This window comes from Arvicola amphibius, chromosome 8 (genome assembly GCF_903992535.2).
Source record: "Arvicola amphibius chromosome 8, mArvAmp1.2, whole genome shotgun sequence".
Lineage (NCBI taxonomy): Eukaryota > Metazoa > Chordata > Mammalia > Rodentia > Cricetidae > Arvicola > Arvicola amphibius.
In genome coordinates, this window is record NC_052054.1 from 12,870,240 (window position 1) to 13,014,418 (window position 144,179).

Consider the following 144,179-nt stretch of genomic DNA (forward strand, 5'->3'; position numbering starts at 1 on the left):
AGGTCACAGGAGCAAGCAGAAAGAAAACTGGCAAATGTGTAAAGGATTGGTTTTTTTTTTTTTTTTTTGTATACACATCAATTTCCGGAGCTGTTTATCTCAAATCCCACCTCTTTGATATGCCAAACTTTCTCCGTGAAGTTTGCAGGTCGGAGGGGCAGTCAGCACACCCTAAAACTTTCGCTTGCTAACAGCTGTAATTAAGGTAGAAGCCTTATTTAAATAGTAATTAGCCTGCAGGACTGGAAGGGTAAACGGATCGCTAATTCATTTAGATAGTTAATTGGCCTTCCAGGTTGGAGATTTTAACACGCCTTTCTTGGCATATTTTATGTGTGTGCTGAATATGGAGCGTGCTGACCGTGGGACAAAACTCTATGAACTGGGCTCTGGAATTTCAGCTTCTAATGCTCCAGCGAAGGCAAAGGAACTAGAGAACATTGTCAAAACCTCAAGTAAAATTCTACAGCAAAATGACTAGCACTCGATTCTCTGTGTGGTTCTGTTTCTACGCCCTGATTCATATTATCTCAACCTAGTTTTCGCTGCCACGGTTTCCTCAGGCAGCACTGTTGCTTGGTCATCCTGGTCATATGGTGATCGTCGAAACTGTCTTAACAGTTCCCTCTGAGCAAAGGTCAAGATGGTTCTCTCTTGAGGCCATAAAGATGGTTAAGGAAAGAGACAGGTCAAAAATCATTTCTAAAAAGAGGGCAACTATGCTACCAGGAATTTTCTCATGGCCTTTGCCAAGTCTCTGGGTTGGCTAATTACTTTTGGTTTTAAAAAGATAGCTATTTTTTGATAGCTGGACCTCTCTACTGTATAGATGAATTATACAGGAGGGCTAAGGTAGTTTACACACTATACAACACACACACACACACACACAGAGAGAGAGAGAGAGAGAGAGAGAGAGAGAGAGGAGGAGAGAGAGAGAGAGAGAGAGAGAGAGAGCCAGCGAGCTAAGTAGCGCTGAGCCTTGGGTATTAGCCGTGATTGTCCCAGGTACTAAACAGCACCTATCCCAACATGATAAATATTGAATGAAGGCAGTGGTTGGGACAGAGGATGCATCTGCGGGTGTTTACTGAATGAATAAACTCGAGCCACTTCCTTAGGCCCGAAGCTAGGTAGTAGGAAGTGGGAGAACAGATCCAGATCAGTCCACCCAACACCAAACAGCTTCTGCCCTGGATTGGGTTAACAGTCGCCATGGGGAAGATGGAAATCAATAACTATAATTGAAAGAAGACTCACTAGGGGCCAAAAGAGTGTCTATGCCTGTGTGTGGGAGGTAGAGCAGGGAGGGCCAGAGGGAGGTAAACACCGGGTATAGGGTTTTCCCCAGAGCCAGGCTCTACTTCCAAATTGAGGCTTCTAGTGTGGAAAGGGCTCTCCTCCCCTTGTCGGAGGCGGAAATTGGGCATTTTTCTTCTTCTTCTCCTTCTCTTGCTCCTCCTCCTCCTCTTCTTCTTCTTTTTTTGGCTTGCTGCCAAATTTCGCCCCAGGGTTAATGACTAATCCAAATCAAGCGTTAGGTCATTTTGAAAATATGAATATTACATTATGGCAAAACACAGCTCGAAGAACTGCCATTCTGCTGTTATTAAACTGAGAAGTCGATACACTGCAGCAATCCGGAGAGCAGTGGTACATCGCCACCCTTTTGTCCAAAGCACCCAATTATGACTTAGTGTAGGAAATGTAAAATGAACTGGGAAAGATCTTCATTCAAAGCTTTTAAAACAAGAACAAATACGTCTTACTTAAACAAACAAAGAACTGTTCACAAGGATTCGGACTGTTCGGCTCCCACTAGGCTGGGACCTCTTCGGAGCTAACCGGCTCGCCAGGGACTCCGGCAGTGGCGACAGCCCGCCTTCTGAAAAGGAAAAGTAGAGCCCTGGAGAGCTGAGCTGAGCTGAGCTTGCAGGAGAGAAAGTAACCAGAGACCGCGTCATCGCAACCCCGCCCCCTCCCACGTGTGGCTCCCACTCGGCCCCGCCTCCTCCCACGTGTTGCACCCGCTCAGCCCCGCCTCTTCTTTTATTCCCCGGAGCTCGGCGCAGAGCTGAAACTTTGCAACTCGAGCGCGCACGCTCTGCGTTCTTCCCCGCCCGGGCGGCCTGCGACGGTGGCTCTGGAGGTGGGATCGGCTGGGGGAAGGCTCGGGGCGCCGGCGCACGCGGAGTGGGGACCTCGGCGGGGACGGACGCCGCTCGCAGGAACCGCGGAGTGCCAGCCGACCTCGAAGTTCCTGACCAGGAGAGTTCCATGCCTGGACAGCCCCAGCCTGGAGTCTGAGGTCGCAGCGGTGCTCCCGCTGCTGCGGAGGTCGCCGAGGAGCAACTGTATCACTGAACGGCGTGTGGGAACCGCAGCTGGACGAGCAGCAGACACCGGACACAGCTGTCCCGTGCGCCGGGGCCCAGGACCGCGCTCCCCTGACTGAGCCGCAGCGGGATGGCCCGCTAACCGCGGCCATGCAGGCTTGAGCGGACGCCCAGGGCGCGCAGGGGACAACCGCAGGCGCGGGCTGCAGCACTCCGCCGCTGACTTCCTAGCCCAGCGGGCAGTGAAGTCGCTTACCATGGAGCCCGTGACCAAGTGGAGCCCCAAACAAGTGGTGGACTGGACTAGAGGTGAGCGGGTCGTGGAGGACCCCCCGCGTTCTCAGCCCGGGAGATGGGGCGGGCTAGGAGTCGGGCACTGGGGTGCTTGGCCCCTCCTGCGGGCGACAAAGCAAACTTCTGCCGAGCGGCCTGTGCGCCTCTATCTGGTGCGCCTGCTCCGAGCGGTTGATTTCGGTGGGGGTGCGCATTGTGTGCAGCGGACGGGACACCCATATTTAAGCCAGGGAACAGTGGGATGGCCTTTTCGTGAAAGATGGGCTGGGCATGCGGGACCAGGGGATTTGGCGCCAGGGCACTCTCTCTGCTCTGCTCGGGTACCGTGCCCGCGACTTGCTGCCTGTCGCCAAGCGCAGAGACACAAGGCGTCTTTGTGTGGGTGATTGCCGCTGGATCTAGTAAAGGCTGCGGGCCCGGAGTAGACCGCGGGCGTGACCTGGCGGGCGGTAGGGCAGGTAGACGGAGACTCCTGCGGCCAGTCTAGCCTGTCTGTTTGGGTTGGAGAGGGCGAACTGGCTTTCGTGCCTTAGAGAATCCCAGCGCCAGGACTCCCGCAGAGGCAGGGACTCAGCTCTGGAGGCGCCAAGACCCCTGGGGGCGCAGCATTTTGAGGCCAGTTAAACCCTAAGAGAGAGCATAGTGTCTGGAACTGCAGTCCACTTCTGTACAGTGCTCGGAAAGAGGAAATCCAGTGGGTGCTGGGCCTGGCAGCAGGAGTGGAAGGGTCTCTGTTACTTTATCGTTTCTCTCATGACAGTTGCCAGAGGGGTTCGACTCTCTTTGGCCTCTTCCGGCAGAACAGAGTTCACTGAAATCAACTAGTGTGTTCTCAGGGGTGCCACCTCCTCACTTCAACATTCGTTTCAAGTTTCTTTCCTTGCCTCCTTCTAGTTGGTCTTCCAGATGAGTGGCACCTTTTCCAGTAGTCGTTACCAGAGCTGTAGAGTGCTGCACACGCGGCTGAGTGCTCTGCCTTTGCTTTTGTTCATCCCGGTAGACATGAGGAGTAGATGATGCTGATGTATTCAGGTCATCTTTCAAATTCCCCTGCCCATGGCTGTGGTACAGTGGAAACTCCTCCTGCCGTTTCTCAAGCCAGTGTCTCAGAGAGGCCCCTGGAAGGGGATGTCCCGGTAGGGAAGTGTCTGCAGTCCATGCGGTCACTCCTGTCTTCTCTGGGGAAGGGTACCGTATACTTTCTTAGGAAGTTGTTTTCCCGGTGGCCAGAATTTTCAGGACTCTCAAGTAAAGCTACAGTGAGGAGAATGGATACACGGGCCTTGACGACTCAGCCGGAGTGAACAGTAAGCCACAGCGTTAGCAGCAGTAGACTTAAAAGTTATTTTAAGCCCATTCCCTAAACACGAAGTGTAACTTGTGCTGAAGACAGTAACAGGCGCCTGAGCTGGCTTGCTGAGACGGAGCAGATGATGGCCTGCTCCACCATACCGGCTGATCTCAGTTGCTCTGTGCTACCTATGCAGCGCACCCGGGTTTGAAGACAGTGTGAAGAAGGAATAGAAATATTAACAACTTTCATGTTTATTACGTATCAACACGATATTTTGAATAAAATTTACTACTAAAATGGACTCCAGCCGTTTATTTTTTTTTCTTAATTACGGCCTCTGTGATTTTGCAGTGACATGGCTCATGATTGTGGCTCACAATTGTGTCTGTTGTATGGTACTGTTGTAGTCTCATGAAGGGCGACAGAGGATGACTCTGGCTTTTCTGTGCTGCTGACAGCCTACTTAATAATGTACAACCAGAAAAATGGTATCAGGAAGACAGGAGGGTGATGAAGTGAGATCTTCACACCCTCAATATAGACAGATGATAGATATATAGATGACAGGTAGATAGATGATAGGTAGATAAATGATAGATATATAGGTAGATGATAGATGCAGATAGATGATAGATAGATGATGGATGGACAGATAGATGATAGACCTCTTTTTGTCCCTTCATCCTTTCTTAGGATGGGGAGAAAAGGTTAATTTGCATATGATTATTATTATCATTATTGATTTAAAAGGAAGGAAGTTTAAAGCATATTTTGGGGACTTTGGCCTTTGGCCTTACAGCTTGGTTGGTTACTTCCGTTTAGAGAAAGTTTTGAGCTGCCCTGAATGAGCAGCTGTGCTTAGGACCCTTGGTGCTCGCCTCTCAGGTTACAGACCTGCCTGGCAGTTGGCAAGCATCCTACAAATTTTGTGCCCTTTTGACCTTATAGAAAGACCTAGATACTTTCTGTGTTAGAATCTTGAACAAAGATAAAAGGTGGAAATACTTTGCCTAACTCTTGCATGGCAAGAGGCCATTTCTTGCATGGTGTATTGAGGGGGGATTTCTTGCTATAATGTCTCACAGGTATGACTTTTCCCCCAACAACTGACATAAGCCATTTGTTTTCTTAAGGGCTGTTGTTAGCTGTCTTTGCTTGTCTCTCTGCCCAGCTCCCACTTTATAAATACATCCCCGTGACAAGCAGCTTGTCACGAAGATGTTGCCACTCTTGGTGGTGTGACTATGAGTGTGGGAGTTAACAAGGGCCGTGAAAAGCTCCATTTACACTCAGCCACATCTACCACTTGGGCTTATGTCAATATCACAGATCCATGTTAAGAAAGAATGCAGTGTGCTGGATAAACACGCCCATCTGGCTTTTATTATTAACTTTTGCCTACACTATTAGCAGTTTCACCATGATATGAATAGATGCCTGGTAAATATTAACAGTCTCAGGCATAGGTATAGATAAGTATTGTACAAGTATCAACTTATTTTAATATGCACAGCCGCCTTTGAGGCAGGAACTTTTATTCCATTTTGCTCTTGAGGAAACCAAGGCACAGAGAAGCTAAATACCTTGACTGGTGTCACCCGGCCTGTTAGTGCATAGTATTTGACCCAAGTGCCTAGATGCTGCCTGGTTCCCTTTTCTCAGGATTGTCTTCACAGGGCAATACAGAGAAAACACTGAGACTCTAAAGCACGCCTAGGAGTAGGCCCACCACATTCTCATGATATAATGTATTAATATTGTGTTTCAGTGGCAGAGAGTCATCCAGCATGTATGTATTTTATTCTACATGGTTTCTTTGTGTCAGGAAGTTGAGTATACATGAGATGGATTCTTAGTTCATGGCACCTGTCCAACCAAACAACTTGGTTAAAGGCTTTTGCAGATTTTTTCATGTTGAGGCAGCCACGCAACAGAAGGACTGATGCTCTAAGCAACTGTGAGTTCCAGTTTTCTCTTGTAGTAGAGTCTGAGGTTGGGCAGCCCAGGGGCTGCTGTCATCCTGGTCTCATGCAGGTGACTAGTCTGTTCCTGTGGCAGGGAAAAGGGAAACTTAGTATTAACATCCAATGACAGCCAAGATTCCCCTTTAAAAAGTTCCCCCTGAAACCCATTCAAGTCATATATGGGCACCATCTCAGTTGTCAGAGTGGCCACTTTAGACCGGAGAGAGAGCTGGTCACTGTAGATTTTTGTGTATGTCCGGTGGTGTTGCAGGAGCTCCTTCCGCTCCTTCAGCCAATAGCCGCTGAGATACCAGCCCATTGGGGCGTGGTCTCTCTTTTTAAAAATGCGGCTACTTCCCTCCACGTGTGCTCTGGCTTCCCGCAACACGGTGCTGGGAATTGAACTGAGGACCTCACACGTGATAGGCAAGCACTCTACCACTGTACCACACTTTCAGCACCGAGTTGGGCACATTGTGACCTTAAAACAGTTGGAATGAGTTAGGAAGGAAGAAAGCTTAGGTATTGATAGGTAGCCTGAGTGTCTACCACATGGCATTGAACATAGAATGTAGGCCTATGGTCATACATGTACTTCAAGAGGGACCCAAACCCAGTTTCTTACATACAGACCACAGGCTTGTTCTGCTGTAGAAATACTGTCATTTTCATTTCTCTTGAGTAACCTCAGGTCAAAACCTTAAAATAGACGGGGTTTTTATCCTTCAGCTTGCTTTAAATACTAGTTCTGGAATATGTCTCTGCCCCCAGTTGCGTTTCTGCTTTCACACTGTTAAGCCCTGTTTTCAAGAAGGAAGACGCCGCTTTGTCCAGTGTCCCTGTCCTTCTTTTGGCCATGATCGGTTAGAACTGGCAGCTCTCAGTCACTGTGATACTGAGCGAGCACATCTGGATAGCTCAGCTTTCCTGCCAGAAGCCTCTTGCCGTCCAGCGGACCATCAGTCAGACAGTGGCAGGGACTTTTTCCTTCCAAGGCTGAGCAGGTGGCATTGGAAGCATCTGCCTGTCCTTCGTTTTTTTCCCTGGAATGCCCGAGCATACAGTATATCAGCATCCTTTAAAAAGGCCTCACTGTGTGCTCGTGGAGGGGCTGGTGGGTTTCACAGCGTAGGTCAGCTGCTGTCTTTCCTCCCTACAGTATCTGGGGGGGTCAAGTTTATGCATTAATGGTTCCAGTTCAGGATATACCTTTCCTTTTGGCCTCTGTGGTCCCTGGAAACGGGAGGTCTCAGGAGCCATAGCTGTTTTTATTGTAGGTCCAGAAACTCCTTCCCGCCGACTCCTTCTCTGGCTCTGTTCTGTTCCTGGGCTTCAGCAACAAAGTTTTCTTAATCACTATATTGGAAAAAACATTAAATGAAGCATTTATTATATGGTAAATGCTGTTTCAAGAGCTTGCTTTAGACACAATCCTTTGAGTCCTCAGAAAAGTCCAAGCAGAGACGTAGGTACCATTGTTAGCCCATATTAAAGGGACGGAGGCAGGAAGGAGGGTTTGCTCAGGGTCATGGATTTACAAGCAGTGTGCGCTTTGAAGCTCTCCTGCATCTCTTCATCTCTGATGCCTCATGCCAGACAGGGGAGCTGAGTGGCCGGGAGCGTGGGCACCGCAGTCAGATCTGTTGGCATCCCGGGTTTCCTCTGACTGTGATCTTATATAAGTGCTCCATAAATTGCTATGCTGTGTTTTTTATTGCTTCCTTCCCTTTATCCTATAGCTTCAGGTCATAAACTGTTCTCCGAGCAGTGAGGTCTCCTAAGGTGGATTCTGACCATAGAGAGCACCGGTTGCCAACCAGCCAGAGAACTAGAGTGGCACATGTAGCACATCTGGAAGGTTCTAGGGTTGGCTGATGATACATACGTCTTGTTAATATGGGGCAAACAATCAATTCACATTTCTCGTTTCCTCTGTGTGTATGTGTGCGTGTTCATGTGTATGTGTGATCGGAAGTCAACCTCAGATGCCATTCCTCAGGGGCTGCCTATCTTGTCTTTTGAGACAAATCTCTTCCTAGTGCTCCGGTCTCACATTAGCTCAGCTGGCGGGCCAGCAAGCTCTAGAGACCCTCCCGTCTCAGCTTCCCTACTGTTGCTTTACAAGTGTGCGATAGGTGCCTGACTTTTTAACTTGGGTTCTGGGGCTCGAGCTTAGGTCATCACATTTGATTGGCAATCACTTTCACCCACTGAGCCATGCCCCCAAGCCCCTTGGCATCTGCTTTAAGAGGAATTCAACTTCCAGCTAACATGGCATTAAAATGACCCATCCCGCCACCACCCATACCCACCTGATCTGTGACCTCCTCTGGCATTTTCAGGCCTGTCACATCAGAATCTATTTTAACATGATCCCCTGGCCACCACACACCTTTTACGGTTGGAGAAGCCCTCTTGCAGCACACAGCCAAAACACGTTTTCAAAGTTAGCTGGTAGGTGCTGCTGCTCCCCTGTCACTGCGGCCGCTGATCTCTATACGAGCTCAGTGCTTGAGTTCTGGAGTACTTTCCCTTAGTTTGAGGGTGTTTGACTTGGCCACTCATTAAGACAGAAAAGGCAATCTTAAGGCTTCTGTTTATAGGCATCACCTAGCAACAACGCATGTAGTTCTTAGCAAAGTAAATGAGACATTGCCCCTGTGAGTTTTTATCTGTCCTCTGGGACATTTGGAAAGCTCATAACAACTTTGGGTTTATTTATTTATTTATTTATTTATTTGTTATTTTACTCTTGAAGGTGAGCGATGGAGAGGTGTTGCAGGTCAATGCTCACCGTGGCTGAAGCTTGTTTCACGTGGCTCAGCTATACTTAGGACCATACGACCGGCCATTGGCCTGTAATGTCCTCTGGGCTGGGGCCACGTGGAGCTCTCCATTCCTAGCTGATTTTCAGATTCCTATGTGTATATTTCGCTTTTGGCGAACAGAGACAGTAAATGCCACCTCAGGAACAGATAGCCACAGCACTTTTCAAAATTCAGAAGTTTGTGTCGTGCCAAACTTGGCCGTCCTGGGTCCCGTATCCTTGGAGATGGGAGGGCACCTCTTCCTGTCCACCTCGGCCATCAGACTCAGTGTGCCGCTGCCTCTTCCTGTGGCCGTCGCAGCTAGCCATGCTTGGGGACATATGCGGTCTCATCTCACTTTCCTTTTTCTGTTTGGCTCCCATCTCTGCTTTCTCTGGAGTTTTATTCCCGACTTAGCCATTTTCTGGGCTTGACATGAGCAAGCGCAGTTTTATTTACATAAAATAAAACTTTATTTAAATATTCAGGTCCCCTTTCCTTAACTATTTTCACGGCCGTTCACGTCTCTGGGGGTGCCAGAGTTGAGGCTTTGCTAGTTAGATGAGTTGTCCCAGATCAGGAGACCAGGAGCTGAGACTGGCTTTGATTCACTGGCCTGGGTTCCTTCCTCTAGTCCAGGTGGGTGGTTTGGTTCCTTCTAACCTATGCTTGTGGGAAGGTGTGGTTTCAGGGGGCTGCCAATGTTGTTCTTGCTCTGGTTGCAGTTCCTGCAGAATTCTTGATATTAGGAACTTCTCTTTCTAGCAGTTGTGGTGTTAGCTCAGCAATGGAATAAAACATTTCTCCTCTGGCTTTCTTAACCGTGTGTGTGTGTACACCAATACTATTTTATTTTCTAGTGATGTGATCCAATCCTAAGCCTTGGGCATGCTGGACACTGAACCCCCAACTCAATTTTATTTTTACATTGAGTGCAATGTTTTTTGTCTAAGTGGTCCAGTTAGCACATCTGGCTTGTAGAATCACACACGTATGTACACATGTGTCTGACTTTCTTAAACAACACTTGTAGTTGTTACGGTCCTATTTGGTGCTCTTGCAGTCCATTGAAGTGTGCCATTTAGTTACTTTTGGCCCGAAGGCTGGGCAGGTTGAGGGACTGAAAACACCAGGACTGACTCAGGTCATGTGTCCGACACACAGAGGTTGCCACGTGACTTTGCCAAGCTCATCTTCACACGCATCTCATCATGGAAGAGGGACCCATGATAATGAACATACAGGATTTTAGTTAGAGGGAGAACACTTGGTACAGTATATGGTGTATAAATATCCACACACTTATTGTTATTAATTCCTAACACTTCCAAGTGAATGAATGGGATATAATTGGATGAACTTTATTTAAATATTCAGCACCCTTGTGACTGACTGGCTGTCACCTTTCTCATGTCACATAATCATTTGTGACAGCAGGATATCCTTTTTTTTTTTTGGCAGACAGGCAAGTAAAGTGGGTTTATCAGCTGTTTTCTGCCCTGTGGATTTCCTGGTCACTTCCTTTCCTTTCTTGAGAGGACCCTCCCCCCCATGTCCTCTAGGAAAATGGGGGTATCAAAAAGTTGGGTGACTTCTCTTTTGAAAACCACTTAGTGTTGCCATGTCACTTGCTATGGTGACACTCTGTGCTGTGGTAGGAAAGAGTGCTTCATGTTAGTTTAATAAGTGGGATCCCTCTCTGTCTGCAGAGGTTTGACTTAGGAGTCCTGGATATTAACATGCCTGGATGCTCATTCCCTTATGTAAAAAGGCACAGTGTTTGCCTGGAATCAATGTGTCCTCTCTTACACTTCCAGTCATTGTTGGGTTATTTCTAATAAATGTAAGGGATATATGAGCCACTGTGAAACTATATTGCTTAGGCAATGAGAATAAGAATAATAGGTGTATACATATTTGGCACAGACAAACTTTTCCTCCCTCATGTTTCATCTGTGGTCCTTTCAGTTTGCTGAGGGAAAGCCAGAGGGGAGCCCGTGGCTCTGGAGGCTGATGGTGATTCATGAGTAAGTGAGTGCCTATCCTTCAGGGTGATGCTCTAGGGACAGGCTTTCGGCTGCTCTAAACCTAGGAGAGATGTGGCGGGTAACAGTGAGCTGGGTGATGGGCCAGCCCCTCTACATGGGTGAATGAGAAGATATCCTGTGTTGTTAAGTGCACAGAAGAAAACAAAGCAGAGATGTGGAGGGGAGCAACCTGGGCAACTGGTGAAGGCTCCTTTGGATGGTGTGACCAGGGAAGCCTTTCTGAGAAGATGGCGTACGCATAGATGTGAACACAGGAAGGAATTGGCTGTGGAAAATTAGGGCGAGGACCATCATGTGAGAGAGTAGTTGGTGCCAAGGCCCTGCGGAGTGCGTGAGCTTGTGGGGGCGTTGAGGAAAGGAAGACGGTGGAGCAGAGAAGAGCAAGGCTGATGGGGTGGCAGCTGGAGCGGGAAAGGGGGGGGGGGTCGGGCATGAGGGTTGTGCGCCCATGGACGATCACCAGAAAACTTTGTACTCGGGATGAAAAGCAGGGCATAGCCTTGTCTGATCTGGCTTCTGTTTTCTTGTTTTGTTTATTGGTACAGGGTTTCTCTGTTAAACAGCCTTGACTGTTCTGGAACTTACTTTGTGGAACAGGCTGGCCTTGAACTCACAGCAATCCTGCTGCCTCTGCCTCCCAAGTGCTGGGATTAAAGGCGTGCGCCGCCACCACCCAGCTCTGATCTGGCTTTTGTGGTAGCCCTGAATGTAGGGAATAGAGCTGGGGATGTTGCCTTATTCTGGTGATGATGCTTTAGACTGTGACGTTGCTCATGTTGGACTCTGAAGTCAAGTTTGGGACAATTCATCCGTCTCTTTGAACCTCTGTACTTTGAGCACAGCAGTTGAAATTGGGATGTCTGTCTGTCTCTTCTTCCTACAGGGGTTAGGTAGGTTCTCTGGCCTCCCCGTGTCCTGGATCCTGCCTTGCCACGTGTACTGGGCATCCAGCCTTTCCCTTGTTGCCTCCATGCATTCTGCTTGCATCATTGTTATTTCCTGCGTGTTCTGCTGCAGCCACCGTGTCTGAAGTTGCTTATTCCTCCATGAATAGGGTTTCTGTGAATGCGGTCCTGGCCCAGTTTGTTTTCTCTGACATCAAATGGCCAATTGAACAGTTTTTAACCTGTGCCCAGGAGGTTCAGATGCAGATGTGTTTACTGGGACAGACAAAGCAGCTCTTGAAGTCACAGGCTTAAAATAGGTGGGAGACATTAGAATGCTTTGTGTTTGAAAACTTTGAAAGTGTTTGAGTACAGGAACTGGCAGATCTGACTGAAAATATTTTGCTCCGCTGATGGTCTGTCCTAATTTTTATTTTAGAAATCAGAGCCATCTTAGTTGAATAGATGGTATTTTGGGACATTCTCAGCAAGCAAGAGTTGAACACATTTTTTGAAAACACTCAGTGTCTCACTTCTCAATAGCGAAGGGCGAGGAGGGAGGGAATCGAAGTGGGGGAATAATCGGCAAGTTCTGTTTTACTTACAGGCCCAGTTTCTTGACGGCCTGGAGGCAAGGAGACTGTCTCTCTCCAGGAGGAGAACCCTGCGTTATCTGTCAGGAGGCAGCGCGGTCATCTGAGTCACGTTTCCCTAGGGAGAGACAGACGTGAAAGGGAGAGATCCAGGGAGGGGGAAGGGGGAAAAGTTATTGTTTGGGGAGGCGGGGACCATGTGCTACACACACACACACACACACACACACACACACACACACACACACACACAGAGAGAGAGAGAGAGAGAGAGAGAGAGAGAGAGAGAGATTCCAACTTAAATATGTACTAACTGAACAATTTTACATGTTCTCAGAGGTGTGTGGGGGTGTGGGTTTGTGTGTTCAAGTATGTTCATGCACATGCATGCTCCTGAGTGTGTGTGTGTGTGTGTGTGTGTGTGTGTGTATAAGCCAGAAGAAAGTGGCAGGTGCTACTCCTCAGGTGTTATCTACTTGTTGCTTGTTTCTTTGTTTGTTTGTTTGTTTATTTATTTATTTATTTATTTGGTTTTTCGAGACAGGGTTTCCCTGTAGTTTCTAGAGCCTGTCCTGGAACTAGCTCTTGTAGACCAGGCTGGCCTCGAACTCAGAGATCCGCCAGCCTCTGCCTCCCGATTGCTGGGATTAAAGGCGTGCGCCACCACCGCCCGGCTTTATTTATTTTAAGATAGAATGTCCATGCTGACTGGCCAGGGAATCTGTGGCTCTGCCTATCTCCCCACTGCTGGAATTACACCCGCATGCCACTATGCCTGACTGTTTTTGTTTTTACTGTAGGTTGCAGGTCCTTTGCTTGCAAGGCAAGCACCTTACTGACTGAGCCATCGCCCCAGCCCCTCGAGGTAACTCCAAATCACAGTGTCAGCAGGAAGGTCTAGTGAGATGTCGGTGGGAGCAAGATGTATGTGGCAGAGGAGCCCGCACATGCGAACATGGTGTGCTGGGAGGGCCTGGCTCCCTAACACCTGTTGTGGCTGTCAGCACCATCTTAACATGGATTCCGAAAGGAGCCGTCACTAACTGGGAACAGATGACATCTGTGAGCTGCATTTGTGGAAGTTTCTCTGTCTACCCTGCAGCTTAGAAAATGCTTAAGAAGGAGCATCAAAAAAATACCGACTCTCCACTAGCGAGGTGCCTAGCGACAGGGATAATGAGGCTCACCTGTGAGCACCCCAGCCAGCTTAACGCACCTTACACAAAGCCAGACCTCGACAGGAACGGACTGGGTCCTGGGAACAGGGAAACCTGCTGGGTGCCCAAAATAGGTGATCATTGTCTTTGACCCCTGGTGCTTCTGACCAGGTGTTTGAAGAGACCGTTTCCCAGATGGGTGCCAGTGCTGCCCCCTGCTAACGCAGCACCGCTGCCCTGGAACCGGCTTGTTCAGCCTCAGCATCACCCGGGGACATGGCTGTGTTGCATATCAGGCCTCTGACACTCGGCATCTTCAGGTGACACTGGTGCAGGCTTTAAGTCCAGAGGCATTAGTCTGTCCTCTTTCAGAGGGACCAAACAAATCAGTGACACCAGTCTGACCCTCCCTGCTGATGAGGTGGCTTTAGGTTGAAGCATGTTGAGTGGTTAGGAAGGGGAACTCTGATTGCAGGGATGGTTTTTGACATGATGAAGTATTTGGGTCACCGGACCTGGGTTCCTAAGTGCTCTTCCTACAGCGTGTACAAGGGCCAGTTAAGTTTGTTGTCTCAGTGGACTTCCAACTGGAAGCTCAATCCCTCGTGTGGTACATCCGTTGGTTGTGGTCTTCTGTGTTGCTACACCTGCAGAAACCTAGGACAAGTGGGTATTTCATGGGTCTGTTTCTTCCTTCACCAGACTTAAGTTATTTGCTTATTTAGATTTTTTTTTTTTAAATGGTGCTGGGGATGGAAGCGAGGACCTTGTGTATTCTAGGCAAGTACTCTGTTTTGTTTTGTTTTTGTTTTTCGAGACAGGGTTTCCCTGTCAAGTACTCTGATTCACACGCACCCTCACCCCTATTACCAAAGATTCAATTCTGGGGACGAGCCTACCTGGGGTGTATTTTGTACAATGCGCCATCCTGCAGGGTTCTACCCTTTAGGATGACAGAATGCCTCCTCTCTTTGCAGTGGACTGATTGTCTCATGCCTTAATGAATGCAAATCTCATGCTGCTTGGCACATGAGATGTGTTAAGACAGAGGAGTGTTAGCCGGAATTCAGGTCCTCGAAGTTGAGTGTGAAATGATGCGAATATACATGAACATGATGCCCCAGATGATCCCCATAGGTGCATCCTGAATTGTTAGCCACAGACTGGAAGAACGCAGAACATCCTGGCCGGCCCCAGGCTGGCATCTAAGCAGGCACAAATGCAGTGCTGACTGATGAGCAGTGCCTGTGTAAGAATGAGGAAGTCTTGCCCTTTGCTTGTGAGATAGCGACTCTGGCCCCCACAGCCGGCTGCAGAGGCTCTGTGGGTGGGAGAGCCGGCTCTCTGAGCTTCTAGGTTCTACCTGCTAAGGGTTGCCAGTGCAAGCCGTGCGTAGGAGAGCAGTGAGGATGGCCAAGGGTGAGGCTCTGCACGGTGTAGCATGCTGCAGGCACGACCTGGCTTGTCTTCTTAGTCACCACTAGCCTGTCCAGCTTTTCGAAACAGGTGCGATTTTTTTCAAGTAAAGTTAAAATCCCTTATCACTTATAGGTATCTACTTTAAAATGACTTTCTTTCTTTCTTTCTTTCTTTCTTTCTTTCTTTCTTTCTTTCTTTCTTTCTTTCCTTTTCTTTTCTTTTTTGCATGTGACTGGTTTAATATCTATTAGAGCTTTCTGGTTTCTCAGATCTGATTGGCTGGAAAATGAAGCTTTCACTTGAGTACGGGACCTGTCCAGGAGCTGCGTTTCTCTCTCCCACTCATGGTCTGTGGGCCGAGCATATTCCATTATTTCACATATCAAGTCTGGCAATGGGCAGCATCTGTTGTTAATGTTAGCGAGTCTTGCCTGCACGCCAGGCACCGTCCTAAGAGCTGAGGTTACAGCAGGGACTACAAAGTTACAGCTCCTTTCTTTCTGGAGCTGGTGGCCTGGTGGGGGCCGGTAGCTGATGGGTATAGTTAATTGCATACAGATGTGATACATGCTACATGGAAGGACCATAGATGGGGAATGAGGAGCGGGAGGGAATGCAGTCTAACCAGGGTAACTGGGGACAGATCTCAGTGAGCATTGTGACCAGCAGATGGGAGGGTATTCTTGGCAGAAGGATGAGCAATACCAATGCCCTTAAATGGGCTGTGGCTGGTGTGTTGAAGAGGCTGCAGCAGAGAGGGACGAGGATGAGAGAAGCTATGTTGGAAGAGGAGAGGGGAGGCCAGATGGTAGGTGCCTCTGAGATCATGAATTCTACTCAGCTTTACCTGAGTGCTTCAGGGAGCCCTTGAAGGGTTTTGAGCCAAGAGACAATATCAGATTTATGTTTTAAAGGTATAATGATGGCTATGAAAGGTGGAATTAGACTTAAGTTCAAACATTGTATCCATAATCACATGAAAGAGGATGCTTAATTTAGGTGGTAACAGTACCACCCTGAGAGGAGTTTGTGTGTTGCGTATGCTGGAAAGCCAGTAGGAGTTACTGAAGGGCTAGATGTGGGTGTGAGGAAACATCCCTAAAATGTTCTGACACGCACGCACGTACGCACGCACGTCCCCACCTCCAACATACACACACACACACACACACACACACACACACACGACATAATATCAAAGGAAGAAGTCCTAGAGATGAAGAACTGAGCAAACAGCACACGTGCTCCCAGCATGTAGGAGGCAAATGGGGTTCCCTGGAAAGAGGGAGTGAGCAGCTGCCCTAGCACTGCCGTTGGGATGAGACCTGATCATTGCTTTTGGCTCTGGGCACGAGGGACTCGATGGGTTGTTGGTGGGAGCTGCAGTTATCTCATACACTGAAGCACAGATGGAGCTGGATGGAACCAGATGTGGCACCGCATGGTTCTAAGTCTAGCTTTCAGAAGGCTGATCTAGGACGATGGCCGTGAATCACTCCCAGCCAGGGCTGTGTAGTGAGATCCTGTCTAAGAAACAAAAAGCAAAACCAACAAACGAACCAGAAGCACCTTTCTAAATAAACGCGACTCTGATGGATTCTCAACTTGTGTAATAGGTTTCTGGTTGAGAGAGAGCTGATGAAGTGGGAAGGATCTCAAACTCCCTGCCCTGTGGACACCACAGTCTGACAAAGCCGTTCATCCAGTGAGCGATTCTGTACAAACCTCCTTAATGTCAGATCCAAAACCTTGCACGGAGTCCTCATTGCTGTTGATTGCCCTTCATATCTTATATGATTTATCTGGGGCAGCCAGAATGCCATGAGATGATATGTAAATGTTTCTAGACCACGGGCTGGAAACTCTGTTAGAGGGAAACTGGTGCAGATAAAGAGAACCAATCACTTTTGAATACAATCTGTGCAGCATTTATTGAACACCTATCATTGGCAATGTCCTCGTTTGGGCACAAGGGACAGAAAGGGCCACTGTTTCTCTGATACTTTCAATCAAGCAGTGTGGAGCACAGATCGCTCCACAAGCAGTCAGGAGGGAAGTGGCATCTAACTCAGGTGTGAGCAGGTGCTTCAAGGGGATCGATCTCTCCTGTAGGAAGAGACATCCAGGTCAAAACCCCAGATGAGCAAGAGGCAGCCAGGCTTCCTGGACGGGAATGCATGTTCTTGGCAGAAAACCAGGAGCGAAAAGAGAGTGTAACATTGTGCAAGTTTCGTGGTGAGGTGCAGAGTGGAGAGGGGAGGCTAGAGAGGTGGGGAGGAGTGTGCTAGATCCCCAGGGTCCTTTCTGTGCAGCTGAGGTGCAGAGTGGAGAGGGGAGGCTAGAGAGGTGGGGAGGAGTGTGCTAGATCCCCAGGGTCCTTTCTGTGCAGCTGAGGGGCTGGAGCAGTGAAAATCTTTGTATCTGGTGGTGATCCTCCTTTGTGAAGGATGTGTGTGTGTGTGTGTGTGTTTGCATTGCACAAGTAATGCATATATAACAGTATGTATATCTATAACTGCGTATCTATCACTGCTTACACACACACAGAGAGTTATATTTTTCAGACCCTTGTAAGTTACTCTCTGATTCAGAGTTACATCAGGCAAGCCCTGGTTTATTGTTCATGCTTCGTATGATTATATTGACCTTTCAGACTTGCCACCTATAAGAACTTGTCACCCTGAATCTTGGGGAAATGTCACCTGAGGGCTCTGTGAGGAAGGAACGTGACTCTCTCTCTGTGTGTATTTCCTTTGATCTGCGAAATGTAAAAGCGATCCTAAGTGTAAAGGCATAAAATCTTTGTCTAAAAGAAGGACCCATGAGAGACTACTTGGAGCTGGAAAAAGAGAGAGGGGTGGAGCTGGACAAGGGCTGGGGAGAAAAGGGAAGCCAGCAGGATGCAGAGGGGAGTAAGGCCAGCTGGGGGTAGGAGAGGAACCTTGTTGTGGGGTGTGACCCGTGGACACACTGAAGTCTAGGATGCTTGGATTCTATCACTCGAGATCAGCTGTAGGTCTCAGATTCATGATCAGTAATAATTTGGAGCTCAGAGTGTAGCTTTGTATGTTCAGAGATGACTTCATGACATCAGCCAGAGCCTCACATTTATGTGCTGCAGAAGTGAACAGGAATATGGAGGACCCTTGTCCCTGACCCCAAGGGCAAGGTGCTTGACTCAGATGAGCAGTAAAGTGTGGCATTTCCAGCTCTCCCTCCCTCCCCACTTTGCCCTTGCTGTACTTTGTACCCCATACCTAAGCACAGCTGGGTGACTTTAACCCAAACCCTGAGGAGAGGGAATAGCTGCTGTGACCCTCTCACACCCTGACTCTGATGAGTCACCCAGTTGCCCCCAGCGTGGGTTCCTGGACTCCTTAGGGCACACAGTTTGCACCTTAGACTGTCGGATCCTGACTAAGGATGGATATAAAGACAACTCGGGTGCTACCTCCGAGGGGTGTGGCTGCCTGCCTCTCACCGTGTTGTTTCCCAGCACAGCTGACATTACTGCTTCTTTCCCAGGGCTAAGCATATACTCAGCTCTGGGAAAACATCCGTTCTCAACAGCCCAGAGTTATAATTCAGTGGAATGTGGTTTTGAAACAATTTCACAGAGTAGACTTTTAGTTTTCTAGCAATTATTGTATTTTTAAAAAGTCCCCAAATTTCTGTTTCTGCCCACTCCTCCCCAACATGATTTCTGGCCACCCTTGGAGGGCATGTGTAGCTGCTTTAAATGCCAGTTTAATGTTTTTTTTAATCTGTTTATTTTAACAACATTTGATTCTGTTTTGTAAGTTCCTTTTGTGTCAGTTTGCTCATGTTTACACTGAGAGTATTTTTTATTTCTCCCTTATGTTAAAAAAGTAAAATTCTTGTGAAAATATTTTGTTTATCAAGTGCAGGGACTTGGGTTCTGTTCCTAACACGCATACATACCTCATGCATGTGCATGCACGCACATGCGCGTGCTTACATGCATACACACATACCACATGCATACATGTATGGGAGGGGGCATGCCTATTGGTATTTTGAAATAGTTTAAAAGTTTTCTTATTTTGAAATTAGGTTGAGATGATAGATAACATTTGGTCCTGTTGCCAGAAAGTCTATTCTGTCTCTGAGAATTACGGTCTCGTGAATCAAAGAAGAGAGAAGCATTTTCTAAGCATCATAGCAAAGGAAGGAAACACGGAAACACGTCTAAGCAGCCTCAGGAAGTCACGGGGACGGTTCTGACCTGGCTGCTGTCGGAAAGCTGTAGTGGTAGATTTGTGGAAGTGGTAAGGGGTAGGATCAGACCTTCCTAATGGCCTAATTGCCTTCAGAAACTCTCCAGACGGTTTTGTGGCTCAGCGTAGATAATTATCATCCTTGGTGGTAACTGTGTAACTACAATGTTTTAGAAGCCCGTAAGCCTATCTCAATTTTCTTGTAACAACAGATTGCATTGTTTAGGGTTCCATCCTGTTCCCTCCTCAGACTGCTGAAGTTACAAAGTGGCGCAGTGTGGCAGGGGGCTCAGCTAGGCAGGTCCATATTCTACTTGATTAACAGTTTTGTTGTTGTTGCTGTTACTGTTGTCCAGTGGAGATCACCGACACCTTTAATGCAATAGTATTGCCTTTGGTTCTTGAGATGGTCAAGGACGGTCTCTGGTTATCAGATGAAGACCTGCCAGGTGAAGGTCTTTCACTTACATGTGATCCAGTCTAAGGTAAACTCGCAACGTTCCTGAAAAAGTAGGAGTCAGCTTCTAAAGGTCATGCTTGTCACCAGAATGTATCTGGGGTGCAGGAGCAGAGGCCTGTGGTTAGTTACCTGCTAGAGAGGCATAGAGAACTCTGTTCTGGAGAGAAAATACATTACCTCATTCATCTGTGTCTCTATGCCCATCTGTCTCCTTCTCTCTTCCCCCAGTCTCTCTCCTCTTTCTCTCTCCTCCCCTCCCCTCCCCCCTTCTCTGTGGCTGCTGCAGTATTACACAGTGGTTATGGACCAGTGGTAGGGGGACTTCAGACATCCATGTTCCTTACTGTCTCCACCCGCATGTGCCATACCATCACTGAACTTTCATGGCTCATGCTGGGAGTTGAGCGAGCTTTGATCCCAACATCCACAGCGCAGATGGCTTCTTAAAGGGAACCTGGGCGTGCTTTTTAAGGTCTGCACATCTGCCCCGGCAGAGACAACCCTGATGTCACAATTTCACACTGAACAAGGATGTAGTTACTTCTCAGAGAGCAATGGGGAGGAGAAAACCAGAGCATATTGACCTTGTGCACTGTGCTGAGGCACCGGGAGGCCAAGTCTGCCTCTTTGCTTCCTCGAAGTGGAGGGTAACTGTGAATGACTTCTTAACCGTGTCCCTTTAGTTCTTCCACTTTTGTCCCAAGACTTGACATCAGCAAGGGCCGAGGCAAAGGAAACATTCACAGCAGGTGCCCTGCAAGGCAGTATTTCTGGTTCTGTCAGTCTGTACGGGGAGACTCACTCAGTTCCTGCTTCGCCAAGACTCTTGATGACTAGAGGGTGTGATAGTGACATTCGGGGTGCGTTTGCCGTGTAGTATGCACACCACTGAGTAACCGCCCTGGCAGAGCAGCGCCACATGGAAGGTGCTCCGTCTCGCCAAGCTCAATTAAGGAAGCCAGCCAAGAAATCATTTCGTAAGATCAGCGCCGGTAAGCACTGTGGGAATAGCTGTCAGAAGGGAACGGCAATGACGGCTGCACCTTAGGTACCTGTCCCAGCCCTCGGTGTCTAAGCCACAGAGCGTTGCCAGCTTTGCAAAGGACTTAGGTGACTTGTGCAAAAGGGGAGTGCTTTAGTCTTATGAACTGTCATAGAGCCACCTGGGCTGGGAACCCTGGTCAAGCAGAAAGTTGCTAGGCTAGGCGAGTGTTAAGAGCGATTGGGCACAGAACTGAGAGAAAATAACCCCAGCTTGCAATAAGCAAAGCTCGGGCCTAATGTTTGCTTTGGGAGTCAGGAAGTTACACGAAAAGCTTATACATTGACCTAGTTTGCGGGCCTACAGCTGGAGTGGGTGTTTTGGGAGGCATCTTTGATTGAAGTGTGGTTGCCTCCAGAACAGGACTTCAGCCATGATTCCTGTAGAATTGAAATAATCTCAACAGGCAAAGAAAAGGCTTTCTAGTCAGAGAGAGAGAGAGAGAGAGAGAGAGAGAGAGAGAGAGAGAGAGAGAGAGAGAGAGAGAGAGAGAGAGAGAGAGAAAGAGAGAGAGAGTCAGTCTCTTCTAGGTCCATTTTTAACTTGATAGATGAATCTGCTGTTATTTTTATGTGGGGTAGTCAGCCCCCCCTTCCTCTATCCCTCTAAGAGTAAATTGATTTAGAATTCTGGGGAGATGTGAGCCATTCTGTAGGTTCTTAGCTTATCTGAGATGCTCTGAAGTCTCAAACTCTGCTGATTGGTTTCATCATTTAAAACACATACACACCCAGGTGGTGGTGGCGCACGCCTTTAATCCCAGCACTCGGGAGGCAGAAGCAGGAGGATCTCTGTGAGTTTGAGGCCAGCCTGGGCTACAGAGCAAGTACCAGAACAGACTCCAGAGCTACACAGGAAACCCTGTCTTGAAAAACCAAAAACCAAAACAAACAAAAAACCACCCCAAACCTCCCCCAAACCAAAAGACCCTCATACACACAAAATATCAGACAGAGTTAAGATCCAAGCTAGCCTTTGGTATTAAGGGCAAATGTCAGGGGTGGTGTACCTGGCTAAAGCCCTCCTCTGGAAGCTGTGGTAGAAGGGTAGAGCTGGCAGCCTATGTGGCCAACATACTGTCTGCTTTCAGAGTTAAGACCTGCTTAGCTGCCGGTCTTTCTCCCAGGGGTTAAATTTTACAGAGACATTGCCTTGATTTAAGATGGGGACATTTAGTACTTCTATTTGAGGAGTTCTCTGTTCTGTCTGTCTCTCTCCTCTCCCCCCCGACCCCGGTGTGTGTGTGTGTGATCATACTTAGATTTGAGAGGAGGTGGACAAAGAGAGTCTATTTAGTGGAAACATATTAGTATTAGGCAGTGCTAGGATTTGAGTATTTTGTAAGTCTGAACTGTAAGTCAGCCCACCTGTTAGAAAAACGGGGATTTTTTCTTGACACTGGGGAATGTAAGAGAGGGCTTTTTTTCTATGGCTGGGAGTCCATCTCTGAAACTACCTCCCCACTATAATTTTGAGAGGTGATGAAGGTCTTAGACCATCCACCCCCAAATGCTATTTTTCAGAGTTGAATACAGTGTGTCATTTTACAGCTAAGGGACTGTGACCTAGGGAGTTCCATGGCGAGGTGGAGTGGCAAAACAGATTAGAGCGGAATGTTGTAGACTCCACATTGAAGATATTTCTCATTGGGCCGTTTTCCCATTCCCCGGTTGTGCTAGTTGCTCCCCGCTCCCTTGGCCTCAGCCCCTCTAACGTCCTCCCACCAGCAGTAGTGTGTAGTACATCTCAGCTCCCTTTCTCGTCAGTACCGTAGCTCTGGTCAGTAACACTTGGGATATACCAGGCACAGTGTCTGGTTTTGTGGAGTTCAGTGCCAAGGAGCATTCAGTTCTGTGGGGGAAGAGACAGTGTTGGTTATTACATTGTGTGCTGGTGACTCTGTAATGCAGCGAGCATGTGCACAGGGCAGGGACCAGTTTAGAGGAACACACAGTGGAGGTGTTTGAGGAGGTGGAGGCAGGCCATAGAGCCTCCTCGGCAAAGAACCTTACAGTCTTAAGAGTCAGCATGTCTGGGGGCGTAGCTGGGTAGTTGAGTACTTGCCCGGCATGCACAAGGCTCTGTCTGGTTCTAGTCTTAAGCTCTGAAAAAAAGTGACACCAACCAGTCAGTCAGCCAGCCAGAAAGCCAAATCAACCAACCAGCCGAACAGTAGGCGGCAGAAATCAGTAGTCTGTGGTCACGTTGTTCACTGCTCCTGCGTGTTTGAGAGCAGACACAGAGGTTGAAGTTCAGAATAAGCCTTTGCCTCGAACTGCAGGAGGCCCCACTAAAGATGATGACTGAACATGGTGGCTAGTGTCACCTGTGTTCATAGTCATATGTCAGCAGCTTGGTGGTGTGGGTGTGACCAGGGAGAAGGGTCGGGATGTTTTGATTTAGAAGCCGACCATGACCACAGTATTTATGCGGGAGGGACTTCCTGTCCCTCGGCCAAGAAGCCTAGGCAGTGAAGGTGTGGATGCAGCTTTGCATGTTTAGCTCCTGGAAGCAGAGGGAAACACCTCGAAGTTTCCATGGCCTTGGAGGAAACAGGATGGAGGACAGGAAACAGCTGCCAGGAGCAGGGTGGCAGAAATGCAGACTCACACGGTGTTCAGCTAGCACAGGGATGTCAACGGGAAAGCCTCTGATTACACATTGGGGAGCTGTGGAATGCGATTTGTTTTCAGACGTTGGCCCCTCCCCGCCTTTGTCCTTCAGTTGCCTGGAGATCTTATTTTTACTTATCAAATTATCAGAAGTGCTTTCTTTAAAAAATAAAAAAAAATGTGCGCGCGTGTGTGCTTGCATGCACGTGCATGAGCTCATGCATACCACTGCATACATGTGGAGGTCAGATGGTGGTTTTTCAGGCATTAGTTGTTTGCTTTCATTGTGTGAGACCTGGGGATTAAATTCAAGCCCTCAAGTTTGGCAGCAAGTTCTTTTGCCTGCTGAACCATCTTGTATACCCAGGAGTGCTTTCTTGTAAAAAGTTAAACAACATTAACTCCAGATAGGTTGGAAAGACAGCCCATATCCCCCTCCCTGCTAATCCCTGTCTCAGAATAGGTGGCAGCGTCTTCCAGAAGCTGGCTTAGACATTCCTGTACATGTTTATACTTACTGTTGTATCATTGTTTTCTGTTGTAGGAATAGGCTGATACATTGTTTGAATTTGACCCTGTGATACTTTTATGGTGAATTCTGTCTTAAAGCTTCCCCATCACTACATTTAGACAAACCCAAACCATTTTAGAAGTAATTTTTTATGTCACCAAACCTAATTAACTTCATTTATAATTTGGATGTCTGTGTGGTGATCTCAATGTCTCTTAGGAACAGGTTGGTCCTGTGGCCATGCACTTTGTCTGGACAGGGGACTCTAGATGTTTGGTGACAGACAGGCATACTGGCACCTGGTAGAATATCTTGGGTCCGTTTGGCAAGGGGGAATTGATTATCTGCAAGAGGTTGTGACTCAGACCGGTTCTACTCAGAACAGCCAGTCATTCTGTATGCCAGGCTATTATGTGAGAGGTGACTTGACGGTCATCTTTGTGATCTCTGAGAGGAAGAATGAAGCATGCGGGGAACATTTTTCCAAAGATTGCATCATACTTTAGCAAAGCCTCCTTAAGGGAGATTGCTCAAGGGGCTTGCGAGATGGCTCAGTGATGAAGTGCTTGTATGGCAGGATTCAACGCTGAGCCCCGGCACCCACATGCAAAACCGGCATGGCAGTGGATTCTTCTGAGCCCAGAACTAGGGAGGCAGAGACAAGAGGATCCCTGGGCCTTGGTGGACAGACAGTCTAGCCAGTCGGTTAGCTCCATGTTCATTGACAGACTGTGTGTCAAAAGATTGGGGTGAGAGTGTTGGGGAGGATCTTGTCATACACACACACGTGGAGGGCAAGGCAAACTTCGGTTTTGTTGCTGAGAAGTGAGACCCAGGATGGGAAGGAGAAACAGTGTTGAGTATTGTGTCATTGCTGTCCTGGGCTAAGACGTTGTGGGAAGCATCTGATGACAAATTGTTAAAGCTGTCTTGTGTATTTAAGTTTGCCAAGCTCTGGCAGACCTGGACTTGACATTACTGGCTGTGCCCTGACGGGCAACAGCAATTGTCCCTAGAGTAGCAGTTGCTGCTGGAATGCTGTTGTGACCTCGGTCCACGTCGCTGAGACAGAGAGGCGGCACGCCTTCTCGGCTTCATAGTTTGCAGGCCACCTGCCATCACTCTTTTCCTTCTGTGCTCTGAAGGCACACAGAACCGTGGCCCTAGCCCCTTTCAGAATAGCAAAGCGCAGACATGCGTAAAACCATCGAGTAACGATGATGTCATTATGAAGGAGATGCAGCAACCTGTGCCTAGTGGCCTAACCTTCTCTGCTCTTAAAGGCACAGGCCTTTCCATTGCCTTATTTCAAAATTACTGGTTCCATAAAGAGGGACATTTTGCAGGGAAGAAAAGCTTGGTTTTTTTTGCTTTGCTTTTCTTCCTTTACGTATTTTTTCATATAATATAGTTTATCATGTTTTTCCCCTCCCTCAACTCCTCCTAGTTTCTCCTTACCTCTACCCACCTAACTTCACATTCTTTCTTTTTCAAGCAAAGTAAAACAAAACAAAAAAGAAAATAAAAACAAAAAAGTAAATAAAACACAAAAAGTATGCCCAAACAAAACAAAAGGGAAAAAAAAGCCCACCAAATCAAACAGAAGAAAACACGAGTCTGTTCTGTGTAGGTGGAGTACTCCTAGGCACCGGGCCTGCCCTGGAGAGTAGTTGATAAACCCAGAGACACTCCCTTGGGTTTTCCCGTTTCAGCAGGTATCCATCCATCCTGGAATGGCTTCCTGGCTAAGTGGGACCTGGTGTCCACTTCTCCTTCTCAGATCTGGGATCTCGTCTGGTTTGGGCTCCTAGAGGTCTTGTTTGTGCTGCCACAGTCTCTGAGTTTATGTGATGATGCTGTTTCCTTGGAGTCCTCCATGGCCTCTGGCTCTTACGCTCTTTCTGACTCCTCTTCCACATAGATCCTTGAGCCCTGAGGGGAGGGGATTGATGAAAACATCCTCTGTAGGGCTGAGAGCTCCCAAGGCGAGGGAGAAACTCGTCATGAGTTACCTGGATGCTTTACTAGAACGGCTTCTGTCAAGCGAGTTCAAAAATCCTTCAGAGTTCTTGGCTATGCCGCTTTATCACGTGGTTCTCATCGCTGAATATGGTGACCCATACTATATTGACTGTTTCTATCTGGCATTCAAGAAAGCTGGGGCTCGTGGGAAAGGAGGAGGTTAAGAACATGGCGTGTGATCATAGCGCAGTAATGCTAAACTCCTCTGGCCGGACAGAGCGAGTGCTTTCACAGTGATTTCTTCAGATGCGGGTGTAAAGTCTACATCTGCTCCTTAAGCATTGGTCAGTCTGCTCACATGGAGAACAAACCGGAAGGGTAACTCTGTCTCTTCAGTGGGTACTTAACACTCTGAGACAGGAGCCGTTCACATGGAGAACAAACTGGAAAGATAACTCTGTCTCCTCAGTGGCTAGTTACACTCTAAGACAGGAGTTCCTGCCAAGTTGTCAATGTTCTGCCCTATAAAAAATGCTCGAGGTAAATAATGTTAAAAGGGGGAAGTGTTTACTCAGATTCTCAGTTTTAGATGTTCCAGCCCATCCTTGGTTGGCCCTGTTGGTTTGGGGCTGGGTGGTAATTCACTGGGAAGCATTGTGGTAGGAGCCTGTCAGGAGTGCAGGGTACCATGGCGGAACCACTTGTGGGTGGTTGAGAGACAAGAGAGTGAAACAGGAGCTGGAATCTCATAGTCTTTTCCAAGGTCATGACCCCAGTGACCAAAACATCCCCCACTAGGCTCCAGTTCTTAAAGGAGCCACCATCTCCCAGCAGTGCCAATTGGAGTCTGGTTTGTGACAACATTTACTATCAGAACTGTGATGTCTGCTGTAGGGAGAAGGCAGAGCTGGCCTGGGGCAGATTGGACAGCCCCATCTAGAATCCTAACCCTCATTGGCGCCTTGGCTGCGAGCCTGCTTTCATACCTGTAGGATGGGGGCAGTAACACATGTGTGGAATGGGTGTCCAGAGTACATTTCAGAACATGAGCTCTCCTGCTTCCACTCACTCTAGCTTAGACCTGTCCTCTGTATGTATGTATGTATGTATGTATGTATGTATGTATGTACGTACGTACGTGAGTATGTATTTAGTTAATTTTGGGGGCATGGAACAGGATGACCTAGCACTGGATACCTGCTGCTTAATTCTCAACTCTGCTCGCCACGGGTAACTCCCCGTTGCTGATCCACAACAGAGAGAAAGCGTGTTTCCCTTTAGTTCACCCCTCTCGAATTGCAGCCATCCGTTTCTTCCTGTTCTTTCCCCAACACAGAAACTGCGCTTCAGTAAATGCAGAATCTGTCCAGTTTCAACATTACTCTCTCCCACAGTGAGGTGTCCGGGGAGCCGACAACACAGGTACAGTAAATTGCCAGTTCGAAATCTCACGTTACTTTGGCACAAGTTTTTTAATTAGAAAGCCTCTTCCAGGTGCCTCCTCTTTAACGGCAGTGAAAAAAAAATCCACGTGAAAACACATTTTATGATTGTTTAAAGAATCTGTTTTGAAATAAGTAAACAGAAGTGCTTCCTGGTTAGGACACCCATAGTCTTGGGTTCTTGTTGCATGCGCCTTCATTTTAGCAGGGGGCCCGGTAGTAATCATTGTCAGCGCTTGGTGACTCATGCATTCCGCGCTGCTCTGTGTTTATGTGGGATATGGAAACGATTGCCCCCTCTTTCTGCAGTGCTTGACTGAGTTAGCATTGAGCAGCTGAGCTCCTCACTTTGTTAGTTTTAAGGGGCCCCTACTTTTGGGGCTCCAGCTGGGGCTTGAGGAGGGGCAGCTGGCCGTGTGGCTCAGGCTGTCTCTCTCGTGAGGTCAGGCTGACATTCCTGAAGTTATAGCCTCACTTGGGAACTGAAGCCTGTACCTCCCACAGGAATGTGAGCCCTGCATGTGTAGGTTCATCTGCCCAGTATGGACAGCCTGACCACTGAGGAGACAGTAGAAGAGCAAGAATGGAGGGAAAATTAATGTTTGTCGCCTTTACTGGGAGCCGTGTGTTTTATGTCCCCACATGTTTTCTTTTTTTGCTCACTCCACTTGTTCATCTGTTTGGGAGGTATAGGGCTGGGCAAGGGTAGCTGAGTTTTGATAGACTGCAGAGAAAGGGAAAAAAAAGGGCAACCACCCTTCTTTTATTATTTAAATTTATTATTATTATTATTAATTATTATTTGTGTGTGTGTTTTATGTGCATCTCTTGTGGGTAGGTGCAGAAAGTAGAGGGAGTTACAGGCAGTTGTGTGCTGCCTGATATGGGCACTGGGAACCCAAGCTGGCTCCTCTGAAGAGCAGTGAGCTTAACTGCTGAGCCACCTCTCCAGCCCCCCCTCTTGTTACAGTGTGCGCTCTCTTGTAAAAGAAAGTTTAACCTGCAGGGCTGAGGAGTTGAGCTTGGCAAATGATCATAGGCTCAGAAGGTGAGGGGAAACTGCTTTCCCAGTGTTCATGCGACATTCCCCTTCGGCTGGCCTTCCTGTGTCTTGGCAGATGGAGTTTCTTCCTCCGGAGCCGAATGTTTTTCCAACTGCACAGTTATAGCCGCCTCATGCACCATGATGCATGGCTAGGTGTCAGGATCATTTATAGGGGGAGGAACCCCACATGACTCAAAACATCCAACTTCTGGCAGAAAAAAGAGCAAGTTATTTTTTGCAGAAGTTTTCTTCTGTAAAAGACTACTTGGAAGTTTTGGCTTTGTTCCCAGGCAGGGTTTTTTTTGTTTTGTTTTGTTTTTTTTGTTTTTTGTTTTTAGTCTTAAATATTTGAGTCTGTTTTCCTGCCTGTAGTTCTGATGATTGAACCTAGGGCCTTGTGCGTGCTAGGCAAGCACTCTACCACCAAGCTCTTTCCTCAGCTCCGGTGTTAACTTTATAAAACAGGAAGCAAATGTTCCGTGCTTTCGTGAACCGCAGCCACCCGAAGCACCTAGTGCTCTGGACAAAGATGCGTGCCACGGCGCCAGCCCTGAAGCCGTTGACTTTATGGGGAGCTGGGCAGATGAGTATACGATGCCAGGTCCCGGATGGCAGAGGACAGAGGCTGCTGGAGAGGGAGGGAGCAGATGTGGGGGTACGAAAAGAGGCCTGGTAGAGGAGAAGCCTCTGCAAACTCTGTGGGATGAGGAGAGTTCTCGAGGTTCATGAGTCCTGGCGGTGCGAAGGTGCAGTTACTGTGTGCCAGTGGCAAACAGTAAGGTATTCTGGGAGATAACTGGCGTGCGGGATGTGGAACAGGGAGAAGAGTTTTGCTGTCACCACGGGCCAGTTTTTAAAGCCTGTGACTTGTTTAGTGCAGTTTCATCTTGTCGTTTGTAAGGGAGCCTCAGGAGAGAGCTGGGCCGATCTTCAGTTATGGCTACCAGTATGTACTGTTGGCTGTTAGGAATTTGAACCTCACCCTTTGGGTGGGTGGCGACCTTTTGGAAGGAAATGGAGGGAGTCACACTGGCATATCGGGGTCCTGCCATAGAAATGGCAGAGAACTGATCCTTTCTTGGGATACTAGGCCTGTGCACATTGAGGGGAAGGGACCATGGTGGCCTCTGGTTCTGTGCCCTGGGCTGCTTTTGGTGGTCTTAAGCTCGATGAGTTGTCAGCTGGTCTCACACTCCTACCACTGAAGATATTCTGAAGCTATACTGAAAAATATAGAGGAATTTGCATTATATATCTATATCTATGTAGTTTTGCAAAGCCAGTGGTCACTGGTCAAGATAACTCCAGTGGGAGTCAAGTTGCTTGAAAACTGCACTCACTCCTGATTGGCTAGTGATGGAAAAGTTTTAAGGGTGAATTTTTCCCTTGGAATGTAGTGGATATTTGGAAATAAAGTGGGTTCTTTATGTAAAATCGGGTTTTGCGTCAGTCTCAAGATGCTGGCCCTGTAGCCGCCAGAGGCTTGTGGCTGGGCTGTCTGCAGAGTTAGGATAGATAAGGGACAGGTCTGTAGATCTTCAGGACTGTGGGGTGCCCCCCCATTTGCCAGACTCTACAGAAGGGACTGTCCTCTTTATGTTTCCTACATGTGGATTTTCTGGTACCGGAACCTCATCATATTAAGACTGGTTACATCGTTGCTTTTCCCTCTGATTTTGGGTGGCTATCATTCCGAGTGAGGCATTTCTTTTCTTATTTTGTGCTCCTGTCAGGCATTCAGATTATTCACGGGTTAATGATTTCTCCATTCCTTTCTTACGAAAGAAGAAAATATTCTCAGTGATTGTGGCAGGCATCCTGCTAACGACAGGGCCTGTTGAGACCTGTGCGTCTGTCATGATGAGTGACCTCAGAATGTCACGATTGTGAAGTTGTCATCCTTAGTTTTTAAGGTGACTGATGGTCCTCTTCGTTCCATTCTACTTAATCCTCGTGCAGGCAAAGGGTGTCTACTGCCAGTCTTGCAAAGGTTTCTGAGTAGTTACATTTGAAGACTCATGGATGCGCTTTACTGCGTGTGCAGATGAAGCATGCATGCTTTTCAGGTTTATGTAGCAGTGGCTACCCAGATGGAGAAAGGAGTCTAATTGTCCCACTTCTACAAAGGTAGTGGGGTTCGCCAAGCTCTACTACTGCAAGCCCAGATGTCAAACGTCTCTGGCTCACCTTCTGAGTCTGGTGTGGGTGAGGTGGAGGGTGCTGGAAGTATCTCTGATCATATTTTTTTCTCCTGTTATCTATTGTTATATCATTGGTGACTATATATATATATATATATATATATATATAGGCATATATATATATGTAATACACACACATATAATATTATATTTTTTGTTGGATATCCATTTTGGGTAAGGCACACTGTCATGAGGAAATATTTTCTTTCTAAAAAGTGCGGTTTGTGCGCGGAGGAGGAGGAGGAGGTGGCCGTAGGGATGACTGCAGAACACAGATGGGACTTGTGAGGGGACCTGCGTGGCGTACAGAGGACACAGATTAAGGGCGCCCTGTTCAGCCCTGTCTGCTGGGGGTGGTGTCCTAGTTCACTGTTCTGCCCTAATGAAACCCGAACCGAAACAAACGTGGGGAGGAAAGGGGTTCCTCTGTCTTTAGGTGACAGTTCTCCACCAAGGGAAACCAAGTCAGGAACATGGAGGCAGGGACAGAAGCAGAGACCACAGAGGAATGGTTCCTACTGGCTTGCTCCTTCTGGCTTGCTCAGTTATGTATAGTCCAGACCCGCCTGCCTAGGAAGGCAGCCACTCACCGTGGGCTGGACCCTTCTCCATCAGTTAGCAATTTTTAAAAATACCCTTCGGATGTGCCCAAATCCTAATCAGATGGAGGCGACTCTTCAGTCAAGGGTCCCTCTTCCCAGGTGTCTGGTTTGTGTCATTTTGACTCCTGATTCCTCCTGTCTCTGCAGGTCAGGACCAGTTCCACCACTTTCTGGCTAAGTCATATCAGCAGTTTTCTCAGTCCCTCTGCCTGCCTCAGTTTCCCCACAAGTCGAAGGGAGACACAGAACAATAGCTGGACTTCTGTTTCACCTTACTTTGTAAGCGCAGAGCGGCTCAGGCAGTGGTGACTTCCCAGGTCAGCTCTCCTTCAGTGCCCTGTACTGGCGCTCCCGCAGGCTGCCCCCTGCTCTCTGACTACAGCCACTGTGACCTCAGCAAGTGCAGGAGGTAACACCGCCTCATCCTCTCCCCCACTTCTCTCTCTTGTTCATGTCATCATTTTCTGTCTGGCGTAGACTCTGAACCTGGTCTGAACTCTTGGTTTGGTATTTGATCCATTTCGCCTGTTGTTGCTGGTTCTAGTCTGTCATCTCGTCTTCCCTCTTCTTTCTATCATGAGGTCACCATCTCCACCGAGCTCACGTGCCTTCAAGTACGGGTCACTGAGCAGCTTTCTGAGGCCACCTCTGATTGGACCTCTCATCGCATACATCCCTCATGAACCCCCAAACTCTGTCCTTTGTCTTTGGACACATCTTTCCTATTTAGATTATTTTCCCCTCTCGTTCGCTTCAAACACATTGCTTTTATGTCTTTGCATTTGGTTTTGTGCCTAGGAATGTTTTAAGTTGTTACTGCGAGCCATTTCATTCATAATAGTACCAAGAAATAAGGTGGCATCACTACCACCATTGTTTGGAGGTGGAAACTGAGGCACAAAAATGCTTAGGGTTGCAGAGGTTGTCAGTGTCCAGGTAACCTGGCACGTTAGATACCCTCTGGGGACATGTTCTGTGTCATTGCTGTCTTCCCTGCTGTATAGGTGTGAGGGAGCAGGGGCTGTGCTGCTGATCTCTGCTCACATGGTCTGTGCTATCCTGCTGTATAGTAGATGCTAACTGTCTCTCTCCTCCTCACCTTGATAAAGCTATTCTCTCTCAGGTGGGAGGTGGCGGGAGGGAGTGGGTACTCTGGATGTGAGCATGTATGATTAACGTTCTTATCTCTGTCACCAAATGCCTAATGAGAAGAATCACAGTGGGGAGGCATGGTGGCAGGCGGCTTCATGGTGGCAGGAGCTTGGGGCTGAGAGCCTCACCCCCTCACATCTATGGAACAGAAATGAGGGCAGGGGAAGGAGAGGGGGAGGAAGCATGAGAACAAGAGTTGGCTATCACCCTCAGAGCTTGCTTCTAGTGGCCCACATCCTCTGGCTGGTCTCCACATCCTGAGGTTCCATAACCTCCCCAAACAGCACTGCCAGCTGGGGGACCAAGTGATCAGACATACAGGCGTGTGGGGCCATCTCACATTCAAACCATAGCAAGTTCTCACAAGCTACCACTTCCCATTCTGGACCACGGTTCTGCCTTAGGAAATGGCGATTTGATAGTGTCTACCTCATGCAGTCCAGGAAAACTAAAGGTGTGAGTCGAATGCTTCTTTCTTATGCTTGATGTGTGGAACCTGGTTAGTAAACACCAGTCCCTCTGAATAGCTTTATTTTCCTGCCCATTCTTTCCAGTCTGCTTGTCTAGTGCATGTGTTTGACTAACCATCCCAGCCCATACGGATCTGGAGACCTGTTCTGTTTCAGGTCCATGTCTTGGTGCAGTTGACTAAGTTTAACAGGTCTTGTCATACCCTGGTGAGAACGCGGGGTTCTTGGTGGTTTAGATAAGGAATATGGGTGTCATGTTTAGCTGTCAGTCAAGCTTGGTTTCCTTGCCTCCTCCTGTCTTGCCTCATCATCTTTGGCCAGCAGGGTCCCCCAGAAAAGCTTACTGAAAAACGCCAGCCTCTCATTTAGTTACTTGGAAGTTATACAGAAAGAAAAGGGGCGACTTCCAGTCAGTTATTTGGAAGCTCTAGATTCATCACAATAGCAAAAGTACAGTTATGGAGTAGTAAAGTAATAATTTTATGGTTGGTGGTCAGTACAACCTGATGAATTGTGTTACAGGGTCGCAGCATTGGGAAGGTTGAGATCACTGACAGAAAGTTGTAGAATCTGTACTCCTTGTTGTAGTTCCGAATGTGGCCAAGCTCCATACCGCCCCTTCTGTTGCTATAGGAGAGTGGTCCAGAGAGTGCTATTTATTTTCTTCTCCGTGTGTGTGTGTGTGTGTGTGTGTGTGTGTGTGTGTGTGAGTGCACGTGCTCTATGCTCTAACAGAGGCTGGAGAAGGAAGTCAGGGGTCCGGGTATGTCATTATCCATCTTGAGATATTGTCTCAGTGACCCAGGAGGTAGGTTGGCAGTTGGAGTTCCAGGATCCTTTTGTCTTCTCCCCTCATAGCTGTGGGGTCACAGTTGTTGTGTTTGTGGCTTTATGTGGCTTCTTATATGGGTGCTGGGGACTTTATACTCAGTTTCTTGTACTTTCTCAGCAAACTGGCTTATCCACTGAGCCATCTCTCCAGCCTCAAGACTTGGCAGTCCATAAAGCAAAGACGTTTATTTAGGTCATAGCTCTGTAGGCTGGAAATCTACAGCTGGGTGATCACTTCTGGCAAAGTCCTCAGCCTGTATCACATGGGGGTGGAAAACAAAAGATCTACTGGGTGTGTGTAGAGAAGACAAAACCAGGGCGCTCTCGATGTCTAATAACATGCTCTCTCGTAACTAATCCAGTCCCATGAGAACTGCATTATGGCTCTTAAAGGCATAATCCTCTCCTAGAAGCCCCACCTCCCAGCAGCACCAGGATGACAGCTACATTGTAACCTGAGTTTCAGACAAACCATAGTCAAGTCATAGTGCCCGCCAGGTCTTGCACAACACCAAGCAAAAGCCAGGACATTTGAACCCAGTAATTCCACCAACAAAATCCTACCCTGTGTTTGACTGTCCTCACTGCTGGGGGACTGGTGGTGAGCCAAGCGCCTCCCCCCCCCCCCCCCCCCGCCCCGTTCTTGTCCTCATGAGTTTGTGGTGTTGTGGAGCCTTGGCCACAGGGCCACTAGAGGGGTCCTTTCCATAATGAGATGTGCTGTGAAGACCCACAGGAGGGGGCGTGTGGTGTGGAGGGCGGGGCTGATAGCCCCAGTGGAGAGGATTGAACTGGGTCTGAAGGTTGAATGGGCATGCCCAGGCACAGAGGCAGTGGGAGCCTTCCCATTTAGTAGTCATTGTGTTCTTCTCTGATAGAATGCTCTTCAGTTTTACTGAGCTTGACTGGTGACAGATGATAGTGCACCTTGAAATAGCGAGATAACCAAATGTGCTATTACAGGTAGTGGGGTGTGTGTGTATGTGTGTGTGTGTGTGTGTCTGAGTGAGAGCTACTGTGTTTCACGTAAGCACAGCCAACAACTGTGTGTGCGTTTTTGTTTTTTGAGTTGTACTTGAGGCCAGTTCTGTCAGTAAGGCCTATCCAGGCAGCATGTCACCTCACGGGTAGCATTGTCTGGACTTGCCTTCCCCGGGCAGGCGCTCTTCACTTTAATTCGCGTTCCGTGTATTTGCTCTTCAGGTTGTTTCTGTTGGAACCCGAAGAACCAGGTGTGCTTGTAGCCAAGGCGTGGGCAGAGAGATGTAGTAGAGATTTTCAGAGTAGAGCAGGTTCACACTGCAAGCGGACACACCTCGGCCACGGGCAGCAGGCTTCCCTAGCACGGGACTAGTGCAGAATATGGAATGTCTCTTGCTGTATACCAGTGTGGCGGCTGCAGTCCCGCTGGTTCCGCTCAGGAGTGATGAGGGCTAAGTGTGGGAGACAGGTGACAGGAAGGGCAGTCGTGTGGCGGTGTATCGCTGCCTCATTGATGCTGTTACCACCTGCCTGTCTGGTCTGACCAGGGCAGAGGAAGAACAGTCACATTGCTGCTTTCTTCACTCCTAAGTTTTACACATGGAAGCCCAGGAGACAGTTACTTCTGCCTGTCCCTGCTTCATTCCACAGTGTTTGTATATCATAGCACATTATACCATGACTTAAGGAAGTTTATAAGATGGCATTAAAATGAATAGATTTTAAAAGAGATTTACTTTCATTATTTTTGATTATGCGTGCATGTCTCTGTGTGGATGGTGTGTGCATGTGTGAGTGCAGGTGTGTGCATGTGTGAGTGCAGGTGCCTGTAGAGGCCGGAAGAGGGCGTTGGGTGCCTTGGAGCTGGGATTGCAGGCAGTTGTGAGCCATGGGTGCTGGGAACTGAACTCTGGTCATTTGCAAATGGCTGAGCCATCTCTCCAGCTCCCAAATAAACCAATTTTTAATAATTCAATAGATTATAGAGTGACACAAATTTGGCAGACTTGTAAAGGGGATACTCAGATGATCAAAGTTTGGAAATACTACCTTGGTTCAGTCTATTTTTTTTCCCCTATCCTTTGGTATTTGGTTTTGGTTGTGTACTAACATCTGGTAACATAGTTACGATACTACTACATGTAACTCTAAAAAACAATGGATGATGAGTGTTGGTGAAGAATTGGAGACTTGGGGACCTTTATAAATCTCTGATAGGAAAGGAAATTGAAACAGCTCTTTTGAAACAGTCTGGCAGTTTCTTAAAAAGTTAAATGTATCATTACCATAGTTACCATATGCCTCATTAAGAACCCATGCCTAGAGCAACATGGATGAACCTTGAAAGCAGAAAGCACGCTTTGTGAAACTTAGCCAGGTGCAAAAGTATAACTTATGCTATTTATTCTCTTCTGTTCTGCTTATTTAAGTTTTGCTTTTGTGGTGCCGAGGATCATGCCAAGACAGTTCCATGTATATGGACGTTCAGAATGGGCCAATCTATAGAGGCAGTAAGCAGATTAGTCATGACAGGGACTGTGGAGAAGTGGGGCTGAGGAGGGACAGCCAATGGTGATAGTATTTCTTTTGGGGGGTAATGGAAATGTTCTTAACTTGAACAGTGGGCATGGTTGTACAACCGTATGAATAAACTAACAACCACTGGATTAAATGCAGAAAAAGGTTAAATCTTAAGGTATATGAATTTTATTTTATTGGGAAGTACATGGTCACAAGAAAGCTTGTGGCTGGTCATAGGAGGCTGTTCCTGAAGCTGCACCTTTACTGATGACATCCGTGTAAGCTGACTCAGACATGTGTGGAGGGAGATGTCAGCCTCTCCCAGAAAGCTTTTGTTTTGTGGGAAGAGCTGTGCCTATTCTCAGACAGAAAGGGATGGGGACGCTTAAAGTTACATAGCTGTGAAGTCTCCAAGTGGAGGATGGGAAAAACAGGAGGTTCCGAGGAAGGTCTTTGGTAGCTGTTTACGTTGCTTACAGACTGTATTTGAGGATACAGATCAAGGTCTTCTGAGGCTCTCCACAGAAACAGGAAAGCCATCAGCCTTACGTTTCCCTTCTTTGCTACCTCCCATTTTCCTGCTCACTCCTAACCCCACTCCCACCCCAAGCTCTTCTCTCTGTAGAGTAACTCTGCCCTCATTCTCTCTTGACCTCCCCATCACAGATGGTCTGGTCTCTAGCTTCCTTGAGCCACAAATCACGGTCCCATGGACCCCAAGTCATTAATATTCCAGGCTCCCCAGTACCGAGGCCCATGCTGCTATTTCTCTGGGCCTGATGATTCTTTTGTGTAGTGAGGCACAAGTCAGTACATGACTTGGGGAGCTGGGGCCACTTGAGAGCTGCCCAGTCCAGCATCTGTCTTCCGCTGCTGCCTTAGGCTATAGACACGTGTAGCCTCTGAGCTGCCTTGACAGCTGCTTATCACTTCCTCTGGCTTTAGCCACGCCTCCCTGCCTTTGCTTTGACCTGAGATGGTAATGGCACACAGAGAATGTCAAGTGCACAGCCTGACCTGTCATCTATTTATTTGATCTCAGAAAAAGTCTTCTGCCTCCTCTTTTGGGGTGTAGAAGTTTGGAAGCTGTTGGCAGAGAGTTGAGCATTCCTCCAGTGGTTTTAAACCTTGGAAAGCAAGCCATGTAATGTGGGTGTCCTTCCCTTCCCTTCCCACAGATCTCCCCTGCTCTGAAGGGTCTCTTCTTAGATGTAGTTCACAAGTGAAAGGCTGAGAAAGGCTTTTACTCCTAGTTCCTGGAAACAATATGGAGCCTGTCTCTCTTTGTTCTAGAGCCCTGATTCTCAACCTTTCTAACACTGTGATCCTTTAGTACAGTTCCTCATGGTGTGGTGACCCCAACCATAAAATTATTCTGCTGCTACTTCAGAACTATAATTTGGCTACCGTTGTGAATTGTAACGTACATATTTTTGGAGATAGAGTTTTGCCAAGGGGGTGAGACCCACAGGTTGAGAACCACTGTCTTAGCGTGTCTTAAGGAAACTTCAGGCATCTATGCTGTGGCAGACAGGTTCTGAATCATGACTTTCAGCTGCAGGTGTGCTCTCTGACCCACATGTGGGAGAGCAATGTCTGTGCACATGGCTGTTAAGACTCCCCATGGCCCACAAGGACAGCAAGCAAGGTCTGCTTAAATGATGTGTGCCATTTCCTGCTACATAAAACTGTCTTTTCTGTCACAGCGACAGGGCTACCTGTATGCATTCTGTATGGGTCAGAGGGTGACATTGGCCCGGAAGGCAGCAGGCGCTGGCTTGTGAGCCCTGGCTTTGCAGGGGCCTTCTGTGCATTGCCTGCCCTTTGTGCCTCAGCTCTCATCTCCAAAGGGAGCAGTGACGGTCCGTAGCTCTGGGCAGCTTTAGGCATCGAGGTTTTATGTCTGTGAGGTCTCAGAAAGCCCATCAGGTGACACCGAGCTGCAACCCGTGAATGTGATTTTGTGTGTTGATGATTCGCAAATCGGCTTTGTTCTTTTGAATTTTCTTTCTTTGCCTTGCTGTTTTTCTTTCTCTTTTTCTGTTTTGGTTTCTCCAGACAGGGTTTCTCTGTGTGGCTCTGGCTGTTCTGGAACTCACTCTACAGACCAGGCAGGCCTCCAGCTCACAGAGATCCATCTGCCTCTGCTTTCTGAGTGCTGGTATCAAAGTCGTGTGCTGTCACTCGTGACTTTTTTTTAGATTTTCTATCAGAGAAAATTGAGTCTTGTTAACCAGTCTGATGAGATGTCGGGACCCCATTGCACTGTACATAGGGACAGAAGGATTTGACCTAGGTAAGCAGTTGCACACGTGGACCGGTGGAGACTGTGGATGTTGACGGACTCGGAGCCCTCTGAGGGCTGTACTTGAACACTGGCTCCTGCAGGATTTTCTTTCCTTTATGGTATGGGATTCAGGCTGTGCACATTCATGGGATGCAGTCTGTCTGTCATGGACCAGAAGCATGTCTCTTTTTTGATGCCCAGTAAGCCAGGGTCTGTCTCTAGGCATGGTCTCTCTCACTCTGTCCTACTGTAGCTCTAGAAGGATCCTGACGGGTAGGGCCTACAGCCCCACCCTCCACGACCTCTCCAGCCAGCTCTTCAACCTTCTCTAGGTTTGTCCTTTTCTTTGCCATTCATTGAACCCTGGGAAAGTATGTTCCTTAGTGGCCGACAGTACACAGATATAATGGTGAACAGGGAGCAGGAGCGGACTTTGCTGTGTCTCAGGGAGGGAGGCCAGAGTGGGCTAGTGAGTGCATAACAACTCACAAGTCTGAGGAACGGAGCATGGAGACTTACTGTGACTGGCTGACCGCTCCTCACTGCTGTGAGATTAACTGAGGCTGAAGGATGGATGTTGTAGGTGGATAGTATCACTGGAGAGTCAAGCTGCTGGAGAGATTCGGGTGCTGGGTGGTTGACGTAGTGGTTAGGGCACAGGGGATGGGGAATGTCAAGGAGGCAGCAACAGCTGGGTCAACAGCTGTAGATTTCACCCCAAGGGCAGGGGGAAGCCAGCAGGGCTGGGAGCAAGGGAGTGACATTCAAACTGTATGGAGAAGTCAATCAATAATAAACTCGAGGTATGCTATGGTCTTTTTAAAAGATGGTTTTATTTCTGTTTTTGTGTTTCTGTGTATGTGCACGTTAGTGTCGTTAGTGGCTGTGGAAGCCAGAAGAAGATGTCAGATCCCTTGGAGCTGGAGTTACAGGCGGTTGAATCTCCTGACATGTGTGCTGGGAACCAAAGTGGTCCTCTGCAAGACCAGTCTCTCCATGCCCCTGTTCTGTGGTCTTGTATGCCAAGTGTGTAGAAACCAAATATGTGTGAAAGACGCCGGCAGATCCAGAGATGAGAGGCTGACATCCAGCAGTTGCGTGGAGGCTGAGGGGCGTGAGAGTGGAAGGGTCAGTGTAGTGGAAGGTCGGTACGGTAAATAACCAGGCCAGCTCAAGAATAACAATTATTTTTTAATGGTTAAAAGGGGGGAAACTCATGCTACAAGAGTGGAAGGTCCAACTTCTTATCTGTCCAGCGGGCACCATACAGAGAGAGGGAGGGAGGGACGGAGAGAAGAGAGAGAGAGGAGAGCGCACCTGGGTCCTACCAGTTTTTCTTTTGGGGGGGGGTCCAGGTCGCCACGCCTTAATTGGATGTGATTGGTTGACAGAGCTTCCCCATTAGTTCAGTGTTTCCTCATAGAGTTTGAATTTGTGGCATAATCCGAGTACACGAAAACTCAGCCTTTGCATGGTGAGTTCTGTGGCATGTGAATTATCGCAGTAAAACTGCTATTAAAAGCTCGCCCCAGAGGTCAGCATGGCCCGCTGAGCCGCTCCGCTGTCCGTGGCAGCTGTTTCTGGTACCACAGCTGTTTTGACTTCCTCTGCCGTGTGTGCACCTGAGCGTCCTCTTCCCCGACTCCTGTCACCTCATACCATAAGCTGCAGCTGCGGAGGGGTGTCACTTCTTGTCACCAGACCCCCAGACTTCCCTGAGGGCGCACTGGTGGGCTTGGAAAAGTTCAGCAGCTTTAGGTAATGGCTGACGTGGCCTGTCAGTGGTTGGGCCACTTAAGCCTGGCTTCTGCCCAAGTCCCTGTCCCCTGCTTCTTCTTTCTTCCCCCTCCCCTGCCTCCTCCGAACTCTCATCTCCCCTCCCTCCTTTCCCTTTCTCTTCTCATCTGTTTTTGTTTCCCAAACATTTAAATTACGCATCACCATGCAACTGGCCCTGTTTCTGAGTGCTATGAGAATAATAACCGCTTTATACACTATAATACATTTAATCATCCAGCTAAACCCAAAAGGAACAGACTGTAAACCATTCTTTTCACCCAAGAAAAGGCTCAGAGAGGTTAAGTGAGTTACAGAAAGTCACAGAACTGGGAAATCAAGAGCCTGCTGCGGTTACTTGACAGGTGACTTTTGGCTTAAACCATTTTTATCATATATGCTGGGCTCAGCGTGGACCCTGAAGAAGTAAGTTCATCACAGAAAGTCTCTGCATTCCTGCACTTGCCCAACTCCCCACCCTGTATTCGGTTCTTCTTGTTTGAGCTCCACAGGTGAGGATCTGGTGCCTAGAGGATCTGCCTTAGCTTTGCATCTGAATTGGTATTTACATTGACTCCACTGTCAGTGAACTGGTGTGACAGCAACCTGTCCGGCATCCCCAGGCCCGCAAGGCTCCGTGGAAGAGCCTGTGGGCAGATGCCTCGGGAATACCATAGCCTCTATTCAGCAGGTTAATTGAGCCTTCAGCCTGGGTATTTGGACCATGCAGTTTCATATGATGATTGGGTTGGAAGAGGCTTATCCGGTGGCAGTTTTTCCATGGAATTCCTCATGGCAAGCAATAGATCTGCCCTGTGTGGAACTTTCCACTGGATAGGATTGACAGCAAGCAAGAAGTGAAGTTGAGGCCCAGGCTGCAGGTTTGCTGCTGGGGTCACTAGTCAGTCTGCTGGGCTGTTTGTCCCCGATGTTGTGAGCTTAAATTTGCCGTGTGGGGATTGGCAAAGCTTTTGATTTAGACGAAGCTGGCCAGTGACTATAGCTGTAGTCAGTGCTGAGGCTTTAATTTGTTATTGTTCTTACTATTTAAACGTGTGTGTGTGTGTGTGTGTGTGTGTGTGTGTGTGTGTACTCCATAGCTCGTGTGCAGGTCAGAGGATAATTCTGTGGAGTTGTTTCTCTCCTTCCACCTTTATGTGGGTTCCAGGGATTGAACTTGGGTCATCAGGATGTGTGTCAAATGCTGTTATCCACTGAGCTAACATGCTGTCCTTGTTCTTTAGATCTAACGTAATCTGTAATTTGGACACAATAAACTATGCTAGAGGTACAAGGGGCACAACTGGATGCTTGACGTCTTTAGTCTTCCTGTCTCTTCCATGCTGCTCCTTCCTCCCTCCCGTCCCCCACTGTGGTCTGGACACCGCCATTGGCTGCAGTGGCTTGTTCTGACTGACAGCAGTTAACCTCAAGTGCTCCTGTTTCTTCACCTGAGCTTCCTGTTGTGCGTCATTCATCTCCACGATTCTGACTTTGTCTCAGAAAATCTGACATTCATTTTCCTTTTCCTGGCTTGACATAAGCCATGAGATACGTGTTCACAGAGACATCCACACACATGTCCACACACATGCCAACAGAGGTACTGGTCAGTGCTGTGTCTTCCCCATGCATTCAGTGTTATTTTTAGAGTTCATTACACATATTGTGGTGAGGGGCTGAAGGAAGAAGGCTCATGGCTGCACACTGAGCATTGCCTATGGAGTCTGAATTTTCATTCACTCTTTAGACCCATTGGCACTGTAGTTGACTGATTTGCATGTTAGTTCTCTTTAGTCACTTAGATAAAGAGGAGGATGCTGGGGGAGGGGAGGATACTGGGGGAGAGGAGAATGCTGGGGGAGGGGAGGATACTGGGGGAGAGGAGAATGCTGGGGGAGGGGAGGATACTGGGGGAGAGGAGAATGCTGGGGGAGAGGAGGACTCTGGGGGAGAGGAGAATGCTGGGAGAGAGGAAGATGCTGGGGGAGAGGAGGATGCTGGGAGAGAGGAAGATGCTGGGGGAGAGGAGGATGCTGGGAGAGAGGAAGATGCTGGGGGAGAGGAGGACACTGGGGGAGAGGAGGACTCTGGGGGAGAGGAGAATGCTGGGGGAGAGGAAGATGTTGGGGGAGAGCAGGATGCTGGGAGATTGAGGATGTTGGAGAATTGGGGGTGCTGGGAGGTGGAGGACAGGCCATTCCCTAGTGTGGCAGACTGTGCTGAATCTACTTGGGTTGGGTTGGCTGGGTGTGAGAAGCCACACCTTTGCAGCCAGTTTTTCTGTGATAATGTTCAGGAGGGTCATTATGCAAGAGGTCAGAAAACTCAGTGCCGGCAGATCCTTGAGTATCTGTTCTGGATGATGGGAATCCTGAGCTAAGGTTTTTGTCCTCTCAATTATCCTGTGTGGAAGGATGTGTTTGCCAGTGTCGTATTTTCTTCAAGTATATATTGTCTTACGTAGTGAGTCCCAAAGGGCAGTCTGCTTATGTCTCCAGAGTGCCGTTAGCCTTGGAAGATGTGGGTCACCAGTGTGGATCCGACTTTGCTTTGGGGACAAAGTGTCTTGACACTTGCTCTCCCTGCACTTGACCTTGTAAGTTCAAGCAGTCGACCGCATGCTGTGGCTTTAGTAACTCTTCCGTGATGTACGAGCCAGCTTTTCCTAAATGGCTGTGGCTGCAAACGTTTATCTCATTGTTATCATTATCTTTTTTCTCCCCATCCCAACTTGGAATCCTAAAAATGGCTTGCACTGTTCCTCTACTTCAGGAACCAGTTGCTCCTTCTGTGGACAAAAGAAAAAGCTTTGGTGACTGTCCATTCAGCTTCCAGGGCTACGTCTCCAGCATGTGTGTGGTGGCCTCTGCTTGGGGAGGGAAGGACAGATGGATGCACTCTCTGCTTCAGCAGGGAGCATGGCCACCAGCCTCCAGCTCACATGGATATGACTCGGTAGAAAGCCTGGCTCCTTTAAACAGTTTTAGGTGTTTTTTCTGAAGACTAAGTTCATTTATTTGCTAATTATTTTATTAGCTCTGAGAATGCTTGGAATTTAGGTTTTGGGTGATTACTTTTCCCATAGAAGTAAAGGTAATCTGTCCATACGGCTCCCCACGGTGCCCGTCTTGTAGAAGTGTTCATTCTTAGACTTGAGTGCTTGGAAGTTCCAACACATTGCTCAGACCTGGTCTTCTTTCTTCAGAGTAGCTTCAGTCAGCAACCTCTCGGGGGACTGGTCAGACCAGAGCTGCAGCTGTTGCGTGTAGGCTTAATGCATGCTTGCGGACCTGCAGCTGAGGTGCCAGGAACTGGGACGCACTCTGTCACTTAGGTCATGTGGCATTCAATCTGAATGGCAAGTCAGGTTAGTTTTGTGAGCTAGCCAAGGGCGCAGGGGTACTGTTATTAGGGAAGTGGAAAATGCATGGTAGAACACGCAGGCTACGTGGATCATTGACTGTACACACCAGTCAAAACCCACCAAACTGCATATTGAATATTGGCAAATTTTATTGTGTACAAATTATGCTTTGGTAGATGTTAGGCAAATAACAAGTTAAAGGGAATCTTCTGGAATATGTTCAGATCTTTAAAAATTCATTGTTGTCATAGATAAGTGTTTTTCTCAGATGTAGTAAAAGGAGTGAATTTCAGATAGACTGGCCGGGTCTGTTTTCTGCCCGGCTGGCGCGTCACCACCTGCATGTGTCACTGCTGGGAGCTGCAGTGAAGGCCTGCGGACCGTCTCTACAAAGGGCCAGGCGGTGCGGAGTTCGGGCTCCCAGGCTCCACCCGGCCTTGGTGCACACGCTCACTGCTGCTGTTGTGCAGAAGCTGCCAGAGTCAACATGCAAAGGGAAGCATGGCCGTGCTCCACTGACACATTACTTAGGAGACAGGATCACCCTGGACTTGGCCTTGGGGTGTGTTTGCTGGGCTGTGAGTGATGCCATTGGTACTGTTGGGGAATTCATCAAAATGAGTATTCTTGAGAGAACCCCTGTCGGGTGTACACATGAATGTGTTTGCGTGTGTGGGTATGCGCATGCCATGGAAATCAGAAGATAACCTGTTATATAATCGGTTCTCCCTGTCACTGTTTGGGTCCCTGGGATTGAACTCCTGTCATAAGGCTTTGATGACAAATGACTTTTATCCACTGAGCAGCCTTGCCAGCTCGATTTTGATACTTTTTTATTAGCTTGCTTCATATTAACTTTGATATATAGCCACAACTGTAAGAATCTCTTCAGGACTTGGTGTGACAAATCTAGCTGTGTTAATAAGCAGTTCACAAACATTATAATGGTCTGGAAGGAAGCCAGGCAGTTTAGCCTGCTTCTTTCGCAGTATAGGGGTACTCTTTGGTCCCTATGCTACTAAGCACATAAGAACCTTACAAACCTAGTGTGCGTGCCAGAGTTGGGTCCCCTTGGTAAAGCTGAAATTCTTTCTGGTGTTTTTGGGTCATGAAATATAAGTAACATTCTTGTGTTTTCTTCATCTGCCACTTGGAAAACCTCGTCTTCCTGCAGAGCAGGAGACAGAACTTAAGTTCTTGCTGGTTAGAGGTCTGTGTCCCCCTCCCCACCTCACCCGCTCCACCCCATCCAATCCCCTGCATACCACAACTAAGAAGAGGCTAGGTGGGCTGAGGTTGAAACATGTTGTAAGGTTTAGTAAATGGTAGGGAGGCCTGTATGGAAACAGGTCATCAGGGTACCAGGCAGGGAGAGGGCATGAACACGGGGACAGACGGGTGACTGATGGGGACAGACAGGAGAGATGAGTTGTTTTTGTTTTGACAAAGGCTACAGGTTATCCATGGCATTTGACAGTTGTTGGAAATGGCCATTTTGTGTGTGTGTGTGTGTGTGTGTGTGTGTGTGTGTGTGTGTGTGTGTGACTTTAGCCAGCAGAAGGTTAGGGCAGAGCCTAAGTGGGAGCTACTATTCTTGAGACATGTTGTGTTCACAGAGGACTGCTTTATTTATATGTTTCGGAGTTGTTCGTTTTTTGAAAGAGAGACGAAAGATTGAAACACTGGGATTGGTGCGCATCGCTGTAGGTTCTGGAGGAAGTGCAAGGGAAGTATTTGACCCTTAAGAGTCCAGCATGAGAATATGGAAGAATATAAGCTTTGGATGAAACTAATACATGAATTATAACGTGTATTTAAGAAAAGTTCCTAATCAAATGGGGGCACACCCATTTTCTCATTCACGGGTAAGTGGGATGTATCTTCCAGATGGGATGCCATTCAGCCATAAGATGGGTGGAATGCTACCCTTCCAGACCCCACTTGGATGCTCTGTGCCTCTGGAGCAAGCTCCCAACAAAGTGAAGCCTCTTTTTGTGGTGTCCATGTGCTGATATAAATCGCAGAGTATTTTTATACAATACCAACTATAAGCTTCCAAATTTGGGGATACCTTCTGGATGCGGTCATCACACGGGCTGTTAAGATGTCCCCCCCCCCATTGACTTTATTCTAGAGGGGACCACCTAAGCATTTGACTGTGTCTGTGTCTGCCAGCAACTTCATTCACACCTTAGAAAGTTGAAGACTCAAACAAATCATTTTTTTTCCAATTTAACAAAATTTCCAGAGTATCTGTTATGTGTTCTGTTGTGTGTTAAGCTCTTTATGAACACTGTTGTCTAGTTTTCATTGTAATTATGCAGTGTGTGGTGGTGTTAGCTCCTTAGAAACGAGGTCTCAAGTCACTGGCTTCTCCGGAGACGGGCTGGTTAGAAGGGAGCTGGGGTCAGATCATTGGCCTCCCCCCCACTTTCTTCACATTTCATTATGTGCTTAATTGGATTTGAATAAATGGCATGTGTTTAACTCAGTTTTACTTAATTACATGCCCCTTATAAACCTCTCGAAGACGGGATTGATCAGGCAGAAGAGCGGCTTGCAGCAAGCTCCAAAGCTGTTGGATCAGTTCACGCATGTCCGAGCCCCCTCCTGTGGGCTACGTAATAGTTTAAATTAGCTGTTCGTGAATGTGTAATTGTATTCTAAACAATAGGATAAATGAACAATAGTCCATGGTGTGCTGGGATAATACAGCCCTGTGGCAGTGCTATTTAAGACATGGCTATTCAGTGTGCCGCCTGACAGGAAAATGTGTAAGCCATGAGAGGTTCTGTCCTTATGATGCCTGCACTTGATAATCCTGCCTCTCAGCACCCCTGATGGCTTGCGCTCAGACTGCTCATATTCCTTTAGAAGCCTCAAGGCCATGTTCGTTGTTCTGTCTCCTTCAGTTGACGACTTCTGGGTTTTGCAGCCTGTGCTCTAGAATGTGCGTTATGATCCGTCTATTGTAACCCAACCCCTTCCGTGCCTCAGACACTTTCTTAGGGTTGCAGTTCTGCTTTTGAAGTTCTGTTTCCTCCATGGTTTTTGGAAATTCAAGTAGGACTCTGGTCTTATCCTCGCTTCTTTCCTTTCAGGGGTTACTACCTACCCAGTAGCCATGGTACATGGTTTTCTTCATTGTAAATCTCCATTGGGAGGTTCTCATGTATTCCATTTGGCTTCAGACTTACTCTACAGCTGAGTCTGGCATTGGACATCCACCTTCTTGCTCCCACCTGTTGAATGCCGTGGTTTACAGGTGTGTTTCTTCGTTCTGGTTTTATGTGGTGCTAGAGATTGAACCTGGCCACTCATTACAATTTTGATGATCAAACTCATTTGTTCTTACAAGCTAATGCAGTCTGTCAGCATTGTTCATGAGATTTGAGTAATAATCTTTCCTGGTAGCCCCACTGGCCCATGGAGCATTCTTATTTTGTTCAGGGAGAAAGATAACGCATATGCTAAATGTGAAATAAGACAGCTTTGTGTGCATTGCCTGGGCTCTCGTGTCTCAGAACCCGTGGCTGTCTGTGAGACCGAGATAGCACATTTGCTTCCTCACACTTCCCATGGCTGGGAGCCCGGGGCTGAGGCCTCCCTCCTCAGCCTGTTGATGGCCATCTTTTCCCTTTGTTCTTGGCTCACCTTGTCTCCATGTAGCTGTGTCTTTTTTCTTTCCTCCTTGAAAGGACACCAATTGCTGGCTGAAACCATGCCAGCGACATCATTTTGTTTCTTTGGAGATTCTTAAATATATTTTTAGACCCTGGGAGTTAGGCTGTTGATACAGAGTTTTGGTTGGACACCATTCAGCCTCCACATGGTTTAACTGTAACATGATAGTTTTGAATCTTTATGACTAATGAAGCATCCTTTTAAAGTTTAGGAGTGGGCCAGAGAAGGCACCTTGGAAGAGAGGAGAGTGTTGATTGCCTATGAAAAGCCTTAGAGATGACTAAATGCTACAGTTGCTTGTCTTCGTGTCCTCCATTTTTGTTCATTGAGACCCGAAGAACCTTCTACGTGCTGTTCAGTGTCTGTGATTGGACTGTTATAATGGCTTTGTAATTAGACTTTACTGCTTATTTAGGAAGGTGTCCAGAGAAGAATTTTTATAATCCCATGTCTTAATGCCTCGTTTACCAGGCAGAGCATGAAGGAGCAAGGCTTGTGGCCTGAAGACCTTCCTTTAATTCTCCCCTGAAGTGAAACAAAGACAGCCGCACTCCCGTGGCATCTCCCCCACGCGTGACTTTGGCTGCTTACAGGCCTGCTAGGAGTCTTCATTTCTTCATCTGCAAAGCAAGACAGGGTGACTAGGAGGCTGTCTCTGGTCTTGGCCTTTGTCATGGTTTCCTGCTACAGGTAGATTCATTGGTAGACAACAGACTCTTGGTGCCCGAGTGCTGGGATGGCCTTTGACCCCGGATGGGGCATCTGTCTCAGTGCCTGCTGGTGCTCCTAACCTCCACTGCCCCTAACTGACATGCTAGACAGCACTCAAGGTTGTTGGAGTGGCAGGGTTTACACCAGCGTCCCCACCGTTCCTGCGGAGACACAGCTTATCTGATGTAGATGTCTGCTCAGGAGCATAGATGGCTTCACCGTCTTCCCTTTCTGTGTTTCATGGCTCCTAAAAAGCCTCAGAGCCCCCATCTCTCTTACCAGGAGGATGGCGGTGGAAGTTTGTGGGGCAGAGATAGAGTTTAGTGTCACAGTCGGATGTTAAGACCTAGGGACTCGATCGAGTATTGGCGAAAACGAATGAAGGACTTTGTGTATACTTTTTCCAACTTAGGGAAACACCCGCCCATGTGACACCATTTTTAAGAAAGGTCGACTGGGATGAGTGCATGTCTGCAAGTCTCTACACACGTGTCCATCCGCATGTGTCTGTGCTGGGCTCAGGGCTGACATTTTATAAATACTGTTGCTTTTCATCTTCCATAAATACCGCCTTTTGAAATACTAACGTGACTTCTTACTAAGCTGAACTTTAATAAGGTTGATTGCTTTGGAGTAATATTTTTTTTTTCTGATAAAATGATAAGAAGTTGACCTTGGAGTTCTGTGTATAGAAATACAGATTCCCAAAGCTGTTTGTCTTTCTCTCTTTAGCTGCTTTGTGAGAGCTTGGAGACGAGACACAGCCTGCTGTCGTGTTTGGACCTGGAGGAATGCCCTGGTCCTGGGGCTGATACCTTGTCCTCATTCTGTATTCCATATTCACCAGAATATCCTAGATTCCCCACAAAACCGTCAGTTACAAAGGACAGAAACTCAACACAAACAAGCTTAAGCTAGACAGGGAATTTATTTCCATTTTAGTGGGAAGGTCTTGAGTCAGATCAGGACACCATGATAGGTCACTACCAGAGCGTTTTCTCTTGCTCTCTCTAATGGATTTAGTCTCAGATAACTGACCAGAAGTGCCTGCCCCACTACCAGGGTTGTGTCCTGTGATTTATAACTGGGCTTTGTTTTCTTGTGTCCGCATCTCACATATCAAGGAAGATAATGATTGGCTCCACTTAAATCACTCGGTTGTCCCTGAGTCTATCACTGGAGTATTGTTGCTGAACTGGCCAAGTCTCACCCACAGTGGCCAGCATCTTGATTGGCAAGCCTACTGGGGAAGGATGCTGTCCCTGGAGAAGGGTTGCTTAGCCAACAGATAGCAAACAGCTAGTACAGACATATTTCAAATCAGCATGGGTTGTTGTTTCTCCCTTGAGTGTACAGGATATGGGAAGTACCTGTCACACAGTCTTGCTATGCTGGGTCCATCCGAGAGTCTGCAGCGGCAGGTCCAACCTGTTTGAGATGAGAAGGTACCACAGGAAAGGTGCCCATCCAGGGGAACACGTGCAGGGGTGCACGTCCAGGGGAGCATGTGCGAGATGATCCAATATTGACAGCCACCGTATTTGATGGTAGTTACGACGGATTGAGATGCGGGCAACGTTTGGGGTACTGAAACTCATGACAATAACAGGCTCTCCACGCTTGATTTTTGTAGGGTTGGATGACTGCCTGCAGCCGTATGTCCACAAGTTTGAGCGGGAGAAGATCGACGGGGAGCAACTGCTGAAGATCTCCCACCAGGATCTTGAGGAACTGGGGGTCACACGGATTGGCCACCAGGAGCTGGTGTTGGAGGCGGTTGACCTTCTTTGTGCACTGGTTAGTCTGGGAGATGGGGCCCTGTTGTGTGGTGACTTTGTTTAGGCTCTCAGTCACTCCAGTCCTCGTGGGGCTCAGCCCGTCCTCACACTTGTAACACGTGGAGAAGAAGCCTCAGTGAAAAGTTAGAGGAGCAAGCAAGGCAAAGCTTCTAGAGGAGAGGCTGGCAGATAATAAGCCATGAGCTCAGGCTGGCTCGCTTCTTTCTGTGTGTATGTGTATATGTGAGGGTGCACAGACGTGTTTAGTGCACACACCTGTGTGTGCCTGTGTGTGCAGGCTGAAAGACAGCTTTGTCGTCCGTGGAAACACTGACCACTTTGGAGACAGGGTCTTTCACTGGCCTGGAGTTTCCAGTTAGAGTAGGTGATCTGTCCACTGAGTCCCGGGGATGCTTCTGTCCCCACCTCCCCACTCCTGGAACTGCAGTGTGTGACATGATGCCTGGCAATCTTACCTGTGTGGGGACTTCGGACTCAGGGCCTCATACTTACAAGGCAAGTACTTTACCAACTGAGCTGTCTTCCCAGGCCCTTCCCCCAATGAATGAATGAATGAATGCATTAAAAATTAGTGTACAAGGTGTTAGATAGCATGATGTTTTTAAACTAAGTGTGTTTTAGTCGATTCTCCTCCCGTGTCTCGCCCACCCCTTGTTTCCCTTTCCCCTTTACTGCCCCCCGCCCCAGTCTTTTCCTCTTTGGCCCATGGATCCTTTTGTTTGTCCTCATCCTTTTCCCGTACCCACATAGCAGGTATACGTCACACCCCTGTCTGTTTGATAAAGTTTTATTAGAACTCAAGTCACTGATGCATTTATTATCTGAGGCTGCTGTTTTGCCTCAGGGACAGAATGGAATCTATGTTACAGAGACCACATGTTCCTCCAAAGCCTGAAGCATTTACTGTCTCATCATATACAGGAAAGAGTTGTCTGTTTAAAAAAAAGTCTTATTATCCTTATTTTCAAATCTTTTATAAAGCACAGAATGATGGAGACAGCCATAAATGAAGATGCCGTGATCTAAATTGAAATAAGAAATGCTTAACGTTCAGGTCTGCCTCTGTTACTATAAAAAGCACTGTGAGTTTCACAGATACTCACTCTGTTTAAATAACTCATGTTTGTGCTTGGAATAATCAACCGAAAAAAAAAGAAAAAAAGGCAGCTAGATGGATAGGACTGTGAACTTTGTTCTAGATGGCAGGTGTTTGAACTCGGCCTGAGTCCTGATAATTGCATCGTACCTATGTCTATGAAGTAATTTATTCAGATGTGGCCTAAAACCCCTGTAAGGGCATTTGTTTACAGACTGGCTGGCACGGGTGGGACTCAGGTCTCTCGTCATGGTGCCACGATTAGGAAGGTGTTCCCTTATCTGTCAGGGATGGATACTCTCCCCAGCATTCAGGCTGGGTTAATAATACCCTGAACCCGAGCCAAGGGGATATACAATTACATCAGCCGGGATGGTGGGAACGAATGTGTGTGGTGACGTTGCCATTGCTGGTCTGCATTCCATCGATTATATAACACTTGCCACATTGTGAGTATTCTTTTCCTTTAAATGGACAGCGCCTTGTCTTCTGCGCCGAGATGCTCCGCTCTTGTTTAGGAAAGTAATGGGGAAATTATTTGTGGTTGATAAATGAGCTGCCACAAGGGAGACACTGTGGCCAAGTGGTCTGAGTGCTGGCCTGGGAGTCAGGATTTTTGCATCCTAATCCTGGCTCTGCTCCAGGCTACTCCGTCTGTGACCCCTGGGGGAATGTGGTGTCGGTTCCCCCTGTGTGTGCAGTAGCTCTCACCTTAGATGTGGCTGTGGATGTACATGGGTGTTCTGCGTTGCTCAGGGTGTGTACCCGAGGATTAAAACTGTCTGCTTGTCAGAGCCAACCTCGCTCGAGTTTACTTCTGTTAAACTTCTTGGGAGGCACAGCTTTGCAGTCGTCTCTGTGAGGATGTTCTGCGCTATTGTGTGATCTCTTCCACGTCGCAGTGTTCTTTGAGGGCTAGCGAATTGCTTTGACACCCACAGTGTGATGGCAAGGAGGGCGGCGAGGAGGACCGGTCGGTTGCAGGCACACTGAGAGTTAGGGAGAGGAGAAACAGCTGTCGCCCCTGCACGGACTCTTCGCTCTTTCCCCTTTGCTACTTCTTAAAACGTTGCACCAAAAACGAACAAAGCTGGACCAATGCCAGAACCTAAAGCTGTGTTTTATCTCCTACAATTTCCTACCAATTTCCTCTGTAGACCCCGCTCTGACCTCAGTCTCACCGGAGACCTACTCTGTATAGTAGTGGACCCTGACTGCCATGCAGGGGAATGCGGGATGACTGCCCCCAGAGTCTGCAGTGAAAGTGTGTGTGTGTGTATGTGTTTTCTGGGTAGGAGAGAGGCTAATATAGTTTTATTAAATATCTTTAGTCTTCATACAATCTTCCATAAAATTCTGTTATAACACAGCATAGTTATACTGTTTATTTAATCTGATGCCATAATGATCTTTGGATGGTGACGTGAGTGAGATGTTTTGCTTCGAATAATTCATTTGCTGGGCAGCAATGTGGAGCAGTGGTTGGCCCTGGTGCTAGAAGGAGGTTTCTAGGCAACCTTGCTGAAGTGGATGTTGATTTTCTTCTTCTTTTTTTAATGGGCAGGAAATGAACAGAAGTGGGATTAAGAAAGGACAGCGGGGTGGGGGTTTCCACTGGGATCCCTGGCAAGTTTTGGAGCAACGATAAGGACGGTTAGAATGGAGAGAAGAATTCTCTAAGCTGGTGAATTATATAGCTGGAGGGTTAGGAGGGGGATAGCATCCCAAGTTCAAGGCCCACTCCTTCTGTACCTATCCTGTTCTGATGAGGGCGCTATTGCCACATTTGGCTGCTTATGTGAGGGTTGATTAAAATTAAGTAAAAGTCATCTCTCCCTTGTGCTGTCTCAAGTCGAAAGTACTCAGTAGCTGCGAGTAGCAGTGGCCACCATATTGGAGCAGAGAACTGTGTGAGGTTGGGTTGGACCATATTGGCCAGAAGCATGCAGTAAGAAACATAACGGAGACCTCCACTCCCTGCAAAGTCGGTGAAGTTCTGGTCTCCTGAGGATGGAGGTGGAAGATGGTGTTTTTAAGGTTTAAAGGAGGGTGGGGCGTGAACAGGGTTGGAGCCAGCACCAGTACTGAGTGTTGCCACCCAAGTCTGTGGCTCAGGGGCATGACACATCGTTCAAGAAGGTTCTCTTTCTCTGTGGAATAGAGGCAGAGGGAGGGGACTTCTCCCCATCTTTGCCTCTCTATAAATTTTGCTCACGCTCAGCGATGGTGACACATGCCTTTATTTCCAGCACTCAGGAGGCAAAGGCAGGTGATCTCTGTGAGTTTGAGGTCAGCCTAGTCTACAGAGCAAGTTCTAGGACAGCCAGGGTTTTACATAGAGAAACCCTGTCTCTAAAACCACCCCCAAAATTATGCTCAGGCGTCCATGCATTTCCTCATTTTTCTAGTTTTATGATTTATTTTGGAGGAAGGAGACCAACCAGAACCAACCCAGCGGAAAATGGAAAGAAGCAGTCATAAGAAATACCCGCCTCTCATTTTTATTCCTTTATTTTATTTTTAATGTTTGTCAAGAGAAGGGAGTTCAGAGTCTTCTGCAACAGTAAAATGTATTTTAATCTCCATTGAGTTCCAGAAGTAAGTGTCATAGGAGTAAAAATTCCAAGACGTTTGTGGCTATGTTGGCTGCAGAACACCGGCCACTCCTGCTTTTAGTGAACGCTCTTGATGAAAGTTGTCAGGCTAATTGACAGAATGAGAGAGCCTTCCCTGGCATCCCAGAGATAAGCCTCCGAAACAAGCTGTGTCTTGTAGGCTCTTTATCCGTCCATTTGTGAGGCTTTGAAACTAAAAGCCATGCTGGAAGCCTGTCCTTGTTTCCTCTCCCCCATGGAATGACGATATTTTATTGTAGACTTTAGGAAAAGCCAGTGATAGGAAAAAAAATAAGTAAATGTAAGATTTAGGTAGAATTTTGATATTAAGATGGGAAAGATTTAGAAATTTAATTTGTATTCTTTCAAAGTCTGTATAAAAGCTTTTAAAATTTGGCTTAATACCTTCTAAAATTTTTAAGTTACAAAAGATTTCATTTTTTTCTAATTGTAAATAAATTTTTATTTAAGGGATTTGATTGCATTGCTCTCCATCCCGAGTCACATGGTTTCCAGATTTCTGAAGGGAGTTAACGAAGAATTAAGTTAGGCTCTCACAGCTTCTGACTTGGGGAATGCATAAAAGATTTCATTTTTAAAAAATTGCTTGTGTTCCTTTGTGGGGCCCGTGCACATGGGTGCAGGTGCCTGTGGAGTCCAGAGGTGTTAGATCTCCTGTAGCTGGAGTTACAGACAGTTGTGAGCCACTTGGTGTGGGTGCTGGGAACCAAATTCCGCCCCTCCCCAAGAGCGGTGTATACTCTCAACTGCTGATGAAGATTTCCACCCCTTCTAAGTTTTTAAAATGAATTCTTTTAAAAAAATTTATTTTCGTTCTGTGTGTATGGGTGTTTTGTCTGCCTGTGTGCCCAGTGCCCACAGGGAGCAGAAGAGGGTGTTGGATCCCTCGAACTGGAGTCACAGAGTTGTGAACTGCCCTGTGGGTGTGGGAACTAGAACATGGGTCCTCTGAAGAGCAGCCGTTAGCCTTAACCACCAAGTCAGTTCTCTAGCTCCTGAGACTTTTTTAAAAAGTAGAAGCAGTGCAAATTTAAACTTTCCGTAGAGTTCATTTAAAGTCCTTTTCACTAAAGCTGAACCCTCACGTTACGATCTCATCATTCCTTGCTGAAAAAGGAAGTTTTTTGCAAATTTCTAAGTGATGGGCTATTGTGGGATTACTTTATTTGCCTTCCCCTTCATATGGTGCGTTCCCCTTCATCTAAATATGTGTGTGCTTAGATGTATAGATTGTGTATAATCATCCCTTCTTTGTCCCCAAGAACAGGAAGCTGGAGCTAGTTCCGAAGTGTCCTGATACTTCAGATCAGGCGAACATAAACCTTTCATGAAGTAGGCATCTTTGGTTAGTTTGTACTAGGTCTGGAGTTACTAGGTTTTCCTCATTTTTTCCTTCCCTCTCTCCTCCCTCCCTTCGTCATGCAGTTCATCTTGGCTTCAAACTGTCCGTGCTTCTGCCTCAGCTTCCTGATTTCTGGATGATGTGTGCATAGCCAGTCTTGTTTTTCTTACTCTTGTCTGTTGTCCATCCTGTGCAGATCTCATCGTATCTTGACTTTCTCTCAGGCAGGGTGGTGGGAAGTGGAGGTCCACAGCACATGCTGTCCTTTCATTGGAATCCCAGCCTTGTCTTTGGTCCTGTGTCATCTGGTGATGCACCGTTCTTGGGCCTTGGTGTTTTCAGCTTTAAAGTGGCAATGCAGGTCACGTGTCTGTGATCTGACCGTCTGAGATCCCGAAAACTTTCAGAGAAGTGAAAATTGTTCATTTTACTTCCTGTCGGGGTCATAGTCAAGACATGGGCAGTCTAAAAATACCATATGTGATTGCCTTCAGGCTATGACATAGAAATTAAAAATTATTTATGTTTATAATTGAGTCCCATCCACAAGATATGTCACGTACATGCAAATATTCCAGAATTCTAAACCCCACCTAAAATCTAAAGCGTGGCTGGTCCCAAGCATTTCAGATAAGGGACACTCAGTGTGCTGTTCAGTTTTGTGTAAACCCGACACCAGCCAGCGTCATTTGGGAACAGGGACCCTCAGTTGAAACTATCCCTACCAGACTGACCTACGAACAAGCCTGTAGGACATTTCCTTGGTTCATGATTGATGTGGGATGGTCTAGCTTACTGTGGCTGGTACCACCCCTGGACTGGTGGTCCTGCGTTCTTTGAGAAAGCAGGCTGAGCGAGCCATGTGGAGCAAGCCAGTAAGCAGCTCCCCTCCATGGCCTCTGAGTCAGCTCCCGCCTCCAGGTTCCTGCCCTGAGTTCCTATCCTGACGTCATCGTCCCTGGATGATGGACTATAAGCTCTGAGATGCTCTTGTCCATGGTGTTTCTTCACAGCCTTAGAAACCCTCACTGAGACACTGAACTTGCCGGCCGCAGGGGGCCGCAGGGGCCGCAGGGGCTGCAGGGGACACGAGTCAGGTAGTTCTAGGCATACAGCAGGTGACTAATGTACTGTGCTTAGATTCCAAATGGCACCAGGTCCTGTCTTTGAAATTTTGTGGAAACAGAATCATATACCTCCAGGAATAGCTTGTCTCTTTGCTAAAACAATCAGATATTGATTTGGCACATGTATTTACAGCAAAATACAAAATTCTTCCCCGTCTTCCAAATTTCCTCATATTTGGTTGTTTTTTTTTTATCTGAAAGGGAGCCTAAGACAACATTGCTACACAAAATTAATTAATTGCGGTGCTTGCCATGACCCAGAGTGTGTTACACGTGTGTTCTTTCACTGAGCTGTACCCCTAGCCTGAAATTAATGTTTCTAAAGCAGACAGATAAGTTACATAGTTCCAAAAGCACAGATTAAATTTCCTGTGAACTGATAGTGTTGCCTTTTCTCAGTCCCCTCTGTTGGGAATCCATCTCTTCATCACCTGTAGTGCTGTGGTGAGGGGCATGCAGAGCCCTGGCCTGGCTAGTGGTCCAGATGGGACAGAAGTCAGTGGCAAGGAACTGGAAGGCACTATTCTACTCCCAGAGAAACATACAATGACGTGTTCAGCAGAGATTCCTGGCTGTCACATCTGGGGAATGAGCATCTGATAATCTGGGGGGTGTGTGTGTGTGTGTGTGTGTGTGTGCGCGCGCGCGTGCATGCGAGCTCTCCTCTCTAGAGTTGTCCCGTTACACATCAGTTATCTGAAATCTGCTCTGAACTAAGTGCTCAAGAGTCCTGGAGGTGGCAGATGCCCTTATCTGGGCCCTGAGTGATAGGGAATAAGGGTCTAGGGAGGGCAAATACCCTTGAGGTGGGAGGAGTCTGTGGGAAGAGCAGAGTCAAGGCTAGCTTGTGGGAGGGTGGGTGGAGTGGGCAGAATTTTGTGGGCATGGGATAAGTTACTCCAGCTACTCAGTCATTTGAGAGTTCAGACATTGCTGATAGTTTTAGACTTTTTCCTTTGATTTTATTTCCCACAGAATTATGGCCTTGAAACCGACAATATGAAGAACTTGGTTCTGAAATTGCGAGCATCTTCCCACAATTTGCAGAATTACATAAGTAGCCGGCGGAAGAGTCCAGCCTACGATGGGAACACGTCCCGCAAGCCCCCCAACGAGTTCCTGACTTCTGTAGTGGAGCTCATTGGCGCTGCCAAGGCCTTGCTGGCTTGGCTGGACCGGTGAGCTGTGAGGCAAAGCTTCCTGGGGCTGGTGGAGGGCCTGAGATGCTCAGAAGCCTCAGCTCCGCCTCAGGAAGAGAAACCATTGTTCCCTGGGTCCCCTCTCCCTGGAATTCAGGGGTCATGGATCAGAGGTAGATCTTAGGGCTCCCTTGGAAGTTACTCTGAAGGTCAACAGCAGGAATGAATGAACTCAAGTTCAGAGGGAGTGGAACTGCCAAAGGTTTTTTTTTACTGAGATTAAACATTAGCACTGGAGTATGTGGTTGGTATGAAGCTGTTCGTGGACTTGGCTTGGCTCATTTCGGTTGTATTTTTTTGTCTTTTTTTTTTCTATTCAGATTCCTGATTTTTTTAAAATAATGCAATATTTTTATTAATTCTTTTTGACTTTCAGACAGTGTGTCTTGTTCGTATTCAACCCCCATTCCTCCCTCCAGCTTCTGGATCCACCCTTCCTTCCATACCCCTCCCTTTGTGTCCTCTTTTAGTTTTCCCTGAGCCTTAGCTTAGGTGCTGTGTTGACAGCGTGTCCCTTGGGGGCAGGTACCCCATGGTCAGTTGATCTCTGCATTTTGACCAGTTATGGTTTTCTATAATGATTTCTGTCTTCTGTAAAAGAAGCTTATTTGATGAGGGTTGAGAGCTGCACTTGTCTGAAAGTTTAAGGACAAGCATTTCGAATGCACTTATAGTGGTTTATAAGAGATTATACTGGGTTAGGAGACTGCAGTAGTGGGTTCTCCTCTGGGTTCCATGGCCTCACCATAGGTAATCTAACTGGATCGTACTATTGATTGTTCTTCTCTCTTGGCAATGTGTACGGCCTCTTATGATAGACGAGCTGGTTCTCAGGGTCAGATCTCTATATTATGTGTTGAGAAGAAATAGCATCATGAAAGATAAGCCAGCCCACAGTATAGCCAGCGTCTAAGGTGGGACGCTCAGGGATTTCTTTCTCCATCATTGTCCCCTCAGTAAAGAGAGTTCTGTTCCTTCCTAGGGCTCCATTCACAGGGATTACGGATTTCTCTCTGACAAAGAACAAAATCATTCAGCTGTGCCTGGACCTGACCACGACAGTCCAGAAGGTCAGTAATGTATCATCATCAATTTCTAGAACTTTCTCCTCCTCTTCATTTTTTCCCCAAAGGTTCCTGTATGGGTACAAAGTGTCTCATCCTCCCCCTCCATCAGGATTTGGTGGAGATGAAAAACTGGAAATTTGAGCAGCTGGCTCCTGTGAAAAGCGACCAGCAGCCCCAGGCTCAGAAATGACTTCGTTTGTCTTATAATATGAATATCTGTGTATTTATTCAGACACGTTTGCTGTGCCCAATGATTCTGATTTTTCATTCCATCTCTGTTGTTGGGATTAACAGTCAGGATGGGACAGGGTGTGAGGATGTAACAAATAACCCCAAACCTCAACAATTTATTCCTTAGGTATTTATAGTGAGTGGATCCCACTGGGACATGTACTCTGGCTCTTTTTACTGTGAACCATCAGCATCTTACTTTGCTGTCCCATGGCAGAGAGGCAGAGAGCCTTGGTGGGGCTCATGTTCCGGCGTGGGATTGACATGTCAGTTTCCCTCATGGTTCTTCAGTTGGCCTAGAGATTTTAGCAGGAGCCTGTAAGGGTTCAGATTGGCCTATAATTTGTCTAGCTTCTGTGATATTAACTGAACCCAGAGGAGTGTGAGTGCTGTCATGTTACTTGGCATATAGCAGATTCTTAGAATTATTTTTCATTGAATTTTTTTATAAATATAAGAAAGGGGTTTCCCTCTTCATATCTATTTGGTTTTAAAGATTTTAATTATTTTTAATATGGGTGTCTTCCCCTTCCCTGTGTATATGTATACACATGCCCAGAGTCTACAAGAGGGCATTGGATCCCTTGAAGCTGGAGTTCCAGGTGGTTGTGAATCTCCCAGTTTGATTATGGAAATAGAACTTGGGTTCTCTGTGATATTAGCAAGTGCTTCTAACCAGCAAGCCATCCCTCAGTCTTTCCGCTCTGTTTTAAACTTTGTGATTTGATATCTATTTCTATGGATGATCTGATAAAAATAAAGATATCCTTCCCTTATTTCTGACCATGCAGCAACAGATGCAGGTGTGTGTGTGTGTGTGTGTGTGTGTGTGTGTGTGTTCCTCTGTAACAGAGTGAACTATGGCTTTGTCTATGAAGTTATTTGAATTTGAAACACAAGTGCTTTGGACCTAGGGTCTGACAGAGGTACACAGAGACACTCAGTGATCTGTGCTTTTGCTCATGTTTATGATGTATAAGGTAATTTTGATGGGAAGAGGGTGGTGTCAGCTATGGTTCAGGACTGCCATTGATGTCTGAGACCAGGCCTGCATGGCAGACTGTGTTTCTCCAATGCCTACCTCAGGGTTCTTTTCCTTTCTTGCGTCCCTCCCTTACTGTTGTGATTCCTTCTTTGATTTATAACAGAGTTTAATTGCAATCCATTGCATCAGAGTGTAAGAGCCAAGCAATGAGCTTAGCAAGTGGGCCACATTAGCTCATAGGCGCACCTGTGTTATTCTGTGACAGGTCCTAGGTAGTGAGCCTGACGTGGACTGCCGCTGTCGAGCTTGGGGGAGCAGAGGGGAAGTGGGGAGGCAGGGGGCAGATGCAGTGGTGTTGTTTATACAGGCTCAGCAGGCTCTGCCTGAGCAGGTCAATGTTGGCTTTGCAAGCATTGGGACAGTTCCTTTGATAAGTATTTGCTTGGCATCTGTGATTGCCACTGTTCTAGGCACTGGGGTGCTGGAGCGAATAAACGGACGAGACATCTGTGGCTCACTGAACTTAGTGTCTGGGGCATGGAGAAGCCAGAATTGAGGTCAGTGAGCAAAGTTACCTAGGTTACATAAAGTTAGCAAGCTGGGGAGGGAGGGGCTCAGGATGGAGAGGCAAGATGGCTGGCATTCGTGGAATGACTGGCATCCGTGGCTGCAGCAAGCCCTGTTGAGACGATGACATTGGAATAATTGATCTGTGGAGGTGTGCTCACCTGGTAGGGTGGGCCTTTGCAGGACCCCAGTTGGGATCTTTTTGTATAGGTAGAGATCACTCTGCACTGATGGTAGGAAGAATGTAGTTTTCTTCCAACTGGGAGGTCCAGGTCCAGTGTGGTTGTGCCTTCTGCGGAGTGTCCTTCTGCGCTTGTTCCTGCCCACTGAGGCTTCATGGCACATGGCACACGACGGAGGGTGATTTCCCTCGTGCATTCAGTAGGGAGATGGGCAGCTGTTACTCGAGAAGCTGATGGAGTCGGTCTTTCGTCAGCAGAGGTTGAATCCTGAACTCAGGGTCATGAGAGTCCCCATGCTTGCTAGTGTGTGTGCATCATTTGCTTTTACTTCCCTGTGGTGCTCACTGGGAGAGTTAGTCTCATGGCTGAGAGCATATTCTTTATGGGTTCAAATCCCACCCCTACTACGGATTAGCCGTGAGCCCTGGACAAGTCATTTAAGATTCATAAAACTTCACTGTCTTAGCTATAAGATGAGAACTCTGACGTCGTCTTTCTTATCAGATGGCCTGGTAGAATTCCTGTAAGTTCTCCTTTCCTGTCCCATTTGTGAGTCTTAAAGAAAAAAAGCAATATGAAAATGAGATGTGAAAAGCCAGGAGTGGTGGCTCACGCCATTAATCCCAGGACTTGGGAGGCAGAGGCAGGTGGATCTCTGTGAGTTCGAGGCCAGCCTGCTCTACTTTGTGAGTTTCAGGACAGCCGGGGCTACATTTTTTTTTAAGATGTGAAGAAAAATGATGCTTAAAAAAATTTAAAGGCCAATATGTACATATGTATAAACACATATATACATATGTAGTCAGATGTTCGTAAACTAGGTAAAGGAAGACATAAATATAGCTGCTAGTTAGAGAGAGAGAAATTGTTTTTTTCCTGGCAGGGAAAGGAGTAGACAGAGAGTGTAGGGAACTAAGCAAAGAAAGAAAGGGTGGGAGGGAAGGAAAGAGGGAAAGAGAATATGTGGGGGTTTATTTACAGAAGTCATATATATGATTGCACACATACAAAAATTAGATATAACAGTTTGAATGAATGTGGGTTTTCTGTTTGTGTGTGGTGCTAGGAGTAGAAGGTATGGCTTCTTCATGCACAGAGACATTGCTCACACAGCAAGTGTACTGAGCTAGACTCTCAAACAAAATATGAGGTATTTAAAAAATGCCATCTGCCTGTATGATACAGAAATCACAGCACTGCCTCAGAAAGTATACTCAGGCGGGAATATAAATGTCTTGATTTTTGGATATTTTTTGGGAAATATTGTTTCTTAGAATCAGACTTGATAATTTAAGGAGAATTAGGGAGATATATATGATATGCTGCCTTCATTTTCTGGAACTTAAAAGAATTTTAATTTGAACACATTTTCATAACTTTGAGTTTGGTCTTTGACAATTCATTCATATGTGTATATAAAGGAATGACTATACATATACACACACGTAAGAATATGTTTATACATGTGAATATGTATATATATACATAAGAATATGTATATACACACAAATATGTATATGTTCATATGAATGGACACCACATACACACACACCCCAGAGCAGCCAGCTTGGGGAATGCATTTGGTGTCCTTTCCAGTGCAGTGTAATGGCAGCTACAAGATGAATCATTTCAGAAGCTGCGCCCTCTTTCTCCTTTGGTCCTTCTGTAGTGATGAGGCGAGCAGGTCTGCTTTTCGTCCTGACCGGCTCCCATTCGGCTAGCTTTACACCCGAAATAACAACACACAAACTGTATTCATTTAAACACTGCCTGGCCCATTAGTTCTAGCCTCTTCTTGGCTAACTCTCATATTTTGATTAACCTATTTCTAATAATCTGTATAGCACCACAAGGTAGTGGCTTACGGGGAAAGATTCAGCATGTCTGACCTGGTGGCTGGCTTCATGGCGTCTGACCCAGAGAGGAGTGGCATGGAGACTGCCTCACTTCTCTCTTCCTCCCAGCAATCTGTTCTGTCTACTTCACCCACCTAAGGGCTGGCCTATCAAATGGCCAAGGCAGTTTCTTTATTAACCAATGAAATCAACACAAAACAGAAGATCCTCCTACATCATTTCCCCTTTTTCTGTTTAAACAAAAAAAGAAGGCTTGAATTTTAACATAGTAAAATTTCTTTTTTTTAAATTTATATATTTATTTATTTATTTATTATGTGTACAATATTCTGTCTGTGTGTACAGCTGCAGGCCAGAAGAGGGCACCAGACCCCATTACAGATGGTTGTGAGCCACCATGTGGTTGCTGGGAATTGAACTCAGGACCTTTGGAAGAGCAGGCAATGGTCTTAACCTCTGAGCCATCTCTCCAGCCCAACATAGTAAAATTTCATATAACAAAACAGTTAACAAGCAAGAATTACAGTTACAATATTTATATCTATTTTATCTTTTATCACATCTAAGGAATACAGTTTGTGTGTTGTTATTTTGGGGCATAAGCTAGCCAGGTGGCCGGGAGCTGGGCGGCAGGAATGCAGCCCGCAGCTCCTTCTACATGCTCTCTTTTCCTTTGAAGTGGGGACTTGAAGGACTAGGGCTGTAGCTTCCTCCTCAGAGACAGGAGCATGCCTCACCGGAGTCGCCATCCCTGCCCCGTCTACCGAGACACAACTGCTCTCCCTTGCCCTCCCTTGCATGTCCTGCGAGCTGGCGTCCTCTCTGCTTTTTCTCAGCGTGTGCATCCCACCTTGCAGTGGTGAACGCGCACAGTTGCAGCCAGGCTGTGAGTTTCTGCTGTGGCCCACGCCAATCACAGGGACTAGACCTCCTGTCCAGCATTGGGGGATAGGATGGGATGAAGGAAGCAGAGGCAGGAAGGGGTTGGGATCCGCATTTTCAGCTGGGTGAGACCTTTGAACGGCTTGAAGACTTAGAGCGTAATGGTGCAAGAAAGAAGAGGCAGTGCTGGGAACCAGAACAGTGGAACGGAACTTGAGCCCAAGGGAGTGGGATGGAGAAGACAGAGACACCCTTATTGAGTGGGAATTGCATGTCATGTGTGTCCTCACGCTTGAGCCCCGTGGTCACACTGAGTTCCCAACAAGTGTCTGGGTGCGGACTTGCTATCTTATTTTACTGAGCAGGAAAGAGAGGCTGAGAGGTTTAGCAGGCTGTCCAAGGCTGCTTCGTTCCTCAGGAGGTAGAATGAGGACAGGAGGCAGAGGAGACCCACTGGGGACAAGCTGCTGGCTGCCCTGGGTGGTCCTTACTGCTCACCCAGGTGACCAGGGGCTGTCATCTAGCTCAGCTTCAGTGTGTGACTCATGAGGGGGTGACTTGTTCAGTAACGTTTTCTTCCTTCCCCTTGCTACCATGCCAGATAATATGACGAAGTCCTGCCTGCAGCTGTTTCCTTTTGGGGCAGGGAGGAATGGGTGTGGGGAGCCACCTTGCACTGGGTGGAAGGTAACGCGTGAGTCCGTTCACACACTGGACTGGATGACTGGGGATTCTAACTTTTACCCATTAGTCAGTCTCCATGACAGGAATCCCGTTTGTATTGGTGGATTCTAGAGAATCAAATATCAGGAACCAATAGATCACACCTCAGCCTGGTGTAGTAGGAGTGGCCTTCTGATGAGGAGGCAGTCTCCAAGGAAGACTGAGACCGTCTTTCTTAGATTCTTAGTTATATTCCACCCTAAGACCATGGGAGCGAGCAGTTTCCAAGTTGCTGTCTGTAGCAGCTCTCTGTAGTAAAAGTCGATGACCTGTTGTGGAAATAGATGGTTTAGTTCCTGTTCATGAAGTGCAGGTAGAAAAACACACTTCTTAGCTGCAGTTACTCATGTTTACACAGTTGCTCATGTAGCCTAGGTTTGTACTAGAGTCACACTTGGGGGGAAATGTATTTCCAAGTTTCTTAATTTTTTTCCCCCGCTAGGTTTTTTCCTTGAGATTCGGCATTAATTTTGGGAGGAGTAAAATAGCTGTTATTGCTACTTCTATTTTTATCTGGTGGAGAAAATTTTAAAGTTTTAAGAAGACAAGGAAATCCTGATTCTGAAATCATATAGGATAAAAACTGGTAGCCGTCCTCACTACTAATAGTCGAGAAAACTGACCTAGTAAACATGATCTTTCAGCCTAACTGAAAACCGTTACATGAAAATTCAGATCTGATTGATATTTTAACCATTTTTTCAAGATTGGCTCAGTGTGGGGTTGTACTCAGTAGCGCAAAATGAACTCTAAAGAAACCAGGTAGGTCTCTGGGTCGAGAGGTGATGTAACATTTAAGAGTGCCTGTTTTTCCCAGCATCCTCTTGGTTCACAAGCATCCACTACTCCAGTTCCAGGGGATTTAGCGACCTCTTCTGGTCCCCAAGGGCACCAAGGACATGCATGGCGCACACATACATGCAGGCAAAACCACTCACACATATAATAAAATGAATACATCTAATTTTAAAAATTAACAAAGAAGAACCTGTTTTTTTCTGATTTCCTCTCATTCACCTTGTGGTCTGGTTGAACCCCCAGTGCAGATGCTTCTAGAAGGCCACCTGTGGGAGTCTCATGTTGTTGGTTTCACTTTTGTGGCTTCTGGGGAAAGAGGACAATGGTGACTCCTCTAGTCGGCTAACCCTGCTGGCACAGTATTCCAGGTCTTTTGTTCTTTGGCTGAGAAAATAATGCCTCGCATTCCAGCCCTTTATTTAATGCCATCAATAGCATACCTCAAGACTGCTCTTTTGGCAGTGTGTTAATGAACGTTTTGTTAAACTTTTTTCATCTTCTAAGGTCTGAAGTATGTGATTTAGTCTCACTGATGCCTAAGATAAACTTTTGTGGCTGAGTTGATCCAAGGCCTTATTTGAAAGTTATTCTTATAGGCAGGACTTGGGCTAACGGTGGCTGGCTTGTTGGCCCACAGCTAGCTGAGCCTGGGGTCACACTGGGAACCATAGCTAGGACTGTCGTGTTTGCCATTACTCTTCAGACTGGACAGAATGTAGATTTTTTTCTTTTTTAGTTGATTTTTATTGAGCTCTACATTTTTTTCTGCTCTCCCCCCTTGCCTCTCCCCTCCTCCCTTCAACCTTCCCCCAAGGTCCCCATGCCCCCAATTTACTCAGGAGATCTTGTCTTTTTCTACTTCCCATGTAGATTAGATCCATGTAAGCCTGTCTTAGTGTCCGCATTGTTGTCTAAGTTTTCTGAAATTGTGGTTTGTAGGCTGGCTTTCTTTGCATTATGTTTACAAACTAGCTATGACTGAGTACATGTGATAATTGTCTTTCTGTGTCTGGGTTACCTCACTCAAAATAATGTTTTCTAGCTCCATCCATTTTCCCGCAAAGTTCAAGATGTCAGTTTTTTCTGCTGTGTAGTACTCCATTGTGTAAATGTGCCACATTTTCCTTATCCATTCTTTGGTCGAGGGTCATTTAGGTTGTTTCCAGGTTCTGGTTATGATAAACAATGCTGCTGTAAACGTAGTTGAACACATGTCCTTGTGGTATGATTAAGCATCCTTTAGATATATACCCCAAAGTGGTATTTCTGGGTCTTGAGGAAGGTTGTTCCCTAATTTTCTGAGAAATCGCCACACTGACATCCAAAGGGGTTGTACCAGCTTGCATTCCCAGAATAGGTGGATTTTAAAATGTAGTTTGGTAACAGGACTAGAACCCTGGGCCTTGTGACTTCTAGAAAGATCTAAGCCAATGTTTCTTTTAAAAAGGATTTATTTATTTTTAATTTGATTTAAACATCTTCTTATAATTTCTTACTTGAATACTGTATTGACATTGATTTTCATCTCTCCTTCTACCCCCTCCAGCCCCTCCCATGTCTCTCCTACTTTATCCCAAATAAATGAGACAAAGTTGTCGTTACACACCACACACAGACACATAGAGACACAACACACACACACAGACACACACACCACACACAGACACACACACATACACACCACTGTACCCCTTTAGCACTGCACATGTGCACATGTTTCTAGGGGAGGCCCCTGGGATTGGCTCATCCCTGGAGGAAATGGGTCTTCCCTCCACTGCTGATCTCCCGTGACTCTCCTCCTAGGCCAGAGTGACATTTCCTCTCTCTTCCATGCTGTCCTGTCAGTTGGTGCTGTCATGATATAGGTCTTGTTTAGACAGCCATACTATGAAGATTCACGGGTGCTACTTTCCTGCCATGACTAGAAGACACTGTTCAGCCGCAGGCATCCTGGTCATGACAGTGGCTTAAGATCTTTCTGCCCCCTTGTTCTGGTTTTCCCTTGAGCCCTAGATGTAGGGGTTGTGTTATAGATACATCAGTGAGGCTGAGTACCCCACCTCCCTATTCTCTGTATTGTGACATTGGGACTAGTTGTGTTAAACCAATTTCTTTTTAAAGCTTTTCATTCTTATACCTATTTTTCTTATTCTCTTCTTTAGGATTGCCTCGTAGCAGAAATGGAGGATAAAGTTTTAAATGTGGTAAGTGTATTTTTCTAAACGTTACTGTACAATTCATTTTCTAAAGGCAACAGGAATCATATTAATTACATGCACTGGCTAATTATGTCAAGATGAACTTTGAAATACTGGCTCTGGGGATTTGAATCTGTTAGTTTAGATGGGAGAGTCAAGGTTGTTTAATAAGACCACTGCTTAAGAAAATTCCTGTGCCCGTTGGCTATACTGGGGTCTCTGTTTCTGTTTGATTTTGCTGTTGTTTTTTCTTCTCGACAGTTTATTGGGACACAGGTGTGCAGCAGCTCCTTAGGGTGAGAGCGATTCGCATAGTTCATTTAAGAACTATTTCGATTTAGGAAACTACCTTGGCAGAAACTTTACGATGCGGGCAGGATATGTTCTGTGGCCGGGTAAAGAGCATTCTGGAAGGATTCAGCATCGCTTCCTCCTTTTGACACAAGCAGCCTGTGCCCTTTTGATAAAAACTCTCCTCCTGTTGGGTTGAGGAATTTGGCAATGAAACGGCTATAAATATATTTTCCATAAATAGGGGAGCTAAACAAAGCTAGAGGAATGTGAAAAAGTACCACCTCATGGATTCTCCACCTTGGAAAGAGAAGTCAGCCTTTGGAATTTCAGGATGCCTTTGCTCATTTGATTTTGGAAGGGTAGATGCTCTGATTGTGAGAACTATGTGCATAACCCATGGCCTCTGCAGGAAGACCACTCCCTGGGGGGTACTCTCCTGCATCGGAAGAGTGACAGGAGGGGTCATTGAGACCATGGGACTAATGATGGGAAATAGGAAGTTATAGAACTGAGATGGTATGGGGAAATCTAGGCGATCTGGTGCTCAGAGGAGTTCTTAGAAAACCAAAGGAGAGTCTGTCAGAGAAAAAGTAATAGTGGATTTTATTAAAATCAGAAACTTGCTTCTGTGAGATTCACTGGGAAGACAGTGAGGTGCCAAGCCACAGGTGGAGGGAGCATATTTAAAAAACGTTTTAAAGGACATAGAATCAAAGTATTCAAACCAAGTCTTAAAACTTGGTAATAAGGAAATGATCCAGCTAAAAACAGGTCTGAAGAAGCACTTCGCCCAAAGGAGACACGGAGAGGACAGATAAGCACACGGAACATGGTCGTCTGTGATTAAGGGACTATAGACTGCAACCAGGGCACACCGCTACATGCTTACTAGAGTTAGCTAAAATCCAGAACTGACAACAGCAAATGTTGACAACTATATGGAACATGGTCACTTGTTGCTCAGAGGGACAAAGAATTGGAAAAATTTGGCGGACAATTTGGCAGTTACAAAACTAAGCGTATTCTAACTGTGTGATCTACCAGCTGCACTGCTGGGTGTTTACCCGAAGGAACTGTGAACTTAGTGTCAACAAAAATCTGCCCTGAATTGCATGTAATGTTTATAACAGCTTCATTCCTAATTGCCCCCAAATGGAAGGTGACAAGCTGTCTTTTTTATAGGTGGATAGATAAACAAATAGGCAATATTCATAGCATAGGATATTACCTAACAGTAAAAGAAATGAGCTATCAAATTGAGAAAAGAAATAGAGAAAAATCTAAATGTATATTGTTAATAGAAATAAGCCGGTAATAAAGGACTGCGTATTATAATTCCAGCTGGTTGGTCTTCTAGAGAAAGCAAGGCCATGGAGACAGTGAAAAGTTCATGGTGGCCAGGAGTCCAGGGCGAGGGAGGGTGAAATGGATTGTGTTGAGCACGCAGACACTGGTGATGAAATCCCCAATCAAATGCTTTAATAATAGATTCGAAACATTAAATGTTTGTCAAAGCCTTTAGGACATAGGCTGAAAAAGTGAATACTGCTTAACATTATGGATTTAAATATTGGTTCATCAGCTTCAAAACTAAACAACACTATATATAGGATGTTAATATTGGGGAAAGCTGGCACGGAGAGAGGAAGTCTGTGGAAATTCAATGCGTTTGTTGCTTGATTTCCCTCCCGGAACTTTGCAAAACTGAAGTTTATTAAAAATAAAGCAAATGACAATTACAGCAACAAAACCCGATTGATTTAGAGTGAGATTACCATGTTCTCCCTTGTCAATGTTGGTATATAAGAGAGCGTGTGTGGCCTTCCACTAATGAGCTCTTAGGTGGCCGAGGACTTCTCCGTGGCTGCCAAAGGGGTTTCTTCCTGCCTAGTATTTTACAGTGGTCATAAAGGAATGATTATAAAGCCATGCATTTTAGAAAGTGGGAACCTTAGCAGCATTCCCACAGGCTGTAGACACAGAGTCCCAATGCCAGGCGTTCACTGAGCAGGATTATCATAGCGGGGGCTGACCAGAGCCAGAGATTATGTGTGAGGTGTGTTTTTCTAAAAATCAGCTTGAGATAAACCTGGTTAATGATTGAACTCCCTCAATTCCAGGTCAAGGTTTTAAATGGCATCTGTGAGAAAATAATGCGCTCTACCACGGATCCTGTCATGAGCCAGTGTGCGTGCCTGGAGGAAGTTCACTTACCCAACGTTAGACCTGGGGAAGGCCTGGTAAAAAGTCTCTTGGTTTTTAAAGCATTAAACTGTGTCTTACTGTTCTCACTATAATGCTGAGTAGTGGAGATATAACATTATATTATATTATATTATATTATATTATATTATATGTTAGGGACTTGCTGTCTTAAACTCTGTTAAGATAATTAATCATTCAAGTATAAAATTAAATACAATTAAAAAACTCTGCCCTCCCATCTTAACAGATTTATTTTTAGGGCTTAGCAATGCAAGGAAATTTAAAACATTTCCACAAAGGAGAGATGGTCTCTGGGAACAAAATAGCACCTATTCTGGAAGTCTCTGTTAGCACTTGCCATGGTGGGAGGAGGCTGGTGAAGGAAATGACTCCTGAGAAAATTTCAGAAACGTTTCTTTCATCCCGTGTGATATATACGATAGCAAGCTCTCATGTTGCCTGCAGGTGACTTCTCGCATGGGATTAATTTGCAGAGCTGCAGAAGCCCATCAGGCTCATTGGCTAGCTGAGGGCCTTCGAGTCAGAACTTCCATGTGGGCTTTCTTGTAGGCCTGCTGAGCCAATGACCCTAGACAATGATGCCAAGTGCCCAGTGCTGAGAGCACAGCGGGAGGCTCTAGCTACTGATGCTAGTGACCCTGACGGTGACGGACATAAAGAAGAAAGTTGGAGTCATTGTTACGAGGGATATTAAGACAGTCTTTTAAAATAGGAAAGAAAAAAAAAGACTCTCAACAAGCCCAAATTCTCAGTGGTTATAAGTACACTCTTGCTTGGTTCTAAAGTAAAGGGTGGATTAGCTCAAGTCGAAAGTAGGAGGAATTCCTGGGTTGAATTGCTTGTAGTCAAGGTTGAATCAGATCCATGTTCTGAGTGGGCTGAGATGCCCATAGTTACCATCGTGGTGGCTGGGGGAGAGATGGACAGTCCTGTAGGACAGAGGCACAGTGACTCTGGTTTGAAGCTCTTGAGAGTATGCTGGGAACCGTGAGGGTTTTAGGATTTGTTGAGATTGTTCTTGCAGTGGTATCGGTTGCAGAGCAGGACAAGTTCAGTGTAGATAATCAGGTAAAACTACTCTTTGGTTCTGTCTGCCCCCTTTTTTTCTGTCTCTCCTCATCTTGTAATAGTTTAATAAGAACATTGAGTTTTGGCTATCAAGCTGTAGAGATATTTATCTAGCAATGTGGTATTTTGCCCAAGTGTGCCTAAAGGTATCCTTTTGGAGAACGTATTTATTCGCCCAATCTTTGGCTTTCCCTAGGACAGACCAATGGCAGGTACTGATTTGCTGTCTGTGGTGTTCACATGCATCCTCTGCAAGCCTGTTCTGCATTACAATAGGCTCTCATAAGTCATCCCATGTGTACCACTGGTACCCGATGGAGCCAACTGCATTGTTTCCCTGGGAAAAAGCAATGGTCATAAGAGGAGCCCTTATTTGAAATGCTTGGCTCCCTGAGCAGGCCTGAGAAAATTCCTCCACCCTAGAGTTGTGGCAGAATCCTGTGTGCCCAGTATTCACATTATAATATCAAAGAGATGGTCCATCTGATCTCTTCTGCTGCTGTTCAGTAGTTCAGTTCTCCCTCTTGATGCCCTTTGGATTGAGTTTCCTGGTGTTTTGAAAGCCTAAAAAAGCACCCAATGTTCCAAAGCGACTGCTTTGAAAGTCTGTGTGTCACTGCAGCTCTCTGTGAATGCTGGAATAATGAGTTGATATGTTGGTGACTCCCTCTAGGGCATGTACATCAAATCTACCTATGACGGATTGCATGTGATTACTGGAACCACAGAAAACGTAAGTGTGCATCTGTGAGGCATCAAAGCCCTTGTGTGCTCAGACGCATTTGTCACAGCTCTGAGCTTTGGGGTTAAGTGTGGGCATGATGTTATCTGTGTGAGATGCGTGAGAGCTGCTGTGATGGCCTGTTGTGTTATCAAGTCGCCTTTTATTGCTCTACTTCTTGTACCATGTCATCTTTTTTTTTGTCTTCACCTTTGTGCTAATTATTCCTTTTGCACCATAGAGGTGTAAACCCAAAAGTACAAAAATAACGATCTCTTTGTTGTTGTTGTGAGTCACTCACAGTAGAATTGGAGTTGGTGGCTATATGTATAGTGTGTGTGCGTTTGTGTGTTTGTATACATCTTTGTGTGTGTGTGTGTGTACTCATATATATGGATGTGCATTTGTGTGGAGGACAGAAGTCAATGTTGGGTACTTTTCTCAATTGTCTCCTACTTTATTTTTTTGTGGTAGGTTGTCACTGATTGGCTAGACTGGCTAGCCAGCAAGACCCAGGATTTTTTGCATGTTTGCATCTTTGACTCTAGGATTATAGGAGTGTACTGCCATGCCTAGCTTTTTGCCTGGATGCAGGAGAGCTGAACTTGGGTCCCAGGTGTGCACGGCAAACACTTTACCAATCTCCCCAACCCTGAGATTGCTCATTATCTTCTCTAACATTATGATTTTGAAAAAAGTAGAGCTAGGTAAATGTGTTTTCTTTGCAACCTTAACTATGGCTAGCTTTTGAATGACATTGGCATGAAGTAGGACTATTTCACCAGCTACCATCAGTCTGTGTGATCAGCCAATGGAGGGGAAAAGAATCCCAAAATATAGGGGGACATTTGGGAGTTTTCCCCTCTTCCAGTGTGGTGAAAATGAGTGTCTAACTTGAGTTTCATATTAGCCCCTTTGGTAAAATGTGGCATGAGATTTGATGAATGCTTGCTACAGCTCTTGAGTGTTACAGCAAGAATATGATGTTGTGGAGGTAGCGAGTAAATTCTAATCCAATCATGTAGCTCTGATAGACAGATGAGTGTAAGATGGTGTGCTTTAAGTATTTCCTGTTGGAAATAAAAAAGCTTCTGAGAATCAAGAGGGACTTTCAAGTTAATTAAACTTGGTGTCTTTCTCTGTGTGTGTGTGTGTGTGCGCACACGTACGTGTGTGCATGCACATGCCTGCATGAGTTTATATGCATCACAAGAATGCAGGTGCCTATAGAGGCCAGAGGGAGTCAGATCTCCAGGAACTAGAGTTATATGTCATTTGGTGGTGTGAACATGCCTGATGTGGGTGCTGGGAACAAAACCTAGGCCAGAGGGAGTCAGATCTCCAGGAACTAGAGTTATATGTCATTTGGTGGTGTGAACATGCCTGATGTGGGTGCTGGGAACAAAACCTGAGTCCACTGTAAATTGTAAGTACTCTTAACCGCTGAGCCATCTCTCTAGCCCCCACAAAGAATTTCTATACCATCTTCCCTGATAGGTAATAATGGCACCAGAAGTTTTCATTTTCATCCGAACATCCTTCCAAAGGAAACAAACATGATCCTTTATATAATTTGCCTCCACTGTTGGAGAATTGGTGGAGTCCCCACCACCACAACAAGAACAGACTTGGGTGTCACTATGTACAGTGTTTTCGGGTTGGAGGGACACAGAAGGATGGGGACCACCTCTGTCTTAAAGACTGAAGCTATAAAGTCTTGTCATGTGACGGTTATGCTGTTTGGCTTGGCCAGACTTGGGCAGTTCCAGACTCACTCTGGTCTTGAAGCCGTGTTACTCTGCGGTAAATGTATGATGTGATTGTGTGGTGCCACCAGAAGGCTCGGGTCCTGCTGTTCTCCTCCTCTACCCCCTTTCATTTAAAGATGAGAGTTGAATGGGAGACTATAAACAATGCTGCCTTAGAATCTGATAAAATGTCAGGCATGAATAACCATATATCTTCCCCAGATTTCTACTGGAATCACAAACCAGGGCAGCAGACCTAGGATTTCTCTGCATATAGTCTGTTCTAGGATGGAGTGGATGCTGTCCTAGAGGGGGTTACTTATAATACTTAGAATCTTGTTACGGGTTAAGAAAAACCAAAAGCCCATTTAGTTCCTGTGTGGTAATCCATTAAAAATATTGTCCATTACTTTAGTCTTTCAACACGCATTTATTGAGGGCCTGGCATGCACTAGACCCTGGACTCAGCCTTGTAGCTGTGGCTGGGAAATAGCCATCACCCCTCAGGGTCTGGGCGCTGTCTCCGGATTCATAGATATTTTATACTTGGTTGGCAGTAGAAAATGCCAGCTCCACATCAGCTTTTCAACCGTTAGCAGGTAACCATAACGGCAATTAGGGTGTTTGGCTGAAGGGGAGCAGTGGTGGGCAGAGGTCATCCTCTGCTTTTCCAGTTCCATGTGCTTCCATCCTGGGCTCCGGGCTGACACAAAGCTAGCAGGTCATTCTTAGCAAGGCAGTGTGTGTTTTGGGGGTGACCTCAGCAGTCAGGGTCAGGCAGATCATACTGTGGTGTTTTCTGTCTGGCTTCTTTCTGGATGTTGCGATCTTACTCAAGAGCTTGAACAGCCCGTGAGATGAAGCGGGAACGGGACGTGCTTCAGAAGAAAGGGGTATTGTTCTTCAGGTCATCACCTCTCTGAGTGCACACCGCAACAGGCTTCATCTTTCTGTAGTCTGACTCACGGGGAAGATAGGCAAGAGCTCCTGACTTGGGGAACATTTTGGTATCAGGCTCTCTGTTTATCAGTTTTCTGCCAATCAGCCCTAAATCCCTTGATGGGACATTTGAGAAAGGAAGACGTGGGGTGCTTCGGAAGGGAAGTCAGCTGAGGACGGTAGTTCATGCATTTTAAGATCACGTCTCTATAAACAGGGGCTTCCTGGCCTTGGGGCTGTGTCTTAGAAAATGAAGCATACCTCAAATGAGTTCCCAGCTCATGGAGGTTAAGATGGTGTTTGATGGGGGTCAGACTGAAGTTCAGCAGTTGACATACTGGTGCAGAAAGGAGCATTCGTATTTAAGAAGCAACTGAGGAGGAGGAGGCACCATGCTGATTGCTAGCCTCAGCTGAGGCACCGCTGTTGTTATGGCAACAGAGGAGCTATTTTGAAAATAACCGTCATAGTTACCTGCGTCTTCAAGCAGAGGCAGTGTTTCCACAGTTTAATGCTGCCGGCTAATTTCTTGTTGAGCCTCTCACCGCAGTGGAGTGAGAAGAATCCAGCAAGTGTGTTTTGAGTTTGGTTGCCCGTCCTCATGCTCGAAGGTGCTATTTTGGCTTCCGATAGCTGTAAATTGGAGTTTCACCCACTCATATATGTTACAGAATTAAATACGCTGACCTAGATAGTGTTTAATTAGAAACCTAAGGCTTATCTTTCCCTCCTCCTCATGTGATAGGTCTTAAACAGAAAGAGTTTTTGTTCACTTAATGAGCAAGAATATTCTAGGCATCACGTTTGACAGGTGGCTTATATCCTTTTATGGATTTCTTCGTTGTAAAGTTAAAGCAGTGCATAATTAAGGAGGGATAAAGCATACATTTTTTCTTCCTTTCCTTTCTAAAACAAGATTTATTTGTATTTTGTGGGCATTGGTGTTTTGCCTACCTGTGTGTGTATGAGGATGCCAGATTCCCTGGAACTGGAGTTATAGACAGTTGTGAGCTGCCTTCTGGATAGTGGGAATTTCTGGGTTCTCTGGAAGAGCAGCCAGTGCTCTTAACCACTGGGCCATCTCTCCAGCCCCTCATTTTTTCTTTCTAGAAAGTTTTTCTGCATGTATGATGTGTATATGTGGTATATACATGTGTGTATGTATGTGTGTGTGTGCATGTGTATGTTCTTTTGTGTATATATACACCAGTGTGCTTCTGGATATAAGTGTGTGTGTGTATTCCTATGAGTGTGGGTGTGCACATGCCACACTGCGTGTGTATGTATGTGGTGGTCACAGGACAACCACGGGTGTCAATTCTTGCCTTTGACCTTGGGACAGGGTCTCCTGTTCTTTGCCACTTGTACCCAGGCAGCCTGGCCTGGGAGCTTTCAGGTTCCTGTCTTTGCCATTTGTCTTACTATGGACACAGAATAGTCACACCCTTCCCACGTGCAGTCTTACTGAGGCCCTGGGCGCCTGACTTTCTGCAGCAGGTTGAGCCGTCTTCCAGCCCTAGATTCTTTTTCTTAGTAAAGGTGCACTTATAACCTGATGCTGAAAAACTTTTTCTTTATAGAAACAAAATTTTTGTTTACGTTAAGTTCTTATTTTCATGGCATTGTGGTCATTTGTTTAACGAGACATAAAGCAGATTTATGTCTATTAATAATTACAGTGATCCTTACACGTTAAATGTTCCACCTGCTTCTGAAAGGTGAGTGGTAATGGAGACATATGCCAAGTTCTCTACGTATTTGTTTATTTTTAGTAGTCATTTCAACAACATACTCTCACATTTTATCACTTAGATGAACTCAGGTGTTAATGCAGAAGTCATCCGGTACAACTAACCTCATAGCAGATCACATGAGACTCATATGCCAAGACCCACGAACTACTTTCATATATTGTTTTTATTTTTTCTTGAGAAAGTTTTATTCTGTTGGCATTGTCTATAGAAGAAAGAGGCAGAAAGAGAGTGCCAAACACCTAAGCCAGTTCTCTTTGTTTCTATGTAGTCTCCTGCAGACAGGTCTCAGAAGATTCATGCTGGTGATGAAGTCATTCAAGTTAATCGGCAGACGGTGGTGAGTTCATTTATTGGGATACAATTTTCCCTGCATAACTTTATATTTAAAATCCTTTGTGTGTGTGTGTGTGTGTGTGTGTGTGTGTGTGTGTGTGTGTGCGCGCGCGCGCATTGCACAGATGTTCATGGAGGCCAGAATTGGGTATCAGGTCTCCTAGAGTGGTGTTTACAGGGAATTGTAAACTCCCCAAAAAAGGTGCTAGAGATGGAACTTTAGTTCTCTACAAAAGCACAGCTAGTGCTCTTAATGGCTGAGCCATCTCTACAGCCTCTATATTAAAAAAACAAAAATCAACACCTTGTATCCATTTTTTTCAGTGTCTGATGTAGAGCTTAGATGAATATATTTGTACTGATGTATTTGCTCATAACTTGACTCTCTTTAAGTTCGGGCATTGGGTTTTCATGGCTCACGAGCAAGTCTTTTTTCCCTCATTCAAGGTCGGGTGGCAGTTGAAAAACCTGGTGAGAAAGTTGAGAGAGAATCCCACAGGTGTGGTGCTGCTGCTGAAGAAGAGGCCCACGGGCTCTTTCAACTTTACTCCGGCCCCCCTGAAGAATCTGCGGTGGAAGCCGCCCCTCGTGCAGGTATCTGTGGCCATTCATCTAGAATGGACTTTGTCTGTGGCCTTTCTCCCCTCAGAAAAAGGGTTAAAATTGAGGGCGATGGGCTTTAGGAGCTGACTTGCCTGCCATTATTCCCTGATCCTGCTTGCGTGAAAACGTAAACTCTAGGCCTTTGGAGAGCAGTGTGCTTGCCACTTGCCATATGTGGCTGTTTAAATAATTGAAAGGCCAGTTCCTCCTCCTGACTGGCCTCGTGCCAGGTACCAAATAGTCAGCTATAGGCGCTGCCACAGTGGACCACAGAGGCAGAAGGCTCGCTTTAGATCACCTCACTTGTTTTCTGCATGTTCTGTGGCTTCTGGGGAGACATGAACGAGTGTCCATTTACCCCAGGTAGGGCATCGGTGGCCAACCACAGAAATCATTCCACCCACGTCTAGCTGAGGGAGACAGTCAGTTTATTGCAGTCGCTTACAGGAGCATGGTGACTCAGAGGCACCTTTGCCATTGAAGAGCCCACCCTAACATGAGTGACAGCTCACTAAAAACATATCCGTAGACATCCCTGCATGGCTGTCAGGCAGCTTTGTCAGGCCTCAGAGTGTTTCTAATCTCGATCAACTGTTGCTGCCTGTGCAGAACCCGCAGAACGCACACAGCAGCTCAAACTGTCTGTAACTCTAGTCCAGTGCTTCCTGTACCTTCATCTGGCCTCTGTGGCCGCTGCATGTGTGTGGTGCACCGGCTTGCATGCCAAAAAACCACTCATATACATAAAATCAAAAAATGAGAGAAATGAATCAACACACATTAACTACATACACATTCACTGCACGGCGCAGCATTCTGAAATTTGTATTGTTGTTCATATACACATGACCTCACACACCATTGTTTGTGGTGGAAATATTTTCGTCTATTCTCTCAGCTGTTTTCAGGAATGCACTTGGTGTTAACTGTTGTCATCATGTCTTACATTAGAGAGTTGTGTGTGTGTGTGTGTGTGAGAGAGAGAGAGAGAGAGAGAGAGAGAGAGAGAGAGAGAGAGAGAGAGCGAGAGAGAGCGCTGCATTTGTTGCATTTGTGAGGTGCCTCTTACTCATGAGAAGGAAGGTGGGTGGGATCTGAACTGACGGGTGCGGGTGCATCTTAGTCTTTAAACCCACGTACCCCACCCCCCAACAAGGACGTGTGGCCACCAGGCAGAGGTTGTCTTAGGTTAGCTTCTTAGAGGCAGAGTTGTGATTCCTCTCAGAGTGATGTTTAAGGGCAGGTGCTGCAAGGGAAGACGAAGGCAGATGAAGAGAAACAAGTCTAGGCATGGCCCCTCTCCAGGACAGAGGATCATGTGTAATCAGGCAGCTGCAGGCCTGCTGACCCTTCTTGGGAGAAGTACCTTTGTGTGCTGAGAGCCATTCTCCAGAGAAGGGTTGGCTGTGAGCTTTCGGCAGTTACTGTGCCCAGAAGCTGGGGACTGAGATCTCAGTGTGGGGGCTACGAGTGTCAACTCACAGCCCCTGCTGCAAAGAACACCTCAAACTCTCTAAGCTGGCTAGGTCATTTGGGCTAATGTAATAGCAGAGATAGGGTACCAGGCTAGAGGGCGTGGACTTTACCCCACAGGCCAGGTTGACGCCTAGTTTTATATTCTTATCTGTGTTACTTTGCTAGCGTTGCCATAACAAAGTTGTACAGGCTGAGTGGTTGGGGTTCAAGGTCAAGGTATGCAGGGTTGGTCTCTTGTGAGGCCTTACTCTCTGGCTTGGAAATAGGCCCACTTGCTCTGTGTCTTCACATCCTCTCTGCCTGTGTCTTCATCTTGTATGGACACAGTTGGATTGAGTGTGCCCTGATGTCCTCACTTTAACTTGGCCACCTCTTTAAAGATGTGATATCCAAATACAGTTACATTCGGAAGTACTGGAGCAGGGGTTACAAGACCCCAACATAGGAATTTTGAGGGTGAATAGCTCAGCTCATGACATTATCTAGACACAAGAAGACTATGTAGGAAGCTCTGTGGATGCCTGGCTGTAAAGTGGTGAGGTTCTGAGCAGGGCTAGTAATGAGGTGGTTCAGATGAGCGACTAATGCTTTGAGAGACCTTGGAGATGACGCCCTGCTTGAGCCCCCAAGCAACACTGTATGGGTTAACATCCCAGCTCTGCCAGGCATCATCTCAGAGCTTTGAGTGAGATATTCCATCTCCTAAGACTTACTTTTATAACTATTGCTGTTGAGTATTAGAGAAGGCTTTGAGGGTAAGCATGAGGGAGTCTTTGCTAGGGGAGAAGCAGGTGTCAAACGTGGTGAGAAACTTGACCAAAATTAGAAAGCTGAGAAGAAACCATTACGAAGGGAGAGACAGATGGCAGGCGCGGTGAGCATGGCAGTTCGAGGTGGCAAAGGAAATCCGCATGGATGTGTTCCGATCAGAGGGAGAACTAGGTATAAGAGAGGCTAGTTCATTCCTTGACTCCTAGAAATGGGCTTCAGAAGGGGACATACTTCATTTTCTCTCCATTCATGGCATGCTTCCTTACTGTGCACTCTGAGGATGAAGAGCTGGGGAGAGATGGAGGCACATTTTGTTTCTGACCCAGGGAAGCAATCACTATGAAGATGTTGAACTCCTATGTGGCTCAGCTACCAAATGCTATTGTGATGTGTCCAGTTTGTTTGCAGATTATTAACACTGCGAGACCAGACTGTAGGCTTGCTCAGCTCCTGAACCTGGGAGTTTTTCCAGTTCAGTCTTCAGTGATCACTATGCCTCGGTGCCCATCATGGTGGCATCCTTAGGAGGGTGTCATCTAATTCTTCCCAGTACCTTTAGTGTTGGCCTTCACACGAAAGATGATCACCATTCTGTTTTTAGGTTGCATCCTGACAAATGAGGGTTTCCCTAAATAGAAATCATCATTCATTCTGGGATTTGGAGGGAGAAAATGTCTTATAGGAGGGCTCCAGAATACTTGTGGCTCACAGCGTTTTGAGAATATGGATTTTGGCTCTGTGTTTCAGATATGAGGATTCATTGATTTATTGGATATCAATGAACTGGGTTGGGTTGGAGAGACGGTTCAGTGGTTAAGAGCACTGCCTGCTCTTCCAAAGGTCCTGAGTTCAATTCTCAGCAACCACATGGTGGCTCATGACCATTTGTAAGAGATCTGGTGCCCTCTTGAGGACTGATCTGGTCAGTAGTCCTTATTAAGTTAGACCATGAAACCCAATATGGACAAGTTCAGCAGAACCGCCATATACGGGCTGCCCATGCATGCGTCAGCATTGCCAGGGCATAAATTTTAAATTTCATTCATTCTGTATTGAACTGAATTAAGGGCTCAGGTTGGGAGATTATGCTAGAAGACTGGACAGGGCCCATGCCTCTGTGCCTTTGTATCCCTTCTGAATGTCTGCTTTGAATCTCCTGGTGGACATAGTTCTTGAGGACATGGTCCACACTATTGAGTCCTTCTAGACTCTGGAACCCATTGCATCTCTCAGAACCTGAGGTCAAAAAGGAGTGCTTCCTTTCCTCCAAGTGTCTACCATAGACTTGCTGGCTGTCACCAGTGGTTCCCATAGTAACTGTGAGGGTCTTACTGGTCGAACTTGTTGGTTGATGCCATTGTTAGATTGTAGAAGAAATAACATAGAAGTTCTCATAGGAGATTTTAGAATGCAAGTCCTTTCCGCTTGTGCAAGACTTGCACAAGATCGAGCCAGCTAGAGTCCTAGCATGGATCTTCCAGCACGTGAAGTTTTACCTCTTTCTGAGGGGCCGCTGCAATTGGTGGTTGCTGGGAGGAGAGTCAGTTTTCCTCAGGGATGTGGTCCTGGGTAGGCTACCCAGCTCCAGTAGATAGTCTTACAGCTGTACACGTACAGGCAGCACTAAATGACCATGAAGTTAGAGGTAGGTGACAGGGAGAGAGGAGGAATGAGAGAATGAGAAGTTAGGAGGGAAAAGAGGGGAAAGGATAAGGGAGGGAATGGGAATGGATTGGATCGAAACGTATATAGATGAATATTACATATTTAATAAAAATGTAGGTCCTTTGAGATCAGTAACATAATTAAAGTTAAAGCAAACTTTTTTTTTAAATTTAAAATGTGTTTGTACTGTGGGCCTGCATTGCTAAATTCAGAGGAGTCATGCATTTACTGTATGGCAAGCATGTCCTATGCCCATGTGTGTTATCTTAGTGTCCACAGCTGCCCAGCTGGATACTGCCCATTTGCATCAATTCCCCTTTTATAGCTGAGACACAGAGAAGTTGAGTGACTGCCTCAGCAATGCACAACTCATTAGACGGGTAGCTGGGTCGCACCCGGAATCCCAAGGCCTAATCTGCCAGACGCTGCTGTGCGCTTTTCTCAACCAGCAAGAATCTTAGTGCCATTTTTACAGAGGAGGAAACTGAGGCGTGGATTTTTAAGTGGTTTTCTTCAAACTAGAGTTAAACTCCCACGACTTCTACAAGTCCTCTGTGAGTTGATTGCCTCATGGAAGCGTGGATGTTGAGCCCTGTTAGTAGCAGCCATGAGCGTGTGAGTGAGTTCTGTCTCCTCTTGAACTCAGGCCTGGCTTGGTTTGGGGTGGGGGAAATTCTACCAAGAGTAATCTCCAAGTTGATCTTTTCACTTCTTGTGTGACTCTCATTGCAGACCTCACCCCCACCCACCACCACGCAGTCCCCAGAGAGCACCATGGATGCCTCCCTGAAGAAGGAGAAGCCAGCCATTCTTGACCTCTACATTCCTCCCCCTCCTGCTGTCCCCTACTATCCCCGGTATGTTGGCCCCCATTTCATAGGGTGGACTGGCTATCTCTACGTGGTTGATGCTGGGCCAGGAAGCCACTTTATATAACAAGACCTGACTCACTGTGTAGGACGGCAGAAAAGAGTGCCAACATACCTTTCTTGTGAAAAATTTACAGAAGTCTATGCTTTGGAGGCCTTGGAAGGGGCTGTTTGGGGATCCCTGTAGCTTAGGTTATGTCAACTCCATGATAAACTCATTTGTAGGGAAGAAGCTAAAAGCATTTGTGTGAGAATCATTAAAATTGTTGCCAGATTTTGCCAAGAAATATGTATACACTTGTGTGCAAGCACACACACACATAAACACAGGTACACACATAGGCACACACACACACACACAAATACAAAAACACATACATGGGCCCACACAGACACACATATACACACAGACACACACATACGTACATATACACACATGTATACAGAGATACACAGAAACATACATATATAGGACACATGTATATGCATATACATACCTGTGCATATACAATACAGATATTTCCACCACACACATGTATACAGACATGTATACACATACACATATGCATACAATATACACACATACATAAACACATACCTACATACACCCAAACACACAAACATATACCTACATATACATACACACGCATACACACACACCCTGGCACTCTGAAAAATTGTGAGTTGAAATATCTGTGAGCAAGGTGATTGTGTTCTTGAGCTATCAATTCCTGAGTGTGGGGTGGTGTAGTAGAGTGGCCACAGGAGGGACAGTGGTGACTGAGGTGTTTGCTCCAGGCTTACTCATGGGATGCACATACTGACTTATGCCAATGACACTAGAGGGTGTTGCTTTTGTTTAGAATACAGTGAGTAAGGGGCCAGGCTACCTCTTGGCACGAAGCAGACTTGGCTCTGCCTCTGATCCTGCCAGTGTCTCACAACACAAACTGGGATCGATGTCTCCTGTGTCACAAGGCAGACCTGGAGCAGCATTGATGCAGTGGGGGTATCTGGCCTTGCTCATTGTCTTTGTTTTTGCTACATTTGTGTCTCTTGCCTGGGGACAGAGCTGAGTTGCCCTGGGTCTCCCTTGGCTTACCCAGAGTGGATGGAAACATGTTGTGATTTCCCTCAAGGGCGCTGATCAGAGACATCTGGTGGCGGTGGGCAGGGTCCTGTGGCACAGACGTGGAGTGGGTTAAAACTGTACGGGGCGTTGTCTCTACACATGGGGACCCCAGAACCTCACAGGCCAAAGTGTGGGTCATTGTGCCAGGAACTGTAGGGAGATAGATTCCCCGGCCTCCGACCCTCAGCGTTCTCTCTGCTTCAGTGAGAATGTCACAGGCGGAGTGGCAACAAAGGGGCTGAGTGCATAGGAAAGCAGGATTATGGGATCTTCAGATCTAATAACTTCGCTACACGTCAAGAGTCTTCTTTGCTGGATCCAGGCGGTGATCCCACTCTCGGTGTGAGGAAGATGGTATAGCAGCTCACGTCTCAGCTGCTGGCTCCTGTTGTGAACAGGACATTTACCCAGAGAACAGAATGTGGGAAAGCAAGAGCTTTCAGGGTATACTTGTTCTGTGTAGACATACATGGACAGAAGGCCATGTTTACTCGGACTTAACAAGTTCATGGTTTTTGTTCTTCTGCAGGCGGGGGAGGGGGTCTGTGTGTATTTGAAAGGGTAACTTGAGTTGAGTAAAGTAACACTTTCTCCAGTGGGAAGGAGCTGAAAGTCAAGTGTGTCCATAGTTGCTGGGCTTCTGTTGTTCATTCTTCGGAAAGCGCGCCGTTGTGAGCTCCCTAGTCACTACACACTGTCTTCCAGGAACGAGAATGTGAGTTTTGCCTATGGAGGACCCAGTAAGAGTAAACAGCCTGGGCGGAATGGTTCAGAGTCCCCTAACTCCTTCCTGGACCAGGAGAGCCAAAGACGCAGATTCACCATCGCTGATTCCGATCAGTTGCCAGCTTATTCGGTGGGAACCAATATCCCCCCGACAAAAATGAGGGGGAAGACACCCTCCTATGGTGAGTTCTCCAGGGTGCGTCTTGCCCTGCTGTCTCTTTTTACTTCTCTTCCCCACCCCTTCCTTATTTGGGGCTCTGGCATGACTTGGCACACTCTGGAGGTGAACTGAGGAAAACATAAACCTCAATGAAATTCTAGGTATGAGCTCTTTATTCATCTGGCTAAGGCAAAGCCTCGTTGAGTCACTGCTCTGCCTGCCATCAAAGCCCAGCTGGGTGAGCTCATGTTACAGTGTGGACTCTAGAGCTGGAGACCCAAAGACTTCAGCCTCTATCCTGAATGCTTTCAGAGTCGACACGGGGCTTTAAAAATAGCTTTATGTTGAAATTTGCTTCTATTTAAGTGGGCATGGTTGGGAGGGCTTGTCTCGAAGTTGACAAATGTCCCTAACCTTGCCTCACCCTCTGGTCTCTGAAGGCAAACCCCGGCCGTTGTCCATGCCTGCGGACGGGAACTGGATGGGGATTGTGGATCCATTCGCTCGACCTCGAGGTCATGGGAGGAAAGGTATGTTCCATCTGAGCGAATGGTGTCGGAAGACCTAGGCTACCCCATGCTCTGTTCACAAGGGTGATAGCTTTTCTTGAGGCCCAGCCTGTGCTCAGTAAATCAGGCTGCTGAAGGTTGCTACAGTATTGCTTGTTTCCAGAAAAATTTAATCTTCTAAGAATCTAATCAGTATTGTGGCTTTTAAAAAGGCTCTAGACACATACGGTCTACTTTTAAACAAATTATTCATTACACATCCCTAATTGCATGATTTTTTAAACTTGATTTTTGACAAATTCTCTTTAAATTATTAAGGCATAATTACTGTCTGAAAAATTGTTTTTAATTTACCCTGTGATTGGTTACTTGTTATTGCACCAATCTTTATTAAACATATAAAAATATTTTTATATGATGGGCACAGTTGTGTGTGCCTTTAATCCCAGCACTTAGGAGGTAAGGATAGACAGATCTCTGAGTTTGAGACCAGCCTGGTCTACATAATGAATTTCAGGCTGGCCAGGGCTACCTAGTGAGACCTTGTCTCAAAAGCAAAATAAAACTTTTACCTATTTTTGCTAGCTAGGCTCTGCTTACCAACGTTGGATGGAAATTATAACATCACCTTTGTAATATTGAAACAGAGAGCAAGTGAGGCAGCGTAAGGCATCTAAGTGAGTGACTCCTAGCATCTCCGAGGTAAACCTTGTCACCTGTGTGCCTGCATCATCTGGATTAACCTCTCACAACAAAGGGACAGGATGCCAGCCTCTGGCTTCAGATGCTCTTGTTCTACAGAGCAGAGTCTGTGCAGCCGTCAGCAGGTGGCAGGGCTGGCCTCCGTTTAGATTTTAAATGCTAGTGTCTCCATCGCCATTCCCTGAGCATGGATCCAGCCTGTTTTCTTTCACATATAGAGAGGTGTAGTGCAGGGATTGGGGCTTAGGAGAACTTCCTGATGGCTGCATTAGAAGTGATGATGCCTCTTTGCACATGGCCCCTTAAGAAATAAAGGTGCACTGCTCCTGGGACGGAGCCCTCCTCTCTGGGCGTGAGCGGTGCTCCTGGGATGGAGCCCTCTTCTCTGGAGTGAGCGGTGCTCCTGGGATGGAGCCCTCCTCTCTGGGAGTGGATAAGTTGGTGGCTGTAACATATTCAGAATCACACATCAGCCACTACCGCCCACTTACAGAGCCTTCCTATCACCCTGTAGAGCATTCTGTACTCGGCGGTGCTTATGCCTAATTCCACCTTCCTCAGCTCCGGCTCCTGACAGTCACTGGGCCACAAATTTGCCAATTTTGTAAATGGACGTATAGAGTACACGGCGTCTTTTCTTTTGACGGTAGCAGAGGATATTTATTCTGCTTGAGCAAGAGATGGACTGGTGGTGAGAGCACAAAGGGAAAAGATTTTGGCAGAAGAGCTGGGAAACAGGAGGCTTTCGTTAGGAGTTTCTCACTTGATGGTAGCGATTTTAGTCAGTGTTTGCTGACCAGGGACACACTGAAGAGTTCTCTTGTGTGGCTGTGTCTTCTCAATCTGAAGCACTTGACTTCCAAAGGTCCTTACTCATAGAAAAGAAACTTTGATAATTAGAGCCATTATATATTGGTTTTCCCCTTTAAATGGGGTTTTTGTTTGTTGTTTTTTATTTTACTTTTTATTATTTGTTTTTATTGCTTAAAACAAATTTTAAATTTAAATATATTTTGACCATATCTTTTCCTCCCCAAGTCCTTCCAGATCTTCTCCCCTTCCTATCTACCCAACTTTAAGTTCTTTCTCAAAAGATAAAAACCCAAACAACAAACCCCTCTAAAACCACGTAACAAAATAAAACCACACTCAAAAAGGAAAAACAAAACAACACCAAACTAAATAAAAATGCACCAAAAACAAAACAAAAACCCAACCAAACAAAAAACTGTGGCGTGCCTTTTCTGTTGGTCAGCTACTCCAGAACATGAGGCCTGTCCAGGGGTGGCTGATAGACTCCGTGACAGTCCATTGGAGAAAACTGATCTTCCCTCTCATGGCAGGTGTGAATGGCAGTTCAGTTGTTAACCTTTACCCTAGTGGCAAGGCTTCATTCATTCATTCAAAAAATATAACAAAATTGAATATAAGATTAAAAGAAAAGCTTCTCACATTGAAGTTTACAAGACAAACCAGTAGAAGGAAAGAGCCCGAGAGAAGGCACAAGAATCAGAACACACTCATTAGCACACTCAGGAATCCTATAGAAACACTAAACTGGAAGGCATGATAAATTCTCAGAGGACCTGGTGCAGCCCTGTGCAGACCTGGTGCAGCCCCGTGCAGACCTGGTGCAGCCCCGTGCAGCCCCGTGCATGTTGCCTCAGTCTCTGTGGGTTCATGCGAGCTTTGCTCATGCTGTTTCCGAGGGTCTTGTTCTCCTAGTGTCCTCTACCCTCTCCGGCTCTTAAAGTCTTTCTGCTTCCTCTTTCACGGGGTTCTCTGAGTCCTGAGGGGAGGGGTTTGATGGAGACACCCCATTTAGGGATGGATGTCCCAAGGTCTCTCTCTCACTCCTTGTGTAGTGTCTGGCTGTGGGTCTCTTATTAGTTCCCATCTGCTGCAGGAGGAAGCATCTCTGGTGATGGCTGAGCAAGGCACTGATCCATGAGTGTAGAAGAATGTCATTAGAGGTCATTTTACCATGATATAGTTTTATTTTTTTAGATGAATAGTATTTAGTTTTCCCTTTACGTTCTGCAGGTCTCCCCCACAAACAGCTGGGGAGCTGGGAAGTGGGGGTAGAAGCACATTTCGTCTGTCTTTTTTTTTTTTAACGTGAAGTTATGAAAATATGTAGGGAAAGAGTTCTGGCTCTCTGGTTCTGCTGGGTCATTGTGCAGCCGGAATATATTAGCCACTTTGTGTCATGTGACAGAAAAACCCGACAGAAACGACTTTAGAGAGAAACATGTACGTGGTGGGGGAGGCGTGTCAGGAGGAGCACAAGGAAGAAGCTGTTTCCATGGTGATAGACTTGGGAGCAGAAAGCAGTGGGAACCAGGAACTTGACTGTAGCCTTCAAAAGCTAACCCTTCATGCCCTCTGCCTCCCTCCTAAAGCCTCCCCAGTCTCAGCCACAGCCAAGGCACCAGTACCAAGAACACAAGCCCCTGGGGGACATTTCACAACCACACAACGGCTTTCCTTCCCTGTCTTCCTGAGGCTCACTTCTATCTTAGGATACACATGGTATCATCCATGGCAACCTATCATCTTAGTAGTTCAGTACTCTTTAGGACTTTAAAGGTCAGCGTACTCTTGAGACTCAAGGACAGCTCTCTTTAACTGTGAGTTAACATTCTAGGACCAACACAAGACCACTGCCCAGCCAGGCAAACACATCTAACTCCATGTCCAGCATCCCAAGAACATGGTAACATGGTATATGGTTCAGTGGACTTGGGCACCGTCTCCATAGCCATGCTGACTACAGGCACGTGGTGTCTCCTAGGGTGATTCTGTTTGATGCCTGCAGCTTTCCTTGGCAGATGTCTTCAGCATCCTGGGGTCTCCATACGACTTAGGTTCCACATTTATAGCTTCACATGTTGGTATCTTGGGGGGCTCCCTGCAGGGAATTCAACTGTATTATACACTGGCTAGCCTCGTGGGCTTACCTTTAAAAAAATATGTGTATAAACCTTCATGGCCCCATAATTCATGTCTGCTGTGTGCTTGAAAAAAGTGCAATTTGGCAACACTGAGAACTGTGCTGCAGCTTGGAGGCGTACCTTGTCCTCCTTGGACCTCAGTTGTGGCAGTCTCTGGGTACCCACGCGGCTGGTCCCAGGCAAGCATCCTAGGCAGCCCCTTTCCTGCGGGGTGCTTTGTTTTTCTTAAAATTGTGTGTGTATGCGTGCACGCGTGTGCAGGCATGCATGTGTGCGTCTGTGTGCGCATGTATGTAAGAACATAGATGCCAGAGTGCATGTTGAGATCAGAGGGCAATTTTCAGGAATTGGTTTTCTCCTTCTACCATGTGAGTTTCAGGAACTGAACTGGGTCGTCAGGCTTGGAGGCAGACATCCTTACCTGACTGGGCCATTTCACCAGCCCTGAGCCCGCCCACGTTCCCTCCTTCTCCCCTCTCTCTTTTTAAAGGAAAGTTTTTTAAATGGGTTGTCAACTTGATACCCCAAAGCCTTTGATGGGGAGGTCAGTGTACCTTGAGATGTTCTCAAGGCTTCGCATTACCCCGGTGCACAGAGCGTGACTTCTTTTCGCGGTATCGTCTAACAACCAGGGAGGTTCTGTCTGCAGCTGTGACCATCTTTCTTTGCTGATAGATGCTCATCGTTTTCAGCTCTTTGTTCTGCTTCAGCTCTCGCTCTCACTGTAAACGTGGCTCAAAGCAGCAAGCAAGAGCTGCTCTGCAGCCCGAGTGCTGTTTGACACCTCCTCTGCCAGTTTAATCTCACATGTGTGAGTTCAGCGTCAGGACACAGGCAGAGCGTGGACAGCCTAAGTGATCTGTGGTCCAAGTCCTTACAGCCCATGTTCTCATCTAAAACACGACTCTGAATGCTGCTAACCTTCCTGTCCCCATTCTGCTCCCTGAACTCCCACCCAAGTCACCAATTAAGCCACTTCGTTGGCCCATGTTTCCAAACTCTTCCCACGTTTTTCTTGCAAACCAGTTCCGAACACCTAAGAAACACATTGGGTCAAATTTTAGTCGGAAATGACACCACGTCTTCTGGTGTCGCTTTCCAGTATTAGTTACTTCTTGTTGTTGCTGTAACAAAAGACCTGGCAGAAGCAGCTAAGGGAGACAGAATGTGTTTTGGTTCATGGTTTCAGGGGATTTCAGCTCATCATTGTTCTAGATGTTTTCTTTTGGGCTACCAACCAGCTCCCAAATTATGACATGGAGACTTAATATTAGTTATGAATGCTTAGCCTTAGTTTAGCTCTTATTTTAATCTGTTTATTTTTATCTACATTTTGTCTTGGCGCTTTTTACCCCCACCCCTCTCTCCATATGCAGCTGCCTGGCTTCTAGCCCCATGCATATTCCTGTCTTTCTCCCTCCTTTTCTTCTTCCTCCTCTTGAGCCTAGGTTTTTCCTCCTACTTATTCTCTCTCAACCTTACCTATCCCTTTCCTGTCTAACTATTGATGGTTCAGCTTTTTATTAGACCAATCAGGTGCCTTAGGCAGGCAAAGTGAAACAAATGGAACACATCTTTACTTAAAGGAATGCAGCACAAACAAATGTAACACATCTTTACATCACAAACAAAGGCAGCAGAAACAAATGTAACACATCTTTACATCACGAACAAAGACAGCAGAAACAAATGTAACACATTTTTACAGCACGAACAAAGGCAGCAAAAACAAATGTAACACATCTTTACATCATGGACAAAGGCAGCAGAAACAAATGTAACACATCTTTACATCACGGACAAAGGCAGCAGAAACAAATGTAACACATCTTTACATCACGGACAAAGGCAGCAGAAACAAATGTAACACATCTTTGTTTAGTTAACGTAATATTCCATAAGGCATCATAGCTGGGAAGGCATGAGAGACTCTGGCTGTGGCAGGGGACTATGAGATGGTAGACAGGGCTTGGTAGGTCAGTAGCATCAGGAACCAAGAGTAGGTGCTGCCTCCAAAGGACCACCCACTGTGAAGGCCCTATCTCCCAAAGGTTCCACAGCCTCCCAACACAGTGCCAGCCACTGAGGAGCACACAGTCCGGATTTGAGTTGGTGGTGGGGAGGTGGAGAAGTGTCGACATTTATGATCTAACCAGAAGGCTGATGGCAAACCTCTTGTGGTTCTCTTTGCAAACACCCTGGGGTAGGACAAGCCATTCACAGGGCCTTGCAGGGAAGATCTGGGTGTGTGTTTACTTACTGAGTGGCGTTAGATCTGGGGGTTCTTGTTCTCATTGGCTTGTGGGCTTTGTTTGAAAACAGGAGAAGATGCCCTCTGCCGGTACTTCAGTAACGAGCGGATCACACCCATCATCGAAGAAAGTGCCTCCCCTGTGTACCGGTTTTCCAGGCCCACCACTGAGCGGCACCTGGTGCGGGGTGCGGACTACATCCGAGGGAGCAGGTGCTATCTCAACTCTGATCTACACAGCAGTGCCACCATTCCCTTCCAGGAGGAAGGGCCCAAGAAGAAATCAGCCTCCTCTGCCAAGGCATCTTCTGGGGAACCTTCGCTGCTGGTCAGCTGGCTGACTCGCCTCAAGCTGTTGACTCACTGAGGCTGCTCCACCAGCCTCCTGCCTGTCTCCTGCTAGCAAGTGCCTTCTTCCTCAGTGGACAGCTCCTTCAGACTCCATCTGCAGCCCTCCACGGCGACCTTACTTCCTTCCATTTTACTTTATTTTTTTAAGGTTGTATAATTGCCGCTCCTGGAATTTTCAAGTCTTCGGAGGACATCTGGTCCAGAGGATCTTAAGTGCCGTTTGTGGAGGCAGAAGGAAGGACAGACGTGGCACAGCCTGCTTATTTTTGCCTCCCCATTGTGGGAACATGGAGACATACTCTGTAAATTGCGTGTTGGCCAGACAACTTAATGTCAGCATTGTACATTCTTGTTTTCTTGGGCAGTGGGGACTAAGGCAGATGCCTTTTGTCACATAGATGTGTTGGTTTGTGGTCCACCTTCTGTATCTGGAAAAGCCGAAGGAGAAAACTTTTGTTGATTTTTTAAAGCTGTAGACCCTATTTATAAGTGTGGCCACGTCCACTGCAGAGTGGTGTGGTAGGGGTGTGCGGCTCTTTGGAGCAGGGCTCTGCCTGCAGGTCAGCTGTTACACATCCTTAGCCCCAGTTTCTATAGCCTGCATTTAGGAGAGTCAGTGTAGACTCTTGTGCACACTCAAAGAAGTGTGTGTGTGTGTTTTATGAGGGTTGTTGCAGTTGTTATATATGTATTGTTCTGTGAGGGAGAAAAGCTATAAGATTTGCTGAGAGCCAAAGTATCCTTCAGGAAATGAAGCAGCCAGGTTTAGAGTTATGAGGCATGGCATTAGTTTACGTTATTGACCCATGCGATGTCTGTCTGCTGGAGAACAGCCAATAGTCCTTCCCAGTTGTACACATTTTGATAATTAGACATATCTCTGAAAGCCTCATGGTCACTAATTTTTTCAAGTAGCATCAGGTGTTTAAAAAATGTGTGTCTGGATATTAACTCTTGTTTAAACCGAATGTATAATATTTTGCCAGCATGGAAAAGTCCTATCTTGTTAATTTAAGTGTTTTAAATAGAGTTGTATATTTTTCTTACTCTCAGTCCCATGTAATTGAAGTATTTGTTTTGTGTCGTACGTGAAACCCAAGAAAAAGAACATTCAGATTGTCTTCAGATTTACACTAGACCGTTCTGGCCATTGCCAGCATGGGCACTAATATTAAAAACCGAAATAAATCCTCCCAAGCATTTTTGGGATTGTACGAATCTGTGGTAGTGGAGTTAAAGAAATAACTGTAAATGGAACTATGGAACAGGCATTTCCCAAGGTATTCTTCAGCAGAGCTGTTGTGGGGCCTCTGCTCTCCTACACCGTTGGCATTGCCCACTGACCTGCCTAAAATGCAGTTCCCAAGAGGACCACTGGCGTTAGTGAGCCCCTCCGCCATCTTAAATGCCTCTGTCAGGGTTAAGAGACCCAGCATCCTCTTCTTTTAGTGTGATCTGGTTCACGCTGACATTTTTTTCTGTCTGTGTCTGGGTAAGCTTTGAGAAGCTGGTATATTGGGGGCAGGGGTCTCAGATGATGCCACAAACAGGGATGTAAGGATTGTGTGGGTGATTCATCTTGGTACTTAAGCCACAGCATGTGGGCAGAATAAAGGGCAGCATGTGGGCCTCCTGAGGCAAGGAAGGAGCTACATGTGAGAAGAACTGGCCTCTGCCAGTTTCCTGTTGGCCTGAGTTGGCTCTGTGCCCAGACGCAGTCCTTGCTTTGGCTCCCTGGTCTAGGAGAGGATCCTTCATATTATAGTCCCGGCTGCTCAATGTGTAGAAAACGTCTCCTAAGTGGAATGACCTTCCCAAGAACGGATCCTCAGAACTCGGACTTAACCCTCTGCAGTGTTCAACTAGAATTACTGCAGCAGATGGTACCTCCCCGGCTCTTCCTGGAAGCGCTGTAGGGTGTCCTGGGAGACTTCTCGCTTCCTCTGCAGTCTCCACAACTTGTTTTTTTCCTTTGTATTTTTTTTAACCTGAATTATGTTTGAGAACTCTATTGCTGCTAAAATACTTCATAAACCTTTACTTTTGAAATACGTAAACAGCAGCTGATGATAGTGCCTCCAAATGGGCTGGGGAGGGTTAGGGCGAGTAAAGAACCTGCTGCACAAGGTAAGCCTCGAGGGTTTGGATCCCCAGCCCCAACTCAGATCCCTGTAGCTGTGCCGGATGCCTGTCCTTCCAGACGTCCGAGGCAGTCCAGATAAAGGCATCTAGGAGCAGGCTGGCGAGCTAGACTAGCTGGAGTTTGCACGTTCTGTATTCAGTGAGAGATCACTTCTCAACATGTAAGATGGGGCTGGCGAGCTAGACTAGCTGGAGTTTGCACGTTCTGTATTCAGTGAGCGATCACTTCTCAACATGTAAGATGGAGGGCAATCAAGAAAAACACCCAGTGTTGGTCTCTGATCTCCATGTGCATACATGTGGATGCACACACACATACATACAATAAAAAATTCTTCAAGATGAATGAACCCTCCTGGGCTCAACAGTTCCCCCCTTTCAATGGTGGGACTGGTTTAACGTAGGAAATGAAGGATGACATAGCAGCTTAAGCTGGTGACATTTCAGTTCTGTCACACCCAACCCAACACCATCCCCTTTATTAAGAAATGTTTTTTGTTTTAAACTATATTTCTAAAATAATTTTTAGATTTAAATATATTGGTTCATATTCTCCTCTAAGTTCTTCCAGATCCTCCCCCTCTCCCTACCCACCCAACTTTTAAGTTTTCTCAAAAAACAAAAACCCAATTCAAAAACAGAAGCTCCCAAACCAAGACAGCAAACTAAAACCACATTCAAAAAGACAAAACAAAACAAAACCCCCACCAGACTGTAACCAAGTAAAAGCACAAATACAGACGCCCAGACGCAGACATATATACACAGGTGGAGCCCACAAAGACACCACAGACACACACACACACACACACAACCTGTGGAGTTCTCTATGTGTTGGTCACCTGCTTCTGAACACGAGGCCTGTCCTGGAGTGGTGGCTATACCTAGGGTCACCATTGGAGAAAACCGATTTCCCCTCTCTCAGCAGGTGTTGAGGTGTCAGTGGCTAGATTTTTCAGTCATTCATTTAACCATTCATTCATTCATTCATTCATTCATTCGTTTGTTATAAAACTATCACATCAAAGTTGAACAAGACAAACCAACAGAAAGAAAAGTGCCAGAGTACAGCTCCAGCAGGGTTCTGAGCTGCAGGTTGGAGGTGTGAAGTCAGGCATGGCTTCTGCCAGAAAAGAGCCCAAGGGAAGGTACAAGAATCAGAGCCTCACTCCTTTGCATACTCAGGAGTCCCGTAAAAACACTAAGCTGAAGCCATTTTACATTTGCAGAGGTCCGGGTGCAAACGTGTGTTGGCACTGTGCCTGCTGCTTCAGTCTCTGTTCCTCTGAGCTTTGCTGTGTTGATTCAGAGGTTGTTTTCTCGGCATCCTCCTTGTATAATGGCATCATGGCAATCGCCAAATGAAAATCATGGATGATAAATGGATGCACACATAAAAGCATTTGGCAGGTATGATGTCAGAGCTGGATATTTATGTAAATAAGATGCAAATGAAATTTCAATATGTAAAGGCTCTAGCATGACTATATTGTTATAATCAAATAGCACATGGTATACATACATAGTATAAAGGCATGATCGTGGGACCTGGAGAGATGGCTCAGCATTTAAGAGTACTGGCTGCTCCCTTAGAGGACCTGGGTCCCATTCCTAGAACTCACTTGGTGTCTCACAACCATCTGTAACTACAGTCTCAGGGAACCTAATGTCCTCTTCTGCCCTTCTTGGGCACTGTATGTACATAGTGCATAGACATGAATACAGGCAAAACACTCATACACATAAAACTTCTTAAAAAGAAATCATAATCATGTTAGCTATAAATGAAGCCCAATACAGGCCTGCTACGTCTGTCATTTAATACGGAGTACCCAAATGATGGCAGAAATCTAATTTCCTAAAATGTGGAGGATTGCAGATAAAGTTCTACACAACGTGTCTCTGACATCATCATACAGAGCTAACTCTGTCCGTCACAGTTCTAAATATCTGTGAGTTGAATGCCATGGTTACTTCTGTTTTTTTTTTCTTTTCTATCTGAGGGCATTATCTAAGAGTGTACAGCTGGTAGTGGCAGAGCTGAGATGACAGTCAAGATGGTGCTTCCAGAATCCTCATTCATCATCATTGTTATGCAAGTGTACTTTGTGGATGGAAGTTTCTGTCCTGCCCAGTCCCGCAGCTGTTGTGTCTCAAAGAAACACACAGAGGCTTATATTAATTATAAACTGACCCATTAGCTCAGGCTTATTATTAACTAGCTTATACCTTAAATAAACCCATAATTCTTATCTATGTTTAGCTGTGTGGCTTGGTACTTTTTCTCAGTGAGGCTTTCTTATCTTGCTTCTTCTGTGTCTGGCTGACGATCTGCCTGTGCCTTTCCTCTTCTCAAAATTCTAGTCTGGTTGCCCTGTCTATAATTCCTGCCTGTCTACTGGCCAGTCAGCCAGTTTATTAAACCAATATGAGTGACAGATCTTTACAAGGTACAAAAACATTATCCCACAGCCCTTCTCATTTTGTCTTTTCAAAACAAGAACCCTAAATCTAATCTCCTTTGTTTAGCTTTTTTTCTTGATCATTATCTATAACAACTTGTATCTAACATGCTAAACAAAGACAAACATCTATAATCATTTTTTTGGGAATGTGGGTATAGTTTTCTAGGCTGTTTCCTGCTGATTGGGGGCACTGGTAATCTTATGGGGACCCCCAAAAATTTAGGATTATGCTTCAGTCCTGACTCGAATGTTCTGTGAGGTTACATCATCTCAGCCAGCACCCTTGAAGCTGTTCTGGATGCAGAACTCAGAAGAATCTGCAACAGAGGTGCTCTGAAATGTTGGATCATCCGAACCATCCATTTCCATTGGAGATTTTTCAGGGTGTCTTCCTCGATCAAGCCTTATTTTTCCTTAACCAAGAACGAATCCACAGCCTCTCATTTCCTGTGGAAACGAAAGCAAACTCTCTTCTCCAAACGTACTTCAATTTATAGAATGATTGCTTTCCTGAAAAACCCAAAACACATTAAAGCCTGAGCTAAAAGTCCTCTGTGTGTTGGCAAAGACAATTGAAGTTACGGACTCAGTAGATTGCGAACCGGATTTGCAATGAAATGACTAGAAGTCAACTAGAAGCTGTGCTGTGGGGCTAAGTCTTTATTGTGGAGTACCTGCTCTGCTGAGTGTTTGCCCGCGGCATTCAGGATCCCTCCTGGTAAACACAAATAGACTTGCATTGCCGTGTCTGCTTAGGAAGACTGCCCCTAGGGGGCAGCACCACCCATTTCAGAGCAAATGCTTCAAAGGAAGTTCTGTGTTGGTATTTAGTGTTTCAGTTGATGTATTTGTCCATTTTCTGTCTGCTGCTTTCTGTTCATTCCTTTCTCAGTCCAAACTGAAGTTTCATCATTTATTTTGTGTGCTTTGGGTTTGTTTTTATTTCACTCCCTAAAACAATGCATTTTCATACCCCCAATTTTCATTTCCATTATCTTCCACAATCCCTCTGATCTGTTTATATAGACACACCCCTTCACCCCCAAGAGTCTGAGGGAGTAGATATCTTTGTTTAAAGTTCTAATATTGCCAGCAATGGAGAAACCTCTTGCTGCCTTTTTCCAGCCCAGGGTGCATTAGGTAGAGATGTGGGCCTAGCTTAGATGTTTCCTCCAGCTGTGTATAGGTTTCATTAGCACAGATAACTGGTTCATATTCTCTTGTAGCTGTTAATAAACAAACTTCCTCTAGGTTCTTTCTATGACAAACAAAGCTGCTGTGAACATAGTTTGAGCACATGTCCTTGTGGCACGATTGAGCATCCTTTGGGTATATACCCAAAAGTGGTATTGCTGGTTCTTGAGGAAGGTTGTTTTCTAATTTTCTGAGAAATCACCACACTGACATCCAAAGGGGTTGTACCAGCTTGCATTCCCACCAGCAATGCAGGAGTGTTCCTTTTTACCCCACAACCTCTCCAGCAGAAGTTGTCATCAGTGTTTTTGATCTTGGCCATTCTTACAGGTGTAAGATGGAATCTCAGAGTTGTTTTGATTTGCACTTCTCTGATGACTAAGGATATTGAACATTTCTGTAAGTGTCTTTCAGCCATTTTAGATTCCTCTGTTGAGAGTTCTCTGTTTAGGTCTGACCTCCATTTTTTTATTGAATTATTTGCTGTTTTGGTGATCACTTTCTTGAGTTCTTTGTATATTTTGGAGATCAGACCTCTGTCGACTAAAGAATGGATAAGGAAAATGTACATTTACATAATGGAGTACTACAAGCAGGAAAAAAATAATGACATCTTGAATTTTTCAGGCAAATGGATGGAGCTAGAAAACATCATTTTGAGTGAGGTAACCAAGACCCAGAAAGACAATTATCACATGTACTCACTCATGAGTTGTTTTTAATAAACATAAAGCAAAGAAAACCATCCCACAAATCACAATCCCAGAGAACCTAGACAACAATAAGGACCCTAAGAGACATATATAAATCTAATCTACATGGGAAGTAGAAAAAGACAAGATCTCCTGAGTAATTTGGGAGCATGGGGATGTCGGGGGAGGGCTGAAGGGAAGGGAAGAGGCAGGGAGGAGAGCAGAAAAAAATGTAGAGCTCAATAAAAATCTATTAAAATAAATAAATAAATAATAAACTGCCACATTCCTTTGGGGTGATGTGGACCAAACCATTTCCTTGGAGATTGGATGGGAGTGACCACCTTCAAAGGAATTCATATGCTTTTAGTACAGCCATTCTCTAGCTTATCCAATGGTTTTGATATTCACTTTGGGATTTACTTTATATCCTAGGTTGATCTTTGCCATAACCAAGTATAGCATCAGATGTCAAGGCCAAGGTGCTGGCTAGTTCGGTTTTGGTTTGCACACAGCCTTTTTGGGGATGGGTGAGTAAGGAATGAGAGGAAAGAGAGCAAAAAGTGGGGAGAAGAAGAAAAAAGGATGGGAAAGGAGACAGAAAAGGAGTGAGGAGAGAGAGAGAGAGAGCAAGAGGAGGGAGGGAGAAGAGAAAAGGAAAGAGTGTACACCAAGCTTCTTACAAGGGCAGTTTTAAGGGCTGACCTCAAAGCCTTATCTTTTTTTTTTTTTTTTTTTTTTTTTTGTTTTTTCGAGACAGGGTTTCTTCTGTAGCTTTTTGGAGACTGTCCCAGAACTAGCTCTTGTAGCCCAGGTTGGCCTCGAACTCACAGAGATCCGCCTGCCTCTGCCTCCTGAGTGCTGGGATTAAAGGTGTGTGCCACCATCGCCCAGCTCAAAGCCTTATCTTTTAGCATGTTCCTAATGGAGTTTAAAGCTTCACCGTAGGAAGTTTGGGAGGGGATGTGGGGACATTCTACCTATGTGTTGCATACTTAGCAGCTAGAAGGGGAACATTTTAAAATCTTTTGATTAAAGATTAACTTGAATAATACGCTAAGCGTTACCTTTCCAATGTGTCTTCAAGGACGTGTAAGGCCTTGTGTGATGAATCAGGCCTAGAAGAACCCAGCACAGGTTTGGTGACCTATAGGGGCTTATAAAATGGATTCTGTAACTTGTATTATAGACTATAGAATTTGTCCATCTTCTTCCTTAGAAATTACCATCATAATAGCTAGAAAGATCTTGGTTTCTATTTCAAAGGGCTTCTGTTTATTTGGGATTTGAAGTATTTTTAGAAGTGGGCTGATGTCACAAAAGAACACTTAGTGTGAAATTAAAGGAAGTAAAGGGAAGGATGAAGTCACGCTGAGGTTTGCCAAAGAGCCTTGTTTTTCTCCAGTTTTCGGCAGTGTAATTTATCCTGATTTCTATCGCTCTGCATTTCTCCATCTCTATAGAGGAAACGTTTTCTGCTACATTCTTTCTCAAATAATGACCGATGGCCCACCTATTTGGAGAATAGAGATTAAATTCTGTTCGGAAACTAGTAGAATAATGCCGTATGTGCAAAAGGCTGCTTATCATGTAGTCCTTGAAAACCCTTGGGGCTGTCTCTTTAGGAATGCATGCATACAGTGTAGTTCTCCTGAGGTCTGGGTTCAGGTTGTACCCTGATCTGCCTGTGCATATTCTAAAAGGTCATGGCTCTATTTCGGAAGCTCATCGTTTGAATGGATCCTGTGTGCTTATCACTGACCTCATGGATGAGAACATGAGAGGTGATGCATTATGGGAAGTGGGTGCCAATCGTGCATTCTTGTTGAATGTGTTGGCCCTACTTGCTTTTAGGAAGACAGCATCCAAGCCAGCACTTCAGGCTTGGTCCCGAGTGTCATGTTTCTTTGAGTAATTGTGGAACTGAAGTCATGGGAGAAGACTGAGAAAGAGACTTCAAGGGATTTTACAAAGCTAGAAAAGACAGTAAGTTCTGACACATTGAGGTAGTGAGAACCTCACCCCTCCTGAGTGCTCTCTCTCTCTCCCTCTCTGTCTGGAGCATTGTAAGTACAGATGTTTTTGTGAAGGATTGATATAAAGGAGGAAAAAATACTTAAAATACTTAAAAGGAGAGGAATGTCATTCTACTGAGTAGACATGTTAAATGGGTTTATAATTTTAACTTTGTTATTTCTTCGCCATTTTGAAATATCTTGGTTGGAACATTTTGATGATTTAAATAGCATCAAAGCTTTAAAATTAAGTTTAATATAAAGCAATATCATCTGTGAAGTAAGAAATGATTCTTTTAATTTTGTGAATGTCAGGCTCTTTTTAAGAGCTGCCACTCCATTTCCCCGAGTGAAGCTGAGTTTCATCCGAGTGCCCGGATGAAAGAGGAGGGGCTTAGGGAATTAGCATGGATGTTGGAAGCTCTGACCTTTGGAAATTGGCATGGAGAAACAAGAAATAGTTGAGGAATTGGCTTTTGTCAGACTATCTCATGCCTCTTACAGACCTTGGTCTTGAAGCAAGTTGTTTAACTCCATCCCACAGTTACCTCCAGTGTTAGGTGAGACTAGAGTCCACTGCCTGAGCTTCCTCTGGTCACGTGATGCCTGTAAGGCCCTTTCAGGAGCATCTCGATGCTGACTCTTGCCTTGCAGTAACAACAGCGCTTTTTTCATCTCAGCCTCTAGTAAATGGAGCACTCAGGGCCAGCCAACAGGGAATTGCTCACCGTTTTGTCTATAACCCACAAAATAATACCCTTGTCCACTGTCAGAGGCTGTGGCTGGGCTGGTGGTTGTCACTGGTGCGTATCTGTGTCACTCAGATGCTTGGCTGAATCAGAACCCACGGAAGGATGACAGGCTATGACTGGACCCACTCTGAACACTGGAGTTCTGTTCGCTCTGTGGACTTGGCTTATCCTCAGTCTCTCTCCTCCACCCACCAAATTCCTGCATCGGTTATAGATGAACCAAAGCAAATCCGAGCCTGCTTCTCGGCTCTGGAGACAGTTATCACTTTGCTACCCATCTCTGTCTCACAGTGGTACCCCAAACTTGTCTTCGTGTTTTATTTTTGATTTTTTTTTTAAAGGAATAATGTAGAAAGGCAAAGGGGGGGGGAAGAAACCACAAGAACAATACAGGAAGTGAAGGATGACTGTCGTTCTGTGTTCTTTGGTTTGGTTTGCTGAGCACTGGGATGTGCAAGAATCTGGGCATGTACAGTTGCAACCACACTGATAGGGCATATGCTGAGGCCCTTCTGTTGGCTCTGAAAGGCCTTGTGTAAATGGTGACTGCCTATAGATCAGTTTAATTACTTGTGCTACTGGGCTGGGGCAGGGCTGGGGCTGTACTTTTTTTTTTTTTTTTTTTTTAATGGTGACTTTTTCTGTCCCTTCCTTGCTAGAGGACTTCATTTGTGCCCCGTTATGTTAGGCAAAACCAGATGACCTGCTGGGTATTTGATCATATTTCATGGGTACTGTCCACAGCTTATACAATGCAGCCTAATAAATTACAAATGCCTGATATGGGATTTCCCTGAGTATGCTATACCATTGGTTAATAAAGAAACTGTCTTGGGCCTGCACAGGGAATAGCAGTAGGCAGGAAAAACTAAACAGAATGCTGGGAGAAAGGAGGAAGAGTGAGAGAGAAGCCATGTAGCCTGCTGGAGCCAGACAAACTTTACCTGGTAAACCACTGCCACGTGGTGATACACAGATTAATGGAGATTGGTTAAATTTATATGTAAGAGTTAATCAATAAGAAGATAGTGCTAATGGGCCAAGCAGTGATTTAGTTAATAAAGTTTCTGTGTGATTATTTCAGAGATGAGCAGCTGGGAACCAGCTAGTGGCCTCCTTGTAACAAATGCCCCAAAACACAAATAATATTTTCTATTTTATTTTATTTTTTCTCTCCAGCAGAACTCAAGCCTGTTCTTGGCTCTGTATTCCGGGTGCACTTTGTGCTGATCATTTCCACGGACCTTCACCTCCACTCGACTCCTGGCGAGGACTCCCATGCCCCAGGTCTGATCTTATTCGTTTCCAGTCCAGATCTGCCACTGTCAGTCTCTAACCAGGGAAGGCAAGGGTGATATTGTGACACAGCTTGCTTTTATGTGCTCCTGCTTAGGACATATCAAAGATCAGCGAGAGTCAGCTGACATTTAGATCAGACATTAGGACTTTCAAGAAGGAATTAAAGCCAAGGCTTAATGTCCCCTTTTGCTCCCCAGGCACTGAAGTGAGGGAGATTAGGGCTAATGGCCTTGCTAGTACCACACTTCACTTCAAAGTGTGACTCTGCCATGGTCAGATTTCCCTTACTGAAGGAATGCCGAGGATGCGGCCCTGGAGGGAGCCTTTAGCGGTTTGAATTGACAACGTGAATGTAAATGCCAGGGTGTAAGATTTGCTGTGTGTATTAGCTCTGATTTAACTAGTTAAATTTAGCTGATGTGTTTTTCTGAACTTCTTAGTCTAACACTTGCAGATTCACCCTTAATCTGAATCTTGAAGTAGGGTCATTTGGACCCATCAAATACAAGTACACACACACACACACACACACACACACACACACACACACACACACACGGCCTTGGAGCTGGTGAGAGAGTTCAGTGGGTGAAGGCGTGTGCTACACAAACCTGACAACCTGGGTCTGAGTCTCAGAACCCATGAAGAGGGGGAAGGAGAGCACCAACTCCAAAAGGTTACCCTCTGACCTCCACCACGGGCTTGTGTGCACATGTGAAACACACACACACACACACACACACACAATTTAAAAACCCTCAAGGCATGCTGACTCTGTATGAAGCATTCCTGGGAGCACCAAACTACAGCGTTGAAGTTGTCTAAGACTAAAGGTTTAGTTTTGACAGAATGGCCTCTGCTCGTTGCTGCACTGGACTCTGAATAGTGCTAACATACTTCTAGTTATAAGCAATTGAAACTCTATACCCGTGAACTCTACACTTTAGAAAAGGCGACAGACAGCAGAAGAGGTTAATCTGTGATGCAATCCAATGAAGGAAAAGAAAATGAGAAGGAAGACGATTAAATAGACGCGCTTGCAAATCGTGTTTAATGATGTTGATTATCGCCGGGTCTCCTCCTATTGTTTTTCCCCAGTTAATGCTCTGGAGTGTTGTTATCAGAAGCTGCTCTTGTAGAATTAGCTGCGAATGAATATGGCTCCTTGCTCATTTCATGCGGACTGAGATTGAATTCTATTCTTGGCAGTGGAGAAACGTGCGTGCTATTTGGAACTCTGTGCTGCTCTTTTCCCTGCGTGGAGAATGTTCTCCCAGAGCTTTGCTGGAAGCTTTGCTCTCACCCTGGGAGTCTTTCTTCCCCTGAACTTTGCACCTGTGGTTCTTGGCTTCTGGCCTCCATCTCTGTTCTTTAGGCTTGATGGATTTGTGAGACAGCTAAGGAAATGTTAAGATTTCTCCAATTTAAGACGTCCAGGTTACCCTGGCGGTGCCCATGCCATCCCTGGGGGGGGGGTGTTTCTAGGGTGGGGAAAGATTTCCTGGGCAACTATAGGAATAAACAAATAATGCATCCCACAGAGCTTGCTATCTGCAGGCTCTTGGTAGGTTTGAACCACATGGGGAGAGGTAAATGTGCTTGTCAAGAGGACTTGGGACAGGATAGGCAATGACTGTTAGCTTTCCTAAGGGTCAGGAAAGAGCCCCTTTTCTGGGCCTTTCTATTGTTTTGCCTTTCACTAATTTCTACAGACACAGTGAGACAGCATGTTGTGGACTGAATCGAAGGCTGATGTCCTACCCAGTCACTCTGGGTGAATCTGTGGGTGGCAGTTGGATGTTTAAAGAGGTGCTTAAGTCAAAATCAAGTCATTATTGTCAGCTCAATCCAATGAAACTATTGTTCTAGTAAGAAGAATTCACTTGAGCACAGTGTGCGCCTCCATGGAGTAAAGACCACATAAAGACAAATGGGGAAACTAACCAAATACAAGTGGAGATAAGAGACCCCAGAACACTGGAACCCCACAGATACCTGGATTCATTTCTAGCCTTAGAATCATCAGCAAAGGGGCTGGAGAGATGGCTCAGAGGTTAAGAGCACTGCCTGCTCTTCCAAAGGTCCTGAGTTCAATTCCCAGCAACCACATGGTGGCTCACAACCATCTGTAATGGGGTCTGGCGCCCTCTTCTGGCCTGCAGGTATACACACAGACAGAATATTGTATACATAATAAATAAATAAAAAACAAAACAAAACAAAAAGAATCATCAGCAAATCGATTTCTTCAGTTAAGTTACCCAGTCTGTGGTACTACACCACGGTAGCCCTAACACATAAGGTTAATACATAAGGTAATACTGTCAGCTCTGTTGGCTACTACTTCAAAACAGACCTCATAGAGACTGAACTGTGTCCTACTGAGTGGAACTTCTCTGGGAAGTTACAGAGTGGTCCATGTGATTGATATCAGAGGAGGAAGTGTTGTGTTCTCTAGAGGTTTCCCATGTTTGGCCTCCCACTGGTGAGTTTTCTCAAGGGAACTTAACATCTGTGTACTTATACATGCATCTTAGCTGCTGTAATGGCTTTTCAGTGCCTATGTCTATGCCCAGTACTGTAGCCTTTTATCCAAACAATAGAAGAAGCTAGAAACTCGAGATCACAGCTGACTGACTTGGCTTCATAGTTGACAGTCAAGGGAATGGCCCATCCTAATGAGTCCTGGACAGGGTACCTGGGTAGCCTGTTCAGTGTGATGGTCAGATGTGGGAGGGGCTGTGACATTGCAGGATGACTGGAGATGAGACATGGGTGAAGCCAAAGGAATGGGAGGAAGCACAGGAGATGTGTGACTGATCTGTTATGTTCTAGATCTAGGTTAAAATCCGTGTGTGTGTGTGTGTGTGTGTGTGTGTATGTGTGTGTGCACATGGATATTTGTTCATCTACTGTGAGACAATGGTTTTGTACCCTGTAAAGATTTGTCACTTGCATTGGTTTAATGATTGGCCAGTAGCAAGGCAGGAAGTATAGGTGGAGTGACCAGAATAGGAAAATTCTGGGAAGAGGAAAGGCTCAGTCTGCAGTTATCACCCAGACACAGAGAAAGCAAGATGAGAATGCATCACTGATAAAAGGTACCAAGCCTTGTGGCTAACACAGACAAAAATTATGGGTTAATTTAAGATGTAAGAGTTATCTTTCTTTAAAATAAATCATGTCAGGAAAATAAGATAACCACACAGAAAAATAAGTACTGAACCCTTGTCTATACCAACAAAAAAGCCAATTGAAAATGGATCGAAGACTTAAATGTGAGACATTAAACTCCAGAACTTCCAGGAGAAAATACAGAGGAAAGTCTTCTTGACATTGTTCTTGGCAGTGATTTCATGGATATGACAGCAAAGGCAAGACACCAAAAGTAAGTGGAATTCCACCAACTAAGATGCCTGTGAACATCAATGCAAATAACAGGCAACTTATAGAACAAGAGAAGCACTATTCCTGAATATATAGGAAACTGTAGGAATTCAGTAACAAAAAACCTGGCTTAAAAATGGGCTAAGGACATGAATAGACATTTCTCCACTACCAGTAGTTCCATGGAAAGGTCAAAATTCAGAGAGAGAGATAGAGAGAGAGAGATAGATAGATAGAGAGAGAGAGAGAGAGAGAGAGAGAGAGAGAGAGAGGAGAGACTGACTCACACTTGTCAGGATGGCTTTTTTTTTCAGAGACAGATAACAGCTGTAGATGAGGATTTGGAGAAATCGGAATGCCTGCATGCTGCTGATGAGAAAGCAGATTAGGCAGGGTCTACAGAAAACAGTGTAGAAGGCCTTCAGATTTTACAAGCTGAGGAGCTTCTGTTGGACCCAGGAAATACCACTATGGGAATTTATGAGAAGATTTAATCCTGAAGAGATGTTAGCAATCTCTTGTTCTCTGCTACACAATTCACAGTAGCCCAGCTACAGACTGTTGAAGGAGCAGCGGGGCTGCGTTCCACCACCCGGCCGCAGGCTAGCTTTACCCAAAATAATTACACGGAAACTGTATTCATTTAAATACTGCCTGGCCCCTGGCCTGTTATCTGTAGCTTCTTATTAGTTGATTCTCATATCTTGCTTTAACCCATATTTAGTAATTTATATAGCACCACAAGGGGTGGCTTACCAGGAGAGATCTTAACCTGCGTCCATCTCAGAGAGGAGAATCATGGCGACTGCATATGGCAACTGCCTGAAGTGTCTCCCCACTCCTGCTACCCAGCATTCTGTTCTGTCTACTTCGCCTACCTAATTTTCTGTTTTCTTAAAGGGCCAAGGCAGTTTTTTTATTAATAAAAGTAACACATAGACACTCCTCCATCATTTCCCCTTTTTCTGTTTAAACAAAAAAGAAATGCTTTAACTTTAACATAGTAAAATTACATATAACAAAACAGTTATCAAGCAAAAAATAGTTGCAATATTTAAATCTATTTTATCTTTTATCATAACTAAGGAAAGCTATAACTATTGACCATTCTTCAACTCCATCAAAGACTCCAGAAGGATATAAGACTACCTAAGTAAACAAGAAATATGCAACTTTCAAACTCTAGAAATGACAGAGACAACTCGCTGCCTGGACAGTCACCCAAAGTTTCTCTGTACCATTGGGGCATCCATCTTCGGGCTTCAGGCCCATAGTGTCCAGCAGACATTTCCATGAAGCAGGAAATTCCAAAGACAGTTCAGTCACTTTCTGCAGAATGTCCTGCAGAATGTCTCACAGACTCTTTCACGAATCAGGAACCCAGAAAGACCATCTCACCTTTAGGCAAGTTCAGCAGTCCTCTCTCTGCGGGTTCTTTGTGTTCAGTTTATGCAACAGTCTAGGCTTTAACCCTCCATCAACAGACAAAACATGGAAGTCTATCAACAGCAAATGGATAAAGAAAATGTGTGTATAACAAGAGAAATATTCTAGTTGAAAATACTACAAAAACAAAAAACAAAACAAAAACAAAAAACAACAACCAACCAACCAACCAACAAAATCAAAAAGAAAAAATCAGCCCAAGAAACTGATATACAAGAGTATGAATGAACCTTGGGCTCATTGTGCTAAGTGAGGTAAGTCACAGCCATTTAGGATTTCTGTGATGGTTCATTTTGTGAACTACACACAAAGTAGTGTCACCCAGCGCAGAAGAACCCCAACTGAGGAATTTCTTCAGTTGTCCCGTTGGCATGTACGTGGGACATATTCCTGACTGATGACTGATGGGTGGTACCATCCCTGGACTGGTGGTCCTGGGTACTATAAGAAAGCAGGCTGAACAAGCCATGGGAGGCAAGCCAGTAAGCAGCTCCCCTCCACAGTTCCCACCTCTGTTCCTGACTCTCTTGACGATGGCTTATATAGCCAAATAAACTCTTTTCTTCTCAAGTTGCTTTTGGCTGTAGTGTTTAACACAGTCATAGAAAGCAAACTAATTCAGCAACAGTATTCGAGGTGCCTCCATTTGTCATAGTCAAAGGATCAAGGAAGAGAGGGAGGCTGCCAAAGACAGAGGGATGGGACATATGGGAATCACACTAGGTAGATTAGGCAAGTTCTGGAGGTCTGTGGTATTGTACCACACTTACAGTCAATGGTAGCGTCACGCATCACAACGGCATAAGCTAACAGAACTGCAGGAAAGAACACTTGCTTTACCTCTCTGGGAGCCTCTCAATCTCCTTTGCTGTCAGGAAAGCTAATTTAAAATTCTTTAAAGGACAGCAAAGATGGGGCTATCCTGTACAATTAAGTTGTATTCTCTCTTGAGCAGTTTTATTAGTGACTGCTTATCTCAAATCTTAATGCAGAAAATATCTGATTATAGGAAACTGTTTTCGTTAAGTAAGGCCGAATTATTAAAAACAACCGTGCATGTGTGTGACGTGTGTGATGTGTGTGTGTGTGTGATGTGTATGTGTGATGTGTGTAATGTGTGTATGTGTGTGATGTGTGTGTATGTGTGTGTGCATGTGTATGTGTGATGTGTGTGATGTGTGAGATGCATGTATGTGATGTGTATGTGTAATGTGTGTGTATATGTGTGATGTGTGTGTGTGGTATGTGTGTATGTATGTGTGCATGTGTATGTGTGATGTGTGTGTGCATGTGTATGTGTGATGAGTGTGTGATGTGTATGTGTGTGATGTGTATGTGTGATTTTTGTGATGTGTATGTGTGATGTGTGTGTAGGTATGTATAAGTGTGTGTTTCTACTTTACAAGACTTTGTCTTAAGTCCTATTAAAAGCAAACTTGTTCCATGCACACATTCCTATGAGTTGTGGGTTGTTCCCCTGCCAGGACATGTAGCAATCTGAGGTTATCATGGACCATAGACTTGACTTTTGTTCCTGTTTTTCTTAACATTCCTTTCCCGTTGCCTCATTTAAATAATGTAATAATCTAAATAACTAAACACCTTTCTTCAGTTCTCATTTGTAGCAAAATGCCTGTTATTTTATTAGTTTTATGAGGTTGCAGACCCCGGGGTTAACTTACTCTCTTGTGGTTTCTTTCTCACGTATTAAAAAGAGGTGTTGCTCCACTGAAGTGAAGGCTTAAAAAAGAGGGGGGGGGGGTCACACGTCACAAGTCACAACTCCTGTGTGACACAGTACTGTTAAAGAGTCAGCAATTGGCCTCGTGGGTGAGTTATTTACAAGCATGTAGGTGGGTACGGAGGCTCCATAGGTTGTGGAAGTCCCGACAAAGGCTGCCCGCTAGGACTGAGGAGGTGGGGTGGGAGGAGGAGGTCTCTGGAACCCAAAGAACATACAGTAATAGAAGCACGGGTACCCTGCAGGGAGGTGTGGTCTTGAGTGGACATCACTGTCAGTGAGGGGGGACTGCCACATTATCAGGAACCAGGTTCAGAGAACCGGGGGAGCGCTGTTGATGACAGCAGCCACGAAGAGTCTAAGCTGGTGGTCTGAAGCACCTGGGTGTGAGGGGAGCAGGGAGTGCAGAGTGGATGTGAAGATACAAATGGAAAGATCCAGAGTACACACGGGGCAGCTGCTCCCATGACAAACACACACCTAAGCATTCTTTTCCGAGCAGGCTGAATTCACCTTCAGTGGTTTGATGATTATCACATTTATTTGAGGAATTATTTTGTCCTTGGCAGACTTAGGCCAAGACTTAGTACCTCAGTGCTACCCAAAAAAGGGACATTTCCTAGGGAGAGTCTTGTCTTGGGTCTTCCAGGGATGTTCGTTGCCACTTGGTTCTCAGAATGTGATGTGGCCAAGGTAAGGTGGAGGAAACCATGTGCCTTGTTTGAGACCTGGGACCAAGGAGGGCAAAATACTGACAATCTGTGGTGTGGCTCTGTGTTCTGATGTAATCAGGAAGAGGGTTGAAGCCCCTCCACAGGGAGCTTTTGGGGTTGTTAGCGGAGAGATCCATTTAGGAGATTTAGATGTTTATTTCTTAAAAAACAGACTAGAGACTCTAATTTAGAATTTGAGGCCATGTATTGTGCCTTGTTTTCCAGAGAACTCTGAGTGATTTGAAAGACTGGCATCGGAGGGGAGCTGACACACCCAGGCGCTGTACAAGGAACTGGTGAATTGTGGCTGAATGGGGGAGGATTATGTTTTCTTCTCCAAGTGAAGTAGAGGAAAGTCCTTAGACAGATGAAGAGCCTATATGGGAACTATGAGTACTGTCAATCTTTCCAGAAAGGAGTTTGTCTCTTGTCCCCAGGACAGATCCCCAGACTGTACATAACCCTGACAAACTCCCCAGGCCTTCTTCCTAACATACTCCTTCTGCACAAATGGCCAGGATCTGAGACCTGTTTATGAATGTCTTATTATATCTGAAAACTGGACCATGCTAAGGATGAAGGTTTTGCATGGGGGGGGGGCATGTCTGAGATGGTTTGCCACTTGTGCCCATCAGAGTCTAGGAAAACAGACAGACTGGAGCTCTGAGTGGGGCTGATTAGGAGGCAGGTCGATCCTGGAACCAGGAGTAGGGCTGGGGAGTCAGGAAGGGGCTCTCCTTATGATTTTTATGTCATTACAGCTTCTAAGGGGAGGCATGAAGCAAACGGGCAGTTGGCTGAAAGGCTTTTCAGCATTGAGAGACCGGCTAGCTCCTGAAGGTGGGCTCTGGCTTTCTTCATACCCCCTGGCAGCCTGCAAGAAGAATGTCTGGCATATTCTCTCACGTATTTCTCTTGAATTAGAAAATACTACTTAGTGATTCTTTGTACTGTGTTGAAAAAACACTGGTTCTTCAGGGCTTGGCAACTAAACTAAGGTTTATTATGGATATTTTTGGATCACTGCTTTGTTGAACTTAGCCAGGGTTCTGCTTTGCTAACTTTATCCTTAGACTTAGGGCTTTTGCCTTAAGGAAATTCCAGAAATTCTGTGGGTGCTCTCATTTCAGGCATTCCAAAAAGCAAAGCAAACAAAATAAGATGCAGCCTGGCATTAAGCCACAGTGACAGTTACTGTCAGAAGCAGAAGGGCAAGATGATTTTGTTATCCCGTGGAAATACCAGCCAGAAGCCCCGAAGAAGCCTCCACACGGGTTTCTGCCTCTCCCTGCCTCTGTGTCTCCATGTATCCATGTTTTCTCTCACAGAATGCAACTGTAGTTTGGGAATCTCCAGCAAAAGACAGGATGACAAAGCTGTGAGATGTTTTACAAGACTGTGTGTCTTAGTCAGGGTTCTCTAGAGTAACAGAACTTATAGGATGAATCTCTCTATATGTACAGAAAGGGGATTTATTAGAATGATTTACAGGCTGTAGTTCAGCTATGCCAATGATGGCTAGTTGTCAACGCAAAGTTCAAGAATCCAGTTCTTGTTCAGCCCGTGAGGCTGGATGTCCTAGGTGGTCTTCAGTATGTGCTAGAATACTCAAGAACTAGGCTCTAATGCCAACAAAGGACTGGATGGGCTAGCAAGGTGAGGGCAAGCAGGCAAAGAGCAAAGGCTTTCTTCTTCCACATCCTTTGATAGGTCAGAAGAAGGTGTGGCCCAGATTAAAGGTGTGTTTTCCTGCCTAGAGACCAGGTTTAAAGGCCTGTGTCTTTCCTTTTCAAGACCAGGATTAAAAGTGTGTCTTTTCCCAGCCAAAGGTCTGGATTAAATGTGTGATTTCCTACTTCAAAGATCCAGATTAGGAGTAGATATTCCTACTTCAAATTAAGAAAAAAAAATCCCCCACAGATGTGCCATCCATTTTTTGACTTTAGTTAATTTCAGATTTTGATAACCAAGAATAGCCATCACACTGTAGACTTCACTCTCGGCACAAGTTTGTATTCTACTATTTATTTAGGGTGTTTTTGTGGTTGTCCATGAATTGTAGAGATGGGAATCTCAGTTATCTGACTTTGTACCCTTTTAAATGAGAAATACTCATCCAGTAGGCTACCAGTCTCCAGAGAATACCACCCCTGCCCCACTAACAATGATCTCCATCATCTGCTTTTTGGATAGACATGACCTATGATCCTAATGGGATATTCTGACAAGGAAAGAATGGTCTGTGGTCATCAAGGTGGACCTCAGATTATTGGGGGTTAGGCGCACTAACATATTGTGAGGAATTCAGCAATCATATGTAGGGGACCATGTGTCAAGAAACCATAGTGAGTAATCACTTTCATCCCTGACTGGCCTGTCACATGAGGGCATCCTGTTGGGAGTGATTTTCCATCCTTCCGCCGTCATGACTGGCAGCCTCCATGAACAAGGTCCCTGGTTACTCTACTCATCCCACCTGGAGTTTCTTCCTTTAACAACAATTATGAGTAAATGTGTGTTTTCTGTGAGGGCATGTGTATGACAGCAGTGCCTCCAGAGACCAGAACGGGCATCAGATACTCTGGAGCTGGAGTTATGGGCTATCATGGGCTACATGATGTGGATGGTGGGTACTCTGCATGCAGTATGTGCTTTTAACTGCTGAGCCATCTTGTTAGCCCCGATCCTAAATTTCTTACTGCCAGAAACTCAGTGAGAAAGTAAATATTTCTGTTTTTTCAATGGTTAAAATTTTGGAAAATCTGTTGCTCAGCAATTGCTAGCTAATATACAAGGCAGTGATTATTAATTAGAATTTAAAATTAGTCATTACAAACAATGATATTAGGAACTAATGTTGGGCACAGGTTCAGTTAATAAAGTATTCCTTCATTACATAATTTTGGGGGATGGAAATGTAGTACAGTTGATAAAATATTTGCCCAGGAAACAAAGTCCTGGATTCAGTTCCCAGCACTATGAAACCCAGGCATGGTGTTCTACTACATACCTATAATATCAGTACTCTGGAAGTAGAAACAGAAGATTCAGGAGTTCAAAGTAATCCCTGGATATTTAGGAGGTGTTATATAAGCTCTGTCTATAGATCCTGTACCAAATATAAAATATCTTGTACAAATAGGAGATCCTGATGTGGGATTCCCCTCTGTATGCTGTAAATAGGCTTTATTACAATTGGTTAAAAAAGAAAATGCTTTGGCCTATGACAGGGCAGAATAAAGCCAGGCAGGAAATCCAAACAGACAGAGAGAGAGAGAGAGAGAGAGAGAGAGAGAGAGAGAGAGAGGGAGGGAGAGAGAGAGAAGGTGGCGCCAAAGAGATGCCATGCAGCTGCCTAAGGAGAAAGATGCTAAAGTTTTACTGGTAGGCCATAGCCTTGTGGTGATACATAGATTAATAGAAATAGGTTAATTTAAGATTTGAGAGCTATCTAGGAATACACTTAAGCCATTGGCCAAACAGTGTTGTAATTAATATAGTTTTGTGTGATTATTTGGGACTGGGCAGCCAGGAAACCAAAGCACAGTCTCCATTTACAAGAGACCATCTCACAAACCAACCAAATGAATGAAAAATGACTTTTGGAACTGGATTTGTAAGCAGAAAATGAGACATGATAGGTAAGGGTGTTATTTTTAGATTTCTCGAGGCATCCTTCTTAATAACTAGGACTCAAAAGGTAGATCTGGGTAGCCATGGGCATTTCTTGAAGACTAGGCTAGGGACCACCTATGTTCAGTTGAAAAAATCCAGAGGCTAGGCTTCAAGTTGTAGGGGTAAGACACAGCCACTCCCAGTTGCTCACAGGTGGTAGAAATAGCCAGTGGGTCAGAGCACACAACTCTTCAAAGAACCAAGAGGCCATCTTGCTTTCTCTAAGGCATGATAGCAGGTAGCTGCCAACTGGTATTTGAAACTTTCCAAGATCATAAACTCTGAAAGGTTAGGAGCACATGAAATGGAGTGATGGTGAACCTTCCTTAGAAGACAGCAAGAGGAGAGCATTATTAGCACAAGACCAGAGGTAAGAATTAGAAAAGCACAGACTTCTATTCATATCCCCAGGAGTCCTTAGACGCTGTAGAAGCCCCTGCTACAGTCCAGCCGAATCTGTGGTGAGCTGTCATGAAGGTATATGATAATGTGCTTCTAGGTTCAAGGACCAAGGGTCGTGAGTTGTAATGATTCCGGGCTGGAGAGGAGAGCTGTTTCACAGGGCACAAGTTCTTACAGGAGCTGTGTACTTCAGAGACTGAGCATTGATTAGGGACCATGGGATCACATGTGAAGACAAGCAGTGCCATTTGTCACCTAGCTCAACCAATTGAAGCACATGCCCTGTTTGTTTGTGGGAGAAAGGAAATAGTATGAACAAGATGTCCTGAGAGTTGAAGTCTTACGTTCAGGGGAGGATTGTGCTTGTATTTATCATTACTAAAACATTTTACATATGCATGTAACATTTTTATTTATGTTTATCAATGATGGAGAAATAAATCAATGAAATAAAATATTCCGTTCCCTTCACCAGTTCTCCAACTGAGGTTCTCCAACACCTCAGAGAAAAAGTTTGAGTTCAGGCAAGTACAACCAGGTGGAATTGGGACTTGAGTGACGTTAACCCTTAAAGTGACTTACTTTGTTTGCAACAGTATTTCATCTCAGGGAAAACCAGAGTTTGAAGGTTGAGGGAGGAAGAGGGATGAGTAAGATCAGGCCTCTTAACTGTTTGATGATCTTCCAAACTCCTGGGGCAGAGGAGTTTAGTCACAGGATCTGCTGGAGAGGAAAGCTGGAGTTGGAGCCAAGAGACCTCGAATGAGTGACAGGCTGATGGGGAATGTGCCTTTGATTCAAGTAACTGTTCTGACTGTGCATCAAACTCCCCAGCCCTGACTTCCCCAGCACTTAGTGTTTATTTCTTCTCCCCACCCCTCACTTTTGCTCTTTCTCAGATTCCATCACTGAATCAAATTTTCTCCAATAGGATTTTCCTCCCTCTCGTTGTTATTTAAAGAAAAATAAATGGGACTGAAACTTCACAAATAATATATTGAACTCTCCATTTCAACTTTACGGTAGTTTATGCCTGATGAGTTGTCCAGACTGTGGTCCTATTCATATCATCTTGTTTGGTCTCATACTTTCATAATACCCTTTATTTTCCTTTCTGTGGAGGCAGTGGGCCTCTTTGTAAATTCCTGTGGAGGAGACGAATGACTTGTGGATCACAGACAAGCTGCTTAGACCACCCTCCCCCAGGGCCATCTGCTGTTGACTGGGTGCATTAGCCGGGCTCCTCCACCCTTGGGTGGAGACAGAAGTTTGGCCTCTCCCTTGGTGGCGGTGCTTTGGCTGTGTTTTCTGAGTTTAGCCATATGGCGGTTGGCTTCTTTCTCTTTTCTCCCTTTTGCTGTCAGGATGCCAGAGTAGAGTAGCTTCCATGGATGAAAGCAGGGAGCCTTCCAAAAGGGCTGGGTATCTTTTTTCATTTCTTTTTAAAATTCAGACCTTAGAGCAGCTGCTGAGTCTGTAGAAAATCAGGCATAGATTGGCCCTTGGCTGGGATGTTGATAACTGGGAGAGAGAAACTTTCTCTAAGATTTTTGGAATTTGCTAGCAGTTAACTCCAGTGGAATGACTTTGAGTCTGAGCATCCATTTCCATCCTTCAGGATGTCTGGTCCTCCCTGTTTCCCAGGCTCTGGGGCTATAGTCATTATGTTCCTTTGATTTCCAACTAAGGCTATAGTTGTGCCTTTTTGTTGTTGTTGTTGTTGTTGTTTTTGAGACAGGGCTTCTCTGTGTGTCCTGGAACTCACTTTGTAGACCAGGCTGGCCTCAAACTCAGAGATCCGCCTGCCTCTGCCTCCCGTGTGCTAGGATTAAAGGCCTGCACCACCACCGCCTGATTTATTGTGATTCTTAAAACTAGGTATCAGGGATGTGCTGGATAATTTACTGATATCCTGACAGAAACTAGAGTCATCTGAAAGGAGGGAATTTCAGCTGAGAAAATGCCTCCATAACACCTTGCTGTAAAGCATTTTCTTAATCAGTGATTTATGGAGGGCCCAGCCCATTGTGGGTAGAGCCATCTCTGAGGTGGTGGTCCAGGGTTCTATAAGAAAGCATACGGAGTAAACCAGTAAGCAGTACCTCTCCATGGCCTCTGCATCAGCTCCTGCCTCCAGGTCCCTGTCCTGACTTCCTTCAAAGATAGACTACAATGTGGAAATGTAAAACCAAACTCTTCCAGAGCTTGCTTTTTGTCATGATGTTCTGTCACAGCACCAGAAACCCTAACTAGGACATGGGTTGTCCTTGTCATCCCAGTGCTGGGAAGGAGGAGGCAAGTTGATGGGGCTAACTATGCTAACCTGATCCATAAGCCTTGGGTCCCAGTGAGAAACTGTCTCAGAAACAGGATATCACACAGACACAGACAGACAGACAGACAGACAGACACACACACACACAAACACACACACACACAGAGAGAGAGAGAGAGAGAGAGAGAGAGAGAGAGAGAGAGAGAGAGAGAGAGAGAGAGAGAGAGAGAGAGTATGTTTCAGGTATATTCTTGATGTGGGATTCCCCTCTGTATGCTGTGAATACCATTGGTGAACAAAGAAACTGCCTTGGCCTATTGATAGGGAAGAACTTAGGTAGGCAGGGAAAGCTAAACTGAATGCTTGGAGAAAGGAAGCAGAGTCAGGGAGAAGCCATGTAGCCCTGCTAGAGACAGATTCCAGACAGAACTTTACCCGATAAGCCATAGCCACGTGGTAATATACATATTGCTAGAAATGGGTTAAATTAAGATATAAGTGTTAGCCAACAAGAAGCTAGAGCTAATGGGCCAAGCAGTGTTTTAAATAATATAGTTTCTGTGTGATTACTTTGGGTTTGAGCTGACGGGCGGCTGGGAAACAAACAAGCAACCTCTAACAACACATTCTAATGCCTGGCCTGTTATTAGTTGGATTTTCTGGCTTGTTAGGAACCGACTATTTGGATATATTTGTGGGAATTATTCTCTAATCATCTAATTATAGTCAATTCCAACTCCTGAGCGACTAATATCTGTAATTACTTCATGAAGAATGGCAGTTCTGCCTTACCTTTTTGTATGTGAGAATCATTGTCTGAAATAAATTAGGAATGAAGATGCAGCAATCAGATTCATTTGGTCTTCTAAACAGTTTCCTATGTGTTAAGGATTTGCTTGGACAAGAATTAGATCATTAGTGTCAAGAGAAAACACGAAAAAAGCAATCTGTTTATAGATGACATAATTAGAGATAATTTAGCTCTAGAGTCTGCAGTTTATATTTGACCCCACTGGATATAAACATGGAAGAACAGAAAAAAGAAGTGATTAGAAATACACACACCACACACTTATTTTTCAATTTCTGTTTATTGCCCTGTTGGCAAATTACTGGGCATCTCAGCTCCTACATTCAGAACACAGGAATAGATTCCCATGTGACCTGATTGATAGTTCTGGCATTGCCACTAATTCTATGCAGTTAGCCAAGATATTGATCTTGGTTTGCATTTACTATCCCTTCATAATATACTATCATGGCCCAACTTCTTTGCTGTACTTGCTAAGTGATGTGAGTCACAGTTACTGAGACAGTACAAGTGATGAAACATACCTATGATTGGAAGAAGCTCTGTTGGCCAGTGTTAGTCTAGAGGTAGATGTATCTCAAATTTCAGCTGAATTGTGTAGATGTTCACAAGGCCTATGGGACTTTGGTTCCTCTTTACCTCACAACAATGTTTTTCCTTATGTTTGGCTCTACTGCTGGAGCAGGGAGGTGGCCACAGATGCACTAATTTCATATCTTGCCAAGTCCAGCAGGGATGATATTCTTTCTATAAAAAGTTTCAGTGTAAATGCTGTCATTCACCCCTCTGGCTCTAGCTCAGATCACACAGACTTCACTGCTTCAGTTGAACAAGAAGAAAGAGCTGAAAGTGTGAAACACAGCACAGAGGAAAAGCACCATAACTGTGGCAAACAAGAACAGACACGGTGTCCCGTAAACACCTATAGCGTTCCTATAGAGCATCGAACTCTATACTATAAGCAATAAAAACACCTATAACTAATTAGAAGTGGTAAATAAAAAAGATGGGAGACGATTGGTTATATAATCAGGAAGAAGAAAGGAAGTGGCTATCCTTATTTCAAGTGATGTAAGTTTTAAAGCAAAAGCATTAAGACAAGGGTGTGAGCTACACTGGAGATACAATAGTGTAGAGCCACTGTGAACTCAACCTATGCATGGAAAACATTCAAAACATCCTACATTGGGTATATGAAGGGAAACTGACAGTACTCAAAGGCCATAGAATTCAACATACTTTCCTCAGCATTCAAAAGATGAAGTAGACAAATATAAATATCCAGGAGCCGGTGAGATGGCTCAATGGTTAAGAGCACTAGCTGCTCTTGTAGAGGACCTGGACTCTGTTTCCAGCACCAATATGGTAGCTAAGAACTGCCTGTAATTCCAGCTCCAGGAGATCTGAAGACTTATTCTGGCCTTTGTGGACTCTGGCATGCATGTGGTGCACACAAATTCACACAGGCACACACGCGTACAGACAAAAATAACATATAAATAGATCTTTAAAAATAAGGATCTTGTTAAGAGGAATGGCAACACATGAAAAGATTAAATTATACATATAAGTTGTTTACAACACAGAAACTAACCTTCTAAAAATAATGAATAGGGTGTCTGGGCAATAGGAACACGTAGAGAGGGCTGGAGAGAGGGCTCAGCGATCAAGAACACTTGCCACATTCCAGAGGACCTGAGTTCTTTTTCCAGCAACCTGTGTTAGCTCACAACTGTCTGTAAAGGGACCTGATACTTTCTTCTGACCTCCAAGAGCTCCTGCATGTGTGTGCTGCATATGCTGAACATGCAGGTACACACACATACACATAAACATGTAAATACTTGAAAAATAACATGTCAATCTCTTCTTACCAAACATAAATTATATAGGCTGCATTGTCCAACTATGTTGTAAGGAAACTGGAAATGAATGGCAGGTATGTGAATAATAGTAATAAAGACATTTAAATACTCTAAAATTAATAAAACATTAAATAAAAATTAACCAAATAAAACAGCATCTTAATTTTTTTAAACAGTATTTTTATCTTATCCTTTGGTTTGCAAGGATGTGAGGTGAGTGTGAATTTCGTCAGGGGAAGGAGGCATATGGCCACACTGTGAGAGCTGGAACATTAACAGAAACACCATCAGAGTAGATGGGGGTGCCTCGCTCTTTGGGTTTCTGTCAGAGACATCCATGTTTCCCATCTTCTCTCCTCTGTCCCCAACTTCAGCCTCCTATGAAACAGACACAGAAAATATATGATGTGTTGTATTTCTTATCTCAAAGGAAGACATTTGTTTTCTGGCTTCTCACGCGTCTTGCTGAGGAGAAGTCCACATCCCTGCAGCTAGGAACCCCAGCGCTGAGGCAAAATGGAATTTCTGTACCCACCAGTGTGGGCTTGACCTTGGACTGCAGGGAACTGCATCCTGAGTCAGCATAAGTGGTTGCTAACTGGATCAGGGCACGGAACACACTTATTCAAACCTCCATGGCATAAAGGTGTTATAAATGACTGCGCTGTATGCTTAAAATAGAAAAGTAAGTTTTAGTTCCTAAAGACACAATCTTAAGTTACCTTGACAGTAGCTTTATATGTTATCATGTCTCCTTTGAGGTCCAGTAAACAAGGTATTGTGTTAAAATTTTAAGTTGGAAAAGAAGGGAAATTATTTCTATGGCGTCACTCCCAAATAATTTGATATCCCCCCCCCCGCCCCTCAGCTCTTGCTTTGGTACGACAGTCATGCTAATCATGCTCAGAATCCCAGTTTCTCGCTGGGATGTACTTCTTAACCTTCCTTGGGCACTGCGTCCTCTGTTCTCTGGAGCTGATGTCAGTATTTGCCACTTGGTGGCAGTGATGAATTCAGACCAGGCTGAGAAGACCCGGGTCACTTTCCTGATTTACCTTCTGCAGCTCAGGACTCTGAGATTGCAAATATAATTTGTGTAATATTTTGTACAATTTACTTCAGCAGACTAGTAGAATTCCTTTAAAAACTGGTGCAAGTAACATAGGTGATAATCACTCAAAACCACCCCTCTTGTTAAGCACCGTGGCTGGGAATCTCTGCTGATAGGTTTTTGTTTTTTCAAATCAATATCTCATATCACCAAATGTTTCAGCAAATATTACTTGGGGTCCCATAATTATTTTTTGGGGGGGACCAATAAATCTGTAGTTAAAGAGATCACGGAGAATTATAAGGGGTGGCTGGAGAATTCAAGGGGATGTAGGAGAGTGTTTGGGGACTGGGTGCAGTTCTGCCAATATCAGGGTTCAGAGGTGATGTGATAGAAGGGGTGGAGTCTGAGAGAAATGCTGCAGGGCCAAGAGGATAGATAAAGCATGGCGACTTCCCTGTGAGGCCGTGGGGATGGCGGCGGTGGGGGGGAGTCTAGGGCAGGCTGTATTTCAGTTCTGTAAATACCATTAATGGAATGGACTACTGGAGGAAAAGCCTTTGTCCCATATTCTGAGGCTTGAGGGGATCCAGGGACTCACACTATGCACAAACACGTGTGTGTTACAAACTGTTAGAATTGGGTGGGGAGGAGTCTACAGCAGACAGTAGGTAGGCTGAAAACAAATAGCATCCTACCCTGTGGTTGTGTGACTTTACACAGAAGCAGAGAGGGTCACAGTTGTGATGTAATGAAGGATGCTGAAATGATCTGGAATTATTCAAGGGCATCCAGGGTGATCACGAGGACCTTCGCAAGAGCATAAGATGGGAGTCAGAGGGAGAGGTCACGTGACAAAGAAGAGGGAAAGAAGGTGGTACAGCGAGAGGAAATGAGGTCATAGTGATACAGAGCAATGCACAGAAACTGGACAAGTAAGATCACGGATGCCCCTAGCGTCTCCACACAGTGTGTGTGCCTGCCAACTGGTCAGTCACTTTGGCTCGTAGCACTGTAAGATAGTACCTCTGATGTCTGTGTCAACGGGGAACTCTAGGCACCCGCTTAACGTTAGTCACACATCACTTTCTCCATCTTTCCTTTGTGTTTCCCACTCTTTGTAGACTGCAGCTGTGAACTCTCCTGTGAACCAGACACTAACCCTGGCTTCTCGTACTTCAGAGTGAGGCAGAGCTAGCATCAGGAAAGCGCTTCAGGCTTCAGCGCAGTGGATTGCTAGACCTGTGGAGACTGAAGCAGCTCCATACCATGCAGTCAACTGGTACCCTGACTGCAGTTGCTAGTAGCATCTTGAGAATTCAGCAGTTCATTTACACTGGAAATATCACTGTGAATATATGTTTTAAGACATTTCTGGTACCCATTCCAGTACATTCTTTCCCCGCAGTTATTTGATGGCTTAGCAGCTCCTGCTTGCATCTTCATACCTTGCCTACATTGTGATCTTTCTTTATAGACCCTGGATGCCTCTAGTGTTTGATAGTGTGGAAGCTGCAGGAGTCTAGAACTCATTCTAGGCTAGGTCAGTGACCAAACTCACCTGATGGTGGCCTAGGCAGCTAATCCACAAGGAGTACAGCTGTGACTGGCAATCACAAGACCAGAGGACCACAACGTCCATTTGCATTTGTATCCTGTTTCAATTTTGGCTTTTGACCCAAGCTAGAGTCATTTGGGAAGAGGAACCTCAATTGAGAAAATACCTCTGCCTGTAGACAAGTGCATTTTCTTGATTAATGGTTGATGTGGGAGGACTGGGCCCATGGGGGTGGTACAACCCCTGGACAGGTAGGTGGTCCTGAGTTGTATAAGACAATAGGCTGTGCGAGCCACAGGAGCAAGATGGTAGGCAGCATTCCTTCATCATGGTCTCTGTTTCAGTTCCTGCCCTGCTTGAGTTCCTGCCATGACTTCCCTCAGTGATGGACTGATGAAATAAACCCTTTGTATCCCAAGTCACTTTTGTTCATGGTGTTTTACCACAGCAATGGGAAGCCTAAGAGTATGGAAATGGGTGGAAGTCTCTATGCATAAGAGACCAGACCCCTACTTTGCAAAAGCCTGAATCACTTACAAGATCTTGCTTTAGTAGAGATCATGTTTCTTGGCTGAGCTCTGGCTACATCTGTGGAGTCTTGACTCAGTTTTGTTCTCAAAACCAAGAGAGGTAAATGTGGCTAAGATGCTGCTTCCTGACTGGACATAGTGTCTCCATCATCGCTGACTAAAGTTTGCCACTGAGATGGGGTAGAAGGTCCTTAACCAACAGTCTTACATTCTCTCTGTGATTTCTTACACAATTAGGGGCTGTTAAGAGATAATTCTGGAGGTTAGATGATTTAGTATCTAAGAACACTTGTTGCTCTTCCAGAGGACCCAAGTTCAGTTCCCAGCACCCATGTTCAGCAGCTCACAATTGCACCTGCACACATGTGGCAAATACATACACTGGAATAAAAGCAAGTCTTTTTTATTTATTTTTTTAAGGAGATGATCCTGGCTCAAACTGCCCCAATTGCCATCTCATTTATGAGATCAGAGAATGGCTATTTTAAGGCTTGGAATTCTTACAAGCAGAAGTATATTAAGCTGCTAAAATAAACCCTTTGGTGAGACTAATCGACCAGTCAGATGTCCCTGAAGCTCCTGGAATGGAGCTGGTGAGTTTCCTAATCAAGTGTATGCCTGAGGTGGAGAACAGGGCAGGCAGATGGGAGGAAAACCGCACTTAGGGTTCTGTGGTTTAACTTTGGAAGATGTACTTACTTTATATAACAGTACATGACCACATGTGCCCTACATTACATGCAGGTTGTGGTTTAGAGCTTTGAAAATTATTGGGGGTCGGGGGAATGGGAAGAAGGAAGAAATAGAAAGTCTTTGTTTTGAGCATCTCACTTATTTGACAAAATTTTTGCATTAAAATGGTGGAATGCTGGGGAAGCGCATTCCAATCAGAGCGATTTTTCTCTAAGGGTCTGGCATTCTCCTGGCCACCCCATGTCCACATTCTCTGGCATTTGCAAACTATAGGACCCTTCTCGTGGTTTCTCTGCCTTTACTTTCCTCATCTCTGAAGTGGGGGAGGCAGGAGAGTTACTATGAGCTAGTAAATCTCTCTCTCTCTCTCTCTCTCTCTCTCTCTCTCTCTCTCTCTCTCTCTCTCACACACACACACACACACACACATCTCTTAGAATTACTCTCCACAGAGGAAGCATTCCTTTGTTTTCTTTTTCCTTTTTTTAAGATGGTATCTCCTGTATCTCATGTTGGTCTTGAACTTGCTATTTAGCCAGCGATAACTTTGATCTTGTTTTCCCATTCCTGAGACCTGGGATTACTGCCTGGTGGTCCCCAGGTAGTTTTGATAAACTTCTGTACCCACTTTTTTCTAGTATCAGCTCCTAGGTTCTAAACATTCCACAAATACAGAAAAGCATAGATAAACCAGATAAGGGGGTTTATATCTGATTAGTAAAAAGGTCAAACAATGCTTCAGGCATATATCCGAATGGTGCTGAACACCCTGGAGATAATGTGTATTTTTCCATCCAATTAAGAATTGACATATTTTCATGTGGACTGTTGTTTGGACTTAAATAATCCAGGGCTTAGAAAGCAGCTGGATTTATTGGTAATATATGTATTGCCAATATTTTTCCTCAAATAATGAATTACTGTGTGTTGTATGTTCTGAGTCATCTTCGAATGATTTTGCTTGTTTTGGGGAAGGGTTGGTTCTGTATGTCCCAAAAAGATTTGACAAATTTACAATTATTAAAGTTTAATAGGGACCCTTAGAAGTCTATCTTTCCCAGAAGGTTTGGCAGTACAAGAGGAGATACAGAAAAAAGGGGAAATAAAACTGTAATTATGGAATTTCCGGCATCAGAGAGAGTTGGGATGTTTTATAGATGCTGCTAGAGTGGCCCCAGGCAGCCCTACAAATCATAGCTTTTAGGTTCTAGGACCCTACAGTACTAAATTATAACCACCATGGGTAAAATGTGTGCATGTGTCAGCTGGGCAAGCAGTCATTTACTTAGGGTCCTTGGCAAGCACACAAAGGTATCAATGTAAGCAATGGTTCATCCTTGCTTTCAGAGAGCTGCCAGTCCAGTTTAGGGGGCCAAACTTAAAACAGGCCAGCTACATAATCTGCTGGATGGACCTGGATGCCCACGAGGAACATTTGTTCCCAAAACGATTAAGAGTTTCAGTGTGGTGTCGACAGAGCAAGCGAGGGAGCATACACTCTGCTTAAACATTTTAACAACACAAATATTTGCCAAGAGACACAGAGAGGACACTGTAAGTTAAGATAGATGGAGCTGCTGAGGCTGAAGAATGGGGCTTGGCCTTGGAAATCAAGTCCTGTTCCTCAGACAACTGGATTCCGGGGTGCTCTACATGGGGGAGTTTATTGGGTTGAATCTGAACTGTTTCTCATGGTATCGATTTGTTCCCAGCTGGCAGTGCTGAATTTGGGGGAGCCTGTAGAATCCCTAGGAAGTAGGCCCCGGCAGACAGAACTAGGTTGATAGGAGTGGGTCTCTGCTGGGTGTGCCCAGCTGCTGCTTCAAGCCTCTGCCTGCCTGCTGGTCTGCTCTGCAGTGAACAGCCTAGGCTGTATGCCCTTCTAACATGACCTGGCTCGAGCTGCTTAACCATTCTTTCCCCTCCATGATGGACTGTTACTACGGAATCCTTGAGCCAAAATAAGTCCTCTCTCCTTTACTCAATCTCCCCCTCTCTCTCTCTCTCTCTCTCTCTCATATCTTGTGCCTAGTGACATGAAAAGTAACTAGTATAGGAGATGTTGTGGGAATTCTCTCCTGCAACCTCTTCATTAAGCCTGGTTCAGAAATCTTCGGATCACTGCATCCCAGGTCATGCTCTGGGATGTAACCTATAAACCTCAAATGTCTGTCAACATCAGGTAAGAGAAGCCAAGGGTTGAGAGATGTGCTTGAGAAGGCCCTCAGCTCCCTTATAATTAAATCCCACTGTGATTCATTCTCTATGACTGTTTCTGTAAGTTGTGGGGTAGCATTATTTTTTAAAAATGTGCATATATACTTATGCTTCTTGCTTGTGAAGGGTTCTTGACTCCCCACACTGGAAGTTGGCACCTCAAATTTTATTTGCCACCTTCCAAATTCCCCATTGTTCCCCATCAGAACTTTCTGTGTTGAAGGAAATGGACCATCCATTATGGCAGGCTCTGGATACAAGTGCTCATTCTAATAATTATTAGAAACCAAAGCTTTACTTTCATTTACTTATTCATTTTTAAATATTTATTTATTTTATTTTACATATATAGTGTTTTGCCTGCACGTATGTAAGAGCACCATGTGCGTGCCTGGAGCCCTTGGAGATCAGAAGAGGGTGTCAGATACTCTCCCAGGGGAGTTAAAGTTGATGGTGAGCTACCATGTTGGGGCTGGGAATTTAACTTTGGTTTTCTGCAAGAAACCAAATGCTTTTACCCGCTGAGCTATCTTTGCACCACAAACTGATTAAATTGGAATTTTCAGTAAATAGACGCTATGGTTTAGATATTAATTGTCCCTCTAAATGTCTTATCTACTCAAAGCTTAGTTCCTGAAGCAAGCGGAGATCGGAGGCAAGTGTCCAGCAAGCTCCTAAGATCATGGGGGTTCTGTCTTCAAACAGATTACCCCATGGATGGATTCAAAAGCGAGCAGACCACTGAGAGGTGGTGGAACCATGCAAGCCGGAGCCTGGTTGGAGGAAGAAGGTCACAAATGAGTGTGTTCTTGGAGGATACAGCGTGTCCTGGCTGCTTCTTGTTACTTTCTCTTCCTCCTTCCTTATCATCCCGAGGGACAGCTCTGCTTCACGGTGTCCTCACCACCATGTTGCTCTGCCTCCCCGCAAGCCCACAGTGAGTGACGGAACTGAGTGCCCCCCTCAGGTTTATACCTGTGAAGTCACAAGTTAAAACAAGCCCTTGAGCTGCCACTGCAGGTATTTGTCACCGGGGTGTGCTAGTTATATTATCTGTAGCCCAGCAGTCTTCAGTTTTGCTGAAGTTTATTTACAGTCTTTTCTGATCTCCCACCCTCCCCATATCTTAATCCTCAGATTTTAGTTTTGATTGTCATCTGGTTTTGTTTTATATTATTCCTGCCTTGATTTTACTACCCTTTTATTTTGCTAACTAATTTCAAAGGCAGCACCAGACCCCATGACTCACCTTTATCCAGGACACCTTACTTTCAGAACTTTCTCGTGTTCTCCAGTCTCATGGTTTGGCGTTCAGGTCAGCGACTCACCCCCATCAGAGCACTTCCCCTCACAACTTTCCTTGGATGAGTGACTGCTTCCCCACCCCCTCACTTCCATTTTTTTTTTTTTTTTGGTTACTTCTTTGTTTTGGTAGATTTTTTTTTTTTTAAGTTGTGAAGTGACTTCCTAAGAAGATCACTTAGGAGGGCATCTTTCTGCGTCACCTCTCACCTGTCTCAGAATAGTCCTGATCCCCTTTCCTGCTTGGTTTATGGTTCAGTTCAGGCGTTGGTAGCTATGCCTAGGGTCCAAGAGTGGTTTGCTGTTTGTAAGTGATGACAGATTTTTAACATTTTACAAGTAGAATTTTGCTTATCCTTTGAGAACGTCATGACCGAATGCAGTGTAGCAATCATTGCTATCCTACACTCTCCCACTGCTCCTCCTCAGTATCCCCCAATCTCTCTTCCAACTTCACATCAGAGCTCTTTTTTTTTTTTCTTTTTCTTAAACATACAGAGGAAGTCTAATTAGTGCTGCCAGCCTGTGCATGGATGCGGGGCCATCTAGTGGAGCATGAGAAACCTACAGGGTCCATATCCCTGATTAAAATGGACTCAACTTCCAAAAGCTTTTCAGCAAGGGGCGGGGCTTTCTGAGCCCCTCCCCCCCCCATCCATGCTAGAATTTTGACTGGCTTGATCATGTGCTGATCTTGTGCTTATAGTTAAAACTGTTGTGAGATCACGCTGTGATAGCCTTGCGGTGCTTGACGATCATTGCTTCTCAGTACTCCCCTTCAATCTCTTGTTCTTACAACCTATCTGCCACATCTTTCATGATGATCTCTGAGACTTGGTTCTGTGTGTGTATGACACAGTTGTCCCATTTGGGGCTGAGTGTTCCACACTCACTTATTTTCTGCCCTTTGAAATATACAAAGATGCAGAAGAATATTTTTGTGACACCTGGGGATTATATGCCATTCAAAACCCAGTGTCTATAAAAAAAAGTTTGACCAGAATACTGCCTTCTTCACTTGTAATATGTTGCCTATGGTTACTTTTATACTCCATAGCATAGCTGAACAATTGGCAGACACCGTCTGACCCATACAGTATTTACTATTTGATTAATCATGGAAAAAGTCAGTTAGTTCTTGATTTAGTTGGTCAGAGTGAAAGACAAATAACCCAGTTCTCAGTGCGACCTCACAGAGCTGAGCCATCACTATGGATTCCCACATCTCCTCCACCTCTTGTCTCCCCCACTTCTCTCCTGCCTCTCTGCTCCTGTCTTCTGTCTTGCTATTCCACATTCCCCTTGTTCTCCTGGCCCCAGAAGGCCCTGGAGGCAATAGGATGTTTGCATCTCTGTCTCTCTCTGACTGGCCCCTACTCTCCCCTCAGCTCTTCACAGGGTTTATGGTCACCTTCACTTCCTTTAGGCCACTGTTCTGTTGTCATCTTGGTGTCCTCTAGGCTGTCCATCTCTCTAGACTCCATGTATTTCCTATTTTGCATCATTTTAACTGTTATTTTTCTGCTTGGACAATGATTTCCACCACACACATTTCATTGTGTTTCTGGTCCTAGAAATGCAGCTCAATCCCAGCATAAGAAGAGAAGTTCTCTGCTGTATTTTCAGGTCTAGGATGCTACTCAAAAGGATTTGCTGAATGAAGTGATACAAAATTCTAAGGTGAGATCTATATCCCTTTGGAACTTTGAAGGTTTTACCCACTTGTCTTCGAAGAGGCTCAGGAGAACCCCATACCCTCAGCCTCTTGCTTCTGTGCTGAGATTGCTTTTCTCTATTTGAGAGCACCATGGGCAGGCCATTCCTCAGCGCACTGTCTCCCTGCTCTTGGAATGTCATGGTATCCTGCCTATAGTCTTCTTTCTCGTTCACCCACTAGCCTTTATATCTGAGATTGGTTGATATCTCTCAGGCTTGGATGCCCTTCCTCGGAAGAACTGTGCTTGTTATTGGAGAACTTTTGGCTTTTAATGTTTCCTCTCTTTTATATGAAGCCGTTGCAGAAGCGAGGGAGCAAAATGAACCTGTAGTTACACACCGAAGTCCAGCCTCTGTGAGGTAATTCTATTCTACAAATCAGGTAGTTTGCTCCAAGAATTTATGGCACTGGTTACAGAACTATAAATAATAAAGTAATACATTAATATAATTAATCTTAATCAATAAAAACCAGGAGTCAGATATCGAGATAAAAACCTGAAAGATCAGAGAGCTGCCAGTTGCTTCCTAACTCTGTCTGTTACCAAGATGCTCTTTTCAGCTTGCCTTTCTCTCTGTCTTCAGTCCTCCAAACTTCTATGGTTAACTCGTGGCTAGCTCCACCTCTGACTCCAAGCAAGCTTTATTTGTCAGAATTCAATGAAAATATCACAAGACAATGAAGCCTTTGAGGATGGCTTTGAGATGGTATCTAAGACGTGCTGTGAAGTTAGCTCCTACTATTTTTATACTATGTAAAACAGGGAGCTGGAGGATAACCTCACACAGGGAGGAGCTGAGATAGTGCCTCCTAGAAATAGAAATGTACATTCAAATAGAATGCATAATTTCAGTTTTGTTTCTGGTTCAACTGTTCAGTGACTTTGTTTGTTGTTCTATTGCTGTGAAGAGATGCCATGACCAAGGTGACTCTTAAAACATTCACTTATGCCTTGCTTACAGTTTTAGAGGTTTAGCCCATGAGCATCAGGGTGGGGAGCAGATGGGGATGGCCCTGGAGCAGTAGCTAAGAACTTTATATCCTGATCTGCTAGCAGTAGGCAGAGAAAGAGAAACAGAGACAGAGACTGGGCCTGGTGTGAGCTTTGGAAACCTCAACGTTCACTCCCCAGTGACACCTCTCTTCCCACAATGCCACACCTCTTAATCCTTCCCAAACAGTTCCATGAACTGGGGACCAAGCATCCAAATATATGACCCTATGGGGGCCATTCTCAGTTAAACCACCACATTTAGTATCATCTTTTCTTCTTTATTACACAGATTCGATTTGCATTTGAGCTCTGTCTTGGTCTTTTTTTTTTTTCTGCTGTAACAAAACATCCCAGGCTAGTGGATTATAAATAACAAATATTTGTTTCTTACAGTTTTGAAAACTAGGAAGTTCAAGATCAACTTGCTGTCCTGGAGTCTGTTGAAGGCCTGTTGCCTAGTTCACACATGGTTATCTTCTTGCTGGGCCCTCTCATGGTCAAGGGGAAGGCAGCTCTCTGGGCCTCCTCTGTGAATCTCCTTCATATGGGCTCTGCCTCATGGTTTAATCTCTTCTCACAGGTCCACCTCTGAATATCATCACAGTGAGGCTAGGTTTCCATGTATGGATTTAAGTGACATATTCAACCCATGTGGAGTTCTTATGGAGCCAATCTACCGAGTTAGTTTTCAAGTTATCATTGACTCTCCAAGGTTTTTTTCAATAACTTTATAAAAATATTTTATCCTGTTTCTCCAAAACATTATTTTTAGCACAATATTTATTGACATTTTGATCATTATGTATGGCATATATTGGCTTATAGACTACAGTTGTGGGATATTTGTATACTGTGTGAAGATATATTGCTGTGATTGGTTTAATAAAGAGCTGAATGGCCAATAGCAAGGCAGAAAGAGGTAGACAGGATTTCCGGGGACAGAGAGGACTCTGGGAAGAAGAGAGACTTGAGGACACATGGAGGAAGCAGGATGGGTGGTACGTAACTTAATACCCTGCATGCTTCTCACATATGTTGTGATTAGCTAAGAAGTTAAGCTTTTCACTGAAATTGCAAGACACTGAAGCCTCCTTCCAGGCTGTATGCCAACCTCCTTCTTAGCGATGAATTGGTGAGGACTGCCACGTTTTCAGGTTCATGATCTGTCAGCGAAGGCTTGCTGTGTGTGTTCGGTGATGCCTATGAAAGGAACTGATTTTCTTCCCAGTGTGGGTGTGTTCATGATTTCCCGACTGGCTGATTCTTCCTGTGGACTGGTATTTGGCTTGGCAGGTGCAGCTTGAGTTTGATTAAAGTTTTACGCATCATGGCAGGAAGCCTTCTAGGATAGATCCTTTGAATTGTTTCCTCCTGGAATTTACACTTTGTAAACCCCGGCTCTCTAGGGAGGCAGGCTAGACCAGGTGACTCATTTGTAATCCATATGGTATAGGAAATGTAGCAGTTGGGATGGCATTGCAGCAGTGACCCCTGTTTCACCCCACTCTGTTGTCCCACACTCGTTCAATCATTCTGTTGCAGCCTGTCCTAAGGAGAGGGCCATTTGAGAAGGAACAGAAGTTGACTTGAAGACAATAGTCATCGAATTGAGGCCTCTAGCCCCATAGCTCATGAGTAATTGAATTCTACCAACAACCACATGAGTGATCTTGGAAGAAGTTACTTTCGCCATCAAGACTTGGGATGGTTGCTCTTCTTGGTATCACTTAGCATAAACATCTTTAGCCACAGAACCTGGCGAAACTGGGCTCTGAGTCATCAGAAACTCCGAGTCCATAGAAACCACAAGATATTTGATGTTTGTTAGTTGAAGCCATTAAGCAGTGAAGGATAAATGCTGGGGTTGGACACGGTTTGTGGATTATTCAAAGGTTCACATGCTAGAGGCCTGGTCCCAGTGTAACAGTTCTGAGAAGTGGTCGGTCCTTATGAAGTGGGGCCTACTAGAAAGTTTGTATGCACACGTGTGTGTGTGTGGGGGGGGGGAATATGGAAACCAGAGGGTGACAATGGTTATCTTCCTCTCCCACTCTTCACTTTGTTATTATTTTTGAGACAGGGTCTCTTCCTGAACCTGGAACTTACCAATAGTTAGATTGGTTATGCCATGCAGTCAGAGGATCTATTTGTCCCCATGTCTCTCCACAGAGTGCTTGAGTGACAGACATGCTTCTGTGGCTTTGTTTTTATATGCATGCTGCAGAACCAAACTCTGGTCCTCAGGCTTGTGTGGCTGGTACTTCACTGACCAGACCATCTTCCCGGCCCAAGACTTACTGTTTAAGAACAGCTTTAGCAAGCTCACCTGTACTTTCTCTTCTATGGATCCCAAGTGGTTGGAAGAGAAGTGATGGAAATATAGAAATGATTAAATCTAAAGATGATAAAATATGATGTCTGAACCCGACATGCTGTCAGATCCAACTAATGTTGGAGTTACAGGTGGTTGTGAGTCACCTGATGTGGGTCTGGAAACTGAACCACAGTCCACTGGAAGAGCAGTATTTGCTCTTAGCTGCTGAGTCATCTCTCCAGCCCTTAACCCAGCATGGCAAGAGAATCTCTGCCTGTACTGCCATCCTCACGCTCACGAATTGCCTACCAAGCAGGACGGCAAAACCAGGGAGGGTTTCATCCCTTCGTCCTGGAAAGGAGCACACTGGGTGGTCTTCCTTGATAAATGAAGTCAGGCAGATAAGACGAGTCTGCTTTGATGTGCTGTATCCAGGAGGGTTCAACAAGAACGAGAAGAAAGACAAATAGAATTGAGGAAGTAGAGATGACACTTCCCCTTCTTTTGAAATAGCCTTATTTTTCTGGCTAGCTTCTTCTAATGGTAGTCTTGTGTGTGCTGAGCCTCCAGGGCTGCGGATACTTCGAGTGAAATCTTCAATCTTGGCCTTAGACTATTATGAACTTCTTGAGTTCAAGGATCAGGGGGCAGCTCTTGGATCAACTCTCTTTATATTGCAGGTAAGTAAAATCACTCTTTGGCTGATAAAGAAGTCATTGCTGAGTAGTATGAGGGTACTCTTTAACTGCCTTTAGAACAGCCAGGTCTGAAATAGGGCTCTTGGGATGTGAAGCTGGCTTGACTTTTCCTAAGGACGTGGCTTTGTAGTACTAAGCTGTGAACCTCTGATTCTGCCTGAGCTGTGGAGAGGAGAGTTGTGCCTCTGTTGTGTGTTCTCTTCTTGGTGTGTGAGGCTTGCCCTGTGAGTTGCGTGGACTGCAGTCCGTGGTTTGATTTAGAAACACTCACTTCAGCATTTGTTTGAGTCCTGAAAGGTTTGTTTGGTAGAATGCTCTTTGATCCCCCGACTTTAGAGAAGGTGTGTCCTTTGTGGAGAATTCCCCTTTGCACGCAGGCAACTGAAGGGGATTTTGCTTTTAGATGAGGGTCAGAGGCTAGAAGGACATCTCTGGTTTGAAAGCTTGGGCTAGGTGTTGCTGATTCACAGGCTTTACGGGAGGCATAGGAAGTGCTCAGCTTTCCTTCTTTGAGTATATGTAAAAAAATTAGAATTTCAATATAGAGGCAGATTTATAACCCATTGAGGCATCTTTGCCTATAATAGTGACTTTATTAGGCCTGAGGGGCCCATGAGTTCCTAGTTCAAACCTAGGCCGAGTACAGTGATAGAATCCTGTGACAACTTGTTATTATATGGAAAGTAAAAACAGAGAGGTCTTTTCTTTTCCTTCCTATTCTTTCCTCTTACCATACAAGTGTGGGTATAAGGCTTTGGTGGTATGCTTTTTGTTTAATCTACCCTTTGTCCCCTTTCTCGACTGTGCTTCTACGTCAGGTGTCTTTTCTGCGGCAGGTCCGTGTGTGACCATTTCCGGAACACTGCATTTGGCAAATGCACATCATCAGAACTTGGAAATAGGAAGTTCTCTCCTGTGGTAGCTTGCTGTGGCAACAAGAGATAAGAAATTACTTCATGGCTATTGCCTGAGACTTTCCTTTTGACTTGTGTATCCTTCTTGAGCAGATCACTTCTCCTTTCCACCCAGCCTGGAGGCCAGGCCGTGTGAGCTGAAGTGCAGGCTGATAATTTGCTAGTAGGTGTGATATTTAAATAAAGGCTGTGTACGTGTGAAGAAAGTTCTGAAAAATAAGATTTGTTTCGTGTACTGAAGACAGTAGTGCAAACAGGGGGATGTGCTATACCTTTAAGGCTAAGAAGACTTTCACAACATATGCTTAGTGATATTTGTTGGCTGAATGAATGATTAAGATGGTTCATAAAGGTCTTGGAAGGATAGCCATGCTTTTTGTCACCCAGGCAACCAAGAAAGTAAAAGTTAGAGGAGATTAGGTAGAAGCAGGCCAGGGTTTGAAAGTGTGAGAGGAGAAAGGATGTGTAGAAAATCGAGGAGAAAAACGTCGAGACAGCAGGAGTAATACAATGGTGGTGGAAATGGAGTTGAAAGAGGCGTGAACACGGTCGGTGGAGGTGGTGGCAGAGGTGCTGGAGGAGGTGACGTAGGTGTGGTAGATGTGGCAGGACAGTCGAGACGATGATGGGAGTAGAGTTGGCGGAGGTGATGCGGCAGTCATGAACGAAGAGGTGATAACAGAGATGGCAGAGATGACAACAGAGGAAATAGAGCAGGTGAAGTGGGGATGGTGGAGGTGACGGTAGAGATGTTGGTAGTGACAGTGGAGGACAGGCGGTAGAGGTGACAGTAGAGATGAAGAAGGTGGTATAGAGACGGTGAGGTGCTAACGGTGATGATGGAGGCAGGGACTGATGACAGTGGTAGTGACAGAGATGATAGAGGCTGTAGCAGTGCCACTGGTGGAGATCGTGGGCATGTTGTTGGAAATGACGGTGGTGAAGGTAATGATGTCATGATGTAACCAGGACATAGTCTGGAGTCAGGCACATCCACTCAAAACCTTTCTCTCCCACTGACTGTCTCTATGAACCACAAACCACCGATCTTTTTTGAGTTCTAAGAATTAGAAATGGGATAATAGAGTGCTCACCTGTGGCATGGGGTTTCATCAGTGCATTTTCTTCAGTGTTCAGGGCCCCACACCCATATGTAGAATTTAACCACCTTCTCTCCTTTGGGCTTTCTCCTGTCTTCTGTTTCCTAAGATGGACTTGTGCTTTTGAAGAGTCATTGCTGTGGTCTGGAATATATGTCTGTGAACCCTGTAGGGCTGCTCATTCCCCATTTGGGACCTCTTGGGAGGTGATGAGGAGTTGGGAGCCAGGGTTGAGGGACAAGTTCTCTTCCTTTCCCCGATATGAGGACACACGGCCCTATCTATAGACACCCAGCCTTCATCAGGCACCTGCTGAAGCCTGAGGGCTGCTGTCTTGATCTTGAACTCAACCTCTAGGACCCTGAGAGGTGAACTTCTGTGGTTATAAGTCACTTAGTTTATGCATTTCTCTGGCAGGCATAGCAGACCAAGACAGTCATTTATTAAACACAAACATTATAGCTAGAAGCCTGCTAATGTGTCCAAATGAAGGAATATCACCAGTAAAATGATATTTTGGGAATATTATCAATAATGCTTTAAAAAACAGGAGAAGAACTGTTTTAATTATCTAAAAATATTACAGAGAAGAAAGACTGAGGTGAAATATACTAAACTATATGAAGAGTAGGTTTACAGTTGATGGTTATTTTTGTTTTGTGGTTTCTATTTTCAATGCTTTTTATTAGCAAAGTATACATGCCATAATAATCTGAAAACAAAATAGGTGTCACATGAAAATAAATGGCCAATATCTTAGCCCTTTGAGTCCATTGTTAAAGCTAAAATACAGTCAGCTTTCCGGGATGCTGTGGTCATGGATCACTGCGATCTCAGAAAAGGCTCAGAGTCATGGTATTTAGCTTTGTGGGGGATCCCCTTCGAGCTTCGGGCTGGTGCAGAATCTTGTGTCTGCTCTCAAATGAGAACAACCAAGAACCACCGGAGGCTGTCTAGGTTGATTAACTCCTAGACTTATATGAAAATAGGTCATTTTCTCTGAATGACTGCAGAAAACGGCTTTCTAGAAAGTTCAATAATTAGTACGATAGTTTATAGCTCTTGGTTAAGTTTAGATTTTCAAACATGAAGAGTGGTTCATTTTCATAGGGAATATTGATGTCCTATCATCTTAGCAGAGCTGGGGAGAGGGTAAACACACAGTTTTGAAGAGTCAATATATTTTTGTTAGAAAGATCTGGTCAGACTCGGAGATGGCTCAGTGGGTTAAATCCCTGCTTTGAAAGCATGAGTTCAAATCCCCAGAACCTGTGTAAAAGCCAGGCAAGGGAGTGTGTTCCTGTCACTCCTGTGCCAGGTGGAGGAGTCAGGCAGATGCTGGGGGTTCAGACAGTCTAGCCGAAATGGTGAGCCTCAGGTTCAGTGGGAGACCCTGCCCCAAAAGACAAAGTGGAGAGTGACAGAGAGAGACTCCTGACAACCACCTCTGACCTCCACATGTACCTGCTTGCACAGGCGAATGCACTGTCCACTCATGGGCATGCACAGATAAGCACACACATACATCCATGCACAGATATGCACACACATACATACATACATGCATGCACACACACAAGTAAAAATAAATTTGCTCCTGTCACCTCATTGTGCCCTTGTGCCACTATGGAGTCTGTTATTAGAGACTTAGCCAAATGAAGTATTTTGACTTGTAGGTATTAAGGAATCTCCTGTATTTGTCTTAGAGACCAGTGAATGAGACAGTTGACAGAGGAAGAGGCGAAGGGCTAAACAAACTTTATTGAACACTCACCTCCTATGTTGACCCAGGCATAGAAATAGAAGCCATTAAAAGACAAAACATCCAAAAATAAAACCTCATGCTAAACTAGAACACAGATGAGATTTTAAAAATAAAACTATACAAAAACGAATAGATCTTTACTGAAAATTTAACTAAGGTTAGCATAATGGTTAGCTATAATTGTTAGCCTAGACCTCAGTGAGGGGACTATACTGGGTTGACCTGTGAGCATGTCTGTGGGACATTATCTCAAGTTAATGGCTCTTGGGTGACTCAGCCCACTGTGGGTGGAAGCATTCCCCACACAGGGGCCCTGAAGGGTGACAAGTGAAGACCTTTAGTAGAGCACAGGGAAGCAAGTGAGCATGCGCACATCCATTTCCTTCAGCCCTTGACTGTGGGTGTGATGTGAGTAGTTCTCTCAAGCTCATGCTCCTGTGGTTTCCCTGAAACGACGGACTGGAGTCTGGTGTTGTTAGCCAACACAAACCTTTTCTCCCGTAATATGTAGCTCTGAGCTACAAATGGAGCACTGGACTTCACGTTTTCTCCCTCGTGAAACCCAAGATAAACATCCCTAAACAATTTGTTTTATTATGTGGATCAAATGAGCAATTCACATTGAAGAAATATGTGCTGAAAAAAAGAAAAAAAATACTAAAAACCATCTTAATTCATTTTTAAAAGTTATGTAGAGACTCAACTGGGATGCCAGAGTTATGTTCAACAAAAAAAGTAGATACATGTGTGTGCATGTGTGTGTGTGTACATGCAGTGGACTGAATGGTACCCTTCTTTCAAAACCATATCCTAGTGTCTTACCCCAAGTCTCTTAGAATGTGCTCCTACTTGGACGTGTTGTAGTTGTGGACATAATTAGCTATATGAAGATGAGGTCACTCTGCAGTGGTGTGAGTCCCAATCCAACAAGACTGGCATCCTTAAAAGATGATGATCATGTGACAGCAGATACACAGGCTGCCCCCTGAGGCTGAGGCCAGGGAGTGGAGGGACTCAGCTGCAAGCTAAGGATGCCAGCCACCCTCAGAGATGGTGAGAGGTGAGGAAGTGTCCCTTTGCAGGTCTCAGAGGACCCACAGCCTGGCTGGCACCTTTGCTCCAGGCTCCTGGCCTCTAGAATTGCAAGAGAGTAATTTTTGGCTGTTTTAGCTGTTAAGTTTGTATCATTTTGTGCATACGGCCTAGGGAAACCCACAGAGGGTGGAGTAAAGAATACCAATAATTTCAAGTGCTAGTCATAATCCCATCTGTTTGGCTGGCAAGAACTTCCAGGAACTGGATTCAAAAATGACTCATTTCTCTGACTGTAACCTGCGTCACTGGGCCTTGGTAGACTCAGTTCACCACTGAATGGGAATGAAGAAAGACAAAACAACAAAACACGTTTACAGAATGAAAATTGGCTATTGTGACAATTGCAAAGGGCACCCTTTCATAAGCAGAGCTGACTCGAAGTCTTGGATGGTTACGGCACTCATTGGCTAGACAAAGAGCACCAGTCTCTACTGGGGAGGACATTTATTCTCTCAAGCTGTACACTGTACTTTCAAATATGAATTGAAAATGAGGTATTATTATGGCACTTGTCTCCAAACATAAGAAAATTAAAATATTAATTTTTACACTTATTTATTTATGTGTGTATGTGTGTGTGTATACCTGAAAAAGCCACTATGGTATGTGCTTGTGTGGTCAGGGAGCAACTGACGGGAGTCAGAGAATAACTGTTAGGTGTCAATTTTCTCTTCCCATCATGTGAATCTCAGTGACTGAACTCAGGTCCTCAACTTTGTCAGCGAGCCCCTTTATTCCCTGAGCCATCTTGTTGGCTTCCAAATTAAAAAAAAACAAAAACTTGAGGCTCTAGTCTAAGCATGGGGCTGGCAGAGATTTCTCAACTGATGTGTGCTGGATCCTTACAGTACTTTTGTCTGTAGTTGATCCCTTCGGGACATAAGCTTAGCTTAGTACTTTAATAGAGTTTTTAGTGACAGGCTCCACAGCTAATATTTCCAGCATATTCTTGGGTTCCTCTGCAACATAAGAACCTCTCAAGGCCCTTCAGCAACATTTAAACTACCCTACTTCCTCTTACCGCATTTATCACTAGCAGGACAACATACTTGTAACGGGAAGACGTCCTGGCAGAAAGCGAGTTTGTCTAATCTGCAAAACTAGAACAATTGTTTATTCTGCCTCTTGAATTCCCCTTCCCTCCCCCTTCTCCCCTCCCTTCTCTGTTTTGTCTCTGTCTCTTCCTCTTTTTCTGCTTCTCTCTCCTCTTCCATTTCCCTCCTTCTTCTTGTCCTTCTCCCTTCTTTCTTTTTTTGGGGTTGAGAGCTAAAACCAGGCTTGTTTGGTTGCTTTCTTTCTTTGTTTCTTCCTTCCTTCCTTCCTTCCTTCCTTCCTTCCTTCCTTCCTTCCTTCCTTCCTTCCTTCCTTCCCTCTGTCCCTCCCCCTCCTCCCTCCCTCCCTCCCTCCCTCCCTCCCTCCCTCCCTCCCTCTCTCTCTCTCTCTCTCTCTCTTTCTTTCTTTCTTTCTTTCTTTCTTTCTTTCTTTCTTTCTTTCTCCTTTTATTTGTTTTGGGACAGGGTGTCCGTTACTAAGGTGCCTGTATTGGTCTTGAGCTCACTGTGTAGTTCAGACGGGCCTCACTTCTGTTCCAGTACCACACAACCCTAGTAGCTGGGATGGCAAGCCTATGCCATCAAGCTGATCTTCAATTTCTTTCAACTTGTTATTAATATTATATAATCTTCTTTGAAATATTTAGTGGAAATTTGTGACTGGGTAGATTCTTTCCTGTTTGAACAGGAGAGAATCATTATTTTTCAGTGAGGAAGGAGACTGCTTTCTTAGGAGATTTTTGTCTTGATACCTGATGTCAGAAAGAAACAGAGTGTTTAGCCAGTGATGTACAAATATCTTATAGCAGTATGTTATATAGGTAAATAGATGACAGACAGTATTGAGTCTTGGCATAAGTAGAGAAATAAAGTGTTGGCTGAGGTTTCTGTCCTGCCTGGTCCTGCAGACCTTCAGTCCCAAAGAAACACACAGAGGTCTACATAATTATAAACTTTTTATTTTTTGGTTTTTCGAGACAGGGTTTCTCTGTGGCTTTGGAGCCTGTCCTGGAACTAGCTCTTGTAAACCAGGCTGGTCTTGAACTCACAGAAATCCGCCTGCCTCTGCCTCCCGAGTGCTGGGATTAAAGGCGTGCAGGGATTAAAGCATAATTATAAACCGATTGTCTATTAGCTCAGGCTTCTTATTAACTCTTACAACTTATATTAGCCCATAATTTTTGTCTGTGTTAGCCACGTAGCTTGCTACCTTTATTAGTGAGGCAGTCATGTCTTGCTTCCTCTGTGTCTGAATGACAACTGCAGACTGACTCTTCTTCCCAGAATTCTCTTGTTCTTCTTGCCCCACCTCTACCTCCTGCCTTGTTGCCCCCACCTCTACTTCCTGCCTGGCTACTGGCCGATCAGCGTTTTATTAAAATAATAGAAGTGACAGGATAAAAGACCATTATCCCACATCAATACAGACCTCTCAGAAGGGAATCAACTCAAGATACTCTTTGGGAATCTCAACATTCTTTACTCTGCGGTAATTCTATGCAAAGTATCACAATTCATCCAAAAGGCGCTTGAGTGACATATAAAGTTGTGTTTTAAGGAGGAAACCTTAATTTTTTTGAAATTAAAAAAACATTCTAAAAACACTTGAAAACTTAAAACCATACATTTTAGATTCCTTATGACTATTCTGTTTGGGTAGCTCAGACTGGAAATGTTGCAATGTTTTTATGGATTGATGGGAGTTATATGCAGTTGTGTCAATTTCTTAGACATGATGAGAGATTCTCCTACAGTAGAAGATTGTTGTTCATGACAGGAACATTGTATTCGTTCACTTGATGTGCAGGTCATTTGCAACAACTCTGTCCTTCCCATTGACAAAGAGCCTGAAGCATGCGAAATGAAGACTTCATGTTTTAGTCCCACGTGAGATCATAAATCCCTGACCTCTCTACACATCTTGACCAAAGAGCTAAAGAATGGATTTCCTTTGTGAGTGTGAAAGCTAACATCTTCCTGTAAACGGTGAAGGTTCACTGATGAGCATTTAACATTTACTGAGCTCTTAGGGTGTATCTAATGTTTCACAGGGAATGGATTAGATGTCTCATTGCAACGGAAAGGCGAACTCATCTTTGCCATCTCTTTGTAGTTGCGTAAAATAACATTGCCTCATTTGGGCCAGGTCCTTTGACAGCCACTGTGTCCAAAAGAAGGACCAGAACTTGAACTACTTTGTAAATAAGGTCAGTATTATCCAGCTAGAACTGGCTTGGCTTTGGAGCACAGCCTCTGAGATTATTTTGCACTTGAATTTTCAACTTGATTAATCAAGTAGGGCAGCTTCGCCCAGGTCCCAGGGACTTGTCGAGCAAGGTTTGAACTGGGCACTGGAGTGCTACTTTGTTCTATTTTGTGAACGCTGGCAAGCATTCCAAAGTTATGTGCAGATCAGTTGTGTAGAGAGCAGAGGCAGACCCCCTGGCTTTTCTGAGCTGAGAAGCTGGCACACAGAGAGTAAACGCAGAAGTGCCACAACTGAGTACGAGCCTGAGCAGGTGAGACTCAGCAACATGGATCCCTGGTGAGTGACTTTGTTTTTCCATTGCCGAACCTGGTGTTATTAGGTTAAGTATTATTATTATTATCATCATTATCATCATTATTATTTTATTCTTGGTATTATTAGGATTCTAGATGTGGGGTTTGTTCATTTTCTACTTTACTTTCAATCACTCTGTAGGCTGCACACAGGAGAGCCTCCCTTCTTGGGCTGACATATAAAATCATCACGATCATTTGTCCTCCCTCCCTCCCTCTTTCTGTGTTTGTGCCATTTGTGTGTCTATGCATGTCCACACACCTGCATGTACGGATGAGAAGATCTGCACTGGAGTGAATGAATCCAATGTTCCCCTCGCAATCACTAATTTTTTACTTTAACAGAATCTCCCGTCATGTCTAAGAAACTGATTCAACTGAACACACTCCACATCAGTTAATAAAACTGTTGCAATATTCCCAGATGTAGTTATCCATGCTGGAGGACGGATGCCCTCTGGCAGTGAACTGTCCAAGATAATTTCTGGAACTTTTTGGGCAGTGAGAACCTCTGAGGCGAACCCTAGAGCAAAGGTAGACAGTAGATTCTAAGGGGCCTCCCTGTTTCTAGCCAGAGTTCCTCAGCAGACTATGTAGATTGCCACATTCCCAGAGATGGATACATTTAATACTGTGGTTATTTCTAAGGGCAAATGCCTACTTAGTTCCTTCGGGGAAGGTATAAAGACTTTATATCCATTATCAGAAAGCTCTGGGAATCACTGTTGTTATCAGCTTGCTTTTCTCTGACAAGAAAACAGGTCCCAAAACCAAGAACCTGGGTAAAGATCTGGGGGAAAGAGCCCCATGAGGATTCCAGCACCAATATTTTGACTCTGGAGTTAGAATTTGAACCTAGGTCTCTTTGACCTCAGAGCTCTGTAATGTCTTTGTGTTGGCTTGCTTGATGAGCATCTGACCTGTGACTTTACTTCAGTATACCCGACAAGAATTAGACAATGATAGTAGTCCAACGTTGTGAGCCCAGGCTCCCTGTAATTCCAGAAGAATGGAGCGACAAACTTTGGAGTTTCTGTTAGGTGGAATTTCTACCTGTTATCCCTAATTCTCTCCAGGGTGTCTTCTGGAACCGCCTCAAGATCAGATGGTTGAGACATTATAGGGTATTTGGGGGAGAACCCAAACATGCATGCACAAGCATGCACACGCACACGCACATATGAATGTACACATATAGGCATGCACAAGCATGAACACGCATATGTGTTTGCGCACGCGCTTATCTTAGGAAGTTCAACTCAAGGCCTTATTCATGGTAAGAAGGCACACTACAGCTATACTCTTAGTTCTAGGCCCTACATGTTCCCCTTGCCTCATCTCCATGGCTCTCTTAAGCCTCTGTCACAGAGTTACAACTTCTCTCAGGCCCAGGCTTTCCAGGTTATGGTCCTAGCAGCGACTTAGGAGTCTGTGTGAGATGTGGTGGGGAGAGCATTTTAATTAGCATAGGAGATGTGCTAGTGGGAACAGAACCTTCACAGAACCTTCCTGTCCTCAGTTCAGTGTGACAAGGAGAGGAAACTCTTCAATGTTTCTGAGATTATTTAATCAGGAGGCTTTGAAACACAGTCACATAAAATGACCAACATTCTTGGCTCATTAAGCTTCAACAGCGAGGTAACTGTCCTTCAGAGGCTTTCAAAAGAAGGCAAGTTTTCCAAACAACCAAAACACCATCAGCAGGTCTGATGAAGCTCAAAGAGAGACATAGAAAGTGCCACAATTCCTGATCTTTGATTTGCCTTTGCCCTGCACCTTTTTAAAGAAAGCCATGGCGGGGTTCCTTGTAAGAACTACAGCTTCTCAATGCGAGACAAAGGATTTCTTTGTCATGATCACCTTTGGCCATTTGAGGGTGTAGAAATTCTTTGTCAGTCTTCAGGAACAAACAAGCCCTTCCACTTTCCCCCAGGAAAGACTAGAAATCAGCCACCGATAAAGCTGAGAGCAGTTAAAGCTGTGGAGCCCTCCCCACCCCCACCCCTTCCCACAGCTGAACCTGCTTACAAGAGCCACCTGGAGGAGAAAGATCTCAGATCGGGTTTCACGTTGCAAACCCTACAACTTACGTAGCCTGAGGGTTAGCTGAAAGCGAAGCTATAATTTCACCAGTTCTACTGGTCTGTTTGAAGCGTGTTTCCCATGCTTTGCTGAGGGGTGGAGAAGTGGCACAGATCAGCCCTCTTTTGTGTGATTCGTTTTTGTTTACTTTCTCTGCATTTTGCTCTGGTCATTGTTGCTCCAGCAGCAAGGAGGATTAATCCTCAGGAGGAAGTAATCTGGTGGGAATGACTCTCAACCTCTTCCAACCACATGCAGGCTTGCTCTTTCCTCTTGCTTCTTGCCAGGGATCTGAGTGTGTGCTCCCTGGGACTGAGGTATGGTCTGGTATTTTTACAGAAGCTGCAGGTTAGCTGGGAGCTGATGATAGCTTTTCATGACACAGAGACCCCAGGCTGGGCCAGGAAGGATTTGGGAGTTTGCTAAAGGGAAGCAAATATTTACAACTGAGACTGTTAATTTGAATTTAGATCATGTCTTCCTCTGATGTTGGGAAAATCTGTTCTTCTCATGACTCTGGAAACACTTGTCCTTTCTTGGCACAAGGTGATACTGACTGGTGACTGATCTAGGCTGTCGAAGACGCTTTGTGAATAGTTACTCAGGTAGAGAGGCGCCTAAAACATCACCTTTAGTTAATATTTGAAAAACAGTTTTTAGTTCATTTCACCCCTCAGATTGCAATCCGAGCTGACACTTTTTGTGTAGCCCCAAAAAAGTAGCTGACTACTTTTTGTGTAGTCAGGGAATGGTTCACACTTTTGGGATGTATGCTTTGTTGCCTGTAAAAGTCTTAACTTTTTCTCCTCCCTCATGATGCATTTGAATAGCCCATTGGTCAATTACCCAGCAATCACCAAGGCTCAGTGTCATGGGGAGTTTCTGTTCTGATCTTGTCTACTTGGTGTCCCGTGTGCTTCTTCTGTCTGTATAGGTATGTCTTCCTTAGTTTGGGGAAATCTTCTTCTATGATCTTATTGAAGATCTGGTCTGTACCATTGCCTTGGAATTCTTCTCCCTTCTATGCTGACAGTGGTAGGTTCAGTGTTTTTCAGGGTCTCCCACATTTTGTCTGTGTTCCTTTCCTGTGTTTTAAAACTTTTTTCTTATTCCATGCTTATTTGGTCTAGATCCTCTGCTTTATCTTCAAGTCCTCATATTCTATCTTCTGCATGATTCAGTCTATGTAAGGCTTTCATTTGAGTTTTTCAGTTGAGTTAATGGGGCTTTTCAATTTCATCTTCATTTCAGCTTGAGTTCTCATCAATGCTTCTATCTCTTTATTGAACTCCAATCTCAAGTCCTGGGTTGACTTTGTCATTTTCACCAGCCTTAAATTTGTGTTTTTTTTAGGCACTTATTTTTATGTAGCTCTTTCTTCTTATTTTCATTGAACCATTTCTTTGTACATTCTTTAACCTCCTTGAATTCTTTGATGAAGTTTATAGTTGTTTTTTGTCCTCTCTCTCTCTCTCTCTCTCTCTCTCTCTCTCTCTCTCTCTCTCTCTCTCTCTCTCGGCCTTGAACTCACAGAATCTACCTGCCTTGCCTCCTAAGTGCTGAGATTTAAAGCTTAAAAGTGAAGGCTTTCAGCACCACACCTGGCACTGGCTGTTCTAACTTCTGTATCCTGTGGTTCATCTGGGTAATTCTTATTGGCAAACATTTCTTAGGACTGGTAGACTTTGGAGAGAAGATGTTGGCTTGAGCTTTCATATTGTTGGTATTTTTGCAATGAGATATGGGCACATGGATTTCTTTTGTTAGTCCCAAGTCTAATGTGGACAGAGCAGGTTGGACAGAAGAGAGAGCATGCAGAAAATTTAGGCCAGGCTAGACCCTGGAGAAGGATGTGGAGAGATTTAGGTGGAGAGGATGGATGTGGCAAAGAGGAGCTGTAGTTTTTTTTAAAAACATTTATTTAAACTTTTATTTGTTATTGAGTGGTTGTGTGTGTATGTGTGTGTGTGTGTGTGTGTGTGTGTGTGTGTGTGCACGTGCTTGGGCATCTGTTTGCTCACATGTGTGTGCACACAGGAGTGCATTTGTGGAGGTCAGAGAACAGCTTTGAGGGGTCAGTGTTTCTCTTACACCATGGTTTCCAGGGATCAAATCAGGTTATCAGGCTTGTGTGGCAAGAACTTTTTCCTTCTAAGCCGTCTTGCCAGCATTCTATCTGTAGTTCTGCTTCCAGGAGTTAAACCAACATTGGAGAGAATTTTTTTTTTGGAAAAATATGCCTGTGATTTATATGTTTAGGGTTCTTCTAGGTTATTGTCTACTGAATAATACAGTATAAGAACCATTTGCAATGTATTTCTACCAAATTAGGCACTATATGCAGTCTAGAGAGAATTTAAACCTTACGGGAGGATGATTCTATGCAAACGCTATCATTTTATACAGCAGACTTTAGGAGCTGTGCATATTAGTATCTGATGGAGGTCCTGGAATCAATCCCCATGGATACCAAGGAATTTCTGTGTCTATAAATATACACACTGGTATGTGTGTGCTTGTGTGTATATATGCACGCATGTGTTTATGTGTGCACGTGTGTGTGCACGTGTGTGTGCACATGTGTGTGCGCACTTGTTGTTTTTTCTTTCACGCTGTCCTGGTTCTTTCACATCGTAACTATCTTATGACTGCATTTTGAGGATCGTCTTTCAGTAAGTGAAAAAATGCCTTCATTGATATTTTATTCTTTGTTTCTTTGTGCTCGGGGGAGTAAGTGTCTTTTCACATATTTACAAGCCTTTTGTTGTTTTTCTCTGTGAACAGCCTCTTTGAGCTCTTTGTCAGTGTTTCCATTGGTTTATAGTCGTTTATAACCAGTCTCTGAGAAGTCCTTATTATTAAGGAAGTGAGCTCACTGTCATGTGTTGAAATATTTCGCCCAGTTGATCATTCCCCTACAGTCAGTAACCCTTTTGGAACTTAAGTCTTATGTGTTGTACAGAAAAGTCTTCTTAACTATAAAAAGAAACTTAGAAAATATAGTTTCTAACATTTATGAAATAAAAGCAAATGTGTCAGATACAAATTAAGCAACTGACATGAGTCTCTTACTTAATCGCTGTGGGTTGCATGTCTTAAAAGCATGTGTCTGTTTTCTCCATAGAGACCCAGGCCGACAGGGTAAACCATCAGTCCCAGAGAACACTGTCTCAGATTGATGTTGGAGCAAAATGGACTCACAGGAATAAGTGCTCTATAACATATTTTATTTTAAGCTTCTTTTTCATTTTAATTTTACTATTTTGAGGAAAAAAATATATTCTTCTAGAAGATCCTGTTGGACATTTTCAATTTAAATACGTCTAGCTTCTGTCAGGGACATAAGAGAATTAAAAGTCACATTGTAAGTCTGAAGCAGAATAGGACCATGTTTGTCCTTTAGGAGTTCATACATATTGAGAAAGCTGAATGCATAGGGATGATGGGCAAGACCTTGTGCAGGCGCAGTACAGCCTGCCAGGAACGAAGGGTGCCCACCAAGGCCAGGCCCTGGGGACACCTGAACAGTATGGGGTGAGCCTAGCCATGGAAGACTTGTGAGATTATGGCCGTGTAGGATTTTCCTTACCAATATGAAACCCTTAATTCACCAAAGTAGCTTTTATTGGACAGAAAAAAACCCAAAACAAAACAAAAAACCAAAAAAAAAAAAAAACCCATTTTATCCTCAGGTCTCCAGTCTTAGCCTTCTTTAATGCATAGGGTCACAGAATTAGCAAGTAGTAGAGAAAATGGCTCGATAGGCAAAATGATTGACAGTTTTGTTCTTGTCCGAGCCTGGACGTTTTCATTTGCTTTCAATCTGAAACCTTCAGTTGTATAATTTAGAAGTAGAAGATGTTCTCTATGATTTACATTGTTTCCAACAATATGGAAAGCTAGCAAGATCCACAGAGGAGAATGCCGTAGGTCTGGCATTCTGACATGCTGAAGAAGTGGATTATTGGGGACGAGGGTGTTACTAGAGGCCCTCATTTCATTCCTGCCATTGACATGTTTCTGTTACTCT

At 45.2% G+C, this 144,179-nt stretch overlaps 1 protein-coding gene across 1 annotated transcript; it reads left to right on the forward strand.

The window, feature by feature from the left end:
• Positions 1 to 2,094: 2,094 nt before the first annotated feature.
• Cnksr3 (CNKSR family member 3) lies at positions 2,095 to 90,849 on the forward strand. The gene is made up of 13 exons (XM_038339172.1): positions 2,095 to 2,645; positions 49,325 to 49,488; positions 56,667 to 56,869; positions 57,873 to 57,960; positions 66,344 to 66,385; positions 68,794 to 68,913; positions 70,641 to 70,700; positions 75,398 to 75,466; positions 75,910 to 76,056; positions 80,710 to 80,834; positions 82,684 to 82,886; positions 83,305 to 83,394; positions 89,352 to 90,849. Exons 1-13 carry the CDS (start codon positions 2,594 to 2,596, stop codon positions 89,645 to 89,647), a joined length of 1,659 nt encoding a protein of 552 aa, XP_038195100.1. The 5' UTR covers positions 2,095 to 2,593; the 3' UTR covers positions 89,648 to 90,849.
• The last annotated feature ends 53,330 nt before the right edge of the window (positions 90,850 to 144,179 follow it).

Excerpts from the sequence above, each read along its gene's own strand:
- Cnksr3 (XM_038339172.1), top strand. The coding sequence starts at position 2,594 with ATGGAGCCCGTGACCAAGTGGAGCCCCAAACAAGTGGTGGACTGGACT. Across the intron at positions 68,914-70,640 it reads TTAGACCTGGGGAAGGCCTG|GGCATGTACATCAAATCTAC; the intron begins GTAAAAAGTCTC and ends GACTCCCTCTAG. Across the intron at positions 82,887-83,304 it reads GGGGAAGACACCCTCCTATG|GCAAACCCCGGCCGTTGTCC; the intron begins GTGAGTTCTCCA and ends TGGTCTCTGAAG.